The following is a 121896-nucleotide window of genomic DNA, read 5'->3' on the forward strand; positions in this document are numbered from 1 at the left end:
ACATATACATACACACCTGAATAATTGGTACAGTAATCCTATTCTTAGTTATAGCAACCGCATTTATAGGATACGTTTTACCTTGAGGTCAAATATCATTCTGAGGTGCGACAGTAATTACTAATTTATTATCAGCAATTCAATATTTAGGAACAGATTTAGTTCAATGAGTATGAGGAGGGTTTGCTGTGGATAATGCAACATTAAATCGATTCTTTACATTCCATTTAGTACTATCGTTTATTATTGCTGCAATGGCAGCAATTCATTTATTCTTCCTCCACCAAACAGGGTCTAATAACCCCTTAGGCCTAAATGGAGATATTGAAAAAATCCCATTTCACCCATACTTTACTTTCAAGGACTCTATTACATTTGTATTAATAACATCATTATTAATTATATTGTGCTTGATTAATCCTTACCTCCTAGGGGATCCAGATAATTTTGTACCTGCTAACCCATTAGTAGCCCCTGTCCATATTCAACCAGAATGATATTTCTTATTTGCATATGCAATTCTACGATCAATCCCTAATAAGCTAGGAGGTGTTATTGCATTATTCTTATCAATTAGAATCTTAATAATTTTACCATTTTATAATAAAACACCATTTCGAGGTATTCAATTCTATCCTATTAATCAGATTTTATTCTGAATTATAGTAGTTGTTGCATGCTTATTAACATGAATTGGTAAACGACCTGTTGAAGAACCTTACATTATAACAGAATAAATCTTAACAATTATCTACTTTACACACTTCTTAATTAATGTACATGTTGCAAACGCATGATATAAACTAATTAAGGAATAATAAGTTAATTAGCTTAGGAAAAGCATATGTTTTGAAAACATAAAACTAGAAGTTTAACTCTTCTATTAACTTTTCTTAAAAAATTTCACTAAATAAATGAAATAAATAAAATCTTTAAACCGACAAAGAAAATAAAAAAATTTAAAGATAAAGGCAAAAACTTTTTCACGCTAAGTACATTAACTTATCATAACGAAAACGTGGTAATGTTCCCCGAACTCAAATAAAACCAAAGGACATAACAGCAAGCTTAATAAAAAATATAAAAGAACAAAAATCACCACCTAAAAAAATTAAAGCTAATAATATTCTTATAAAAACAATTCTAGTATACTCAGCTAAAAAAATTAAAGTAAACCCGACTGCACCATATTCAATATTAAAACCTGAAACTAACTCAGATTCACCTTCGGCAAAGTCTAAAGGAGTACGGTTAGTTTCAGCTAAACAAGAAGCAAAACAAGCTAAAGCTAAAGGAAAAGAAATAATAATAAATCAACAATAAAGCTGATAATTTATAAAATCAAACATGTTAAAACTACCAATTAAAAAAATTAAAGATAATAAAATTAAAGCCAAACTAACTTCATATGAAATTGTTTGAGCAACAGAACGAAGAGAACCTAGTAAAGAATAATTTGAATTAGAAGATCAACCAGCAATTATAACAGTATAAACACCTAATCTAGTACAATATATAAAAAACAAAAATCCATGAGAAAAAGAACATATATAAGTTAAGTAAGGGAAAATTACTCAAACAGCCAAGGAAATTATTAAATTAAAAACAGGAGAAAAATAATAAAGTAAATAATTAGATATAATAGGAATTGGCTGCTCCTTTCAAATCAACTTAATAGCATCACTAAAAGGTTGAAGAATTCCTACAAAACCTACTTTATTTGGACCCTTTCGAATTTGGATGTAACCTAAAACCTTACGCTCTAATAAAGTTAAAAAAGCAACACTAATTAAAACACAAATAACTAATAAAAGAAAATTCAAAATAAACATAAATAAATCATAAAGTATCAATACTATTTGTAGAAAAAAATCTACATAAATGAATTCTAAATTCAACACATTAATCTGTCAAAATAATAATTTAATTAGTATTAATCAATAAAATAAAAAATATTTCAACCATATGGTCCTTTCGTACTAATATGAATTTATAATCTTAGGATAGAAACCGACCTGGCTCACGCCGGTCTGAACTCAGATCATGTAAGAATTTAAAGGTCGAACAGACCTAATTACTGGGCTACTGCACCCAAAATTTTTCTTAATCCAACATCGAGGTCGCAATCTGCTTTGTCGATATGAGCTCTCAAAAACAATTACGCTGTTATCCCTAAGGTAACTTAATCTTATGATCATAAATTATGGATCAAAACAACAAACATAAATAAATGATATAATAATGAAGAGTTTATTTATTCTTCAGTTAACCCCAACAAAACATCATCATTAAATATAGAAAGACAAACAAAAAACTATATAAAAATAAAAAGTTAAGCTCTATAGGGTCTTCTTGTCCTAAAGAAAAATTTAAGCCTTTTGACTCAAAAGTTAAATTCAAAAATTTATTAAGAGACAGTTGATTTCTCGTCAAGCCATTCATTCCAGCCACTAATTAAGAGACTAATGATTATGCTACCTTTGCACGGTCAAAATACCGCGGCTCTTTAAAAATCTGCTCAGTGAGCAGGCCAGACCTCTAAGTATTTTCAAGAGGACATGTTTTTGAGTAACAGGTGGAATTCAATTTTGCCTAGTTCCTTATAATAAATTCACAAGGTAAAAATTATATACAAATAATTATACTAATTCTATCATTATTACAAAAATTTTAAAATTAAATAAATAATCTTAATAAAAAACCTAAAATACTTATAAAATCAAAATAAAAAATAATGAACTAAAACGTAATCTTAGAGATAGCTGGTTTAAAACTTACTATTATATTTTATAAAACAAATTATAGGTTATTAACTTCAAAGCTTATCCCTTAAAGAATAAATAAGTTAATATTTATACTTAAAAAATTAAATAAAAACAATTAACTTCAAAAAATTAAATTTTTTCTTAAGAAACTAGGTATCTTGGGAAACGATTAACATCTCATTTCTATAAATAATTTAATAATAATTATGATACATTAACTATAAATTATTTAAAAAATAAACCCAAATCGAGACAAGTAAAGTAAATACTAAAATTTTGATAAACCCTGATACAAAAGGTACAATAAATAAAATCTACTTTTAAAAATTTAGAATAATATTTCATAAAACAATTACATTACCAATAAACTATAATCTAAAAAAATCAATTCTACAAAATATACTAAGACAAAATTCGACAAAATTATTTTTATTAAATAATTAAATAAACAAAAAATAAATATAATAAAATAAATAATCAAAATATCCTGATTTGCACAGAAAAATTTTCAGTGTAAATGAAACACTTTACTAATAAGTTATATCTTGAAACTCTTACTAGATACACTTTCCAGTACATCTACTATGTTACGACTTATCTCATCTAAATTGAAGCTAAATTAAAATAATAAAATAGAATAATCAATAATGAGAGCGACGGGCGATGTGTACACACCTCAGAGCCAATATCAGTTAAATTAAATAAATTAAATTACTATCAAAGCCACCTTCATTAATAGTATTTCACCATCAAATCCATTATAAACAAAAATCTATTGTAACCCACCTCCTCTTAACTATAAGCTGCACCTTGATCTGAAATATTTTATAATTATAAATCTTGAGAATTATAACTCCAAAAAGATTCTCTGATAACGGAGATATACCAACAAATAAATTAAGTAGAGTAAATCATGTATTATCAATCACGGGGTAGGTTCCTCTGAATGGAATGAGATACCGCCAAATTCTTTGGGTTTAAAGACCTTAACTAGTAGTACCCTGGTAAATATAATTAACATTTAAAATAATAGGGTATCTAATCCTAGTTTATTATTTAAATTTCACAGATTCATAAAAAGAGCTATAAATAAATTTTAACATTTCACCTTACAAATTTATATTTTAACCCTAAAAATATAAACAACTGTTTTAACCAATAATATTCACTTGTATCAATCGTATAACTGCGGCTGCTGGCACGAATTATGCTGATACTAAATCAATTGCTAAATCCAAAATCACTTGATAATTAAATCAGATTACTGCAAAATAGAACATTTAGTTTAACAAAACTTACATATAATACAAAGAAAAAGTGAATAAATAAGAAAGAATAAAACTTTTGGAAACAAAATAAGAAATTTAAAAATTTATAAAATTAAGAAAAAAATAAAAAATTCTAATATTTAAAGAAAAAAAAGAAAAAAAACACAAAGAATGACAAAAAAAGAAACGCACCCTCGAATGACCACAACAACTTCTCTATTATATATAAATAAAGATTAATATGGAACATTTATACCAATAAATGTATTATATTCTTTCTTATTTAATCTTTCTTTTCACTAATAATAAAGAAAGATTAAATAATATGATAAATATATTTTATACAATTATGTAAATTAATGTAATATGTTATTTATATAAAATTAACTTTATATTAAGTTAACTTAAATATTAATTAGTTAAATAATTTAATTATAGAAAATATATTTAATTATATTATTATAATTAATATAATTACCTATATTAATATAATATTTTATATTTAATAATATAGATTATATTTATTATATCCAATTATAATAATATTTAATATTAATTTACATATTATTATATAATTTATAATATAAGAGCCTATTTTAAGCTAAAAACATAAGTAGCTATAATCCTAGGTAAATAAATGTATTAAAATAATCACTTAATAATAATAAAATAACATTATAAGTATTTAAATTTAATTAAATGTAATATATTAATATAAATTATTTATTATATATAATATATATTCAAATTATCTGAACCGAGATAAATTAATTAGAAATAACCAAAATAATACATAAACAAATTTAAAAAAAAAATTTTAATTTATATATTAAACATAAATGAAGTGCCTGATTAAAGGGTTACCTTCATAGGGTAAATCAAGTAAATAAAAATTACCTTCATTAAAAATTACATAAGACAGAATTAAACTACCTCCTTTAGTATCAATAACTAACATGCATCATACACCTTAATGTAAAAAGGTTAGCTAAACAAGCTAATGGGTTCATACCCCATTTATAGAGGTATCAATCCCCTCCTTTTTAATGACCAACAACTCTACAAAACTTCTTAATGATAGGAACGATCCTGGTCATTTCATCAAACTCCTGATTTGGAGTTTGAATAGGACTTGAGATCAACTTACTTTCATTTATTCCGCTCCTAACAAGAAATAAAAATATAATAATAAATGAGTCATCAATTAAATATTTTATTGTCCAAGCAATAGCATTGACAATACTATTATTTTCAATTTTCCTGATTCAAATAAAATATCCAATAGGATGAGAAACAGAATTTATTCCATCAATAATAATTAGATCTAGATTATTATTAAAGATCGGGGCTGCACCTTTTCATTTCTGATTTCCAGAAGTAATAGGAGCTTCAAGATGAAATAACTGTTTAACACTAATAACATGACATTCATTTGAACAATTATCATTCTAAGAATTATTATTGGGGCAATAGGTGGTTTAAATCAAACATCTCTACAACAACTTCTAGCATATTCCTCAATTAGACATTTAGGGTGAATAATTAGATCCCTAACAGTTAGAGAAAACATCTGAGAACTATACTTTATTATTTACTCACTATTGAGATTAATTATGGTCTTATTATTTAAGCAAATAAATCTATTTTTTATAAACAAAATTTATTCAGCCAGAAATATAAAAACTGAAATTAAATTCATAATATTTTTATCTCTTCTATCACAAGGTGGTTTGCCACCATTCCTTGGATTTCTACCAAAATGAATTGTAATACAATCATTAATAGAAAATAACATAACAACTATTATAATCATTATGGTTGTATTAACTACAATTACACTTTACTATTATATACGTATTAGATTCTCAGCCCTAATTATGTCATACACAGAAAATTCATGATCTATAACAATAAAGTCTCAAAAATCAAGAATTATTCTCCCTATAACAGTAATAATTTCAACAATAGGATTAATCTCAACATCAACCTTAATCTCATTATACTAAGGACTTAAGTTAACTAAACTAATAACCTTCAAAGTTGTAATTAAAAGAATAATCTTTTAGGCCTTAGTAAAATTTCAAACCTCTAGAATTGCAGTCTAGAATCATAATTGAATATAAGGCCTAAAATCATGGTAAGAGAGAAACATCTCATAAGTAGATTTACAGTCTACCACCTTAAATTCAGCCATCTTACCGAAAAAATGATTATTCTCAACAAACCATAAGGATATTGGTACTTTATACTTCTTATTTGGAGCGTGAGCAGGAATAGTAGGAACATCAATAAGAATACTTATTCGTGCTGAACTTGGTCAACCAGGATCTCTAATTGGAGATGACCAAATTTATAATGTTATTATTACAGCCCACGCATTTGTAATAATTGTTTTATAGTAATACCTATTATAATTGGTGGATTTGGTAATTGACTTGTACCATTAATAATTGGTGCACCAGATATAGCGTTCCCACGAATAAATAATATAAGTTTTTGATTACTACCGCCTTCACTAACCCTTCTTCTTACATCTTATATAGTAGATAACGGTGCTAGTACAGGGTGAACAGTTTACCCACCTCTTGCAGGAGCTATCGCACATGGAGGGGCATCTGTAGACCTGGCTATTTTCTCACTTCACTTAGCAGGTGTATCATCCATTCTTGGTGCAGTAAACTTCATTACAACAGCAATTAATATACGATCAGAAAGTATAACTCTAGATCAAACACCTCTGCAGATGATGAAGAAATAGATGAAAAGTATGACGAGATAAAAGAAATTATTCAGGTAGTGAAGGGAGACGAAAATTTAATAGTTATGGGTGACTGGAATTCGTCAGTAGGAAAAGGGAGAGAAGGAAACATAGTAGGTGAATATGGATTGGGGGGAAGGAATGAAAGAGGAAGCCGCCTTGTAGAATTTTGCACAGAGCATAACCAACACTTGGTTCAAGAATCATAAAAGAAGGTTGTATACCTGGAAGAATCCTGGAGATACTAAAAGGTATCAGATAGATTATATAATGGTAAGACAGAGATTTAGGAACCAGGTTTTAAATAGTAAGACATTTCCTGGGGCAGATGTGGATTCTGACCACAATCTATTGGTTATGAACTGCAGATTGAAACTAAAGAAACTGCAAAAAGGTGGGAATTTAAGGAGATGGGACCTGGATAAACTGAAAGAACCAGAGGTTGTAGAGAGTTTCAGGGAGAGCATAAGGGAACAATTGACAGGAATGGGGGAAAGAAATACAGTAGAAGAAGAATCGGTAGCTCTGAGGGATGAAGTAGTGAAGGCAGCAGAGGATCAAGTAGGTAAAAAGACGAGGGCTAATAGAAATCCTTGGGTAACAGAAGAAATATTGAATTTAATTGATGAAAGGAGAAAATATAAAAATGCAGTAAATGAAGCAGGCAAAAAGGAATACAAACGTCTCAAAAATGATATCGACAGGAAGTGCAAAATGGCTAAGCAGGGATGGCTAGAGGACAAATGTAAGGATGTAGAGGCTTGTCTCACTAGGGGTAAGATAGATACTGCCTACAGGAAAATTAAAGAGACCTTTGGAGAAAAGAGAACCACTTGTATGAATATCAAGAGCTCAGATGGCAACCCAGTTCTAAGCAAAGAAGGGAAGGCAGAAAGGTGGCAGGAGTATATAGAGGGTTTATACAAGGGCGATGTACTTGAGGACAATATTATGGAAATGGAAGAGGATGTAGATGAAGACGAAATGGGAGATAAGATACTGCCTGAAGAGTTTGACAGAGCACTGAAAGACCTGAGTCGAAACAAGGCCCCGGGAGTCGACAACATTCCATTTGAACTACTGATGGCCTCGGGAGAGCCAGTCATGACAAAACTCTACCATCTGGTGAGCACGATGTATGAGACAGGCGAAATACCCTCAGACTTCAAGAAGAATATAATAATTCCAATCCCAAAGAAAGCAGGTGTTGACAGATGTGAAAATTACCGAACTATCAGTTTAATAAGTCACAGCTGCAAAATACTAACGCGAATTCTTTACAGACGAATGGAAAAACTGGTAGAAGCCGACCTCGAGGAAGATCAGTTTGGATTCCGTAGAAATGTTGGAACACGTGAGGCAATACTGACCTTACGACTTATCTTAGAAGAAAGATTAAGAAAAGGCAAACCTACGTTTCTAGCATTTGTAGACTTAGAGAAAGCTTTTGACAATGTAAACTGGAATACTCTCTTTCAAATTCTGAAGGTGGCAGGGGTAAAATACAGGGAGCGAAAGGCTATTTACAGTTTGTACAGAAACCAGATGGCAGTTATAAGAGTCGAGGGGCATGAAAGGGAAGCAGTGGTTGGGAAAGGAGTAAGACAGGGTTGTAGCCTCTCCCCGATGTTATTCAATCTGTATATTGAGCAAGCAGTAAAGGAAACAAAAGAAAAATTCGGAGTAGGTATTAAAATTCATGGAGAAGAAGTAAAAACTTTGAGGTTCGCCGATGACATTGTAATTCTGTCAGAGACAGCAAAGGACTTGGAAGAGCAGTTGAACGGAATGGACAGTGTCTTGAAAGGAGGATATAAGATGAACATCAACAAAAGTAAAACGAGGATAATGGAATGTAGTCAAATTAAGTCAGGTGATGCTGAGGGAATTAGATTAGGAAATGAGAAACTTAAAGTAGTAAAGGAGTTTTGCTATTTAGGGAGTAAAATAACCGATGATGGTCGAAGTAGAGAGGATATAAAATGTAGACTGGCAATGGCAAGGAAAGCGTTTCTCAAGAAGAGGAATTTGTTAACATCGAGTATAGATTTAAGTGTCAGGAAGTCGTTTCTGAAAGTATTTGTATGGAGTGTAGCCATGTATGGAAGTGAAACATGGACGATAACTAGTTTGGACAAGAAGAGAATAGAAGCTTTCGAAATGTGGTGCTACAGAAGAATGCTGAAGATAAGGTGGGTAGATCACGTAACTAATGAGGAGGTATTGAATAGGATTGGGGAGAAGAGAAGTTTGTGGCACAACTTGACTAGAAGAAGGGATCGGTTGGTAGGACATGTTTTGAGGCATCAAGGGATCACAAATTTAGCATTGGAGGGCAGTGTGGAGGGTAAAAATCGTAGAGGGAGACCAAGAGATGAATACACTAAGCATATTCAGAAGGATGTAGGTTGCAGTAGATACTGGGAGATGAAGAAGCTTGCACAGGATAGAGTAGCATGGAAAGCTGCATCAGACCAGTCTCAGGACTGAAGACCACAACAACAACAACAACAACAGAGCAAACACCTTTATTTGTATGATCCGTAGCTATTACAGCCCTTCTCCTCCTTTTATCGCTTCCAGTATTAGCAGGAGGTATTACTATACTATTAACAGATCGAAATTTAAATACATCATTCTTTGACCCTGCGGGAGGAGGTGACCCAATTCTATATCAACACTTATTTTGATTCTTTGGGCACCCAGAAGTTTACATTTTAATTCTTCCAGGATTTGTTATTATCTCTCACATTGTATGCCAAGAAAGAGGAAAAATTGAATCATTTGGAACATTAGGTATAATTTATGCTATATTATCAATTGGACTAATAGGATTTATTGTATGAGCACATCACATATTCACAGTAGGAATAGATGTTGACACACGAGCTTACTTTACATCAGCAACAATAATTATTGCTGTACCTACAGGAATTAAGGTATTCAGATGATTAGCTACACTATATGGAACTAAATTTAAATTCAATCCACCACTATTATGAGCTTTAGGATTTATTTTTCTATTCACAATTGGTGGGCTAACAGGATTAGTATTAGCAAATTCATCACTTGACATCGTATTACATGATACATATTATGTAGTAGCCCACTTCCATTATGTATTATCCATAGGAGCAGTATTTGCAATCATAGGAGGTGTTATTCAATGATACCCGTTATTTACAGGATTAACTATAAATAATATATGATTAAAAATCCAATTTACAATTATATTTATTGGAGTCAACTTAACATTCTTCCCTCAACACTTCCTAGGACTAGCAGGAATACCACGACGATATTCAGATTATCCAGATGCATATACATCATGAAATGTAGTGTCAAGAATTGGGTCTACAATTTCTATTGTAGGAATCATTATATTCATTTTAATTATATGAGAAAGAATGATTACAAACGGAGCAATCATATTTAGAGCTAATATAAGAAGATCAACAGAATGACTACAAAATAACCCGCCTGCAGAACACAGCTACTCAGAACTACCATTAATTTCTAGATTCTAATATGGCAGATTAGTGCAGTAGATTTAAGCTCTACAAATAAAGGTTTGACCTTTTATTAGAAAAAATCATTAATGGCATCATGATCAAATTTATCCCTTCAAGATGGAGCTTCCCCATTAATGGAGCAACTATCATTCTTCCATGATCATACTATAGTCGTATTATTATTAATTACAGTAATTGTAGGTTATGCTCTAAGTTATATATTATTTATTGCCTATACAAACCGAAACATACTTCACGGACATTTAATTGAAACAATCTGAACAGCACTACCAGCAATTACACTAATTTTTATTGCACTCCCATCATTACGACTACTATATTTACTTGATGATTCAGTAGATGCAATAATTACAATTAAAAAAATTGGACGACAATGATACTGAAGATATGAATATTCGGACTTTATAGACGTAGAATTTGACACTTATATAACACCAGAACAAGACCTAGAAAACGACGGATTTCGACTTCTAGATGTAGATAACCGAACAATTCTACCAATAAATACGGAAGTACGAGTATTAACAAGAGTATCAGACGTTCTACACTCATGAGCAGTACCTGCATTAGGGGTTAAAATTGACGCAACGCCAGGTCGACTAAACCAAGGAACATTTACAATAAACCGACCTGGACTGTTCTTTGGACAATGTTCAGAAATCTGTGGAGCGAACCACAGATTCATACCAATTGTAATTGAAAGAACTTCAGTAAACTTATTTATCAAGTGATTATCTAAGATAATCTAAGGAGTTAGTTAAAATATATAACATTAGAGTGTCAATCTAAAATAACTAAATACGAGGGCGGTTCAGAAAGTAACCTCCGATCGGTCACAGTGCGGGTTGTGGGGGGAGTAGCGACGCCATCTGTGCGTTCACGCACTCAACAGGTCAGTCGGCATCAAGCCGTGGTCGAGTGAACGTCGTACCTGCGCTAGTTTAGTTTTTGTGGCAGTTTGAAATGTGTGCTGCAATAGAAAACCCCGCCAAATGTGAAGTGCGTGCTGTCATAAGGTTTTTTACAGCCAAAGGATATTCTGCAGCAGCTATTCATCGTGAGCTTTGTGCCGTGTACGGACCAAGAGTTATGAGTGAAGGAGTTGTCCGTGAATGGGTACGTTTATTTAAAAGTGGACGAGAAAACGTTCATGATGAAGAGAGGAGTGGTAGACCATCATTGGTGACTGACGAACTCGTTCAGACAGTTGATGCAAAAGTTCGTGAAAATCGACGTTTCTCAATGTCGGAGTTGTCTACTGGTTTTCCACAGATTTCTAAGACTCTCTTGTACGAGATAGTGACAGCAAGATTGGGTTATCGTAAGTTCTGTGCACGATGGGTGCCCAAAATTCTTACCGACCACCACAAAACTCAAAGAATGGCCTCTGCATTAGACTTTCTGTCACGTTATGAGGACGAAGGAGAACCATTGTTAAACAGAATCGTGACCGGTGACGAAACCTGGATTAAGTACGTGAACCCTGAGACAAAAGAACAATCAAAGATGTGGGCACATTCAAATTCGCCTACCAAACCAAGAAAAGCCTCGCAAGATTTTTCTGCCAGAAAACTGATGGCAACGGTGTTTTGGGATGCCAAAGGGGTGTTGAATTCATGGAACGTGGTACGACCATTAATCAAGACGTGTACTGTGAAACAATAAAAAAAGTTACGACGGGCTATACACAACAAACGCCGTGGTATGCTGACTTCCGGTATCGTTTTTTTGCACGATAACGCCCATCCTCACTCTGCTCGCAGAACAAAGGCCCTTCTTGAGTCCTTCAAGTGGGACGTTATCAACCATCCACCTTACAGCCCAGACCTGGCGCCAAGTGATTATCACCTCTTCATGCATTTGAAGAAATGGCTCGGGTCACAGCGGTTTGATGACGACGAAGAGCTCAAAGATGCGGTCACAGGCTGGCTCCAGGCACAAGCGGGTGATTTTTATGCAGAAGGAATTTCAAAGCTTGTGAAGAGATACGATAAGTGCCTCAATCGCTATGGAGACTATGTAGAAAAATAGTGCAGAGACATAGTTGTAAGATGTATATATTAAAATATTTTTATTTAACTTGGTGTATTTTTTTAAATCAACCGGAGGTTACTTTCTGAATGGCCCTCGTAATTAGTACACCTTGAAATACATCAGATGACTGAAAGTAAGTAATGGTCTCTTAAACCAAAAAATAGTAAATTAATGACTACTTCTGATGGGGAAATTTAATCCAAATCCCTCAAATATCCCCTCTCATATGATTCTCCCTATTCATTATATTTTTGGCTACATTAATTTTATTTAATCAAATAAACTTTTTCTCATTTAAACCAAATCTTATTAAAAGAGCAGAAAAAAGAACATTTGATATAAAAAAACTTAAAATGAAAATGATAACAAATTTATTTTCAACATTTGACCCATCAACTAATATCTTCAATTTATCATTAAATTGAACTAGAACATTCTTAGGATTATTATTAATCCCATCAATGTTTTGACTTACACCATCACGAATTAATATTATTTTAAATAAACTAAACTTAACCTTACACAATGAATTTAAAACATTACTAGGACCAAAATCATTTAATGGAACAACATTCATCTTCATTTCAATCTTTATTATAATACTATTTAATAATTTCATAGTATTATTCCCTTACATCTTTACTAGAACAAGACATTTAGCATTAACATTTGCAATCGCTCTACCTATATGATTAAGATTTATGTTATTTGGATGAATTAATCATACCAATCACATATTTACACACCTTGTTCCTCAAGGAACACCACCTGCATTAATATCATTTATAGTATTAATTGAAACAATTAGAAATATCATTCGGCCAGGTACACTAGCAGTATGACTAGCAGCAAATATAATTGCAGGACACTTACTATTAACATTACTAGGAAATACAGGACTATCTATAGCAATAAACTTAATTTCACTATTAATTATTGGACAAATACTTCTGTTAATTCTAGAATCAGCAGTAGCAATAATTCAAGCTTATGTTTTCTCAATTTTAAGAACTTTATATTCTAGAGAAGTATACTAAACCTATGTTAACAACTCACTCAAACCACCCATTCCACTTTGTAGATTACAGACCTTGACCATTAACAGGAGCAATTGGAGCAAGAGTTCTAGTATCAGGATTAGCAAAATGATTTCACCTATTTAACATTAACTTATTTATAATCGGATTTGGAATTACCTTACTAACTATAATCCAATGATGACGAGATATAGTATGAGAAGGAACATACCAAGGACTACATACGGGATTTGTATCAATTGGATTACGATGAGGAATAATTTTATTTATTGCATCAGATGTACTATTCTTTGTTTCATTTTTCTGAGCATTTTTTAGAAGAAGACTAGCACCTACTATTGAACTAGGGATATTATGACCCCCAATAGGAATCCAACCTTTTAATCCTATACAGATTCCATTACTTAATACAGCTATTCTTTTAGCATCAGGAGTAACAGTAACATGAGCACATCATAGTTTAATAGAATCTAATCATACTCAAGCATTACAAGGACTATTCTTCACAGTATTACTAGGACTATACTTCACTATACTTCAAGCATATGAATATTGAGAAGCACCCTTCACCATTGCAGACGCAGTTTATGGATCAACATTCTTTGTTGCAACAGGATTCCATGGGCTACATGTAATTATTGGAAAAATTTTCTTATCAACATGTCTACTTCGACATTCAATAAATCAATTCTCACCAAGACACCACTTTGGATTTGAAGCAGCAGCATGATACTGACACTTTGTAGACGTAGTATGATTATTCTTATATGACGGGCTCTATTTATTGATGAGGTAGATAATTGTTTTTCTAGTATAAATAGTACATTTGACTTCCAATCAAAAAGCTTGATATAAATCAAGAAAAACAATCCTAATTTTATCTACAAGAATTTTTATTAGATTTATCATTCCAATAATTGTTATAATCCTTGCAACAACATTATCAAAAAATTAATTAATGACCGAGAAAAAAGATCACCATTTGAGTGTGGATTTGACCCAAAAAGATCAGCACGAATACCCTTCTCACTTCGATTTTTCTTAATTGCAGTAATTTTCTTAATTTTTGACGTAGAAATCGCACTAATCCTTCCAATTGTAATTATTTTTAAAACTTCAGACATTATAATCTGAACAATATCAACAATATTTTTTATTATAGTTTTACTAGGTGGACTATACCATGAATGAAATCAAGGAGCCTTACAATGAGCAGAATAAAGGGTTGTAGTTAACTATAACATTTGGGTTGCATTCAAAAAGTATTGATATAATCAATCAACCTTAAATAGAATAAGAAGCGAAATATTGCAGTCAGTTTCGACCTGGAAGGTTGGTAAATAAAATACCCTTATTCTTATTAATTGAAGCCAAAAAGAGGCGTATTACTGTTAATAATATAATTGAACTATAAAGTTCCAATTAAGGAAATGTAAAGCCAATATGAAAGCTGCTAACTTTTTATATTAGCGGTTAAACTCCGTTAACATTTCTAGAATTTATATAGTTTAAATAAAACATTACATTTTCACTGTAAAAATAATACATGTATATTTATAAATACCTAAAAGTAAAAAATACTTCCTTAACATCTTCAGTGTCACGCTCTAATCATAAGCTATTTAAGTAAACGAAAAATAATACCACCAAAATAAATATTCAAAAAATAAAAGTTAAAAGATAAATCTTAAAATTAGAATCATATCAACCTTGTATATAACCAATTAAATAAATAAATAGCCTATACAAACCTTGACCACCAAATAATTCACCCCAACCATAATCAAATGATTTAGATGAATAATAACCCAATTTTAAAGGAATATATCTAATAAACTTAGTTGAAAGAAAAGGTATAAACCACATAGAACCAGCAAATCTGACAAAAGAAAGTATACTTAAAGAAAATAAATTTTGAGAAAAATCAAAATTAGAAATAAGATAACCCAAATAAGCACCCAAAACAACTACAGTAATAGTTAAAAACTTTAAATAATAAGGCAAGGCAATCACATGAGGAATAGGAAAAATTAACCAAGACAAAAGACTACCACCAAAAACAGCAACAAACAATAAACCAATTATACCAAATGAAATATAATAACCCTTATCATCAAAAGAAAATCTAGAATAAAAATTATTATCAGCAGATATTGAATAATAAAAAAGACGAAAAGAATAAGAAGCAGTTAAACCAGTAGAAAAGAAATAAAGAAAAAAAATCAAACAATTAATTCATCTTAAACAAACCATTTCAAGAATTAAATCCTTTGAATAAAAACCTGCTAAAAATGGTATACCACACAAAGACAAACTAGAAACATTAAAACAAACTGAAGTTAAAGGCATAAAATTAACAATCGAACGATAAACGATGCACAAATTTTAATACTAAAAGAAATTTGTGCATACACAAATGTTACATATAACTGCAAACTATTTAGAAAAGTTAATCCAGTGGCAATAGGAGCTTTTTCGAACCTCATTAAAGAACAAGATTGGCAGGACGTTTATAGTGCTGATAACATAGACGACTGATAAATATAACGCTTCCCTTAACACATTTCTCATGCTGTTTTAAAGTTGTTTTCCATTACAAGTTTAAAACAGGGTACTACCACTAACAGGCAACGTAGGTGGCTGACTAATGGGTATTTATATCGTTAGAAACAGCCACAGTCGAGTACAGTAGCCCATTACAAACAGAACTGTTAAGTGCTTAAAAGTGTTATTAGAAAGGCAAAAAGCGTGATATGCAAATAGAACACCTAATTCTCAGGATAAAATTAAAACCATATGACCAGTATAGCAGGTGAATTAAACAAAAATTTACTTTCTAAGAAGAATTTCATCATCACTCGTTAAACTCTCATAGACGGTAACTTTCCAAGACTGCTCTCTGAAACACACCTCCGTGATACTGACAAAGGGGAGCTGAGTCAATAATTACATCGATACAGACTAAGGGGTCTCGCAGATACAATATGGTACGTAGCAGAATACTAAAGCACTGTGGTGCATATGTTACCCCAGCGCTCAAAAATTCAAGTGGCTCTGAATACTATGGGACTTAACTTCTGAGGTCATCAGTCCCCTAGAACTTAGAACTACTTAAACCTAACTAACCTAAGGATATGACACACATCAATGCGGGGGCAGGATTCGAACCTGCGACCATAGCGGTCGCGCGGTTCCAGACTTTAGCGCCTAGAACCGCTCGACCACTCCGGCAGGCTATTCCAGTGCTCAGCCATATTTGTTATTCCATTAGTTTCCTGAACGATTAAAGTATTCAAAAGTGAAACCACGTTATAAAAAAGGAGAAAGGGGTAATGTAGACATTTTAGACCTCTTTCTATGCCTTTGTTGTTTGCTAAAGTTGTCGAATAGTCTGTATACGTCAGGATAATTGATCATTTCGGGCCACAAAATTTGCTGCCAAACGATCAGCTTCGTTTTAGAAGCGGTTTAATAACTGAAAATTCTGTATTCTTTTTTCTCTGTGACGCCCTGGACGGATTATACGAATTCGCGGATACCAGGCTGCTTCTTTGATTTAACTAAGGTGCTTGATTGTTTTGGTCACAAGATGTTACTACAGAAGTTTGGCAATTATGGAATAAGACGAGTAACACACAGCTGGTTGCACTCACATCTTAAGAACATACAGCAGAAGATCATATATCCACAGTAATAAGAACGAGTATGACATGGATTCTGACGGGGGGGTGCTGTGTCGTCCGAATAAGCCACAGCCAGGGCAAAAGCACCGCAGGTGCAAAGATGCGGGCTGGTGCCTGCGCCGTAGAGACTCCCCACTTGCGCGAGTTCCACTGCGAGAGAGTGTCGGTAGGGGGGGGGGGGAGAGGAGAGGGGGTTTTTCAGCGGTTCAGGGACCATTCCTATTTCTTACATACGTAACTGATATGTCTTTTTATATGACAAGCCATTATGAGATATTTCCGTTTACTGATGACATTAGCTTCATAGTGAAGGAGTGTAACATAGGCAAAGTATCAAATGGTACAGTTCAAGACGCAAGTTCATAGCTTGTAGAAACAAAATTGACGCTAAATCACAATAAGACTCAGATTTTACAGTTTCTATCACACAATTCGATTAAAACCGTCGTTCTGAACTCTCGAAATTCCTATAAGAGTTTGGATACTTACTAAGCTGTCATGGAAAGCATCCTTTTCCAAAACATGATGCTGCTATATTTACGATTACAGCTGTATCTGCAATAAGTGATAGTCGAACACGGAAATTAGTCTACTTCGTTTATTTTCAGTCATTTATGGCGTACGGTATTACTTTCTAGGGTATCTCTTTCCATCCTCAAAGGGAATTTTGGGCTCAGAAACTGGCAGTTCGAGCAAAATGTTGCACACAGTCGCGAACCTGATGCCGACGCCTGCTCGGGAGTCTTGGAATTCCGACACTTGCCTCTCAATAGCCGTTTTCTCCAATTCCGTTCGCTGTTAATAGTATGAGCTTATTCACGAGAAGTAGCAGCTTTCCGCTCAGTTAATGCTAGGGAGAAATCCAGTCTGTATTTGGATCGCACTTCCCTTACTCTTGTGCAGAAAGACTCGCATTATTCCGGTGTATACATTTTCAGTAAGCTGCCAGGAAGAAAACAGCTCACTCCTTCTAGTGTGTCGGGGAGTTCCTGGATAAAAGAAAGAAAATTCACGCGTTATATAGTGAATTATGCTAGTTTTTGCTCATCAGCTTGTAATTTTCATACGATTCGTGTCAACGTTATCTGTAGTCAAAGTTTCTGATATTAATTTCATGCACTTCCTCGTTCCATGATCACAGAGATTTGCCGGTCAGTTTGGTCCTAATGGACTAAACGTGTAAAATAACAGAAAAGTAAATAAATTACTTTCCAAAGTGAAATTTTCACTTTGCAGCAGAGTCCTGCGCTAGTATTAGTCGTAGTCGTAGGAAAGAGGAATTTTGTTAAAATTCAGTAAAAGCGCGGTTGGGTGATGAAATCTGGGACCACTGGCAGTGTGTGGTAATAGTCGGCAGCTAGTGGGCCAGACAGAGTAAACATGGTGTGCAGCTGTAGCAGCGTACTGCACGTACGATTTGAGCAACAGCGAGGCAGGGAACTGCAGCTTGAAGCTATTGCGATGTATCAAGTGGGGCACTACGCCAGAGTCAGGACGGCGATGTGTAAGTGGCTGACGTGTGGGAATTTACCCCTGCCATACTTTCTGTCTCTCTCTGACACTACGTCAGAAGCGAGGGGAAAAACAGTACAAATAGTCAGGCACTTTTAGCTTGAGCGTGTGTGCCAGGTCAGTCGAGAGTCGGGTCGGACGTGTCCTAATCTACGCTTATAGAGGCCAGTCTGGCAGCGATATTTTAAATATTCTGTGTAACCTGCACTCTATTTCTATGTTCTTGTTCAGGCTGTATTCCGCCTCCAGGGACACAACACCTGGGTGGGATGGAATAGCAGCCAGGTACTTGGAGATTGCACGGTCTGCCTGAAGGAGTGTGGTGACAGCAGTCTGCAGTGAGTCCAGGACGGGCCACGTTTGCCGTAGGCAGCAGTGGGTGTTGCCATCGAGCAAGCACCAGTAGCGGCAAGTTACGACACAGCATCCAGGAGGGCACGGGTTCGAGTCCAGGCCTGTCCTGGGAGCAGTGGCGGCCAGAGGGTCACAGGTGGCCAGTATCTCCACCTTCGTCCTATGGTCAGACAAAGCAGGCCAAATGGGACAGAGGGCAGCAGGGACCAGGGACTGTAACAGTTCCCAGAATCGCGAGCAGCTGCGTGACGCAAGACACGATGCACCCTCAGGCGGCGACCGGGCAGAACATGGCCGGCTTCCAACTGAGCAGCCTTGCAGACGGCAGGAGCGGTATCGGCATACCAGGAGTTGCTGAGCTGGCAGGACTCGCGGGACAATGCTGTGGGCGGCACGCCGACACTACACTGCACCCATCGTAGTACTGTAAATTATATGAATATAGGAATACGTCCGAATACCGCTGTATCACACTGCACTGACTCTTGACGCTATTGAACTTGCTCGACCTCCTGACGAGAAGTAGTGCAGTGAGTCCCGGCTTCAACTAAGCCATCTGGAGTCCTGCGTTCGACCATCCACGCCCCGCAACGAGAGAATATGTTGATATGAAATTCCTGGCTCATTGAAAGTGTGCACGCCAGAATGAGAATTGAACTCGGGACCTTTGCTCTACCAGCTAAGCTACCCAAGTATGACTCATGACCTGCCCTCACAGCCTTACTCGTCTTCTATCTTCCAAATTTCACAGATGCTTGCCAGTGAAACCTGGAAGAAAGAAATTTGCTACAACCTGGGGCTATGCCACGTCTCCACAACATCCTTTCTTCCAGGAGTGGAGGTCTTGCATGTTTCGCAGGAGAACATCTGTGAGGTTTGGATGTACACAGAAGCGCCAAAGAAGCTGGCACAGACATGAGTATTCAAATACAGAGATGTGTAAGCAGGGAAATTGCTGCGGTCAGCAACGCCTATATGAGTGTCTGTGCAGTTGTAAGATGGGTTACTGCTGCTACAATGGCAGGTTATCAAGATTTAAGTGAGTTTGAAAGTGGCATTGTAGTCGGCGCAACAGCGATGGGACACAGCATCTCCGAGGTAGCGATGACGTGGTGATTTTCCCGTACGACCATTTCATGCATGTACCGTGAATATCAGGAATCTGGTAAAACATCAAAACTCTGACATCACTGTGGCCGGAAAAAGATCCTGCAAGAATGGATCAATGACGACCGAAAAGAATCGTTCAAACGTGACAGAAGTGCAACCCTTCCGCAGATTGCTGCAGATTTCAATACTGAGCCATCAGCAACTGTCAGCGTGCAGACCATTTGATAAAACATCATCGATATGCGTGTTCAGAGCTGAAGGCCCACACGTATACCCTAGATGACTGCACAACACAAAGATTTACACCTCTCCTGGGCCTGTCAACACCGACATTCTACTGTTGATGGCTGGAAACATGTTGCCTAGTTGGACGTCGTTTCAAACTGTATTGAGCGAATGGACACGTACGGGTATGGAGACAACTTAATGAATCCATGGACCCTACATGTCAGCTGGGGACTGTTAAAGCTGGTGGAGACTCTGTAAAGGTATGGCGCGTGTGCAGTTGGAGCGATATGGGACCTCTGATACGTCTGGATACGACTCTCACAGGTGACAAGTCCATAAGCATCGTGTCTGATCACCTGCATCCATTCGTGTCCATTGTGCATTCCACGGACTTGGACAATTCCAGCAGGACAATGTGACACCCTACACTTCCAGAATTGCTACAGAGTGGCTCCAGGAACACTCTTCTCGTGTTTAAACACTGGGATGCCTTGCTGTGCTGTTCAGAAGGGATCTCCATTCCCTCGTACTCTTACAGATTTATGGACAGCCCTGCAGGATTCATGACTTCAGTTACCCGCAGCACTACTTAGACATTATTCGAGTCCATACCACGTCGTGTTGCGGCTCTTCTGCGTGCTCACGGGTGCCCTAGACGATATTAATTTCCTCAGCTTTTCAGTGTATTAGATGATTTACTGAGGGAAGTAAGGCGGTGAGGGTGATGTTCTCGGCGGAATTGCCCGAACACTACAGCCCATTTACGTCCCTATTATTGTTGCTGTACAGTTCCTTTAATTATACGGCGACAATTGTCCGCATACACTCTTAAAGTAAACAAACAACAGCAATCACGATGCGACGCAGTTTTCAACAATACAGGGGTCGCTTAGACGTCCCGTGTCGTTTCTTAGCAACAATCTGGGTCGAGTCGGATGGTGAGCAACGTGAATAGTGCTGTCCGCATGCAGCAATATCTTACGAAATATTGAAATCCCCTATGGGCAACGATAGGGGTCTCTGGTAAGCCATTAAACAGCATCTGATTTCCACTAATCCATAGCAGCAAAAAGACAGGCGTTAAATTGATTGCACCTTTCTGCGGGTGCATAACATTAATTCTGACATCACGTATTTTCAGTGAGTATGGGGATCTTCAACACAACAGTTATATTCGAGCTGATTTAATTTTACGCGGTTCGTCTAAAGCAGTTTGTGTTGGAGAACCATTAACTTCATAAATCTTGTAATTAGAGTAAGATCTGATTACGACAAATTATACGTGATCCTACGAAGATGCCCATGCCAATTGCTTGCTGTATTCGCTCATGTAGATAACGTTCGACAAGTTTAGCACTTCACCAAATACACGTTTTCCATGGCCCTATTGTAAGAAATAATATGTTTCTATAAGACTTTCTAGCGTATTTTAGATGAATTTCAGGTATTGAGCTCTATTTTGAGTCAAACCTAGTATCCGATTCCACCTGTCATCTTTGAACATCACGAGTGAACGACGCCATGAGTTTACGATGCGAAGGATGAAAGTGGCTTGTTATAAATTTTGTCTTTGGTTGTCTTAGTAACAGGCGTCTAAAGCTAGCGAAGTGAGGGATGCTCAACTACCGGACCTACCGATAGATGGCTCTAGCGCGTGCCGGCCAAAGATCATATCATTGAGTGTCCGCCATATCTGAATTTGGCAAAAAAGGAAGTAGTGATGGGCTAAACTGCGATTTTCCGATATCAGTGATTTCTGTGAATGCTACTTTTCAGTATCTGTTATTCTTAACTGTGATTTGTCGCAGTTAAGAGTCGCAGTTAAGGAACATAGTTCGTGTATCCCTCCGCCACTGCTATTTCTGCGATTTCTGCTACTTCCGCGATTTCTGCTACTTCTGCAATTTCTGTGACTTCTGCTACTTCTGCGATTTCTGCTACTTCTGCGATTTCTGTGACTTCTGCTACTTCTGCGATTTCTGTGATTCCTGCGACTTACCACCGTATGAAAAAGTTACATCTGTCAACACAGAAAATTGCATCTCAACAAACCTGTCATTGGCAAGTATGTTTTACGTTTTTTCTTCCGTTGGCTTTAATTTTGTATTAAAGAAACAACTGTGAAAATATTAATAGTGTCATTAATATGTAAGTAGCGTACAGTACCGTAATAGTTCGTATTTAGAAAATGAATTCTAACATATTGTTATGTTCACAGGTACCTGAACTACATTTCAGTTACTCAGTAAAGTGATAACTCAAAATATCATTGTCAACAGATCTGAAGAAATTGCCACAGCGTCTTTAGACCGTTTTCATCAGACGAGAGGTTAGTTTCTAAGCGTTTCGATGGACTTAATTACTTCAGTGAGATCGTTCTTGCAAATGTGATATTCATTATAGCAAATATTAGCAATCTACTCTGTCAACTATATTGCTAGTAATTAATGACAGCAAAAATTGTTTATGATTACTGGTTGCTGTACGTATCTATCCACATCAAGGCTGTTTTTGCGAGAGACTCTTGAAGATTCAAGACAGCTCTTAGACGATTTGCAGTTTAAAAGTGAAATAATTGTGAAATAAGTGTGTGAATGATTAAACTGTGTTTTATTGAAGTTGTTGTGCGATTTTAAAGGAATAATAAATGTCAAATACAGTGAGTGAATAATAAAAACCTCATTTTCCACATGTTTAAGCCGTCCTATACCCATAATTTTCCGCCACTTACTTATTGGTAAACACTTGTTGGAGAGTGACATGCCGCCCCCCCCCCTTTCTCCACAATCTTGGTGTGACACTGACCTGTAACATATCCCGAAGTCTACAATATGCATTTTGAGGCTGTTGATATGAAAGTGGGAAGTATAGATCTTCCAGTTAAATCAGGAATAGCTTAAGTGCATTACTTGAAAGTAACACAGGAAAAGCTTACTTATGTAGGTGGTAGTAGTGTCGGCAAAAAGTTCTTGTGTCTGAAGTTGCCATGTAGAACACCAGGTGTAAAACTTTTCTCCCGAGTCTTGAACTGTATCGGAACAAAAGTGAGGCATTCATATGACTGTTTTCATTTCTCTACACTTATACAGATGTCTGAGTTCTGCTGTGTTAACATTGCAAAGTCCTGTAGGCATGTGGAGTATTAACCAAAACTGTCATATTGGAAGCAGAATCAAACACATTTGTTACGTTACTTGATATTTTCAGGAGAAAAAGGCAATGTTGTTTCTTATTAATATAATACATTCAGAGTCACAGCAGTATTTGACCAACCATAACTGATGCTGAATGTGCATGTCGTCATATAATATAAAGGGCTTATTTCAATAGTGGTACAAGTCCATTAGCTCCACTTTTCGTCTATAATGCTTCTGAAATTAGTGATCCAAACAAACATAAATAAAGGTTCATCTCTAGCAAGAAGCCATATGCTTGAATATTTCTGGTATCTCAAATGCAGATTTGTATCTGTATCTCAAAATGAACAAAAATGGACTTGTACCACTATTGAAATAAGCCCTTCATATGCACACACAGCACATCGAACTCGTGAGGCACAAGGCTCTCATAACGAAGTACGTACGTCGGTCAACAGATGACACTAGGAAAAGTATGTTAACTGCGCTTTTTAGTTGATACTTGCGACTCTTAGTTGCGATTTGTCACAGAAATCGCAGTTTTACTCGGTAGCGAATAGCGTAGTATGAACTTTGCTCAACAGATGGCAGTGCTAACTGCGCTTTTTAGTTGCTACTTGCGACTCTTAGTTGCGACTTGTCACGGAAATTGCAGTTAGACTTGATACCGCATCGCAGAGATGGACGTAGTACGAACTTCGGTCAACAGATGGCACTGTTAACCGCGCTTTCTAGTTGCTACTTGCGACTCTTAGTTGCGACTTGTCACGGAAATCGCAGTTAGACCCGATACCGTATCGCAGAGATGGACGTAGTACGAACTTTGGCCAACAGATGCCACAGTTAACCGCGCTTTTTAGTTGCTACTTGCGACTCTTAGTTGCGACTTGTCACTGAAATCGCAGAAAGCAGTGCTAAATTCGACCAATAGATGGCTCGCGTCTTTGAATATGAAATACTACTTGCGACTGCTAACTGTGACTGAAATCGCAGTTAGATTCTGTAAAGTTGCTACTGTGATATCTGTGACTTCTCAGTCACTGGGATTTCTAACAGATACGCGATTTCCTGCCCACCACTAATTAGTGATGGGCTAAACTGCGATTTTCCGATATCAGTGATTTCTGTGAATGCTACTTTTGAGTATCTGTTATTCTTAACTGTGATTTGTCGCAGTTAAGAGTCGCAGTTAAGGAACATAGGTCGTGTATCCCTCCGCCACTGCTATTTCTGCGATTTGTGCTACTTCCGCGATTTCTGCTACTTCTGCGATTTCTGTGACTTTGCTACTTCTGCGATTTCTGTGATTCCTGCGATTTCTGCGACTTACCACTGTATGAAAAAGTTACATCTGTCAACACAGAAAATTGCATCTCAACAAACCTGTCATTGGCAAGTATGTTTTACGTTTTTTCTTCCGTTGGCTTTAATTTTGTATTAAAGAAACAACTGTGAAAATATTAATAGTGTCATTAATATGTAAGTAGCCGTACAGTACCGTAATAGTTCGTATTTAGAAACTGAATTCTAACATATTGTTATGTTCACAGGTACCTGAACTACATTTCAGTCACTCAGTAAAGTGATAACTCAAAATATCATTGTCAACAGATCTGAAGAAATTGCCACTGCGTCTTTAGACCGTTTTCGTCAGACGAGAGGTTAGTTTCCAAGCATTTCGATGGACTTAATTACTTCAGTGAGATCGTTCTTGCAAATGTGATATTCATTATAGCAAATATTAGCAATCTACTCTGTCAATTATATTGCTAGTAATTAATGACAGCAAAAATTGTTTAATAATCCTTGTGTTTTTGCAGACACAGTTCTGACTCTGATTACTGGGTGCTGTACGTATCTATCCACATCAAGGCTGTTTTTGAGAGAGACTCGTGAAGATTCAAGACAGTTCTTAGAGGATTTGCAGTATAAAAGTGAAATAATTGTGAAATAAGTGTGTGAATGATTAAACTGTGTTTTATTGAAGTTGTTGTGCGATTTTAAAGGAATAATAAATGTCAAATACAGTGAGTGAATAATAAAAATCTCATTTTCCACATGTTTAAGCCGTCCTATACCCATAATTTTCCGCCACTTACTTATTGGTAAACACTTGTTGGAGAGTGACATGCCGCCCCCCCCCCTTTCTCCACAATCTTGGTGTGACACTGACTTGTAACTTATCCTGAAGTCTACAATATGCATTTTGAGGCTGTTGATATGAAAGTGGGAAGTACAGATCTTCCAGTTAAATCAGGAATAGCTTAAGTGCATTACTTGAAAGTAACACAGGAAAAGCTTACTTATGTAGGTGGTAGTAGTGTCGGCAAAAAGTTCTTGTGTCTGAAGTTGCCATGTAGAACACCAGGTGTAAAACTTTTCTCCCGAGTCTTGAACTGTGTCGGAACAAAAGTGAGGCATTCATATGACTGTTTTCATTTCTCTACACTTATACAGATGTCTGAGTTCTGCTGTGTTAACATTGCAAAGTCCTGCAGGCATGTGGAGTATTAACCAAAACTGTCATATTGGAAGCAGAATCAAACACATTTGTTACGTTACTTGATATTTTCAGGAGAAAAAGGCAATGTTGTTTCTTATTAATATAATACATTTAGAGTCACAGCAGTATTTGACCAACCATAACTGATGCTGAATGTGCATGTCGTCATATAATATAAAGGGCTTATTTCAATAGTGGTACAAGTCCATTAGCTCCACTTTTCGTCTATAATGCTTCTGAAATTAGTGATCCAAACAAACATAAATAAAGGTTCATCTCTAGCAAGAAGCCATATGCTTGAATATTTCTGGTATCTCAAATGCAGATTTGTATCTGTATCTCAAAATGAACAAAAATGGACTTGTACCACTATTGAAATAAGCCCTTCATATGCACACACAGCACATCGAACTCGTGAGGCACAAGGCTCTCATAACGAAGTACGTACGTCGGTCAACAGATGACACTAGGAAAAGTATGTTAACTGCGCTTTTTAGTTGATACTTGCGACTCTTAGTTGCGATTTGTCACAGAAATCGCAGTTTTACTCGGTAGCGAATAGCGTAGTATGAACTTTGCTCAACAGATGGCAGTGCTAACTGCGCTTTTTAGTTGCTACTTGCGACTCTTAGTTGCGACTTGTCACGGAAATTGCAGTTAGACTTGATACCGCATCGCAGAGATGGACGTAGTACGAACTTCGGTCAACAGATGGCACTGTTAACCGCGCTTTCTAGTTGCTACTTGCGACTCTTAGTTGCGACTTGTCACGGAAATCGCAGTTAGACCCGATACCGTATCGCAGAGATGGACGTAGTACGAACTTTGGCCAACAGATGCCACAGTTAACCGCGCTTTTTAGTTGCTACTTGCGACTCTTAGTTGCGACTTGTCACTGAAATCGCAGAAAGCAGTGCTAAATTCGACCAATAGATGGCTCGCGTCTTTGAATATGAAATACTACTTGCGACTGCTAACTGTGACTGAAATCGCAGTTAGATTCTGTAAAGTTGCTACTGTGATATCTGTGACTTCTCAGTCACTGGGATTTCTAACAGATACGCGATTTCCTGCCCACCACTAATTAGTGATGGGCTAAACTGCGATTTTCCGATATCAGTGATTTCTGTGAATGCTACTTTTGAGTATCTGTTATTCTTAACTGTGATTTGTCGCAGTTAAGAGTCGCAGTTAAGGAACATAGGTCGTGTATCCCTCCGCCACTGCTATTTCTGCGATTTGTGCTACTTCCGCGATTTCTGCTACTTCTGCGATTTCTGTGACTTTGCTACTTCTGCGATTTCTGTGATTCCTGCGATTTCTGCGACTTACCACTGTATGAAAAAGTTACATCTGTCAACACAGAAAATTGCATCTCAACAAACCTGTCATTGGCAAGTATGTTTTACGTTTTTTCTTCCGTTGGCTTTAATTTTGTATTAAAGAAACAACTGTGAAAATATTAATAGTGTCATTAATATGTAAGTAGCCGTACAGTACCGTAATAGTTCGTATTTAGAAACTGAATTCTAACATATTGTTATGTTCACAGGTACCTGAACTACATTTCAGTCACTCAGTAAAGTGATAACTCAAAATATCATTGTCAACAGATCTGAAGAAATTGCCACTGCGTCTTTAGACCGTTTTCGTCAGACGAGAGGTTAGTTTCCAAGCATTTCGATGGACTTAATTACTTCAGTGAGATCGTTCTTGCAAATGTGATATTCATTATAGCAAATATTAGCAATCTACTCTGTCAATTATATTGCTAGTAATTAATGACAGCAAAAATTGTTTAATAATCCTTGTGTTTTTGCAGACACAGTTCTGACTCTGATTACTGGGTGCTGTACGTATCTATCCACATCAAGGCTGTTTTTGAGAGAGACTCGTGAAGATTCAAGACAGTTCTTAGAGGATTTGCAGTATAAAAGTGAAATAATTGTGAAATAAGTGTGTGAATGATTAAACTGTGTTTTATTGAAGTTGTTGTGCGATTTTAAAGGAATAATAAATGTCAAATACAGTGAGTGAATAATAAAAATCTCATTTTCCACATGTTTAAGCCGTCCTATACCCATAATTTTCCGCCACTTACTTATTGGTAAACACTTGTTGGAGAGTGACATGCCGCCCCCCCCCCTTTCTCCACAATCTTGGTGTGACACTGACTTGTAACTTATCCTGAAGTCTACAATATGCATTTTGAGGCTGTTGATATGAAAGTGGGAAGTACAGATCTTCCAGTTAAATCAGGAATAGCTTAAGTGCATTACTTGAAAGTAACACAGGAAAAGCTTACTTATGTAGGTGGTAGTAGTGTCGGCAAAAAGTTCTTGTGTCTGAAGTTGCCATGTAGAACACCAGGTGTAAAACTTTTCTCCCGAGTCTTGAACTGTGTCGGAACAAAAGTGAGGCATTCATATGACTGTTTTCATTTCTCTACACTTATACAGATGTCTGAGTTCTGCTGTGTTAACATTGCAAAGTCCTGCAGGCATGTGGAGTATTAACCAAAACTGTCATATTGGAAGCAGAATCAAACACATTTGTTACGTTACTTGATATTTTCAGGAGAAAAAGGCAATGTTGTTTCTTATTAATATAATACATTTAGAGTCACAGCAGTATTTGACCAACCATAACTGATGCTGAATGTGCATGTCGTCATATAATATGAAGGGCTTATTTCAATAGTGGTACAAGACCATTACCTCCACTTTTCTGTCTATAATGCTTCTGAAATTAGTGATCCAAACAAACATAAATAAAGGTTCATCTCTAGCAAGAAGCCATATGCTTGAATATTTCTGGTATCTCAAATGCAGATTTGTCAGCGCTCATTTAACTTTACGACACTGTATCTCAAAATGAACAAAAATGGACTTGTACCACTATTGAAATAAGCCCTTCATATGCACACACAGCACATCGATCTCGTGAGGCACAAGGCTCTCATAACGAAGTACGTACGTCGGTCAACAGATGACACTAGGAAAAGTATGTTAACTGCGCTTTTTAGTTCATACTTGCGACTCTTAGTTGCGACTTGTCACTGAAATCGCAGTTAGACTCGATACCATATCGCAGAGATGGACGTAGTACGAACTTTGGCCAACAGATGGCACTGTTAACCGCGCTTTCTAGTTGCTACTTGCGACTCTTAGTTGCGACTTGTCACGGAAATCGCAGTTAGACTCGATACCGTATCACAGAGATGGACGTAGTACGAACTTTGGCCAACAGATGGCACTGTTAACTGCGCTTTTTGTTGCTACTTGCGACTCTTAGTTGCGACTTGTCACGGAAATCGCAGTTGGACTCCATAGCGTACCGCAGAGACGGACGTAGTACGAACTTTGGCCAACAGATGCCACTGTTAACCGCGCTTTGTAGTTGCTACTTGCAACTCTTAGTTGCGACTTGTCACTGAAATCGCAGAAAGCAGTGCTAAATTCGACCAATAGATGGCTCACGTCTTTGAATATGAAATACTACTTGCGACTGCTAACTGTGACTGAAATCGCAGTTAGATTCTGTAAAGTTGCTACTGTGATATCTGTGACTTCTCAGTCACTGTGATTTCTAACAGATACGCGATTTCCTGCCCACCACTAGTATGTTTGTATGCTCATGAATCAAGTAGCAATCATAAATATATATGACTACTTTTTTCCGAATGTGGCACCATTTCCGAAGGCTGGATTGGCCACAAACTTAAGAACACAGCTGCAGTTGCCGGTATATAATCTTGCTTCACACAAATATTTGGCTGTTTTTCTCCAAATGTTCCACGATTGCCGAGGGTGAGATTAGGCAGCAACCTAAGAGGACAGTTATATAGGTCAATTCTAGTTCTTCGTCCCACGGTTCGTTGTTTTTCGTGATTTTTCAATAAGTGCTTGTTGTTATTTCTTTTAGGATTTCCGTATTTATTTATTTACTTCTTGCCCCTATATACCGTAGGTCAAGTCTAGTTGTGGATTCCAAAGTTAGTTATGTTTCTCGTTCTTCCAGCAGCATAGCGAGTGATATGAAAAAGTTAAACTTTTGACGAAATAATTAACAGCCAATAAAAATCATGAAAAATAACGGAACGTGGAATCAACAGTTAAGAGTGACACCATATATGGCAATTCTCAAAGAATGCACAGTGCACACCTACGGTAACAGCAGTAGTACATAAAGTAACACGAAAATAGGAATCGTATAACTGTGCATGCTTTTAAAATTTTCATGGGTGATACCGTTGTAATTGTCGACTGCACGTTCCATTATTATGTCATTTTCATTAGGCGTGGCTCCCTAATTCCTTTAGGATTTACCTGTATGGTATCGCTTCCTGGACTACTGCAAAAAAGCGATAAATAACCTTGGAATCGACAACTAGAACTGACCTATACAGCTCACTTATGGGTTATCGATTCCAAGATTTGTAATTCTTTCGTTACTTATGTAGTGATTTTTCTTTTAGAAATTCTGTGTTGCTTTCTCGTTATTTCCCGCTTTTGCCCTGCTTACGTTTCCTACGTGTTGCTGTTATTTCATTTTGCGATTGCTGTGTTACATTTTAGTGTGTGTCCATTCAAAACCCCATCCCCTACGATTCAGTACTTGCTATTAAGAACTACAGCTATTCTGTAACATCACGAGTGTACTATGTGTCATACTGCGGTGAACTTTAAAGGTAGTCTGTGATTCTTTCACTTACTAGCGTGAACTATGATCATAATTCAACCACTGAGAACCATGAGGGCCCAAAGCACATATGGAAAATTTAGAGAAAAACAGATATTTGCGAAAATCACATTTGTAGGGAACCCACCAGTCTTGTTTTTTTAATATCACATACTTCCAATAAAAATCATTTAATATATACTATTATTTTTGATCTACAAATTTTGTATATATAGGCTAGAGGCAATTGCGTCTTTTAACTGTAGTGTGATTTGTAATCAATGTAAAACTGGAATCGGAACATAAATAATAGACACTTAATGCACCACATATAGTTGGGACTTGTCCCAACACCTCACATTCCTCGTTATCATCATTTTCAATAAGCAAATTTTCTACCTTGAGGTTCAGACAAAACTATATGTTAACTTTAGGCATGAAATCTAGTAGTTCTTTTAAGTCTGTGTATTTCAAGTTTGATATAGTATTTTCTTAAGTGTTTGTGTTTCAAGGTCGGTATTTGCCTTCCATTTACGTATTGGGGCACTAGACTTTGCGAGGCATCTACTAACTGTAGAGAATTAGCAAATTGTGGTCTCCCTCGATGTGACTTGAAGAAAATGTTGGCCTCCCACGATTCCATTAAAGAATACGTTACTTTAAACAACTGTTCTCGGAAACCTGATGAAAATTTCATAATTTCAAAACTTATTAAAAGTACGTTGTTACGATGAACACCAGTTTTCGGTGCGCTAGTGAGGTCGATAACACTCAAAGGGTTCTAAAATCCTCAATGTCCATTTTACAAACTGGAATGCTGAAACGATGGAATGTGATTTTGTGGTGGGGCATTTCCCCAAGAGCTTCCAGATTTTATGAAGAAATGGGCGTTATTGTAGCTGGTGAGCGTTACTACAGCAATCAAAATTTATGCTTTGGCAGCTTTTCGCAACCGTTCACATACAGGGTGTTTCAAAAAGGAGTTTACAACTTAAAAAATTCATATAAATTTATCGAAAGAAGATATAGAACTGGGTTTAGTGTTATTTTGTAGGGAAACACATCAAGCTTTTTTTTTACTTTAAACTAAAGATGTTGTATGTGGCTTCCGTTGGTTATCCTGCACACATACGATCGGAAGTCAATTTCTTCCCAAACTCGCTGTAGCATTGCAGGTGTAACTTGCTCAGTGGCGGCGTAAATTCGTGCTCTAAGTTCAGTTAGAGAAACCAGCACAGGAGGTACAAACACGATATCCTTGATGAATCCCCATAAAAAAATCGAGTGGTGTCAGGTCTGGTAAATGTGGGGGCCATGCAAGTGGCGCACCACGGCCAATCCGTTGACCTGGAAAACGGTCACTGAGGAAAACCCCGGAGCCGCCCACTGTGACCGAGCGATTCTAGGCACTTCAGTCCGGAACCGCGCTGCTGCTACGGTCGCAGGTTCGAATCCTGCCTCGGGCATGGATGTGTGTGATGTCCTTAGGTTAGTTAGGGTTAAGTAGTTCTAAGTTCTAGGGGACTAATGACCTCAGATGTTAAGTCCCATAGTGCTCAGAGCCATTTGAACCAAAACCCCGGACGTTAGCCAGGTAGTGGGGCTGTGGCATCAAAAATTGCTGTAACATATTCAGGTACGCTATCCCGTTGATTGTTCTCTCACGGAAAAAAGGGCCTGTACACTTTGTTCTTGCTCAATGCATGAAAAACGTTCAGTTTAGGACTATCACGGACATGTTGCAATGTTTGATGTGGATTTTCACTGCCCCAAATCCTACAGTTATGTGTGTAAACCTTGACCCTTAAGTGAAAGGTCGACTCTTGAGGAAAGATGATTTTATTCAAGAAATGTTCATCCTCATGTTATCGACTAAACATATCTGCACACAAGTTCTTGAGAGCAATTTTATCAGTGTCTTTCCTTGTACAATCGTCAATCTGCACGGTTTCAAACAGTTTCTCAACACACGCCAAACGGTCGTATGTGGGATTTGCAGTTCGCGAGATGCACGCCGGGTCGATTTCGAAGGGCTGTTGACGAAACGTTGTCTCACTCTCCTAAGGACGTCGTCAGATGTGCTTAGACGACCTGATGATTTCCCATGTCTTACCCTACACCCTATTTCTACAAATCATTTATACCGCTCTAGGAGGATCTTTAGAGTACTTGGAATGGAAATTACTCTGGACTGTGTCGGCGTCTTCGATTCGTCCAAGCAAAACACACAGCTAGCACGCTAGAATGTGGTCGATTCCGCTCCTCCCACCATCTACAGCGCCGAGTCTCAACTTTCTTTGTAGTCTGTTCGTAGGAAAAAGTTGAAAATCTAAAGTCCGTTTTACACAGGACGTGTGACACGAACAAAAAAGCCGCCGTCTACCGCAGCGCTCCACGCGACAGACGGTTCAGCTATACAATAGTGGTTACACGGGTACGCGCCTGTCTAGTCGTCTGCTCTACGTATGTGCTGTTTCTGTTGTCAACTGCCAGCAAGTGAACCGACGGCTTAAATTTACTTTTCGTGACTATCAAGTATTCTATGTCCTTTTGTAATGGTTACTATGTTTAACTGTATTTCAGATGGACACTGTGACGCTGTATTTAGCTGTTTTCGTGCAGTTTATGTAAATGTAAGTCACTTACATCTGTAAACGACCTCACTATAAAAGATGGAAATCATGGATAAACTAATAGAAATGTTGCTTTTCTGTTGCCAATATTAATTTACTAGATTAACTTTCGTTTTTCCTTTCATGAAAAGACACTTTATGGCTTTTGTGCGAGTGCGTGTGCATATGCGAGTGAACGAGAACATTTTTCTTAAGAGGAATTCCATATAAATCCGGATCACTGGTTTACATTCACTTCTTCATACAAGCGTCTTATTGTTTAAATTCCAATGAATGCTTATAGCCAAAGTTCGACACATTAACTCTTTTTATGAGATGAACGAACTACAACGTTTCGTTGAGCAGGAGACACAATTCACAAAGAACTTCGAGCGGTTTGCCAGTTGCGCTACGCACTTGGACGTCTGCACATGCACGAAGCACCTACATACGCTTGAGAATAGGATCAATTCTATTCTGCCTTCTAGCGATTGTACGCGTGAATCTCGTGCAAGTAGGTCCCTCTACACGGTAAGCGACGGCGGAAATTGTGCATCATGAGTAATCTTGCAAGCTCGTAAGTCGTGTGTAGAAAGGGCTTAACACAGTCGCTGACCAAAGAACTAATCAGTGTCACCAACTCTGGATGGTGATAACGCTATAGAGTGTGTCCGATCTCCGTCAGTTCTGGGTGGGTCCGAGGAGGTGAGGTTAGAACCTGTTAAATGCAAGAATTAGGTTAGATTTTAACCTCTGAGTGTGGGCTGGATACCACGATTCCTCCGTGGTTCGAAATGAGTTCTGCAGTGCGGCGTTTGCTATTAAAAAGAGTCCGAATGCCTCTAAATGACATATTTATGTCTTGAAAAGAACTTGGCGAGTACTGTACACACTGTCGTCAGTTATTGGAATTTCGAGTTTTACGAATAGATGAGGGGGAAAATGCCATGCCACGCAAGTTAAAAAACGCTTTAACTCTGTGAGACAACTTTCCTTCTCCCACCACCGATTAGTATCTTTGATGTCTTTCATGTTTATGCGTGTGTACTACGAAATATGGGAATCTTCACGCTCTTCATCAGATGTCGGATAGCTGGGGTCCATATGTGTCGTTTACGTGGGACACATCTTCCGAAAGAAGAAAACCAAATTTCGGAAACCATTTTTTGCTGTCGTGTTTACATGTTAAGGTCTGAAACGGATTTGCTAGTCCCGTTAGACCCTCTGCACCCGCAGCGACTCAAATGCAACGCACTGCTGACGCCAGTTGCCAACCGAGCCGTTTCCTACATTGTCAAATGGGGCTCCGCATACGGCGCGACTCACCGGTACATCAACGCTCCCAACGCGTTGTCAACCAGTTGCGCGCGACTCGGCGCCCGCGTTGCATGCGATCCGAGTTGCGTCGTGTCCACGACATCAGCTTCGTTTTACGTGATTATGAGGATGAACGAACAAGTTTTTAAACATTACTTCTGTGCGGGAAGTAGACAAACATTCCATTTTATATAATTACAAGCTTCCAGGCTGCTGCAAGAGAGATTTCACAGACAAGTCGGAAAAGAAGTTCACATGACAGGTATCTAATGTACTGTATATCTATTGCTTATAATAAAGTTACCAGTAAATCATTGGGAACAAATGTACAAAAAAAAAGTAGATAATTCTTACTTGGAGTATTCTTTGTGTGACAATGCCGTTACGTTGTTGTGCGCAAACAAACGTGAAAACGGCGGAAAAGACAGAGATGCCTTAAATCTACTATATGTGTTAAATACAGTGGTGCTCAAATACAAATGATTTAAAAATCATAAACCACTATCACCACGTTTCCATGCGTATAAATGTAATCAAGTTCAGGGTTTCAAAATAACAGTAATCGACAACACATCAAAGTGAAGAATGTAGGTTTCATTCATTCACGGAATTTAATTATAGTCAACATGAAAGGAACATTCAAGTACAGTTTATATTTCTGTGAATGTATGGATGAATGCAGAATTTCCTTCTTTTTTTAAATTCATAAGTAATAATAATAACAGAGGATCACATCTTCTGTGCTCGAATCTGTACTCGACATGGCCTGTAATCAAAAGATGCTCAGGTACAAGAAACAATACTCCTTCTCCGCCAAGTTTGCAAACAGCAACCTGTAGTTTCACATTGCAGAGTTGCGCCGTGTGCGGAGCTGCGTTGCAAGCCAGTCTGCAATCAGACATCGCCGACCCGTTGTGTTGCTTTTCAGTCACTGCGTGTGTGAATGGCCTTAAATATGGCGCCTGGAAAACAGCTGTTACAGTGTATGATTTATTCAGTGCCATCTATATTTCTCTGAGATTAGATGTGGTGTAAACAGCTCCAGCCTAATATTTCTACTTACCCATCACTGTAAAAAAAAAACAATATTAGCTGAAAATTTTTTAAAACAAGACGAAACCTGACAGCTCAAGAACGTCTCAAAACTGACTGAATTTACATGGTACTGAAAATCGGGAGGTTATGCTGTAAAGTGATTTATGTGCAATATTCTCTGTTGACTCAAAAAGAAGCAAGCATAAGTTTATAGATGATTACACACAAAATAAAAAGTTGTGTGGAATACCGCATCTGAAGATTATTTGAATAAAATATCGAGTATGTTGCCCTGAGCATCAAGTATTAGATAAAAAGTCTCCAATCATATTTCTATAAAGAACAATGTACCATAAGTAGAACCATAAGAAGGAAAACTGAGAAGATTAAGTCGAAAATAAATGAAAAGTGTATATGAAAACTACGGAATTATATTCACACTGCATTGAATTAAAAGAACAACTGACAAACCTTATATCTGAACAAATGAAGTGATGTACCGATATGTGATGATGAAAAAAATATGAAACTGAAAAACACGACGACCGTTCTAGTGGATTCTGTCGTCTATAAAATTCCAAATTTGTCGAGTCCGAGGATATTAGACCGTATACTGCAAAATGGGGTAAAATAGAACAGTGGGATAACATGAGCCATTTTGACATCGATTGTGTTAAGTGCACATTGTGGGGACACTGGTGATCTAGTGACACTGCTTATGTTATGAGGACGTTGTCAGAGAAGCGCTGGTTTGTTTAAGAAAAAAAAAATGTTTTTTCATTTGGTGAAGCAGAGTTTGAACTTATTTATTAACGACATGTCAATAAATTACTGTTAAAATATGCCTCAAGAAACTTTGACTGTTCTGAAATGACCATTATTGAGTCAGTACCAATGCGTCCATAACATATCCTCAAATATTGCTGTTACAGTAGCACACTTGAAAGTTCAGTGCTGCCAACACAAGTAATGCACCTTGCAAAAATTCTTTGAAGGGGCAATGATGGGGTAACATGGGGCAGTGTCCTGTGTTACCTCCTTGTGTTTTCAGTGTCCAATGTTACCTCTCTTGTTATTTGTAAGTGCAATTTCAACATATTAATAGCATTTTTTTTCTATTTTAGGAGAATCAGTATGCTTGGAAATCCAAAAAGGAAGCCTGGGCCACGTAAATATCGTCGTTTCACTCATGAACAACTACAGAAAACGATTGACGAAGTGAAAAGTAAAGGTATACCTCTAAGAAGAGCTGCTGAAAAATATGAGGTGACCAGATCCACTGTAGACCTTCATATACAAGCTGAAGATGATAAGTGTGTCCTCGTGTGTTGTATAATTTCTGCAGGAGACTGCAGCTTCCCTTTGATACCGTAGACATTCGTCTAGTTGTGAAACCATTCCTTGACCACAGAGGAATTATTGAGAGGAGATTCAACAATAATTTACCAGGCAAAGATTGGGTTTTATCAGTTTTATCTTGTCACAAACTAAAACTCCCACAAATATTGTCTCAGAATGCACAAAGATCAAGAGCTCAAGTCGCTTCAGAAATAATAACCCAATATTTTGCTGAATTACAACAATCCCTTGAATAAAACCACAGCTTACTGTAAACTATGACGACACCAATATGACTGATGACACAGGAAGAAAATCAGCCACTATCAAACGTGGCTGCTGACATCCCGAATGAATTGTCGATTCACCTAAATCGAGTGTTTTGGTCATGTTTTCGGGAGGGGGGGGGGGGGGGGGGGGGGGGGAAGCTGTACAAAAGGAACAGTTTATAATGAAGGGAAATGTGGAAATTTATGAACATTGGTTTGAAATGGTAGCTTTGCCTTATTTCAAACAATTCAGCGCTGAATCTCCAAGAAAATTTCATTAGAGTCAATTTAAGCAGCCACATATCAGCAAAGGTAATATCTGAATGTCAGAATAACAACACCCGATTTGAAACTTACTGGCAGATTAAAACTGTGTGCTGGACTGAGACTAGAACTCGGAACCTTTGCCTTTTATGGGCAAGTGCTCTACAATCTGAGCTATCAAAGCACGACTCACAACCCATCCCCACAGCTTCAATTCTGCCAGTACCTTGTCTCCTACTTTCCAAACTTCACAGAAGCTCTTGCCTGCGATAGGCAAAGGTCCCGAGTTTGAGTATCCATCCAGCACACAGTTTTAATCTGCCAGGAAGTTTCATATCAGCACAAACTCCACTGCAGAGTGAAAATCTCATTCTGGAAATATCAGATTTGTTTTACTTCCTCCCAAAGGCACGGCCTTATGAGGCCACTTAATGTTGGCTTTTCCAGGCCTTTAAAAATTAAACAATATGAAATTCAGCCTTCAGTTGCAAGGTAAAACTTTTTTACCTTACAACTGAATGCTGAATTTCTTCTTGTCTGAACAATCCGCAGTTGCTGAAGCGCTGCATTATGTTAAAGACTTTATAAATTAAGCGGAAAACTGTTGTTTATGACTGGACACAGAAGAAGAGAAGAATTATTCCAAAAGGCAGGTTTCCTGGACTGCTAAAACAATGTCTTGATGAATTTGGTGAGAATTGTGGAAAGCATCTGAAATCAGGGTTCAGGAGTACAGGCATTGATCTTATAGACAGAGAAGAAGTGCTGAGAAAATTGTCTGGGCCCAAAATCAACAGTCTCAATCTTGAGGGAAATGAACCAGAATGGATTCAAACCATAGAAAATTTTCTTGAGCAAACCAGAAGAAAAGAAACACAACCCCTCCGAAGTACAAGGAAAAGAATACGTTTTCCTGCAGGAAAAACTGTATCACCAAGTGATTACACTACACCTACAGTTTCTGGGACTTTAAAGAAACATGTCAACAGCAACAAAGATAAGAAACCCGACACATCATGTAGTGATCAATGTGAGATGTATTCAGTTCATGACTCTGACTCAGATGGTAACATGTCCTTTCTTGAAACATCTGTAGAGGAGACAGCAGGAAAAAAATGAAGAAAACCAATTTCCATCTGAAAGTACAAAGTTTTCTCCAAGCTGTGTACCAGAAGGTGCATTTGTAGTCATAAAACTTCTGTACAACAAGGACACTAAGAAGGAACATGAGAAGAAGTTTTATGCACAAGTGCTATTCACTACTAATGATCAGGGAAATCTTCAAGGCAAGTTCTTGATGAAAGCATTAAAATGTAACAAAACATGTTTTCCCAGATGATGTTGATTTAATGAAAGTGGAAATGACATCAAAAATTGAATTAGAGGATGTTACAAGTTTCAATTTCAGTTACGATCTGTTTCTTTTTTATCGATGAAAATTTGAAATTATGACCCATGCTTGGTATTAAAATAAAACAAAATTCTTTTTTCATCATTATTACTTGATTCTGAATACCTTTCATTAGCCTTCCGTTGGAAAACACACAAACCACAGCTTTTTTGTAAAATAAAATGCCAATGTCATATGTTATCCCTATCTGTGGGTTAATGTAAGACACATGAATTTTCATTTCAAAACAATGTCAGATGTGAAACTAAATTGAAAATGTTCACAAAATATAGGGGCTACCAAGTCACCAGGATTTTGGGCATAAAAAGTTCATAGGTATACTGTAGTTAAATTGGAGAAACCATTAGAAGAAAAAAAAGAGGTGTCCTATTTTACCCCATATTACAGTATAATAATTCATGATTAAATGCAGCTGACACATTCAAAGTAAATTGAACATAATGACTGAGTCCTCAGTTTCAGGAATAATAATTTTTATTTATTTATTCGTGTTCCATTGATCTATTTGCAATAGAATAGCATGGATATGGGATGAATCATATGTAATTATACACGAGCACAATACTTATTGATGCAAATAGGTATAAATTGTAATACTGCATAGGAACAAAATGTGCTAATCATTACGAGCTTAGGCATTTCTTACAGTGAAAAGAGGTACAAAACAATCACATAATAAATTACTATTATTCCACATTACAAGTTACAAATTTGATAGAACTGAAACCCTTTGTTTTCAAATGAGGAGTAAATAATTCAAACAGGTATAAAAGTAGTTACTAGCTGAGGACATTTTATTCCCAAGCAGAAAATCTAAAACCTGGTTGTAACCTCCTCCTGAAATTTCCAGACAAAACATTGTCATTACTTTGTATTTCTCATACCTCTGTTGTTTTTTTGCTACAGTGGCATTTGTGTTTTCTTGTTCTGTTGCCTTTTCAGCGCAAGAAACACAAAATAAGCTCCTAAGCAAAGAAGGGGATTCATAACATATTGCTTAGTGCACAATAAGGCAATGTGTGGACATGAGAACACCCATGTGTACATGCATTCTTTCCACAAATTTTTGCGCTTGCCTTTTTATCCCCATGCATCTGCAATTGCACGCGATGAAAGGGGTATCATGTGGACATACTATACGTGAAAACAAAGTTGACACTTGGTGCAGTGGCTGATAGGAGTGACCGTAAAGGCATTTCCCACTTACAGTTGGAACCATCCGCCACCACTCTGAACGTCAACTTCGTTTGAGTGAATATTACCTTTACCATATTTTTCAACCACACCATTGTCTGATTTTATTGGGTTACCTCTGCCGACAGTATCTAACTACCACTGTGAATACAGTCTTTTACAGCAAACTCCATGTGTCTCATGAACATATTTTCGTATCGTGGCCTATAGCATGGCTACCATTCTTGCAAATGACGATGATCCATTGCGAGTCCAGGCTGCCTATTTACACATGCTATCGCAGACACTTCTGTAATCTTGCAGGTACATTCAGTGATATATGTAGATCTGTCTGCAAAGTCGAGTACAGTCGGTAGTAAAGAAGTAAAAAAATTAAACGTCAAGTCTGACGCTGAAGTATTACTGCATGAATAGCGAAAATGTAGTAAGTGATAAGCTTACTTTCACCATTTTATGGGGGATATCAGCAAGAACAAGTTTTGTAAAGATTTGAAATTATGTGTGAAGTTCGTTGGAAGATGCTAAGAGCTCTCGTTCTCATATACTGAATGAATAAAGGCTGGGTATTTGCACACAGTCAGTTACACTGCCTCAAGCTGTTTAGTTGATTTGGAGGAGGGGACCAAACAGTAAGGTCATCTGTCCCAATGGATTAGGAAACGATGGGGAAGGATGTCGACTGTGTCCTTTCAAAGCAAATGTCCTGGCATTTGCCTGAAGCAATTTAGGGAAATCACAGAAAACCTAAATCAAGATGGCCGGATGCCAATTTGAACCACTGTCCTCCCGAATGCAAGTCCAGAGTTCTAACAACTGTGCTACCTCACTTGCCTGAAGGCAAACACACACTTTCTAACAGGAAATCTTGTCTTTGTGTTAAACTTTTAACATAAGAATTTACCTCTTTAACGATTTGATTATGGCAGCATTTAAAATTTTTAAATTCGCCCAATTATTACGCAAAATAAAAATCAAATATTTGTTGCCCCATAAAGTCATTACGTATGCAATCTACAATTAGTGGCCGATTCCAAGACTGTCGATATACAATAAAAGATTAATCGCTGTTGCTGTCTACAGATTTTGCAAGACAGCCAACTGATCGAAAGACCAAGCATATCCGATATATCTGAAAATTCACCACACATTATTTGGGTTGTGTAAACGACCCTAATAACATATTTCATTAAATCTTAACACTTCAAATATTACTATCAGAGCCATCGAAAAGTTCACAAATTAAAATTTATGGAGAATTCCATTGCCACTCAACCTCTGAGCACCATGATATAGGTGAAGGTGTTGGTAAATTAACCGTGTCTAAATTGACTCTCACTTTATGGGGCCACCGACCACAAGCAATTATGTTGACTTCATTTATGACCTACATCAAGACATGGAATCACACAGACCAAAGAATGTTATTTTAACCATTGTCATCATCATTCTTGAAATAATTCACTTACATACCATAATCACGAAATTATCAGATGGCTACATTGTGCAGCCGACGTCCTGTTGTGTAGCGGTTCCTATAGATGTTAGGTAATATCAGGTGAGGCAGGCATACAGAGCATATAAAACAAACAGGCAGCAACAACGCATTACACCATACTGTAAAACACGTGCTCACACATAACACCCAAGGCAAAATTTTAATTCTGAGCAACTGACGTGAAACACAGTAGCCTACAACTACACTCCTGGAAATTGAAATAAGAACACCGTGAATTCATTGTCCCAGGAAGGGGAAACTTTATTGACACATTCCTGGGGTCCGATACATCACACGATCACACTGACAGAACCACAGGCACATAGACACAGGCAACAGAGCATGCACAATGTCGGCACTAGTACAGTGTATATCCACCTTTCGCAGCAATGCAGGCTGCTATTCTCCCATGGAGACGATCGTAGAGATGCTGGATGTAGTCCTGTGGAACGGCTTGCCATGCCATTTCCACCTGGCGCCTCAGTTGGACCAGCGTTCGTGCTCGACGTGCAGACCGCGTGAGATGACGCTTCATCCAGTCCCAAACATGCTCAATGGGGGACAGATCCGGAGATCTTGCTGGCCAGGGTAGTTGACTTACACCTTCTAGAGCACGTTGGGTGGCACGGGATACATGCGGACGTGCATTGTCCTGTTGGAACAGCAAGTTCCTTTGCCGGTCTAGGAATGGTAGAACGATGGGTTCGATGACGGTTTGGATGTACCGTGCACTATTCAGTGTCCCCTCAACGATCACCAGTGGTGTACGGCCAGTGTAGGAGATCGCTCCCCACACCATGATGCTGGGTGTTGGCCCTGTGTGCCTCGGTCGTATGCAGTCCTGATTGTGGCGCTCACCTGCACGGCGCCAAACACGCATACGACCATCATTGGCACCAAGGCAGAAGCGACTCTCATCGCTGAAGACGACATGTCTCCATTCGTCCCTCCATTCACGCCTGTCGCGACACCACTGGAGGCGGGCTGCACGATGTTGGGGCGTGAGCGGAAGACGGCCTAACGGTGTGCGGGACCGTAGCCCAGCTTCATGGAGACGGTTGCGAATGGTCCTCGCCGATACCCCAGGAGCAACAGTGTCCCTAATTTGCTGGGAAGTGGCGGTGCGGTCCCCTACAGCACTGCGTAGGATCCTACGGTCTTGGCGTGCATCCGTGTGTCCTTGCGGTCCGGTCCCAGGTCGACGGGCACGTGCACCTTCCGCCGACCACTGGCGACAACATCGATGTACTGTGGAGACCTCACGCCCCACGTGTTGAGCAATTCGGCGGTACTCCACCCGGCCTCCCGCATGCCCACTATACGCCCTCGCTCAAAGTCCGTCAACTGCACATACGGTTCATGTCCATGCTGTCGCGGCATGCTACCAGTGTTAAAGACTGCGATGGAGCTCCGTATGCCACGGCAAACTGGCTGACACTGACGGCGGCGGTGCACAAATGCTGCGCAGCTAGCGCCATTCGACGGCCAACACCGCGGTTCCTGGTGTGTCCGCTGTGCCGTGCGTGTGATCATTGCTTGTACAGCCCTCTCGCAGTGTCCGGAGCAAGTATGGTGGGTCTGACACACCGGTGTCAATGTGTTCTTTTTTCCATTTCCAGGAGTGTATAATGAGACATAATTCTTGACACGAAAGCAGCAATTTTAGTTTGTTAGTTTGCACTTGGCTAAAATGAGTACAACATCTGTTGACAACTCACCCCTGCCCATATGAGGTGAGGGAGGTGAAGTAAAGTAACATGAAACAAACAAAAAGTGAATACTGTTCCTGTGGGGCTACAGTGTGGATTATACAACAGTCTGGCTTGAAACAGCATACTCGGTTGATGAACGCAAGAAATAGTGAAATATTAGTCATTTACTATCATTTTGTTCAGATTCTGGAAATACTTGGAATCGATCAGATAAAGATATGTTTATTTTAAGAGTTCTAAAGTCATTTCCGTATTTCCTGCTGGAAAATGCAAGTCAGAAGCCTCCAAGCTTTCATTATCATTTCCTCATGCCCACATATTATAAAGGGGTGGACGAAAACACAGAAACATCACGAGAAATGTATTTCACCACGAATGGCACCTGTGCAATTTGCGCAATACATTGCAAGTGTCAGGCGTGGTAAGAACAGTTTTCTTTATAGTTGTGAGTGTATTATGACAGAGATAAGTGAATACAAATGTGGGAAAATTGCTAGTGCTTATATGGTGAGATATGGGCATTTCCATGACCAACGTAGCCCAAGTTTTTGGTGTCGCAAGAGGTCCCATATCGAGGATTTGCATGACATACAGGGAATGTGGAAAAACTTCATCCACTAAGTGACATTGGACATTGCTGTGTGTGTGTGTGTGTGTGTGTGTGTGTGTGTGTGTGTGTGTGTGTGTGTGCATGTGCGTGCGTGTGTGTGAGAGAGAGAGAGAGAGAGAGAGAGAGAGAGAGAGAGAGAGAGAGAGACTGACTGTGACCGATGCTCAATGAATGTGAAAACTTAAGAGGATGACCGTTGCATATGTCACTGCAGAATGTCACACTCATGAACCCATTCATCACTAAGACAACACAAGCTAGGATTTTCACGGTGAGCTGGAATTCCAAAACCAGTGATACAAATGCCTGAATCTATAAAACCTGGACTGCAGAAAAATGGAAGAAAGTCATTTTGGCAGGTGAGTCTTTTTTCACACTGTTTCCAACTTCTGGCTGAGTTTACATTCTAAGAGTGAAACACGGTTCAGTGATGATTTGGGCAGCATATCATGGTATTGCGTGGAGTCCAAGGTTACAGTACTCCCAATCATTATGTGACTATTTTGGCTGATCATGTGCATTCCAGGGTACACTACTTGTGTGCATTCCAGTGTACGCTATTTGTTTCCCATTGGCGATGCTGTGTCCTGGGATGACAGGACCCCTATTCATGCAGTCCACATTCCCCAGGACAGGTTTTGTGAGCACCAGGATGAATTGCCACATCTCCCTGGCTACCACAGCTAACTCTCAATATTTTTGAAGAAAAAGACGCGTGATCGCTATCCACCTCAAACATCGCTACTAGCACTTCTCGTTATATTGCACGAAGAATGGTATAATGTTTCTTGGAAAACCATACAGGACCTGTATTTACCTATTCAGATACAACAAAGTGTTATGAAAGTCAATGCTTTTCCTACACTGTATTAGATGGGTAATGTGCTGTTAGCATGTTTTTGTCCACCCCTTCTATTTTCAATGAGTCATACTGGAGGTAATACATGGTCCAGTCACATTGATGTGACCACCACCTAAGTTCGACATCAACATGCAATAACTACTCATAGATGGCTGGTGACAGCAGTAGCAATGGAGGGTGCACAAAACGTGTTAATGGGACACAGAAATCAGAGCAGCCATTGTTGTAATGCGTACATGGAGTGGTTTGTCCAATGTCCAGTAGGGCAGGGTGACTGGCTTTTCAGGCCAAGAGTGGAAGCATTTTCGACACGGCTAAGTTTCTGAATTGTTTGTATGCTGCTGCGGTTAAAGTATACCCAGCATGGAAAAACAGCACTATCCTAAACCGGAGCTGAGACAACTGTACTGTCCAATGGGCCATATATGACAGGGGTGAGTGATGACTGCAGACGTGTGTATGGGTGAATAGAAATGCAACTGTTGAGCAAATGACTGCCCACATTAACCGAGGGGCTAACAACACTGTCTCCTCAACAACCGCTGAAGCGAAAGTTGTTGCGTACAGACTCCTGCGGCAGGTACCTGGATTGTGCACCTGTGCTGACATGACAAAGGTTTTTGCAAATTGTCTTACTATTTTCTTTGATACTGTAAAATTCTCTTAATCAAACATTTTGTTACAATTGATATTACAGATTTTCTTCAAATGTTCTTACAACCCTGTGCAAAACACCATAATAACTTCATTTTACGTATTCTCAAATTTTATGACATTATTATTAGGTGAAAGACTCATTCAATTTCACTTTAAAATATTAACCTTTCTTAAGACAACACTTTTCAGGTGTGATACCTAAAGTCATACAATCAAGTACAAATTCAGTGACTGACACTGTGTGAGGGAGATACTGTAAGAAGTCAGGATCTGACAGATCTTTCACTCAGTTAAAGAAATATGTGCTACCAACTAAATCCTGGCCAGATTTGGATTCATTTTAATTCGTAAATTATATTATTTATACTGTGGATGCTCACAGCGTTTTATAATCGTCAGGAGCTATTTTGTCGTAAATAAAGGAAGACGCAGAAATGACGGACATTTTTAGAACAGATAGCATTCAGGCTCAGGTAGTAGGAGTGGGAGGACTGATGTGGTCACGTGTTTGGTAGCTCCTCCCACTTTGTTAAGTCGAGGTCATCGAGCCATGCACAGTGCATTTTAGTCAAAGTGCATTGCGCGAGTATACTCGTGGTTTTATACTGGTGATTTTCAGAATTCTGTAACTCATTATTTTGAGCTTTAAAAGCCATCTTAACAAGTCTTTATGTAATGTCATTCATTATAGGAAGTTTTCCTTCAATCAAAAAATATTATTATTTGGAACTAAATTTGAAAAAAAAGAAATAAAAAAAACAATTATTAAGTTAAAAGCTAAGGAGTTAAAAGACATTGCTGTAGGAAAGAGTGTGACTCAACCTTCCATGGTAAAATTGCATTGCCTGCCAAATGCTGATAGTCAGTTATAAAATGGCCCAAACGGTCCTTACATCATCCTCCATAAAAGGGGGAAGAAAATATGGAATAGATGGACCCTGGACAATAGCCCGTAGCAAATCAACAATTTAATTACTTATAGACTATCCAGTACATCCTAATGACAGCCCACATGTACAGTGACAACATGACGACCACAATGACTGTGCAGCAAAGCATCGATACTTGGAGCATAGTGCAACTGTGCAATGGAACAAGCAGTAGGTTAACCTCATCCCGCATACCTGTAAGCAGCCGGCAAAGGTTTGGCTAACTACAACAAAAGCACTAAGCTCAGAGTACCAGTGATTTGCTGTGCGCTCAGTGTAGACCATTTGTGTGGTCTGTCACTAGGATGTGATCGGTAATTTGTCAGTATTCAAACTCTCGGTTCAGTACAGGCTATTGTCCAGGGACCTTCTATCCCATAATTTTTATTATCGGTTATAGGTTCTTCATTGCTTTTATGGAGGATGATATATACACACCAGCAAAGGTTGCACAACCCTTCTTTCCGACATCAATTTCATTAGTGACTTAAAAGTACTGTGAGTATGTTTAGTGATTTTCATTACTACAGTTTTGTGACTATAATATTATGACGTAGATCCACTGTATTGTACAGATAGTCATTCAGATTTTTTCTGCTTAGATATACACCTCCCATTACTGGTTACCATACAGTTGTATGTGGTGTCCTTTTTGCAAGATGTATTGCCAAATATGAAGATGCCAGGAGAAGAGCTGTCTTTAACTTATACTTATGTGCAGTATTCCAAAGCTTCTCTTTTTCAGAAATGATTTTGTTCTTATCACCAACCTTGGAGTTTACTGTATTCTCTCTGCTTCAGCCATCATCAGCTATTTTGTTGCATTTTCTAACCTCATTTCCTCATCATTGTCCGATATAATTTGGCTACATTATAAAGGCTGAGCCATAATGTACAGATGTTAAAAAAATATATTGTTACTTGTGCTTCAAAAATTTTTTTATTTACAGAATACTACTCAAATGATGTTGCCATTTCACAAAATTAATGCTCGAAAACAACATCTGCCAGGTGATGGCCATTTTGAGCAGTACACTTCTCGAGCCACTCTTGAAAGTTGGCTTCCACTCTCTCTGACATTGCTCTGTCAATTTGAACAACTTCCACATGAGTTGCTTCTTTCAGTTCAAGTGTAGGTGGTTTAAGATCATTTACATGTGGCTTGAGGTAACCCCACAAAAAGTAATTGCACACGGATGGGTCTGGGGAAAGAGGAGGCCAACTTATGTTACCAAACTGGGAAATGGTGTGACCACGAAAAACAGCCCAAATAACTTTCACTGACATTCTTGCAGTGTCAGCTGTGGTCCCCTTCTGCTGAAAACAGACTCACTGGATAGAAATACATTTTCCTCTTAGTTTAGGTGGGCAGAATTCAGTGATCATGCGGCTATAACATTCTGAGGTTACAGTTACAGTGTTCCCGTTGCCCTGGAAAAAGTATGGATCAGTAACATTTGTATCAGTTACAGCAAACCAGTCAGTCACCTTGGGACTATTTAATGGTCTCTCGTGCATTAGTTTTGTATTTTCACTGGCACATTAATGACAGTTCTGCTGATTTACCATGTTAAAATAAAAATGAGCTTCAGCACTTGAGCAAAATAATGCTGTCATTTTGCTCAACTACGAATTCCATTTCTTGAGCAAAATTTAGCTGCTGTACATAATGTCTAGGGTTCAATTGTTGCACTACAGCCATTTTGTAAGAATAAAATCCTACGTCAATATACAAAATAAGCTTTATTGACTGATTACTGAGGTTCAGTTCAGCAGAATGTCTCCTAGCAGATCGACGAACAGCTTGTACGGCTTGCCAAACTCTTTCTACATTTTCTGCAGTGCGTTCTGAGTGAGGCATCCCTGGTGGCTTTCCACTCGTCACTGTTCCTCATAAAAGAAATGATTCAGCCCAATGTAAAATGGTGTTGCAAGTGGGAACACTATCATGTCTCACACGATTGAAATGGTGACAAAACTAGTGCTGAACTGCAATGGTAGACTCATTATTGCCCACAAAACTATCATAAGCAAACACATTATGCTGCACAGTCCGCAGCTCCGTGACCCGACTAAACAAAATGGCAGGAGCTACCAAATACATGACCACATCAGTCCCACTCTCCTACTACCTGAGCCTGAATACTGCCTGTTCTAAAAACGTACATCCTTTCTGCCTCACCAGCTATTAACATTATTTTGCTTTTGTTGATATGTATCTCATAACCTCCTTTCAAGGCACTACCCATTCTGTTCAACTATTCGAGCGTAACAGCATCCACTCACAGTAGACCTGGTACCTGACTGCAGAACACACTCTAGATGCCGAGTGCACTTACCGGCGAGATATTTTGACAGCACTCCACTTCTGCTGAGGGGCTGACTTAGTGACCGAGATTGTCACTTACTGTCAGCTGTTGTGTTTACACCAGCTGTCAAAGACTTTGCACGCCAGTTGTGAGAGGCACTGGATTTTGTTTTGTTCTCTGTGTACATTGACATTTCATGAATATTTTATGATGATAATTTCTTGGCAGTTATAGACAGTTCTTGTCAAACTCTTATCTAGTGCTAACTAGCCTCAGGTCTTATCCATTATCTATTCTGTGTTTATTTGGTTAATAAATGTTTATTCATTCCTGGAACACCACAATTTGAAACTCGTACAACTGGCTGTGTATCTCAGTATCGACAATTACAATTGTTCGGGTGCCAGCATGGATTTTATTGACCAATACCTGAGTTATAAGTAACCTCTGGTTGAGAGTTGAAAATTGTGTTGAAGCGAAGGGCTGCCACTTGGACATTTTTTTAAGTGGCCATATAGATAATGAAAAACATTAACTTCTGATATTGAATAAATAAGCTTTTTCTTTTCTTAAATATTAACATACTGCTCATTTGAAGATGATCCATTTGCTAATGGTCACCCTGCAGCAGGTGAATTTTGGTATTTGGCCAGCAAAATAACTGACACTGCCAGAAGTAAAAAGAGTATACAACACAGACTAGTAACTTTTCTGGGAATAGAGAAATGTATTAATAGCTAGAAAAGACCAAGGGTTGACTACAGTTAACAGTTTCAAGGGGATGTAGGGTACACACATACATTTATGAAGAGGAAAGCACAGGAGAGACTAACTTGGAGGGCTGTGTAAAACCAGTCTTCAGTCCCACGACTACAACAGTAACTGAAGTAAGCAGGCATAATTATAGTTGTTATGGGAAGTCTGAACTGGCAATGGAGGCTGAAAAGAGTTTGGAAATTTTTATCTAGATTGTAGTGATATTCTGAAAGCCTGAAGAAACACTGACTGCAGTTCATCATGATAAGGAAGACAAGATCATTAGAGATGGAGCACTACATCATCTACAGCCATTTATAAAAAATAAAAAATTAAATAAAAGCAAAGGCACTCTTGCAGAAATCTGTTCTGGAAACTACAGGATTTTATGAGTTAGGAAAAATTACAGCTTCAATGGTGAGACAGGACTGAAGATTGTTAATCCTTTGAGGTCCTTCACTCATCATAGGGACCCAAACTTTTTTTCTCTACCAAACTGTACCACAAACACACACCTGCACATCACTGGCATCAATTGTTGTGATTAAATTCATATCATATCATTTGTTGCTTTGAGTAACATCACCTCACAACTAAATGCATAAGGAATAATAAAAATTACAAGTTTTCTTTTAGTGTAACCAACATATGTAGTCAGACACTACTACATACCAAAAACTGGAATCTGCAATCACGGAAAGAAATATTTTCAGCCACACAGTATTAAAAACATTGCATGCCATTCGTAACATTGCAAAAACTAATTTTTATTTGCATCAGCAGACCTTCCAGTAACATACATCGATAATTAAATGTAATAATTTAAAACAAAACTGAGACACTTGAGACATGTGCAATTACTAAAACCTTCACTGTTCACATATTGTCCGTTGTTTTCCTCTTCTCATTTCCATATTTTGGGCATCCAATGCCCTGTTGAAGCTGAGGACAGTAAGGAAATGGAGGCACTGGCTGAGTTTTGTAGTCAGGGTCTTTAGAACACGAGTGCAACTTCCAGCAGTGTGTCGATCCCACAGCTACCCCGCTCCGTGTGCCGACTGTGTGCAGACCCTGGAAATGGTGTCACTCGGAGTTACCCTCTTCATAATATTCGTATTCATCGTAACTATCATCTGTGATTAGTGCCCCGAGTGTGCCCTTCACCCTCAGGTCTGGCATCTGGGCACTGATTCTGTCCAGTATGTCCTGGTCTCCGTCACAGTAGTCAATCTCCAGCTCTCTGTTTGCACAAGACAAGAGACACAGTAATTATCAGGAGTTGCCACAGTCAATTTTTATTCTGCGTAATATAAATACACTCATTCAAAGCTTCCATTGGTTAAAGGAGACAAGTCAGATTACTGCTTCTACCAAAATTTTATTCGGGCTGTGGGCAACACGAGGCAGGAAAGCTACTTATTATTGAGGAATATGTTGTGCTGTATCAAATGTGAGAGCTATCAAAAAAGAAGCTTCACTCGGCTATGAATAAAATACTGGAATATTTGAAGCACATCTATTAAAACGATCCTCAAAACTACACTTTATTTCTCTATACAATCACCATTCGGATTTAAATATTCACCATATTTCTTAACCCTTTCTGCATCTGTGATTCCATATGCCACCGTTAAGTATTCCTGGCTTCTTTGAGCTTCCAAATACTTCAGTGATGGTGTTTGGCATCAGTTTGCATAGTTCTGAGTTTGGCTAACAGATCGCAGCGGCATTTGGTTTAGTGACTTGTCGTTTGTTTGATGTACAGAACACAGTAGAGTCGTGAGTTTTGCTACTGCATTTGTCAGTGAACAGCACGTTTTGTTTCATTTTGTTATGTGTATACTGAAAGTTTCGACTACGGAACCAACTTTACTTTGTACCTAAATGGGAAGGGGAAAAAACTATGAGTATACAATAGAGTTATGTATGCATTTTTACCTCTAATTATTACGTAATTACTCATGTCACCATTTGGAGTCACTGATGCATTAGTACATATGGGGTATACAAAGATGAATTTGTATCATGAAAGTGTATTGTTTTTGTTCTTATATAATATTCTTGCATCATATTTTCTTTATGGGTTAAGCATGGACAACACAAAACTCTACAGGATAATGAAATTCTTCTTTGGTGTTGTGATGAATCTGAAATAACAGATGACGAAATTATTTCGGGTGGTGAATTTGATGATGATCCATCAGTGCAGCAAGCATTGCCTCAACAGACAGATGTTGCACTGGACAGTTTTGATGATCCTCCTACTAATGATGCAACTCCTATAGCTGTTATGGATAGAAACTTTAGGAGCTGTAAATGCAAATTGCTCGTGCTATGTGTGGGTATGCAAGGATCTGCAGGCCATGGATGTTCAGTGTGCTGTGCAGTTTTCAGATCCACTAAGTGAAGAACATACCCCCTTCCAATATTGTGAAAGTTTTATTGATGAAACTATAATTTACAATTTAGTTACACAGACTAATCTATACTCAACTCAAGGGTAAGGCAAAGTATAAATGCTAGTGCCAATGCAATGAGACAGTTCATTGGCATTCTTTTAGTAACTGGTATTTTGAGTGTTCCCATTTACAAGATGAATTACGCAAATGAGACAAGCTATAAACAGATAGCTAACACGATGCCACTCTGTCAATTCTACAAGTTGAGGAAGTATTTGCATGTGAACGACAATGCAAATATATTGCCCAGATGTGACACACAGCATACAAATTGTTCAAGGTGACACCATCTTTAGATCAACTAAAGAACAATTTTCTCAAAACTGGAGTTGAAGAATACAATGGCATTGATGAACTTATTGTCCCTTTAAAATCACACACTTCTATGTGCCAGTACATAAAATCGAAGCCACACAGATGGGACAAAGAACTATTTGTTTGAGCTGGTGCAAGTGACTACATTTATGATTTTAAAGTGTATGTTGGGAAGGGAATAAACACTGCATGTAATCCTGAGTTAGGAATGAGTGGAAATGTAGTGATGTGGCTGATTGAAATTGGCATGCCTAGGCGCGATCTCAAAGTCTTTACGGACAATTGGTTTACATCCCTCAACGCAGCAGCAAAGCTTAGAAATGAAGGAATATATGTTGTGGGAACCACCAGAAAAACCGAACTGGGTGGATGCCAACAGAAAACTGATGGAGAGATGAAAAAAGCAGCCAAAGGAACCTGTGATTATAGGGTAGATGAAGAAAACAAAATTATAGTTTTGAAATGGTTTGACAATAAAGCTGTCCACCTGACTTCTCTTTATAAAGGCAAGGAACCTGTTGCAAATGTGGAACACTGGAGTAAAAGAAACAGATCGTACATAGAAGTTCTATGTCCCAACATTGTGCTGAAGTATAATATGCATGCAGGAGGAATATGTCCGTCCTGATATACCGAATAAACATAAAAAGCAAAAGGAAATACCTGAGAATTACTTTCCATTCCATAGACGTGGCTTGTGTAAATGCTTGGCTGTTTTACAGATAACATTGTGGTCAGAAAAATGAGAAATATACACCACTGCTGAAGTTTCAAGCAGACGTAGCAAGTGCCTAACTGAAGAAAGGAACTGGTACACCAGAAAGAAAGAGGGGCCGCCCAATCACAGATTCTCTAAGACCACCTGCTCCCACAAGAAAGCCTAAGGCAATATGCCCAGTTGCTGACGTGCACTTTGACCAAATCGGATACTGGCCTGAGCATTTAGATTCAGAATCAAGATGCAGACTTTGTACAAAGGCCTATTCAACAGTCAAATGCTCCAGATGAAATGTTGCATTGTGTTTTAACAACAAAAAAAAAAAAAAAAAAAAAAAAAAAAAAAAAAAAAAAAAAAAAAAAAAAACTGTTTCAGAAATTTTGATTAAATATAAATCAGTAAAAAATCAATTTTGAAGAATGATTTTGTGATAAAAATAAATGTAAGATTCAAAGAAATATGCTGTTTTATTCCTTAACTAAACAGTAAAAAGTTGTAACACTTTCTAATAAAATAAATAAGAAATTAGTTTATGTATTTATACTAATGACTTTAAATCTAAGTAATACTTATAATGAATTTCAATGACAACGATGCCATTTAGAATAATTAATTTATTTTTTAACCAGTAGCATCAGAACAACTTCAGCAAAGCATATGGCATATGTACAACATATATAGTAAATGTTCATAAAAAAACATTTTTCCCAATTTTTCTCTAAATACAATGCACAAATAGTTAATGAGAAACAGATTCTCTCTGTGTGAAACCCTGTTACCTAAGATTACACTCGGCCTGTTACAGGATCTTCAAGTTCTTTATTGTAGCCGAGCCTCTGTTCAGAGTCCATGAAGAGACGGAAACCAGTTAGAGCGAAGTCTGGGCTGTAGGGTGTATGTTCCAAAATGTCCCGTTTGAACTGATGCAGCAATTCTCACATTTGTTGGGCAGAATTCAGCCAAAAACTTTCATCTTAAATTGAGACACCAGTACCCTAGAGACCACAGCACTTATATTGAATGGTTATTTTCACTTATCTCGTTAACTCACAGTAGTAGTTGTTGTTGTTGTGGTCTTCAGTCCTGAGAGTGGTTTGATGCAGTTCTCCATGCTACTCTATCCTGTGCAAGCTTCTTCATCTCCCAGTACCTACTGCACCCTACATCCTTCTGTATCTGCTTAGTGTATTCATCTCTTGGTCTCCCTCTATGATTTTTACCCTCCACGCTGCCCTCCAATACTAAATTGGTGATCCCTTGATGCCTCAGAACATGTCCTACCAACCGATCCTTTCTTTTAGTCAAGTTCTGCCACAAACTCCTCTTCTCCCCAATTCTATTCAATACCTCCTCATTAGTTATGTGATCTACTCATCTAATCTTCAGCAGTAGACTTGAGAATTAATTGCCATTCACATTTCATAAAATCCAGAACAAGATTCCTTTGATGACCCAAAAAGATAGTATCCATAAACTGTCCAACTGACAGGGTTTAGTGTCCTTTTTTCTGTTTTGTTATGGTAGGCAGTATGACCTCACATGACATCCATCCATTTAGTTCCCTGTTGGGATCGACTACTTGTCTCTTACCACTGGTCACAATTTTGTTTTGTAGGACTTCCCCTTTCACATTTTAATGATCACAGATGTCCAGAGAAGAAGTCACCTGTTGAGTGCTGTAGTTCATAGAAAGAATTTTTGGAATTCAATGACAACAGAACTTCTGGTAACCTAGTTGCATCTCCTGTATAACACTCCAAGATGTTTGTGGAAGTTGCCCACACCCACCCACCCACCCACCCACACACACACACACACACACACACACACACACACACACACACACACACCTGTTAGCAAGACTACTACACTAGTATGAATGTAGTGTTACCTGAGGTTCACCAGTCTGCCAGGAAACTTGTCAAACGGTATGGCCCAGCAAATACAATCCTTGAGGAAAAGCCTGCGGAGCTCTGACATTTCGAGAATGCAGTCCACACTGGGCTTTAATTTATAAAATTTAACAGAATTGAACTCCAAAGTGTGCAATGCTGATACCTTAGCTATGTATGATATTGCTTTTCCACCAAGACATTGACAATAAGTAATTTTCAATCTGAAACACAGCAAAATTATATTTCTGTAAGACTGCTAAAAGGATATATTTGAGCAAAAACCTTTTTAGTAAAGTTTATAAAGATTTTTAGGATAATATAAATAGTACACTGTTGTCAGTAATTCAAGTCATTGTTAAATCAAGTAATAGTGTAAAAGAAGCAATAGTTTACTGATCTATAATCTATCATTAAGCGTTTAAATGCACTCAATTTCACCACTTTGTGTACATACATGCAAACAAACACATGTGCATTGTGAAAAGGATACAGTAAGACACAGTGGGGTTATAATTAAACTTTTGCTACTTGAGCCAGTAGTGACAAAATTATTTACTGTATGGGAACCCAACTTTCTACGAATTATGTTCAAACTGTGCGCTGCAGGATTTGTGATGTTAGCAGTATTAGTGTCGTGACTTGTCAATATATGCCAGTACTGATAGCACATTACAGCTGACGACAGTCTGGACAAGGTGTGCAGGGCTTTATTTGTAAGGTTGTTTTATCAAAACAGCAGCAATAGTGCTGCTACTCTTCACATGTATCAATGCATTTAAGGAATATGGAGAGGTCCTCTTTCCACACTAGGTTTGAGGAATATTATTCATATATTCAAATTAATTGGTGATTTGTGAATTGCTCCTCGGGGAGGCCGACAGCCAAATGTGGCGCAAATTTTGTGCTATTTTCGAGCAGTGCGCGAGCTGTGTCAGGACAGCTAAACATTCCACAGTCCACCGTTTGAAGAGTGCTGCGAACACTTATGAAATGGTATACATACAAAGTTCCGGGCTGTTGTGTATGCAGATGGTCATCACACTGAGCAATACTATGTAACCCAGAACTTAACATGGTATGCAATTAATAAATGCTACCCTCTCATGCAGAAAATAAGATGTGTTTCTTTCAATGGTTTATTTGTTATTTCTCTTCTGCATGTCCTCACAAATGTTTCCACGAAGTTTCATCATCCTATGATCACACTTTTTTCACGGGGGCCCTCTCAAGTAGCAAAAGGTTAAAATAAATGCCCTGTACGTACGCACGTTATCTGCTGCTATTACCAATATAGATACTACAGTCTATAAGCTGGGACAGTTTTAAATATCACAAAATACTTCTACTCCATTGTACAACACATGACACATTTATTATATACTCACATACATGTAAACTATAACTGAAACAGCATTAGAACTCAGAATCAGATTCCACTATCAGTTTCCATACTGGGGAAGGTTGCAACATTTAAAGAGTAGAACTATGGTGCCACGACTCTTTGAGGAGCTTACAAACTGCATCTCCTTTGCTTTTTGTAATCAACTACTAAATAGCACTAAAAGCTAAATCTGAGATAAGATCTATAGATATTATGACACTGAAGCCACATTTTCTGGCATTTTATCATGACAAGCACATTCTGGAGAGATCTTTCATGTGATGTATGTTAGCTCTGCTGTGTTCTTAATGTTTTTCATGTTTTCAGTTCTGAATCTGAAATATTTAATGTTTTCTGTGGATGTTCAATGTGTGGCCTTTAAGAGATTGTGTGATGAAACAGTTATATTACTTGTCATCAAGGATTCTGTGCTGTGTGTGGCTGACAGAAGCAAACTGATCAGCCTCCATGTTGATTTAAGCATTTGTAAAGCAAATGTACTGTATCTGTCGAGTTGAGTTTTTAATCAATACTTATGTATTGCAAATATATGTAGTTTAAATGATACACCACATAAAAGATCTCTGCAAAAAAAGGTATCTTTTTTAATACCTTTTTTGTTGTGCTGAAGTATCAGGAAGTGTGACATTGGTGACCAAACATGCTACTGTACATTGATCTATTGATATTACTTATTATACCCTTGTATGGATATGCATTGTTTTTTGATCTCGTTTGATGTTAGGTTGGGTACGAGTGTTCCAAGTTTCTTCAGTTTCCCTAAGCTCTTGTTTCAAATTTTTACCTAATAAGTTGTACACTGAGTTCATGTTGTGCCGTTTTCAGACTCATGGTATGCTATACATACTCACGATAAAATAAAACACACAATAACTCAGGAACAATACGTTCACAAAAAGGAATGCTGTCAGTAAGTGAGGAAAATGTTGGTAACTACCAATGATGGGACACGTTTTACATGCTTATTTCATCTAATTATTTGTGAAAATCTCACTAGGTGGTGCCACCTATGTTACCATATTCTAGCGAACTCTAGTGAGCTGTTTACAAACTTCGTGTGTCTTTCCACCAGTGGATCTAAAAGCCAATGTCGGGAACAAAAAACTGTTTTCAAGATAATTGAAACATTAATACTGAATGTAGGTTAATGACCCATCAAAGCATAATAAAAATGTACAGAGCCAGAGATTTGATAACAAAGCTTCTGCTGCTCTGTTGATTCCCTTTCATCGTAAGCAACAGTATGTGAGGTGATGGTAGGAGACCCTTAGGCAGGATGAACAGAGTGTTCTATGGATCCGTATGAGCTGTACTACATGGGACTTAGGCACCCAAACTTTTGATACATAGAGCTAATTGGAATTTCAACGCGCACCCTTAACACTTAGCTACTACCTGTTCGAAAAACATCACTCGATGTCAACAGTTCCAAAAACGTTTACTGTCATTATTTACACCCTTGTGGTAAGTACACAAAATGTGTCTTGGTGATTTCAGCTCTGTAATTCATTACCAAGAAATATATTTTAATACATGCTCTGGAATGGCTCCACCTCAGACCATTTTACTACAAGCCACACCTGCTTAACAGACTTTCCAGGAAACCTAATGAATTTTCATACTGTATAAAACATTGGATGTCTCTATAGGCCCCCTGGCTCAGCAGCTGTTGTGGCTGAGCACCTGAAGGATAATTTGGAAATATTTCGAGTAGATTTCCCCACTGGGTGGAGATTTTAATTTGCCGGATATAGACTGGGAGACTCAAACGTTCATAACGGGTGGCAGGGACAAAGAATCCAGTGAAATTTTTTAAAGTGCTTTATCTGAAAACTACCTTGAGCAGTTAAACAGAGAACCGACTCGTGGCGATAACATATTAGACCTCCTGGTGACAAACAGACCCGAGCTATTTGGAACAGTTAACGCAGAACAGGGAATCTGCGATCATAAAGCGGTTATGGCATCGATGATTTCAGCCGTAAATAGAAATACTAAAAAAGGTAGGAAGATTTTTCTGTTTAGCAAAAATGGCAAAAAGCAGATTACAGAGTACCTGACGGCTCAACACAAAAGTTTTGTCTCGAGTACAGATAGTGTTGAGGATCAGTGGACAAAGTTCAAAACCATCGTACAATATGCGTTAGATGAGTATGTGGCAAGCAAGATCATAAGAGATGGAAAAGAGCCACCGTGGTACAACAACAGAGTTAGGAAACTGCTGCGGAAGCAAAGGGAACTTCACAGCAAACACAAACATAGCCAAAGCCTTGCAGACAAACAAAAATTACGCGAAGCGAAATGTAGTGTGAGGGCTATGCGAGAGGCGTTCAATGAATTTGAAAGTAAAGTTCTATGTACTGACTTGGCAGAAAATCCTAAGAAATTTTGGTCTTATGTCAAAGCGGTAGGTGGATCAAAACAAAATGTCCAGACACTCTGTGACCAAAATGGTACTGAAACAGAGGATGACAGACTAGAGGATGACAGACTAGAGGATGACAGACTAGAGGATGACAGACTAAAGGCCGAAATACTAAATGTCTTTTTCCAAAGTTGTTTCACAGAGGAAGACTGCACTGTAGTTCCTTCTCTAGATTTTCGCACAGATGACAAAATGGTAGATATCGAAATAGACAACAGAGGGATAGAGAAACAATTAAAATCGCTCAAAAGAGGAAAGGCCTCTGGACCTGATGGGATACCAGTTCAATTTTACACAGAGTACGCGAAGGAACGTGCCCCCCTTCTTGCAGCGGTGTACTGTAGGTCTCTAGAAGAGCTTAGCATTCCAAAGGATTGGAAAAGGGCACAGGTCATCCCCGTTTTCAAGAAGGGACGTCGAACAGATGTGCAGAACTATAGACCTATATCTCTAACGTCAATCAGTTGTAGAATTTTGGAACACGTATTGTGTTCAAGTATAATGACTTTTCTGGAGACTAGAAATCTACTCTGCAGGAATCAGCATGGGTTTTGAAAAAGACGGTCATGTGAAACCCAGCTCGCGCTATTCGTCCACGAGACTCAGAGGGCCATAGACACGGGTTCACAGGTAGATGCCGTGTTTCTTGACTTCTGGAAGGCGTTCGATACAGTTCCCCACAGTCGTTTAATGAACAAAGTAAGAGCATATGGACTATCAGACCAATTGTGTGATTGGATTGAGGAGTTCCTAGATAACAAGACGCAGCATGTCATTCTCAATGGAGAGAAGTCTTCCGAAGTAAGAGTGATTTCAGGTGTGCCACAGGGGAGTGTCATAGGACCTTGCTATTCACAATATACATAAATGACCTGGTGGATGACATCAGAAGTTCACTGAGGCTTTTTGCAGATGATGCTGTGGTGTATCGAGAGGTTGTAACAATGGAAAATTGTACTGAAATGCAGGAGGATCTGCAGCGAATTGACGCATGGTGCAGGGAATGGCAATTGAATCTCAATGTAGACAAGTGTAATGTGCTGCGAATACACAGAAAGATAGATCCTTTATCATTTAGCTACAAAATAGCAGCTCAGCAACTGGAAGCAGTTAATACCATAAATTATCTGGGAGTACGCATTAGGAGTGATTTAAAATGGAATGATCATATAATGTTGATCGTCGGTAAAGCAGATGCCAGACTGAGATTCATTGGAGGAATCCTAAGGAAATGCAATCCGAAAACAAAGGAAGTAGGTTACAGTACGCTTGTTCGCCCACTGCTTGAATACTGCTCAGCAGTGTGGGATCCGTACCAGATAGGGTTGATAGAAGATATAGAGAAGATCCAATGGAGAGCAGCGCGCTTCATTACAGGATCATTTAGTAATCGTAAAAGCGTTACGGAGATGATAGATAAACTCCAGTGGAAGACTCTGCAGGAGAGACGCTCAGTAGCTCGGTACGGGCTTTTGTCAAAGTTTCGAGAACATACCTTCACCGAAGAGTCAAGCAGTATATTGCTCCCTCCTACATATATCTCGCGAAGAGACCATGAGGATAAAATCAGAGAGATTAGAGCCCACACAGAGGCATACCAACAATCCTTCTTTCCACGAACAATACAAGACTGGAATAGAAGGGAGAACCGATAGAGGTACTCAAGGTACCCTCCGCCACACACCGTCAGGTGGCTTGCGGAGTATGGATGTAGATGTAGATGTATAAACATCTTTTGTGTAGAGGTTTTGAACACACATATGCCTTCTCTGGCAATATGGTATATAATTGTAAACCCATGTATGTCATAATGTGCTGAATTCGTTATGTCTGGCAGCTGGGATGTCAATCTGCTTTTTAATGAATGGACGAATAGCGGGTGTAAAGGCTCAAACAGTGTAATACAGTAGTTCAATGGCTACCTGAAAATCATGTGTCCATGAGCTGTCTAAGGGTTGGAGATTTCTTCATGGGAATGTGGCTCTCTGAAGAAGGATGATTGGTTTAAAGTACTGTCAAGATCAAACATTAGAGATGGAGCACAAGCTCAGATTGCATCAAGGATGGAGAAGGAAATTAGTCGTGCTGTTTCAAAGGAACCATCCCAGCATTAGCATGGAGCAATTTAGGGAAATCACAGATATGACGCTCTGGAGTCCCCCCATGGGTTAAAGTCCTTGGTTCATTGCTTTTGGCACTGTATATCAACAATATTTCATTTGTGGTCTACAAGGTGTGATAAAAAAAAGTATTGGGTATTTTTGTTTTTCTTAAAGAATCTTTATTCATTCATCAGCATCAATCTTGTCCCTTTCTAAATAATCCCCCTCGGATACAATATACTTGTGGCAACACTTTTTCCAATCTTGGAAGCTCTACTGGAACACACTTTTCATTATGATATTCAGCTCTTTCAGTGATTCTGTTTTTATCTCATCAATGGTAGCAAAGGACATTCTTTCACGGTTCTCTTCAGCCTTGAGAATAGAAAGAAGTTGTAGGGGGCCATGTCCGGCAAATACGGTGGCTGAGACAATGTAACAGTTTAACAGTTTTGTTTTAGTTTTTTTGTGGTTGAGGGGGGGGGGGGGGAATAATCATGAACAAGTGTGAAAGTGTGAGTGGGGAGTATTATTGTGATGAAATTTTCTTCAGATTGCTTGATGCAAATGGCGTACAACTTCCAGGAAGTACTCCTTATTGACCATACAACCATAAGGCAGGAAACTCACAATGCACTATCCCATATCCCATGATAACTGAAGAAAAAAGTGAGAACAACCTTTGCATGTGATCGAACTTCTCAAATTTCTTTTCAGTCTTGGCTCTTCAGGCAGTGTGAAATGGTAGGATTGGGTGTCAATTTTGATGTCACATCTGTGTATACATGTTTTATCACCTGCTAAAAAGCAACTTTAGACGTTCTGGACTATTGTCAACACTATTCAGCAATTCCTGAGCAACGTCCATGAGCTGTGTTGTGGATCGCGTTCGTGCCGTTGGTAGGTTGGCATCGTGTAATACGGGTAGTGGTGTCTCATTTGCTTCTTGTGTTTACTGGCGCCACTACGTTTGCTGGCGTTGTCTGTCCGGAAGTGGCAGCAGCAGCATTAGCGATATCTAGTACCATGGTACTATCTTTGGAAGGACGCGAAGTGTTTTCTGGGTCGGGTGTGTTGGCAGTTTGGTTGGGACAGAGCAGCAGTGAGGTCCGGCAGCACGAGGACATGCCAGGACCACTGGCAGCACAGAGGCATTGCCGGACTGAGGGGCTGTAGTTGCGAGGGCCACTACCTCGTTGTCCACCAGACCAAAGACGTTTGAGTTGAGTGAACATTAACCCAGTAGTGAAACCTCCACTATTACGAGATCACACCGTTTGTTCATGCACTGCTGCTCGCAGGGTCGCTGAGACGAACAGCAATGAGCGGAGTGTTTGGGGTTGGCGAAGTTAATTAGCCGTCCTTCACTTATTATTATTATTAAGCATTGAATTCCTTGTGTTTATTGATGAATTTCAACCAGCAGTATTTTTCTGCCTAGTGGTCGCTAACGCCCCAGTTACCTGCCATTGGGGTTAGCGTATTTTCACGGCAGTGTACCTTTCCTCGCCTTGCCACTGCTGTATGGTAAGGCATGTATTTCGACAGCCTCCACGATTGTGGTTCAGATATTTTGTTCTTTTGGATTACCTTGGTCGTAGTGGTTCCTCCTGCTTCTGGATGTTCTAAACACCAGATTCTCAAGACGCAATGCTGTCCATTAGTTCCGCATTGCCAGGGTTATTCCATCGTTGTGTTGGTTACCAGACGTTAGGTAGATTTTGCAAGAGTGTTGGTTTGAGTTTCCATCCGGTTAAGTGACCACAACTCTTGGTTGCCTGTCTCATCGGTTACGAAGTTGAGCAACCTTCCCAGGCCAATCCTTGGAGCACTGTCTGAGGCCCGCTTCTCTCTTGGTTTGATCAGATTGTGATGATTGTTTTCTTTCTTTCTTTCTTTCTTTCTTTCTTTAATTTTGAATTATTACTATTGGGGCCTTCAGCTGATAAGTAATTTGAATTTCTTGTCAATAAGGCCTTCAGCCATGGATGCAATTTGTCTAAAGAATTTTTAATTAGATATTGTCTCCTAATAGTGAAATTTTGATGATTGTGTTTATATATTAGTATCTCTTGGAGAAGTTTACTGTTCTTAAGAATTTGTTATCCAGGCATTCAGCTGCTAAATTGTTTTTTTTGAGTTATTACTATTGGGGCCTTCAGCCGACAAATAATTTGAATTTCTGGTCAATAAGGCCTTCAGCCATGAGTGCCACTTGCTTAAGAATTTTTTATTAAACATTGTGTCTTAACAGCCAGACTGTTCCTTATTGTCAACTTTGTTTGCAATTGGTTCCAAATAAAGCGTACATGACTAAAAAAAAAAAAAAAAACTTAGCAACCAATGGTAACTAAGTAAGGCCCCGTCCACACTGAATCCTACCTTCCCTAAGTACCACATCTCAGTCCACATGATGCTGTTTTTGGTTGAAATTCAAGAATTTCAGAACAAACTTTGCAGCTACATGTTTCATGCCCAAAATATCTGAAAAAAACTGCTTGGTATGAAGACACAGGAATCACATCATCATCAGTAACCTCTCTGATGGTGATTCAGTGATTTTCCAGAAAAAAAAATAATTTTCTTACTTTTTCCACACTGTCATCAGTAACTGATGTGCTAAGGTGTCCAAGGCAGTCATTGTCTTCAACGTCTTTTCAACTCTCTTTGAAACATTTATATGACTCAGATGAGATCTGTTAAATCCAGTCAACAATTCAAATTCGGTGCGCACTTTATTCCATTTTTCAAGAGAAATTTAATGCATACTCTTTGATCCATCCAGCTTTGAAAGTAAAAATTTGCCGAGTACTTGAAAACACGTACAACCTATTCAAGTGTCAACAATAAACTAAATATTCAAAACAGCTGAAAATGCAAACACACATCAGAAATGTGTGTACCAATAAGATAAAGAAACTGGAAAAACCGCAAGCTCTGAGAACATTGCTGCTGCCGTATCAAGTTTTAATGATGACCAGAATGAAATTTCCACTCTGCAATGGAGTGTGTGGTGATATGAAACTTTATTGCAGATTACAACTTTCTGGTCTATCGCTAGAGCACTTGTCCACAAAAGACAAAGGTCCCAAGTTCAGACATGTGCAACATCACTAGACAATTCTCACCCCATACAGTGTGTCATTTTTCTTCTCTCTTGCTCTGCACACTATACAGTTTCTGGAGGATGTTTTCTTGATGGCATTGGGGGGAAGGGGAATAAACCTAGCAAAATGTGCCCAATTTGGTGCTTGCACTTTTAATGGGTAATCCCATAATGAAGCCATCCATGTCTAGAATAGTCTGGTGGTAGAGTGACTGTTTCTATTATGTCCTCAGCCAGCTCACTTCTAAACTGATTAAAACAAGATTTTTCTCCTGTTACTTAGTTTAGTGTGACATATGAATTGAAAATCCCAATGTCCATCAGGTACAAGAAAATTTTGTTCTATCCTTTGGCATATCTTCTCATGACAGAGAAAGATAACAACTGCTGGTCTTGTCTGTCAACTGCATTCATTGAATTACTTGTGTTGTATAACTGCTTGCGACTTCTGGACTGGGGTTTCGGTTTTCCTGCCAGTTTTTCCTGTTACCGTCATACTGACATCTGTATGGATAGTTGATAGAATATTTACTTCTTCTATATCCATCGACTTCAGAGCCATGAGCCATTATCAGAACTATCAGAAACATCACGTTCAAGAAATATTACTTTCAAGAAACACTGCTGTAACTTTTATTCAAAAGATTTTTTTATGTCCTTGTCCGAGAGAAACTTTTTGCAATACAGCATTGCTTGCTATTACACAGCTGCTGAAAAAGCCTGAAAATGATTGCTTATAACTCCCAAAATACCAAAAGAAATCAAATGTGGTATACATCACTAAATAGATCATTTTTTCAGCTTTCCAATGATATATAATGCACCACACACCATCTATTGACAGAAAATAAGAAACACTAAGAAGAAGCTGTAGCTGACTGTACTACCAGCCAACAATGTAACAGCAGCTTGAAACCTGCAGCCAGCTGTATAAGCCAATGGGTTAATAAATGTCAATACGGTACTGAGTGAAATGTTTTTCCAAAGTCAGAACACAGTGTTCTGCTGACTGGATAGATCAGTGGCTTTCCAGTTGTCGTGTAGGAAAAACACAAGGTTTTGCATCACAAGTATTTTTGTAATCCGTGCTTGTCGGCACAAAAGAAAATCATTCTGTTTGTGATAACTCATTACATTTGAGTGCAAAATGTGTTCTAAAATTCTGCAATAGGTGGATGTCAGAGAGATCTGATGGCAGCTTCACGAATCACTTCTGCTACCGATCATCTAGATGGTATGATCCATGCTTTCTTCTAACAAACAGACAGTTTCTTGTTTGAGTGGTCCACAGTAAATTACTCTAAAATAGGTGCTGGCCCATACATAATTTCTGTCTAGAACCCAAGGATTCCATGGAACTAGTTCACTCTAGCACTTTCAGCTGTTTCTCAAGGACAATTACACTAACATTTATATCACTCTTCTTTTCAATGGTTTGAGAACTGAACTGGGGCAGTCCTCCTGCTATTTCCTTTGTGAAAAACATTTTAAACTGCAGTACATCATATCTGCTTTTGCTCTGCTACACTCAGTATGAGTTACCATTTCACCACAAGACTCTGGACATTAACTTCGGGGCCACTAATTGTCTTTTCGGTCAGCGTGGATTTTGTTTGAGTTCAGAAGAGTCCTTTTGATAAGATTGTGTCACAGCTGTTGTTGAGCTGGAAGTGTGACTGAACCAGGTACAATAGTGAGAAAATTTTCGAGATTGTTTATGTGTGCAAGCTATGTTGCAAAGAAACTTTTTTTTTGAGATTAAGAAGGAACAGGGGTATTTCTAGAGGGGGTGGGGGCATTATCTGATATGATAAAGATTGATGATAATAATTTCTAGAAATACCGGTATAACAGTTTGTCTAGGATAGCAATGAATGATCCTTTAGAGTCAGTCATAAGAATAAATTAAAAAATAAAATAAAAAATAAGAATAAAATAAAAAATAAGAATAAAATAAAAAATAAGAATAAAATAAAAAATAAGAATAAAATAAAAAATAAGAATAAAATAAAAAATAAAAAAAATAAAAAAGAACAAAATAAAAAAGAATAAAATAAAAAAAATAAAATAATAAATAAAATTTCCAATACTGTGTACGTTTTAAAACCAGCAGAAGTGGGATGAGATGGGGCAGACATGTACTCTTCCCTTTCCAAACTCATTTCTGAACACAATTGAGCACAGCAGCAGAGTTCGAGGAGGTGTGAGGCAACTGTGTTTGACCACTGTTACTCAGGAAAGCACAGAATGGCTGTGGGAGAAGCGAGGCCACTAGAAGTTGGAGAAAACTGTGTTTCTGGAGAGCAGCGGAAGAGGCACCCCGAATGTTCTGGAAGGTTGATATAGGAGCATCTAACATTAAATTAAAAGGAAGATACAGTTTTGAGAGGAGAGCTACTCCTTGGCAACAGTAGAATGGACTTGTCCCTGCACACTGAAGCGGATACACATGAAATGGTCAATAAAAATATTTTACAATAAGAATTATGAATGTTATGCAAGGTGATGTATCTGACATCAGATGTTCGTTGAGGCTCAACATGATGGACATTGGCTGAGAGCAGACAGTGACACTTGAGGCAGCACAACCTCACTGATGCTCTAAGCGGAATTGGTAGTTTATCTGATGTTGCAAATTAAAACCATGTACACCTATGACAGTCTACTGCACAATGTCTCTCAAATGCATTGGTACATGGGCTATGGACACTATCTTGCAGCGTATATTGTGGAAGATGATTGTGTTTCGCCTTATGGTCATAATTGAGTGGGGAAAATCAACAATAGTGGTGGATCTTATTGTGAATGGTGCCGAGCAGTGTCTTAAATATCCTAGTGTTTCACAGATAAAGTCCCTTATGGCATCATATTTCATACAGCCACCTTTGCATGAGCAGGTGTAATGATGGCCCATTGGCTTATCTTCCACTGGTGTTGCTAGTTCATAGAGAGCACAGTGGGTAACAGTTACTCAGAATTATTGGTTCCATTAATGTTCCTCAAATTCTAACATGATATATAACATGATGCATATATATCTTTGAGTTGGAATATGATAAATATGTATACCAATAATGAAAACTCCGGGATGGAAAAATACGTAAGATATGTGAAAAGCAACCACTTACCTTGTAGTGTAATGTGTGACTTTAGTGAAGTGATGTGCCGCAAAAATAAATGATGATTGCCAGTGCAAAAGTTTAGTTAGGCTGTACGTTTGGCTGTACGTTTTATTTATGCTCACGTATCATGAGACAGATCGACACAGCGTATATGCTAGTTGGGCCAATGACAGACATCTTAAATCCATTCGTGGTGGAATGTAATGCACCTGCCATTGTTCAGGCATAGTACGGAGGTGGACTGTGTAAAGATTTTTGTGGTCACTATTAGTTATCTATATTACCAGCCTGGCCACATCTGAAGACAGCAGACTCCTTTCTCCAAGATGCAAAGTCTGTGTCAGCTATAAATCTAAAAGATCGATTATGAAAAATAAATTCATATGCTGTATTTCACTGCCATTGTATACATTATGCTTTATACTTTCTCACAGTGTACAACTTTAACCAAATTCACAATAAAGACTGGTCTTTGTCATTTTCACTAGACAGATGGAATATCCCATCACTTTTCAAGAATGTAATAGATTACGCATCAGTGGTAACTGCTAGTCGGACGGCTTATTCCGAGTAGTCAGGTCCAGCCTTAGAGATACAGTGTGAACCACGGAAGAAAAGTGGCTGTGCCGATGCCTATGACATCATGAGGAGAAGGGAAAACCTGTATCTGCATATCCAGTTGGAATCTGTTAACTAACACAGACCATTTGTGGATGCAGTCCATATCAAACTATTTGTGATGGTCCGCATAATTAACCAACTTCATTATGCACGGTCATTATAAATGAGAATATAAAATTTGATACACAAGCTTAATCTACATCGCCACCCAATATCGCGATAAAGTAGAAGCAGAACATCGCAACCTACAGACGATTGATGTGTTGGCCACACAAACACATAATAGAAAATGGTTAAAATTAGCTTTTGAGCTCTCGATTATTTTGCAGTAAGAGTACACACATTCACACATGCAACCACACAGACACCAAAGTGTACACACTCAACGCAGCAGAATGAATACCAACTTCGTTTAGAGCACAGGGCCTCAAGAATATAGTCTGCTCTTTCTGGGCATGTTGAGTACCTATTTTCTGGCCAGTTGTCCACTTCCTCATCCTGTAATTTCATTCAAAGTGTACGCATGTGCCACCACAATCTGAGAACTTTTGCAGTGAATGAAAGGTAGGTGAGTATTGCAGGTTGCAGTGTAGCTAACGTGCACCGACTTTTAGGAGCAAACAACGCTTTAGGGCACGAATGCGGGTGCCTGTACCTCAAACTGCCACCAATGTGTGTAAGTTCCTTCTCTAGAGATTTTGTGCGAGTTCTGCTTTTCACCTATCTTGTATTAATAAAAGTCTGTGCCATATTACGAAATTGGACACGAAGCTACAAGCATTTAATGCAAAACAAACACACTGTCGTGTTACTCACACTTACGTTTCCAGCTTTTTAAGTCGGTGGAGTGGCTCAAAAAGAGCATCTGTGTGTCCCGCACAGCGGAGCAGTTCAAGTTCTCGCAGGTCCGGGCAGTGCTGCGCCACGGCGCGCACCATCTCATCTTGCACCATGTCACTCAACTGAAGGTGCTGTAGTTTCTGCAATCGTCCATTCCTAAAGGGACAGTAAACAGGTGTGTACTAGACTTATAACAAAACGTACAATATACAAAAACAATCTAATGCAAAATGTCAGAAACTCTGTGAGGCTTTTCTCAGACAATACTCTCGTCTGCAGGGAGGTCACAAGCCCAGAGTGTAGTACCACAAAGCAGGAAGATTTCAGAGGATCTGTGATGTGTGCAGTGACTGGAAGATAATACTAATGTACATAAATGTAACGTACTACACATAAATAAGCAGAGACACTGATTAATGTCCGGTAATGCTGTTGGTGATAAATCAGTGAAAATGTTAACAACAATAAAATATTTAAGTGTATACACCTGGAACAATAAAATATTAATGACTATAAAAAGTTAGTTCTGTTGTAAGCAGATGCCAGGTTACGACTCCTTGGGGGTCGGGAGGGGGGGGGGGGGGGGGGGGGTGAAGTGATTTAAAAAAAAACTGAATCAACTGAACCTTACATACTCCTTCACTGGGTATCATTAAGTGAGGACGTATATGAAAGTGACCAAAACAGTGAGAATTTTTTTTATTGGCTCTTCATTTACTACATGGAACTGAAATTTCAGTTCCTCAATATTATCTTCCATTTCCACTTCTAAGTGGGATAAAAATAATAATTAACAAAAGCTTGCATGGGCCACACCCCTTTTTTGTCCTGTATTTCCACATATTATTTATTCCAGCAGTGTTTTCCCCCAGTTTTATGGAGCCACAATGTGGGGTGGGGTGTATTTTGGTGTTTAGCGGATTCAGTATGCGCATGGAAAACTCAAAATCCTAATGAAATTTCCAACTCCCTGGTAGGGTAACCATGCCCCAAGACAACATTTGTTTCCACAACTTCTGATGAATTTGCATCATATGATGCTTGTTTAGTTTTTAACTGTACTAATCTTGCAGACTACAGACTCTGGAGAGGCTAGTATTTGATCCAAGAGCTTTCACACTGGCGACATTGAAGGAAATCACAAGCAGGAGAATTGATGCTGCTGACATTACTGTTACTCAGTTTGAAAATCAGATTAACCTAAGAGGACAAGCAAAGTAAAGACTACTTGAGGATGTAAAGGAGAAAGCATATGTTCTGCACTAGTTTGCACTGATAAGGTAAGGCCTAATATAAACACTGTCAAATCTTTAACTCAGGCTTCCCATAATCTACATTTTGCCAATTTTATGTAATTAAATTTGGCATAAATCAGTCACTACTATAGTGAAACATTCTGTGGAAGGAATTTTCATTTACTACTATAGTAAGGCAAACCTCTAAGTTTTTTTCCTAGGAATTTGAATAGCTGTAAAAATCTAGCAAAAGAAGGTATCAATATTCTGTTCCACAGATATTTGTAATAATGATATATCAAACTTTGTACACAAGAACATTAATTCCAGTCTGACAGAATTTCATAGAAGGGACATTTGTACTCATCTTGTTGAAAAAATTTCAATTATTTATAATTAAAACATATAACTTCAATAAGCATGAAAACATATGTGTGTATCCGTATGACATTCTTTAACAACTGTGCCAAATTTAGTTACATTGCCTTGAGAACTTCAGATTTTTTCAAAGTACTGGAACTTCGCATATGTCCCCCCTTAAAAGAGCAAATAGAGAAAATCCAGCAAAGACCAGCCAGTCTTCTCTGTTCATTATATAGTATGTGCAACACTGTAACAGAAATCCTATGAATTCCAGTGGCAGATGTTACAGGAGGCATTCTCCTCTGTGCAGAAGCTTACAGTTAATATTTTGAGAAAATTTGTTCCATGAAGTGAAAAGCTAGATATTGCTTCCTCCTCACACACAGCTTGTAAAATAATTGTGACTGGAAAATAAAGAGAATTTAGACCTCGCACGAGGTATTATATTACATGCCCTGTGCACCGTTTGCAAGCAGAATAGGTACGAGGTGAAATGACAGTTCCCTCCACCACACACTGTAATGTGCCTCGTGGGGAATAGTTGGAGGTGTACAACTACATCATAAGTTTATGTATGCTGACAGGCCTGTGCCTCCTGGTACGTAACATGGTAAAACATTCTTTTTTTGTGCTGGTAAGGAATTCCTACACCGATACAAGGAAGTCCTACCTCGATACACTGTTGTTTATTGCCAGTATACCTAGTTAGACACTAATTAAAATTTTATGACATGAAATGACTTCTTTTCCAGTATATATGAAACACTCATACTCAGTCATATGAAACTCATTTATTCATTTGTTGTGTTCTGCAGTCCTCAATAAGGAGCGGAGCTTCCTGGAACAGGAGGGTCAGAAAACAAAGAAATTAAGATTTAACTAATTCAAATTTTACAAGCAGTAGGTGTATTTTCTATGGAAAGGATGAGAATCCAGCTGAGCTGTGATGCTATAGGAAGTGTTGAAAATCAAGTTAGTTAGTTTCATGTTCCACAATTCAACTGCACCATAAACTGTAAAGTGGAATGAGTCATTTTTCGTTCACGTTGCAAGATAGGTTGTAAATATGGCTCATCCTGAACATTTATAATTGTACTTACAATCACTTTTAAATATACATATGTGAGTTAGTAATTCCTGCCCACTACCTTTTACACATCACAACAACAGAATTTTTTTTAATGAGAGAGAAGGAGCTATCGATGAGAAACTTTCTTTTGTTTTCAAATTTTTCTTTTTGTCAGTCAGACATTTTATAACACTGGGTAAGTTACCAAAATTTTAGTTGTAGCATTGGGCATTTCTTTTTGTGCTAAAGACAACCTTAATGAGGAGTAATGAATTTCATTTTTCCTTTTATCGTTTTGAGTAGCACTGGATTTTTCAAAACAAACTGCGTGAGGGAATAAATATACTGTGAAGCACTAGTCAGAATGCCCAACTTCTTAAACAGATGTCTACAAGACAATCATGAGTGAGCACCATGTATTATTCTTATAGTATGTTTTTCAGTAATGAAGACTTCCTTTTCTTATAGATGAATTACCCCACAACATTATTCCATATTAAATTCTTGAATGAAAATACGCAAAATATATCCACTTACAGAGCTGTCTCTCCCCAAGATATGTGATGATTCTAAGTGCAAATGTGGCTGATTTAAGTTGTTTCGGGAGTTCCAAAATATGCTTTTACCAATTTAAATTTTTATCAACATGGATAGCTACAAATTTTGAACCGTCCAATCTATTTATTATTCCCTAATTATGTTACACTTACCGTTGGTGTAGCAACCCCAAGATGTGCAAAACTGAATGAATTTTTTTGATTCAAGGTGATACCATCACAGAAAACCACTCAGTGATACTTTTAAGAACCTTGTTTAGCATTCTTCTGGTGCTATATGTATGCTTGGAGTGATTACAGCAGTAGAGTCATTAGCAGAAATTACTATTTCTGTTTGATGTACATTAGACGGAAGATCACTTACACATATGAGGAATAATAGCAGACCTAATATTGAGCCTCGAGGACACCCATATGCGATTCTCCCCAATCAGAACAATGTCCCCAGACTAAAATGGTTGATTCTTTTGGTTAGATCTGACATTATCCATTGCTTGGCTATACCATCAATTAAATAAAAGTTCTGTTTATCTAAGACAGTACTGTAATTCACAAACTCGAATGCCTTATTTTGGTTGTACTAAATACCAACTGGCACTGTTCTCTTATTTAACGTTTGTAAATTTTGCTGAGTGAACATGTAAATGGCATTCTCAGTAGATTAACTCTTTTGAAATCCAAACTGTGATTTACTGAAGATATTATTGGAGCTTACACGAGAGATTATTCTATAATAAATCAACTTGTCAAAAAGTTTAGAAAATATCAGTACTGAAACTGGTCAATTGTTACTGATGTTATGTCTTATCGTCTTTGAAATATGCCGTTGTTAAACCCCTCTTTAAAACTCTCTCTGGAAATTCTTGAGCTAGTGATGGATAACATATTTCAGAGAAGGCAGAACTTATTGTATGTGATTAAATCATTAGTACGCTACTGGAAACACCATCAAAACCAGACGAGCTTTTATTTTTGAGGGAATACACAATTTTCTTAATTTCAGAAGTTGGTGATACATTTATATGATTGAATTTTATGTGAGTTGCTTTCACAACATAGTGTTGTGATTTTTCCCTTTAATTGTTTGTCGTACACTCAACACTTAAGTAAACTGATACGACAAGACATTAGGAAGTTCTTCACAGAATTGGTGGGGGATGGAATGTGCCAAAGCCACAGAAGGAATAAAATGACAGTACGTGTGTCTATACATCAGGGAACATACCCACGTATTATAAACTCGTGCCACTGAACACAGTTCTTTTTTCTTGCAGGGTCCAATTATACTCCTCAATCCACTACACATTGTATGGCAGAGGTATCTGCCACCAATCTCTCTTCCTCCCTTCCTGTTTCATGCACAAACTGCAAAAAATGAATGTTGCTGAATCTCCATATAAAGGCTCTCATTTCTTTGATTTTCTCCTTGTGTGCATTTCACAAGAGATTGGTATGTTTTTAATTTTCTTTCCAATTAGTAGGAATTCCCAATTTATTGCTTTACTTTAGATAGAAACTTCTCAAATATCTTGACACAACAACTAAAAGCGTACAGGAGTAAATGTATTGGGAACTGAATGTAAGAATTTCCAGATCCTTAGAAACTCTCCTACAAGTTGCTCAATTATCTACTTTACACAATATCCATACTGATTACTTCTGTTGAACAAACAATTACTTCACTTTATGTGAACTGCTATAGAAGATAGGGAGTGAAACCATGCAAAACAAACCAACACTCTTGTCTTTAGGTCAACACAAAGAAGTGACTTCTAAGGGCAAAGCACACTGAACTGAGTTTCTTGCTTATTTTATCTGTGTGTCGACTCCATCCTGACTTGTTAAGCAGCTCCACACAAAGGAATTTCCACAGTGTGTTTCATTTAGAGTACAGTCATTAATGATATCTCACAGTTCAAACATGCCTTTTGACTTGTCTGAAACTGAAAAATATTAGTATTTCCGAGATAAAGAAGGGAAGAATGAAGACTAGGGTTTAAATGAAATGAAACTATTTCCGAGTCTTTACTGGCCTCAGAAAAATATGATTTTATGTATGTAGACTGAAGCAGCAAGTGACAATGTGTACTGAGGCTGGGAGTCAAACCCAGGTCTTCTTACTATACAGGTCCATTGGCCACTAAACCCTCCTGGCGCAGTGGTTCACACAACTGCACAGATTAGCCCGGCATGACCCCCCCCCCCCCCCCCCACCCAAAAAAAAAAATGTGACTGCTCATTGCTGCCCCAGTCTGACAACTGCTTAGTAAGCAGGAGATCCGGGTTCGATTCCCAGCCTTGATACAAATTTTCACTCGCTGCTTCAGTATATATACACAAAAAAATCGTATCTGTATGAGACCAGCGAGGTCTCTGAAACTGTGCCCTGTCATTTGCATTAGTACTTGCACCTGCATTTCAGGCTGGATCCTCCATTTACGTTTGATGCTGAGGTGGTATTCCAAAACATGGAGCCTCAGTAATTCTGTAGTTCTGTTCACGTTTAAGGGGGAGAATTAAAAGTAGTATGGAGCGGCAACGATAATTTGGATCGAGGAGAGGTGAGCCAGGGTAATCTGTGCAGTTGTGCGAACTGCTGTGCCAAGATGGCTTAGTGGCTAACGCATCTGCCTAGTAAGCAGGAGACTCGAGTTCAATTCCCAGCCTTGGTACAAATTTTCACTTGTCGCTTCAGTTTGTATACATAAAACCAGGGTTTAATGTCCTGTTGACATCAATGTTATTAAAAACGGAACACAAGCTCAGATTGCTTCAAGGATGGGAAAAGAAGTAGACCGTGCCCATTCAAAGGGACCCTCTCGGGATTTGCCTGGAGTGATTTAAGAAAATTGTGGAAAACCTGAATCTGAATAGCCGGACAAGGATTTGAACTACAAACAGACCTTGTTAGGAAACAAAAATTGAAATTAATATGGAAAAATGCAGCCATATTTGGATACTGTAGGATAAGCTACATTGTCTACTTTGGCTAGGGCTATTTCGAATCACAGACGATAGGAAACTTTTTGTTTAGATAAACTTCCCTCCAGGTCCTAACCGAATCTGTACGGTGGGTCCGATATTGCCACTACATGATACACAGTCCAGCCGTGGCGAGGGAACAGTCGACAGCTGATACTCTTGACATCGCCGTAGCGACATAAGCTCCACCGGTAACTTTTCACGAAACACCCTTACGATTCACACTACCCTTGTTAGCCACACCTCAACTGTGAGAAAACAAACTCCTTTTACCAGGAAAGTGTCTCTCCTGTACACCAAGTCTGAACATCGTGCTTCAAAGGGCTCTGGGGAACAGCTGAACAATGGGAAGAGTAATTTTTTTGTTGTGGACTGAAACAGGCAGGTTTGAAAAAGCATTAAAATGTTTATTACATCACAACACATTACTGTACAGTAGTTATATTCCACAGATCTTGTACAGAGGCAGCTCTGGGGTGTGAAAAGTACTCAAACATGTACATTTTAATTATGTGTGTTAATATCACTTAAGTCGTTACCACAAAACATTATTGTATTACAGTGCTAATTTTGATTATAAAGTAAGCTAACCCTCAATTTTAAGTGTTTCTGTGAAGATATTTCCAATGCACTAGGAGGGGTTACCCAACAGAATGTTCTTTACTTCAGTCTGAAACTCCAGCAAGTTGTTGAATACCTGTGCTGCCACCAACCTGACTACTTCCTGCACTAATCTAAATCTAGAGATTGTTTATAGTCCTGATAGCAAATTCTTATTTTCCCCCTCTTTTTGTGAGAAAAGAGAGGTATTAGTAATAACTAAGGACACTACTGAATGTATCTACTTGTGAAATAGCTTTCAAATACTAAGTTCTATGAAAAGAATCTCAGCAGGATGTCCTAGAAAAAACACCTGTTATAATTATTGCAATACAATTTTGTTTTCTGGAACCAGTATCCCCTTAAGTTGAACCTAGCCCCTCTGCCCAAAAGAAAGGTTCCAGAACTCACTGGTGAACATAACTACATAAATACATTTCTTTATTTTTAAATCATCTATAGCAGTTATCACACATATGCTAACATATGCTGAACAAAAGGTGCTTCAGTAATTCCAGGCAGTGGGTTTTCCAACTTGGACTTTGATCTGTCTGTACTGCCAAAACTTTAACATTTTTGCTCCTTGCACGTATTTGTTTGAGAGGACTATTATTCGGTGTCCAAAATTAAAGCAAAAAACCTGTTTCTCTGTTCTGTGTCTAATTCACGATGTAATTGTACAAACTGTCAAGAGACATCTGTACAATTGTGTTGTGTACAGAATATGGCATTCCAGCCAACGGAAAACCACACCAACAATGAGGCCAGGGCACCTATCGAGCAGGATAGTATTCTCCAGGTAGTCCCACATCCACAGATGCTGTGTGCACAGTCAAAGACAGTGCACTGCGGCACAGAGAAGACACCTACCAGACTCTCTGTGGTGGAGAGTCGTAGGAAGAATGGAAGCAGGACAGTGGAAAAGGCTTAATGTGAATTGTTCCGTTATTTCTCAGGTGTGGAAACAGTCTAGAGAGACCAAAACCATATCCCGAACACCAGGTCAGGGGCTACCATTTGTGACATCAGAAAGAGAGAATTGTTATTTGGCTTAGTACTGCACAGCAACTGACATCTGACCCCACAGCATCCACTGGACGTGTTGTATCGAGGCCGACGGTGTACAGAAGGTTTCAGCAGAGTGGCCTCTACTGTTGGCGACCAGTCGTACGTGTACCTCACAGATGGGAACGTCTAGAGTGCAATTGTCAGCGTGCCACCTGAATGGTCAAACACTGGGCCGATGTTTTTTTTCACAGATGAGTCCCGATTTGGTCTGGAGTGTGAGTCACAATGGATTTGCATCTGGAGGCAACGTGGAACTCAATTTCGGGTCAGAAACACTGTGAAAAGAGACTGATATCGCAGAGGATCCCTAATGGTGCGGGCAGGGATTATGTTAGCCACACTAACACCTCTTCACGAAATTGTACGGGTGAATTGGCAAGTTTTAACTGCCATCAGGTATTGTCAAGAGATCTCGGGACCTCATGCGCGGTTGTTGTGAGATGCTGTGGGCCCGGACTTGGTGCTGACAGACGATAACGCTCAACGTCGTACATCGTGGGTGGTTGTTCTCTTGGAAAAAGAAGATATTGCACTCATGGCGTGACCTGCTTGCTCTCCTGATTTGAATCTCATGGAGCATGTCTGGGATGCATGGTCAGAGGGGTTGCATCACGTCAACGTCCACTGACCACTCTCCGATACTTGCATGCATTACTCCTTCGACACGAGATCGATGACATCATTCGCAGCTTGCCCCATCGTCATCGTGCCTGTACTGGTGCCAGTGGTAGTCACACCCCGCACTGAGCACATTAATCAGTTATCAGAATGTGTATGCAGATCCGTTAAGTTGGAAAAAGTCAAGAACATTTTTATCTATTCTTATCTGTGTTGCAGTTGTTTACATTCTGTATTTTTTACCTTGTGTCTACTTTACCATAACCTGTTTATACGGTTTTGTGGCAAAATAAATGCAGCATTGCAAAATTTCCATTGTACTGTATTGAAGTTTGACATGACATTTTTAGGACGGCGCCTCCCACTCCCAAGCTTCTATGAAGATGAAAGTTGTTTGTGACATTTAGCAGTGGGGGTTGGGATATTACACTATGGGATATACAGATATGTGCAGATAGGAGAAAATCCAGGTGAACACATTCCTCAGGCTATATATGTGCTGCTCATGGTGTGTAACATTGCTGCAGAGTAGGTTGGTGGTCTGAACACTGGGGACAAACAGAAAGTAAATGTTCAATCCCACGATTGCCCACAGCAAGCAACGTGGAAATGAGTCAGCATCTTCGTCCCCGATGCCCCCCCCCCCCCCCCCCCCCCCCCCCCCCCCCCGCCCCCTCGTGGCCACAGTGCAGGATGTGCAGATTGTTCTGCTGGAAGGAACGTCAAAATCACTGCCCGCAGCACTGTGTCTTCTGTTGTCAACAAGAGTCAGTCTGTGGCATAGAAGAAAATAACTACAGACAGGGTTTGAGGCTCGAGCCAGAGGCCACCCGGTCACCCTCTGTGGATATGTTGCCTCACCTGGCAGAGAATGAGAGCTAAGCTGACCGCATGAGCTCATAATAGGGAACCCGTCTATGGTCTGCTGAGCTTCTTTGTTGAGGTAAAAATGGAGGATTTCTTCCCAGTCAAAGCTGGGGGTCAGGTCCCATTGGGAAACATGAGAGTCCATCTGGGTTGGACAGTTGAGCCATCAGGCAAAACTGAATGTCACACTGGTAACAGCTGAGGAACTGGCCTGCTTTTGAAACCTGTGTGCCATCTTGACTGGCAGATGCACCGTGCAGCTAAAGAGAGAGACTAAGGACATGTGATCCGTGACCAGGTGAAACTTCACACCATGTAGAAACACATGAAACTTTCTGATTGAGTAAATAATGTCAAGTGCTTCCTGTTCAATCTGAGAATAATTCTTCTGCACCGTGTTGAGTGTCTAAGACAAGTAGTATTGGCTGATAGGAATTGAGATTCCAAAGGACCAGTGTAGCCCACTAGCCTTACCGAGATGCATCTGTAGCCACAACAAACTGTCAGCCCAGCTGAAATGTGGCCAAGCACAAGTCCAAATGATGACTGTCTTTCAAACTGTTGAAGGCTAGTTCACATGCTGGCATCCAAAGAATCAATGTGCTATTTTTGGGCAACTGCTTTAGAGGATATGCCGTAATAGCTGCCTGTGTAATGAATTTGTGGTAATAAGCAACATTGCGTAAAACTGCGTGTAGCTCCTTGATATAAGCAGGTCAAGGGAGGGCCTCTATAACCTCGACGTGACTGTCAGTTGGATCTCCTGAAAGCAAATGATGCATATAGATCTCTGAAAGAAATGTGATTTATTCAGTTTGCACTTGAGACTCGCATCACGCCTTGTCTGAAACAGAAGCCAAAGGTTCCATAAGTGTTCCTTGGTGATGGGACTCATGACTACAATTTCAGCTAGATAGTCTATACAAAAAGAGACATGTTTTGTGAGTTGGTCCAAATAAAGTAGAAAAAAAGGCCATATCACTCAAGATCCCAAAAATAATCTGCTGTAGGTAGTTAGAAATATGCCTCTGACATATCAAATATGGAAAAATACTGTCCCCCACCAGTTTTTCAATGAGTTCTTATGGACACAGGATGAGGTACGTGTTGACGATAAAGTGTGCATTAATTGTCCTCTCGAAACTGCTGCAAAGACACAGCTTGCCAATCAGTTTCTTAATAACCACTAACAGCATAGTGCACTGGCTAGACAATACAGATTCAATTACATCCAAAGCAGTGAACCTGTCGAGTTCCTCCTTTACTTGGTCACAAAGCACATGTGGCAATGGCCTGGCTATGAAGAACTGAGGTTGTGCTTTGGGGTTAAGAGTAATGTTTGTCCTTGCCTTTCCCAGGTGGAAAAGTGTCTGAAACTTGCTTGCAAAGTTCACCCAGTTCTTGAGAGGGCACCAGGTCAGAAACTAAGTTAACCAAATCTATGACCATAAACCCAAACTCCAGAAGAGCAGCTGAGTCAAAAAGATTTGCAGTAAAAGCACTGTCCAATATAAGGAAAGTCAATGAGAGGATCAGGGCCTCGTATGCTGCCTCTCCTATCGACTGTACGAGTATAGAGATTTGTTGCCTGTTATAAATGACAAGAAGACTCGAGGCAGGAGAAAATGGTGGGGAGCCGAGGCACAGATATGCATTAGATTTTGTAAGTGATGCAGCAGCGCCTGTATCACTTGCAACCGTATGGGTGTCTCATTAATATATACACACACACTAATGAATAGTTTGTTAGAAGCAGTCGCCAGATTGTCACTTGAAGGGCAGACGGTGTTAGTAGACTGAGAGGTCAAAGATGGAGCCTGAGCCACAATACGTCCTTTCTTCCCACAGTAGTAGCATGAAGACCACTGCTGAGGACAAAACAAGTGCAGCAGGAAGGCAAAGTCTTGTGGGAACTAGTGCACTGCAGATGTGACTGTGTGGAGCACAGCAGCCACACACGGCGTACCGCTGTGATGTCAGTTTCCAAAGTTGAACTGGAAGGGGAGGGAGGGAGGGAGGGAGGGAGGGAGGGAGGGAGGGAGGGAGGGAGGGAGAGGTAGAGGGAGAGGGACTGGTGGAGGGAGGAGGGAGGAGGGAGGGAGCAGAGAGCAGGGAGGAGGGAGAGAACTGCATACTGCAGATGCTCGACACAGTGCAGCATTGAACTCTTGGGTAGTCCCCTGCACAGCCATTCGAACAGCCCCTACACACTAATACAATAAGAAGCAAATTTTATAACTAGACTAGTCACTCCAACGATGACAGGTTTTTACAGAAAAGAGAGCCTTCACAGGTGCAGATGACTGTGGCAACGTGCCGAAGATCCAATTACTGATGTACACTAGTACACAGTACAAGTTGTTGTGAGTGGCACGTAACTTTAGTTCCACTACTTGCCCTGCTCACTGTCTGGTCTCTCACAGAGGTATTTTCACCAAAGCGAATGCTGCAGCGCTTTCTTCCCTTTGGCCTCAATCTCTGAGTCCACAATCTCCTAGATGGGACCACATTAATGGACAGTCAATTCTAGACATGCAGATAATTAGACAACTGGATGATATGGCCCTATAGTGGTATACTAACACTGTGCATGGCAGAACTAACAGATCTTTTTGTAATGGTCACTGTGTAATTGTGGGCATGGATGAGCTCCACTTTAAAGGAAAGTATGATATTTAATCTGGTGTAACTCACTCAAACACAGCAGGAACCAAGTGTTGGACTTCCCGATTAGTGGCACCGAAGTGGAGACGCCGCAGGTTGTGGAGTTTCCCCAGGGCGTTGAGAGTTTTTGTGGCCTCCTCGACGCTGATCTCATGGTGGGTTATCAGCTCGAGGTTCTCTAGCACGTCGGCACACATAAGTAGCAGCGGAACTATACTCCTGCGGAGAAGAGCACAATACGGCTTTATGTGCTGATGATGTGTACAGGTAAATCCTTCTACACTACTCAGTCAAATTCACAACTCTAAAACAGTCAAATGTGGGGAGTCAGCACTCAATTGACATCTGAAAATTCTACAGAAATGTAGGAAGACCTGAAGCAATGGTTCAAATGGCTCTGAGCACTATGGGACTTAACATCTATGGTCATCAGTCCCCTATAACTTAGAACTACTTAAACCTAACTAACCTAAGGACAGCACACAACACCTGAAGCAATGACTCGACTATTGGAGAAAAGCAAATATACAATATAGTGTTTACAGATTTCAAGCAATTTTGAAACAATTCCATCTGGAATAAACAGTCTGACATTCTTAAGGCAGCAGGGATTAAACATAAGAAGCGAAGCGAAACATGATCTACAATTTGTACAGAAACAATTTGCACAGTAATTGCTGCACAGTTAATATATAATGTGGCTCTTTTCAATATAGCCGCACCTTTTACATGGTAGGAAAAGCCAGTGACTAGCTATGGTAGGAGGTCACAGGTAGTCTTTGGGACAGTACTGCACCTTGGTCGATTATGAGGGAATGACTCATGGGGTGCAGGGTCGGGAGCAGGGTTGCGAGCAGGATGAACAAGGATATTCTGTAAGTTTGGTGGGCTGCAGAACACAGCTTTGGGTGATGCATGCAGGATGTCACTCATCTCAGAGCTGAACCCCTGGGGAGGATGGATTGAGCTCTTCAAAGCCAAGGAGACACTGGGTGATCAGAGGAGTGCTGGTCAGTGGTCAGTTAACACATTTACTGGTGTCACTAGAGGAGGCCGCAGTGGATATCTGATTGTGGATGAGCTGGAGAGAAGCCTGTCAATAAAACCTCTGGTATGCTTATCAGTACCTCTCTAGGAGAGACTGTCTTAAAACAGTACTATTAGTGTGGGTCGAGAGGTTTGCATGTATGTTCGTGTGACACTAAGAGCTAGGCGGTAGCATAGCTACTGGGAGGGTCTCCCGAGCCGGACAGGTCTCGGTCGAAGAACCAGACGAAGTGTATCTCAGAATGCTCTATTTTCCCATTCCTTGTCCTTCACCTTTTCACATTTTTCAGAATGGGGAAATGAACCTTGACAGCTGTAGAGAAAGCTTTGAAAGTCTGCAGGAAGAGATGGCAAATGCAGTCCTCAACCAGTAAATCAGGAGCAACAAGATTTGGGTTGGAGATGAATGCATTAAGGCATTGCGAAGAGAAGAGAAGCCGAGGAAGGCTTGCTACAAGTTGCACATATTGCTCGAGGCAAAGCACAGTTCAAAGAAATATTGAGAAATAACTGAGCAATCCTGACGAGAGCAAAGAGAATGTGCATCAAAGGAATGAGGAGGCTCAACAAGATTTCTTGGGGAAAGAGGTGCGAAAGATGTCTTGTAAAGTCACCTTCTTCAAGAATAGATACCAGAGTTGCCAAAAATTCATCAAGGACAATAACGGGACCACATTCACCAATGAGTTCAATACTGCTGTGAGATGGAAACAATACTTCAGGGAGCTCCTCAACTGTGATGATCCTGAAGATGTGCTTGAATTTCAACATCCTGACATTGTAGATTTAAATTGCTGGAGAAAATTAAGGTCACCTACAGTGGAGGAAATGAAGATTCAGATAATGAAGAGACTCCAGAAGAGAATTAAAGTCCAGGAGAAGATGGAGTCCAGGCAGATGTCATTCAAGCTGAAGGAGAGAGACTCCAGAAGAAAATACAGTTAATCAAGAGGATCTGGATTTTGGAGGAGATCCCAGAAGATTGGAAGACAACAGTCGTCTGCTCTGTATACAAGAAAGATGAGAAAAAGGATTGCAGCTACTACAGAGGGTGCCTCTCGTAAGATCTTTTCTAACTGTATTCTGGATAGAATCCAGCCATTTGCAGAAGCAGTGACTGGTGAGTATCAAATGGTTTCAGAAAGGGCTGTTCATATGTCAACATCTATGTGCTGCAACGGCTTACCAAAAACATGTGGGAATGGGGCAAAGACCTACATGTGCTATTCAGGGATTTTACAAACAGGTATACTGCATCCACTGAGAGAGCCTTATGAATTGCCTAACCAAATTAGCAATGCCCAAGAAACTCATCTGCCTAGTTCGAGCCTTTCTCACTGATTCCAATGGGAAAATGAAGCTTGTGAAACAAGTCAAGGAGAGCTTTTACATAAAAGGAGAGCTTTTACATAAAAACAGAGTTCAGACAAAAAAATGGTGTGTCACCGATATTGTTCGACCTGGTGTTCAAAAAAACGAATGACACATTGTGTGAGGCAGAAATCAGAGCGAGGATCAGAGTTGCAAACTGATCATACTTAAGTCTGTGTCAGCTTTTTAAATCATGTAGTCTCTAAAGGAATTTCAAATTCCACCTGTGCAAAACACTGACATAGCATCTAGGTCTGTAGAGTCGTGAAACATGGAGTATGCAGAAAAAAAGACTTAAATAATCTTCTCATTTTCCAGTAAAAAGTCTTACGAGAGCTCTATGGTCTGGCAGAAGATAAGATCATTGGAGAATGGAAGATCCAACATAATTGTGAGGTGGCTGAAATCTGTAACAGACCAAACATTGCAGACCTGATGAGAAGCAAGCAGCTAGTATTGGCAGGACATGTCACTCAGATGGGTAAATACCGAAGGCCTTTGAAATCCGTGGATTTTACTTCATGTGAAAGAAAACCACTAGAAAGACCAAAGAAAAGGTGGAGGAATTGAATGTACAAGGACTTGCTGCAGATCACAGAAGGTGACTGGTGACAGAAGGCACAAAACAGATTCCAATGGAAGAAGAGACTCGTAGCCGTGCATGATCCTCTGGACCTGTTTGCTTAACGTATGTAAGGTAATCTTTACATTTAGCCAACTCCTGTTTTCCTTTGCAGATGCAGTAAGACTGCAAGGAACACACTTTTTGAGATGGAATGGCTGACAGTTTACAAAGTTAGATATAGTTGGTGGTTGGTCCACTCGATATGAACAGAAGAGGTTGAGACTGACATATAAGAAAAGACTTGGTAAGCTGAGAAGGACCGGGTGAAGTGGATTTCAGAGCAGATGTTGAGGAAGTGGAGATACAAGCAAGGATTTTCCCATCACGAGCCCAAGTCGTGAAAATATTATCAATGAATCTGAACCAGACAATTTGTTGTAAGTGTTGACTGGATAGGAAGGAATCAAAATGTTGTAAGACTCTTAAAAAATTATCCGATTTAAATGTTGGCAGAATATCTGTGGGCTCAAGTGAAAATTATTCTTTCACTATCCAGGGACACAGCACAGCGATACCAGTGCACTGTACATCCCATTATAATTAATCTAAAAGAATATTGAAGAATGCTAAAAAAATCCACTATTTTGGTAATGACTGTGAGGGAACATTAAACAAATTAATTTTAAAAAGACACGAGAAGAACAGCTGAAAGATAGCACAAAGACCCTACAAAATGAAATACTATTTTCATCTAGTTAGCTTCAGTTTTAACATGTTATCATCACCAAAGTTCAGTTTTACTTTATTTTGGAAGAGAATTGGGCAAATTCTTCTTGTGCAGAATGGTCCTCAGAATTCAGACGCATCCTGAAGGCAGAAGTTTCCATAACTTTAAACAATTTGAGAGTTTTTAGGGAACCTGCAAGCAAGGAGGAGGAGGAGTAGTGTTGTGATGTCTCGAGAGCACCTTGTAATATAACTTAAAGAATAAATTAGCATCTTTTGTGTGAGAAGAAAATTTGATACCAGCAAGGTATGTAGCTTTTAAATATTTAGAACTGTGGATCTTGTGGACAGTCATAGAACTAAATACAATAATACACTGTACAGTTTACACATTCCTGAGGACCTTCGCACTCATTCCATTAGCCCAAATGAGAGGTTCACATTCCTCATGTGCTTGTTGCTGTTAGAGTATCCTAAAACATCAGTGGGGAGAACTTACCAGTTTACAAAGTAGTATCTGTGCTCTGTTCAGAAAAAATGTATGTAGCACTGTTTAGAAAAAATTACTGGTAATTGAACCTATTTCTGAGTTTAATCAATTAAATTTCCAGTTAGATCAAAAGTATATTATCCACGCCTCTCAAATCTTCAATTATTAATTTTACATTCTAAAGGAAAATTAATAGCTATTATTTACTACACGAACAAAAAATATAAAGGGACAAATAACAAAAATTGAGGTTTCTTCCATTCCCACAGGGGTGGAAAGGAAGAAGCACACAAGATAAGAGAGACGCTCAAGACATAATAGACCCCGTAACTGAAGGAGTGGGAAGGCAGAGGGCCGGGATGAACCACCAAGCCCAGTTGAAGCCAATCCAGACAGGATGAAGGGGGAAGCAACACCGATAAGGTGGAAGGTCCCTCCCTTAAATAAAGCCATAAAAACCCCCATCATGAATAAAACATAAAAACGAGTTCCACCGCTGAGGCATTGTCAGCCAACACCAGGGGTAGTGAGTCTGGAAAGCTTAAAGTCCATCACAGGGTGGCTAAGTTGGGATAGTCCAATAAGATGTGAGCCACAGTCAACATCAATCCACAATGACAGATAGGCGGGTCCTCATGACGCAGGAGACAACCCTGAGTAAAAAAAAAAAAGTATGGCCAATGCAGAGCCAGCAGAGGACAACAGAGGTCATACAAGAGGCCCGTAAGGAAGACCGGCATAGAGTTGTAGAATCCTTAACTGCCCTGAGCTTGTTCGGCGAAGAAAGAGTGATCCATTCTGCATCCCGAAGGCCCAAAACCTGACGTCGTAATGCCAAGCGAAGGTCTATTTCTGGAATGCCAATAGCAAGAGATGGCCTGGTAGTAGCTAATTTAGCCAGTTGCCTGCCAGGAATCCCAACAAGGTCTGGGGTCCAAATTAAAACCACCGAGCATCCACGTTGAGTGAGGAGATAAAGGGACCAATGGGTGACAAGGGAAACACTGGCCGATAGCGTGCAAACTGCTTAATGAGTCACTACAGATAGTGAAGGGTAGTCTTGAGCAGGAGCGGATATGGTCCAGTGCACGCTAGATGGCTACCAATTGAGCAGTAAAAACACTACTGCCATCTGGCAAGGAATGAAGTTCCATGCGTCGCGCATAGGTGTAAGCAAAACCACTGCAGCCAACAACCATGGAGTCATCAGTATAGATCACTTCTGAACCCTGAATTGCTGGAGCTCAGAAAAGAGCGACTGCATGCGGACAGCCGTGGTAAGCCCACATCATGGCCGAGACTGCAGCAGGGTGATCGTGTCTGGATAAAGGAGACCATAATTAGCGTGCTTTGGGGTGCAGCGAATGTGGAGCGCATAAGATATCGGACATTGCTGGCGCAAAACTTGCAGTGGTGGAATCCCCGTCTCTGCGAGAAGGCTAAGTACAGGCCTCCTCTGGAAGGCACCAATCGCAAGTCGGACCCCACAGTGGTGGATGGGGTCTAGTATCTGCAGTGTCGAAGGCAACGCAGAACCATAGACAGGACTTTCATAGTCTAAACGAGACTGGACCAACGCTTGATACAATCGCAGGAGAACAGAGCGGTCTGCACCCCGTGTGGTATTGCACATACACATAAGAACATTGAGATGGGACCAGCACGTCCTCTTCAGCTGGCGAAGGTGAGGGAGCCATGTCAACCGGGCATCGAAGACCAGAGCCAAGAAGCATGAGTGTCCACCACCTCAAGGGGCTGGCCATCGAGGAACATTCTGGATGGGGATGGACTGCACGGTGACAGCAGAAATGCATGACAAGTCTTGGCCCCCAAAAACTGAAAGCCATGGGAGAGAGCCCATGAGTGCACCGGACAGATTACGCCCTGTAAATGGCGTTCTGCAGTATCCATTACGGAGCAGGCGAGGTAGACACAAAAATCGTCAACATACAAAGAGGGGGACACTGTCAGCCCAACAGCTGTCACCAGCCCATTAATGGCTACGAGAAAGAGAGGGACGCTCAGTACAGAACCCTGTGGAATGCCATTTTCTTGCCGATGGGGAGAGCTGTAAGAGGAGCCAACTTGGACCCGAAAAGAGTGACAAGAAAGGAAGTTACAGATAAAAACGGGCAGAGCACCACGGAAGCCCCATTTTTGAAGGGTGGTGAGGATACTGTGGCACCAGGTGGTGTCATAAGATTTATGCAAATCAAAGAAGACTGCAAGGAGGTGTTGCTGATGGGCAAAAGCCGACAGATAGCAGACTCCAGGTGGACCAAGTTATCCACTGTAGAGCAGCCACAGCGAAAACCACTTTGAGTCAATGACAAAAGGTCGTGGGATTCAAGGATCCAAAACAGCTGCCGTCTCACCATGCCTTCAAGGAGCTTGCAGAGGGTGTTAGCAAGTCTAATTGGATTGTAGCTATCCAACTGAAGAGGCAGCTTCCCTGGCTTCAATACCGGAACAACAATGCTTTCCTGCGACTGTGCAGGAAATACCCCCTCACCCCACAGACGGTTGAAGAGGGACAGTATCCGACGGCGGCCAGCCACTGGTAAGTGTTGGAGCATTTGGTTATGTATCCGTTCCGATCCAGAAGCCATGTCAGGACAAAGGGCAAGGGCGCTGGCAAATTCCCACTCAATCAATGGGGCATTATATGGCTCCAAGCAGTGAGAAACAAAAAAAGACAAAGGCAGTCGTTCTGAATGCTCTTTCAGGAGAAGGAACGTGGGTGGATACTGAGTCGATGCCGAAGCTTGAGCAAAGTGCTGAGTGAAATTTTCTGCCACAAAGTCTGGATTGGTAATGACAACACCATGCACAGAAATTCCTGCAACCCCGGTGGGAGGACAGTGCCCAAAAATTCATCAGAGTTTCACCCAGACTTGTGAAGAGGGGGTGTGGGGACCTATGGCAGCTACATATCGTTCCCAGCAAATCTGTTTCTGAAACTGATTAGGTAGCGGGCCCAGGCATGGAGTTGTTTTAAGACCAGAAGAAGAGCAGTAGAAGGGTGGCTCTTGGAGTGTTGAAGAGCACGGCAGCAGTCTTTCATAGCTGCAGCAATTTCTGGAGTCTACCAAGGGACCATCTTCCAGTGGGGGGAACCTGAAGAAGAAGGGATTGCTGAAACAGCTGCTGAAAGGATGGAGGCAGTCAAAGTCTAGATTCATAAACACTGTCGTGTGGCAATACAGGGGGGACGGGAGCAGAGGAGAAAGCAACCCAATCCGCTTTAGATATGGCCCACTTGGGAGGGTGACGAAGTGAGAGACACTGAAGGAAGGTCGAAACAATTGGATAATGGACGCTGTCTCATTAGTCATCGTGGACGCCCCACTGAACGGAAGGAAGAAGGTCAGGACTGCAGACGGAGAGGTCAATGGTTGAGAAAGTGCCGTGCGCCACACTAAAGTGTGTGGAAGCGCCTGTGTTTAGTAAACAGAGGTCAAGCCCTGCCAGAACAGCTTCAACTGTCCTGCCCATGGCAATAGTCGCATGACTACCCCAAAGAGGGTTGTGGGCATAAAGTCCCCTAATAACAGGAAGGGAGAAGGGGATCATTGAAGAAGAGTGGTGAAGGCATGAGATGTGGGCGGCCTGTCAGGGAGGTAGAGATTACAGATTGTGATTGGAGTGGCCAGATGGACCCTGACAGCAACGGTTTCCAGAGTGGTACAGAGGGGAACCCATTTACTACCAATGTCCTTACGGACCAAGGCGCAAACACCACCAGAAGCCCGCAAGGTGCCAATTCGGCTCCGACAGATAGTGTGGAACCCAAGAAGGGTGGGTGAGTAAGAATTGACAAAATGGGTCTCCTGGAGCACAATATAAGTGGCAGAGTAGAAGGAAAGAAGGGGCTGCAACTCTGGAAGGTGACACAAATATACATTACAATTCCACTGGAGGATTCTCAAGCCAGAGTCCAAAGTGTAAGTGAATGGACTGGAGTCAGTCACACCACCGAGTCACTATCTGTCACCGATAAGGATGGGGTAATATCCATATAGGTGCGGTTCATTGACTGTAGGAGGGGAAGGCTGCACCTCAGGGGGTACCAGAGGGGCCTTGACCTTGTTCCTGCATTTCTGCTTCTTCTCTTGGCAAAGAAGAGCAGGGCAGACTTCAGTGAGGGCAGGCAAGGAATCACACTGTCGATGTGGAGCAGCAGATCACCTTTCCGGGGGGTGCCGGGAAGAGGAGTCCCGGGAGGGAGCTCCAGTACCGGTGGCCTCCGAAGGAGGAGAGCACTTCTCTGGCAGGGGAGGGGTAGCAGCACCCGAAGGGGTGGGTATGGGTACTGAGGAGGAGGGGGAGTGGGAGAGGGGGAGTGGGAGAAGGAGGAGAGGAGGAGGGGGGAGGGGGAGAAGGGAGAGGAGGAGGAGGCTGAAGGCATGGGGCAAATGGGATGGGGATGGGAAGAGGAGGGAGTAGGAGGGGGAATGGGTGTAATTGGAGCAAAAATAAATGTCATAGACACAGGATGGAGCCGGTCATATTTTTGACAAGCTTCAGTGTAGGTGAGCCGATCTAAAATTTTGTACTCATGAATCCTCCTTTCTTTCACAAACACCGGGCATTTAGGTGAGCGGGGAGAATGCTGTCCATTACAATTTACACACATTGGCAGGGGAGCACAGGCACTCCCCTCATGGAGGGGGCACCCACAGTCACCGCAGAGGTGATCAGTGGTGTAGCGGAAAGCCATGTATCCAAACCTTAAGCATTTAAACATCTCATCAGTGGTGGAATATAAGGTTTTACATCACACTGATACACCGTTAACTTGACCTTCTCTGGGAAGACATTACCCTCAAAGGCCAGGACAAAGGCGGCCATAGCGATGCGATTGTCTGGAGGGCCTCGCTGCACACAGTGGATAAAACAAACCCCTCGCCACTCGAGGTTAGCACGGAGCTCCTCATCAGTTTGGAGGAGATCTCGGTGGAAAATAATGCCCTGTACTGAGTTCAAAGATTGATGGGGTGTGATGGAGACTGGAATGTCGCCGAGATGATTACAAGCACGCAGGGCGTCAGATTGGGCAGCAGAAGATGTCTCGATAAGCAAAGCATCGGTCTGCATTTTACTCATTGATTTAAGTTCACAATACTTATCTTCAATTGTGTCCACGAAAAACAAAGGCTCGGTCATGACAAAACTATCGCCATCCGTCCTGGTACAAACCAGGTACCGAGGGAAAGGTATCAACCCAAGCTGGCAAGTTTGACCCTCCTCCCAGGGGGTGGCCGTAGGAGGGAAGGCTGAAGGATCAGAAGGAGTGTCACATCTGCTACAACTCTTATAGACAGCCACAGGATGGCCATGATGGTGAAGCTTTTGTTGCTTCATGCACAAGTCGTTCGCCCTAGTACCACACAATCCCCGTGGGTGCCACCCAGCTGCAGCAAGAGCCACATGGCACGGTGGCCATTATAGGGAGTTCTGGTGCCCCAAAATGATGAGCATCAACTCCTGGGCATAAACAAGCCATTAACAGCTCAGGTACAAGTAGTGTCATCCCTGTGGTTTCAGGGGGCTATGCCAAGTGGGTACTTAACAGCCCCACCAAACGGACTGGCTATGGTGCTGGTGACCTAGCAGGAGGGGGACCAGGGTGCAAAGGGAAAGGGGAGGGGAGGGGGAGAGGAACCTGCACCATGGAAGCTAGGTAGGGAGTTCATCTCCAAGTGGCTCACACTGAATGGAAAATTTTGGAAATGGAGGTCAAACCACAAGGGGGCAAAATACGTCGAAAAGGACGTGGAAACAGCAAACTAAACAATAGCACAGACCAAAACAAAGCCAGGAGGATAGCCAGGTCAACATAAAGAAGTCCACTAAGAGGGAAAAGAGGGGGCACGAACAAAGGAGCAAGGATAAGGAGGGAGAGGAACAGGGATGGTAATGCAGCCTTCAAAGGAAAGGAAAGGAGACTGCAATAGCTCGGGGGCTTGTGCGTACCACACACATAGTTACAAAAGGACTGTGGGCCCCTTTGGGGGGTGAAATTTTTCTTTACAGTCTACAGTCTAGAGCAGTGGTTCCCAACAGGTGGTCCACAGACCCCCAGGGGTCCGCGAGCTATGCCAGAGGGGTCCCCGAGATGCTATTATAATAAAAAAATATATTTAATATATTTTGTATGATAACAGAGTTTTTGTTTTGGCCACTTCCTGCATGAGCAGAGCTTTAGTGAACGCTAACTTTTGTGTCTAGCAATAATCAAATCTTTAACAATAACAATAAATTGAAAAAGTTTTAAGCACAATATTTTTTTCAATAATGAATATGTCAATGTTTTTTCTAAGTACCAAAAATAGAAAATGTATAAAAAGACTCTTAATTTCACTTTTTTAGGAGCCTGATACTGTGATATGACAAGGTACCAATCATGCTCAATGAGGGGGTCCTCGAGAAAAATTTGTTGGTAACCCCTGGTCTAGAGAGTTTAACTATGTAATTTCACATAGATTGGCTGATAAAAAATACATAAAAATCACAATTGTATCAGATCAAAAAAGTCTCGAAAATTGTATCATTTCATTTGAGAAAAAAGAAATTTCATTTATTCTCCAAATATTAAAGCGTAATTTCGTGCCAACACAATGGTAAAAACAACAAAACATCGAGTACAATAAAATGGAAATACAGACAGAAAAATTGCTAAAATTTTGTGCAGTTATCATTTACTTATAGAGTATGGACACGACAAAATTTGTTTGTGTCAAAGACTGAGCAAAAAACGCAGTGATATGTAATGATCAGAATTACATGCCTTCTCTGGAAATGATGGCATGATGTGTAAACTTCACTTTGGCTAATTGGGAATGTAAAGATAACCAACCAAAATTAAAAGGTATGAATTAGGACAGAGTGGTACTAGTCAAGCAGAGGAGGGGTTGTGCGGAAGACAGGCACACTTAAAAGTATGCTAAACTATGGGACAAAGCCCTTACTCAGATTTGTAAGCCCCCCCCCCCTCTCTCTCCATACTATCACAACAACTAAACATACACATGGTCACTGGTGTCTCTGGGTGCTGAACCAAACTGTAGAGCTCAAGGCCTCTTCAATGGGGTGAGCAATAACCTATCCTAATTCACACTGTTATTCCATTCAGGTTTTTCCAGTGTTAAATTTTACATATAAGTGGATTTCAAAATAAAAGTAAAATTTATTACTCAGTTAATGCCCATAATTTTGCACACAATTCAGTCATTTAACTTCCGACAGAAGAGAGCAGGTAAAAAAACACTATGACAAAAAATATCAACACTTTTGGAGGCGTGTGAGGTTTAGCTGAAAACTTTTTGGAAAAATACTTTTTGTATTTATCTTTTACACACTGGATGCATGAATTCAATTCCACAAACATTTTTAAGATAATTTGAATAGTAAAAGTATAGGTCCCAATATACCAAGCTTGACTAAATTCCAAAACTCTTGCTCCATTATCAATGGTAATTACTTCCAAAGTGGAATTTAGCACGTAAAGTTCACAGAATATTCAGATCACACTAATATGTCTGAAATCATCAATTTTTATTCAGATATTCTGAGGAGACAAAATACAGTTAAAATGAAATTTTAGTATTAACTGTGGTCTCTTTCCTCAAAGCACCGTCTAGTGGAGTAAGATATCTTTCTGTGCTCCACAGTATATTCGTCATAGTTGATGGCAAAAGCTATTTATTGTCAAAAGTACCTGTGATGAATTTAAATTAAAACTGCAAGAGGAGTATTCAGTTTGTTATTTTTCAATTTTCTTTATCACCAGTGTGTCAAAGCATAATTCTGTGTCCCTTCTGAAGACAAACCAATGTGTTTGGATTTTAGAGTCTTTCAAAAGTTTGTAAACAGCAAACTGGCAAACATGATATCTCTCATGTGACTCTACGAAAACTGAAAAATAATTAATAGTAGTTGATACCTGTCTTCAATTCTACTGACTTAGTCATCATTTATCCTAATTAATCTACTGAAACATAAATGAAAACAGCCAATACATTAAATTGTAAGGCAGAACCTCCACACAAAAAAATGAAATTATTACAGTAGGAATCAATCAAATTCCAGAAATGATTAGTAATGGGACTGAACTGTTTTGTTTATGATAAAATGAGTATTTTTTTCACAAGCTTTGATTTGAGTGACAAGTTCTTTAAGACAGGTCCATTGCACAGAAATGAACATTTTGATTATGCTCTACATGTAGTTCTTAAACTGAAAGTCGTAAATTTTCCTGCTGAGATGGGCACCGAGCTCATGGAGGACTATACTAAATAATTTACAAAACATCAAACACAGAAGCTTCAGTTTACATCTGATTTCATTGTAAGTTACCTTGGTATATATACAGTTTTATCAGAAAATAAGATTTTTCAAAAGAAAAGGCAAATTTTTAGACAAAATTGCTGGATAGCAGTTAGCATCAGTACTGCTGATAGATGCATACCGAAGTAAAACTGATACACTTACTAGCTTTCAAAACCAACAGTTCCTTCCTCAGGAAGGAGGGAGGGACGTTCGGCGAGGGTTAAACAAGAAGGGCAGGTCACATGCCAGGATGGGAAGAACTCACGTGTAGTGAACAAACTGAAGGATAGAAAGGGTGCGCACAGCAGAGGTGGCAACACAGCGATTGATCGTACGAGACGAGCGTCACGACTTTAGACTCACCTGCCTTTGACTGATGTCCACCTGATACGCAGGCTCTTGAGCACACATTTATGGGAACTGATGAAATACTCGGCATCTTGATACCAGTAGCATAGGCCAAAAACGTCTCCCAAGCCCAAGTCACTTAAATGTGGGCAGCCATCAGCTATAATGCGCAGTGGAATCACCTTGTCTGCATCTTCAGTTTCTCGTATGTGCAGCACTCGCAGGTCTGCCAGCCGTGCCACGGCATCCAAGAATCTCACGTTTGCCCGGACACCCTTGTCATAAATGGACAATGTGCGGATCTTTCTACAGCCAGCAAAGAGGTTGTCTGCTTCCTGAATCAAAGCGAAGCAGACACGAGTCAGGTTTATGATACACTATGGATAATTTGCAGAACTGATACGAGTACAAAAACAAAGCCAATTGTGTATATACAGGACATTGAAACTGCACATCTTAACAAATCAACTCATTAGACACAGGGAAGGATAAAAAGGGTGACAAAACTGCCCCAGAATTCCAAAATTACACGGATTACATCATCAGGGGTATCTGTATATGCTACGTGTGACAGAATTTCAGTTACACTGCAGTACTTGCCATCCGAATGATGTAATGTAAATAGAGTAAGACAAAAAAATGACACACCGCAAAGGAGTTAAGCAAATTGGTCACAAATTGATGCTCATACAGGCATTGACGAATGATGCAAAACTGTAGACCTGATGGATGGATGTGTAATGCTGCAGCACAATGTCGTCATGCAATTGGCAAGGCTAGCAAAAAGAGCAATATAAATACCAGGGCACAAAGTCTTTGCAAATTTCATTATGTGTACTCATTTGTACAGCAACTATGACTCACAGACAAGAGTGTGTGTGTATATATATATATATATATATATATATATAGTCTTTCCTTCTCCTTCCCTCTTTCCTGACGAGGCAACCGTTGGTTGCGAAAGCTAGAATTTTGTGTGTATGTTTGTGTTTGTTTGTGTGTCTATCGACCTGCCAGCGCTTTTGTTTGGTAAGTCTCATGACCAGCAACAAACTGTCCATTCGCATGAATGGACACAGGCAGACAGTGTTTGTTGGTAATGAGGATCACCCTGTGGCTAAACATGCCTTGGTGCACGGCCAGCACATCTTGGCACAGTGTTACACCGTCCGGGTTATCTGGATACTTCCCACTAACACCAACCTGTCAGAACTTCGGAGATGGGAACTTGCCCTTCAGCATATCCTCGCTTCTCGCTATCCGCCAGGCCTCAATCTCCGCTAATTTCTAATTTCAATTTGCCGCCGCTCATACCTCACCTGTCTTTCAACAACATCTTTGCCTCTGTACTTCCGCCTCGACTGACATCTCTGCCCAAACTCTTTGCCTTTACAAATGTCTGCTTGTGTCTGTGTATATGCGGATGGATACGTGGGTGTGTGCGCGCGCGTGTGTATACCTGTCCTTTTTTCCCCCTAAGGTAAGTCTTCCCGCTCCCGGGATTGGAATGACTTCTTACCCTCTCCCTTAAAACCCAAATCCTTTCGTCTTTCCCTCTCCTTCCCTCTTTCCTGATGAGGCAACCGTTGGTTGCGAAAGCTTGAATTTTGTGCGTTTGTTTGTGTGTCTATCGACCTGCCAGCGCTTTTGTTTGGTAAGTCTCATCATCTTTCTTTATATATATATAATAGAAGGAAACATTCCATGAAGGGGAAAAAAAATTAATATATATATATATCACATGTCGGGATTTGAGAGAGAACATGTAGTTGGGCTCAAAGAACCCAGTCAGAATAATCAGCGAATCATTCCACATTTGAATATGAAGTGATACCACTATTCGAAGATGTTGGCAGGCATAGGTGAATGGTGGCAAAACATAGTGTCACGAAGGAAGCGGTGACCAGAGATGACAGAATGTGACGGCCGAGCAATCGTCAGAGAGGCACTAAGAGCCTCAAATTCATCATTATCATTGATCCATTGTGCAACTGGTGCTTCAGTGACTGCAAAAATCATTAATAGGAGGCTCACACAAAGGGGGCTGAGCTCACAGCAGCCCATGCACCAACTACCATTGACATCTGCACATCGACATGCCTATTTGCAGTGCTGTTGGGTACATTTGGCTGGGAATCACATTGACTGGAGTAGAACTGTCTTCAGAGATTAGTTCCATTTCAAACTGAGCACTGATGAGCAGTGAAGACGTATCTCGAGGTGACATGGACGAAGGTGTGATACCAACCTGATTGTCGCCCACTATATGGCCTGACAACCAGGAGTGATGGCCTGGGGTACCATTTCTTTTCATAATAGGACCTTTTGGTTATCATCTGCAACACCCTTACAGAACAAAAGGACACTGACGGTATCTCACACCCCAATTTGTTGCCCTTCATGGCAAACAACCCTCAGCTTGCATTTCTGCAAGATAATGCCCACCCACACAGTGTGATAATTTCTACAGCTTGTCTTTGTGCTTGCCAGACCCTACCTTGGCCAGTAAGGTTGCCGGATCCCTATCCAACTGAGAACATTTCAAGTATTTCGGGCAGGACCCTCCGACCACCTTGAGATTTTGATGATCTAATGCGTCAGTGGGATGGAAGTTTGCACGATATGCCTCAGGAGGACATCTGACACCACTTTCGATCAATGCCAAGCTAACTGCTAGCATAAGGACCACAGCTGGACCAATGCATTATTGGCTTGCTCAATTTGTGATGCTCTTTGTCTTGAATAAATCATTCAATTTTTCTCAAATTGTAAACATTTGATTGTTATACACTACATTACTGCTATCAAATTCATCCTATTTGGATGCTTCTGTCCTGGTGGGTCTCTTTTTTCCTTCTTATTGTGGTATTGGTTTATGAAAGAAGTTTAACAAAAATTTGATATTTATAATTTAGGAATTAACACAAAATGGTTATTTCAAATGTGTATGATGTTGAATGAGTGGGGATCATAACAACACAGATTCATATACATACTGTGTTGGGAGTAGCTCCTTGCCACCCCAGTCAGCACGTTGCATATAGCTGATGGTCTGAGACCACAAGGAGATACTACCATTTTGTTCTCAGTTCCTCTAATCATTTATTTAAAAACTGTACCCATGTGTGTGTATGGGGGGGGGGTTTGAGAGAGAGAGAGAGAGAGAGAGAGAGAGAGTGACGGGGGAGGAGGGAGGGGAAGGGGCATGGCGAATAAAATGGGAGAGTGAAAGCGGCTTATTAAATAATTATGTTGCACTAGTTAGCTACCATTTGTTTCTCGTACTGAAAGGTTATTTACCACAAGCATCACTCAAAAATTTTAAAATAGCAACAGATTTCTAACTGAATTCTTACTATCACAAATTATGAAGGTAAATATTTTGCTGGTGAAGTGTGAAAATAAGCTGTATCACCTAAAAATTTACCATAGCAGATTCCCTTGATATTTTCCCTTTCTTTTGATACACAGTGCAATATATTTGATGTAAATAGTTATTATGGCTATATCTAGTTCAATATAACAGTACAAGACAGAAATACTGGTTAATTAAGGGGAGAGCCTGGCACTGCTACTCTTGAACAAGGCTTCCAATATCTGGTTTGACGCAACTCTCCACATGAGTGTCAGTGATTAGAAAAAAAGTGATGCAAAATGGACAGAGCACACTAATAAGGCTGCAATATTTTTCCTTAAGCACATACTTTTGACAGAACTCTAATAGAGGTACACTTTCAAACTTTTTCCAAATCTGAGTGACACTGAAAATCTTCACAAGCCATATGTAAATCCTTGGAGACATTGTCTGCACTTACGCAGAGAGGGGAACAAAAGAGACTGAAACTTACTTTATTTCCCTTGAAGCCTCAAAATGTACTATTGAATTCCTCTATTTAGGTATGATATTATGTGTAAATCTCAGACAGAATTTTTATCGCTGCTTTTCTGCTGGTGAGGAAAATACACAAAACTATTATTTGTGATTCCCAACATCACAGAGTTATTTTATCTTAAATGGCTCCACACAGTGATACATAGTTCTTATTAACTGTTCTTTCCAGTGGAAAAATATATTTAGTTTATCTGAGTGAGCCATTGTAACTACCACAAAAGTAAAATCCCACATTTATATTGCACCATCAAATTCATACTTCAATCGATCCCTCGGTTCCTTCCACCACAGCAATGCAAATGTCTCAAACCAAGAGGCCTACCGATGAAAAAGGCACTTCAAAGAGGAAAAGCAAATTTTCACACGAATCACCGCCAGTGGAGAAATGAAGGTTGATCACCAGTCTGGTTCTGACTGGTAGAAACAATTTCATATTGGTATCGGTCTCACCAATTTTTGGATTAATTGCTTTTAAATGATATATTGAAAATAGTGTTTCAGCATTCTAGAAAAAGACATTCATCTGGCAGTTCATTTACTTAATAAATAACACATCCACAAATTGCTACTTCTCATGCGTGGCCACAATGTTGCCGAACAGCTTTGTTAGACTATAATGTTGGCAATAACCAACTTTTACAGTCTGTACCTCAATTGTCCATGACAGAGGTTGGATTGTTTCAGTTGTCAACAAACTGAGTCCATTCGGACTGGCCTTAATTCTGAGCAACAGGAAATTGGAAAATGCCTGCCACCGCTGGACGGGATGGAGATGTGGCAGCACTGCCGAGTCATACTCGGCCACAACTAGGAGGCATGCAGTTGGAGCATTGCCGCCATGCAACTGGTGGGCACTGTGGCTGTCCCTTTGTGTTTGGATGGCCCTTTTCCTTAACCTCACGGGAACATATATGTGGTAGACAGCCTTGCCTCTGTGTACTCGGGCTACAAAATCTTTGCAAATGTCCCCACCACTGCAGAAATGGAGAACTGGTAGAAACTTCACTTTTGATCAACTCACTCTCGGCTCCTAGATGCAAGGAATGTTTCAGGAGGGCCGTCCTAATTTTAGTGCCCTGTCTCTTAGCTGTATCCGAGCCTCCACATTTCACTGGTGATAATGATAGTCGTGTCCCCCCCCCCCTCACACACACACACACACACACACACACACACACACACACACACACACACAAAATGTGTTTCAATATTTTTTTCACCATCACTGTACTGTCATTCTCAGGGCGGTCAGTCAAAGTTTGGGGACTGACTAAGCACACATTTTCTCCATGTTCAAATTGTGGCTAACCGAGTCATGCATAGTGGTTTTCAGAACACTGAGAGCCTCTGCTACGATCTGTATAGTCATTCGACAGCCACCATTTGAAAGGTTATGAAGACGTGACACGATTCATCACTTTTGCTGGCACGAAGCTCCAGAGTGGGATGCATCATTACGTCTTCCTGACACCTCTGAAAAGATGTTTATAGCTTAATAACTTGAGAATTTTATGAAGCAGAGTCCTTATAGTTTTTCCATACATCACATCATATATCACCATACTTTGAGTGAAATTTGCCACTGTCAAATTGGTGCAGCCAATCTATTTTCCAAAATACTTTTGGTCTTTCAATTTCATTCACAGTTGTCTCTATCCCACTGGAGTTTTGACTTGATGACAAAATTCAAAAGTTACTATTAAAAGTAAAAAAATTAAAAACTGCGAGAGAAAGAGGAAAATGTACCCAATATCTGATTACAAAATTAACAAGCCAAACAGTCACCTCACACCCATCTCAGTCACTCAACATCAGCTGCTTTACCTGCTCATGTGTGGAACAGCTACGTACATAGAGGGGCTTCAACTGTACTTGGCTTCCACATATGGAACAATTACTTAAAAATCTGAATGTTTAAAACACCTATAACATAATCATTGCTTATCAGATGAGTGTTCTATTCATAATTCATTGGAGTCCCTTCAAATACTGAAAACTGTAGTGGATTACGTTAAAATAATAAAAAACAATGACTGTTATAGTTTTTAAGTTTTTCTTTCCAAACTTATATGCCACTTTCTATGAAGATAACTGTTCAGCCTGACAAGTACAACATATAAGAAGCTGTGCAACTTGATGTCAACTGACTGATGTAGGCATGTAACAGACATGTAACTTTTGGGAAAGGTATTGACCATATTTTTATGCCCCTATTTGCCTTGTACCATAATTTTTTCTAATTCGATAGTAACTTTGCATTTCGCCTTTTCTGTATTTTTTAACTCTAGGAATGGCTTATAAGAATCAAATCCAACAAACTGTTATAACTCTGACTGAAGTGATCAAGACAATTATAAAAAAGGGACTAAGTTTGGGACAGAACTCATTGTGACTCATTAATTGACCATAAATTCCACTGTGTGTGCCAACATGTAACTGTAAGGATGTTCACAGAAACAGCAATACTGATACTCAAAGCCTAAAGCTGACTGACAAGGGACTGTACAAATTTCCCTCACTGATTTGATTCTTATGGGATGTGCAGGGCATGACTATGATTTCAACACGCATAAATACTAAGATGCAACTCTCAACCATTTTCAAGAAAATTATGTTTGAACATTCTACAGATATTTATATACTTTGTATGGCCACTAGTACTAACAAAGTAAACAGTAAGTGTGTTAAGCAGTTGGTTTTGGGAGTGTAAGGTCCAAGGATCGAATATCACCGCCTGCACTTTTTTCCCTTCATACATAATTATTATGACTGTCCAAACCATCATTACTGAATCATTCATTTACTATTTTCATAGTCTTTATGCTGAAAAAAGAAGAAAAAAGCTTCATAATAAAAACAAAAAATGGATATGCAACTTCCAATTAATTCAGTACAGTCATTTTATTTATATTATTTTATCTACATGTGGCAAGTGTAATGTGTAACCTATGGAGCATGTATGAGTAAGGGGGATACTGATCATGAGAATATTAATTATTGTGAGATGTAGCAACTGTAATGAATGTCAAATCTTTGCATGTGTATGGCTTTTTCAGGGTGTCTATTGCATAACAAATTTGGGTTACATTCGTAAGCAGTTCTCGGTCATCACACAATTTCTCCCTGTATCACACATATCTGTTGTTAGAATTATGTGGGAAGTGATAGTTGATCCACAGACCTCACACTTATGAAACTACATGCTTACTCACCTGGCTTCAGAATCCTCGATTACGTTTCACCATATGAATCGTGTAACCACACGTAAAATGTTCAAATTCGATTCTCTCAAAAACGGTTGCATGTTGTGTCTTGCTATTTGCATATGTTGAAGTCCTAGTCAAGCTCTACACAGCCTGCCAATACGAATCATATCGGTGAGAGGAAGTTTGCCCTTGCGAGCTAGACAGCATTGTGAAGATAAGATATCACCCAGTTTAACTGATCTAAGTCAAATTGGTCGAGATAGGTGGCAGCATAGTTGAGACTGACAGGAGCATCAGAAGAAAAAAAATAATTTCATTACTGTTCAGACACCCCTCATAGTGAGTGATACTTCCTCCTCAGCAGGGATCTCTCCAGCACCGATACGAGACACTTACCAAGCAAGTCAGCATCTGCCAAAAGTTAGTCTCGAGAGTGGTGAGGTGTGGGCAGCTTCTAGACAGAGCCTGGAAGACACCAGGTGAGACTTCTTTTTCTAGGATCACAGTCCGCAGCTGTGGTACTGCAGAAAATGTTGCAATAGCCTCCTCTTCACTCGTTTCCTGTCTGTGCCAAGAGTAGTAGATTTGATTTTAGTTTCATTTGCACAAGCACAACATTTTCAGCAATAAATCACATAACTGCAAATGTAGCTTTACTGACACAGTTGTGTCCACTGCCTGTTCACAACAGTATGAGTGGGAAATTAAGATATCTTCACTTTCAAAGCAGCATAATTAAACGATTCACAATGGTTCAGGTGACCTGATGACCATACAAGTATACTTCTGTTAACAACTTCGTTTCTTTCACAACCTAATTCAGGAAGCAGTCTCACAACAAGATATTTGGAGACACTTTCACAATATACTCTATAAAAGAAGTTTTTCCACTGGTTATTCAGTGCTTATTACAACCAACCCTTGACATAGATGCAGTGCATAAAATTCTGCCTCACCGTGTTTCTCTCTCTCTCTCTCTCTCTCTCTCTCTCTATCTCTATCTCTCCTTCTTCTTCTTCATCATCTTCTTCTTCTTTTTTCACAATGGTTCAAAGCTACCAGTCCATTTTCAAATAGTATCTTACAATTTTACAGCAGCAAAATGTAGTATAAAAAAGATAATTCTAACACACAATTACCGTATTTACTCGAATCTGAGCCACACATGAAAAATGAGACTCTAAATCAAAGACAAAAAAATTTCCCGAATCTAAGCCGCACCTGACATTTGAGACTCGAAATTCAAGGGGAGAGAAAAGTTTTAGGCCGCACTTCCAAATCGAAACAAAGTTGGTCCATTGAAATATGAGACACAATTAGGTCAAATGAATGGCGATACAGCTACAGTAGTTTGGTTCGAGTCGTAAGCTTAGCAGTTAAGCTTTACTAGCTAGCCACTGCTATGCGTCAGGTGCTCCATCCGTATTTATACGGGTACCCTTCCTTTTTCACGTGCTTCGTCTGGTTTGAATTGATTGCTTATTTTTCTTTGATCTGATAAGTGCCGTTCTTTTTGTTATAGGTGTTTACGTCACTCTAAGCTGAAAATGCATTATTGTACTGTGTCATGCATTCATCTACATCTACATCTACATCCATACTCCACAAGCCACCCTGACGGTGTGTGGCGGAGGGTACCTTGAGTACCTCTATCGGTTCTCCATTTTATTCCAGTCTCATATTGTTCATGGAAAGAAGGATTGTCGGTATGCTTCTGTGTGGGCTCTATCTCTCTGATTTTATCGTCATAGTCTCTTCGCGAGATATACGTAGGAGGGAGCAATATACTCTTTGACTCTTCGGTGAAGGCATGTTCTCGAAACTTCAACAAAAGCCCGTACCAAGCTACTGAGCGTCTCTCCTGCAGAGTCTTCCACTGGAGTTTATCTATCATCTATGTAATGCTTTCGCGATTACTAAATGATCCTGTAACGAAACGTGCTGCTCTCCGTTGGATCTTCTCTATCTCTGCATTGTTTGTCACATTCTGATAATGAGTGTTAACGGCCTGTTGCAGCTCGCGGCATGGCTTGCTTTTGTGCACGCTACCGCCGCTTACAATTAAAAAAAAGAGAGGAATCGTCTCATTAGTGAAACAATGGCAAGAGACTGCTATTTGTTGTTACTTACACTGCTGCTTTCTTTGATAATGATCAACAAGAACTAAATAATAGACTGCGTATGATAGAAGATCTTCTGAACGAGACTTAAGTGAAAAATTTTCTCCGTTTGAAAATCTTTGCAGACGCCTCTTTAGTACATTACATTCTGCACAGAAATTAGGGTCATCTTAGATTTAAAAATCTAGTCAATTGCCATGCTTCATTTCTGACTGTATCACTATTAGGCATAAGAATAATATGGATATAAACATGACACAATATGTATATTCTTCCGCGTTTTCTGTTGTCTCGCTCTAGTTTCATAGTTTACTAGGCAGACAGGATTTAAATGAGATAGCAGCAAACGCAAAAGAATACATGGCAAAATGTTTATATTGGTATTATACTTATGGTGAAGAGAATACTGCATGTGATTCACAATTCAAAAAGTTCCTGTTAGCAACTATCTCTTCTCACAGGTAGGAAAAAATTCAGAACGTAGAGTTGGCCATATTGACAAATATCCCAAACAGTCTTGCCAGTCGGATTTTCGTAGTAAATTGAAATGCTGCTACATTCGAAGATGACCAATACGGAATTTGTATTTACTTCGTTGAATAATGTATGAAAATGCAGTGGTGGAAACTCAGGGGGGAGAAAAAGCTCGTCTTCCACATTTTTTTTAAATTTATTTACTGACGCAGAGATTTTGCCTGCAAAATATGCCTGTGTAGCACTACATATATTTGACAGCAGAAGTTAGTTGTGGCGACACCTACCAACATTTTTCAGAAATTCTGCCTACTTTGCACTCGATTATAAGCCGCAGGTGGTTTTTTGGATTACAAAAACCGGACAAAGCGTGTGGCTTAGATTCGAGTAAATACGGTATTCAAAGACAACATTTATGTACTAGGCTTTAAAAAAAAAATCAGCAATAACCATGTGTTGTCCAGTACTAAAAAATTCAAACTGGATCATATTTAGTGGTGACATACTAGACATATAACATTCAGTCTAAAGATTTTTAGAACAATTTTTTTTCATTTCAGGTAGTTGGCAATGTTATTATTTATCTTTTGAAACACTGTTCCTGGGAAGCAGAGATTAAAAAATTAGAATAAAAGTATTTAAATACAAACTGTCTAGAACAGAACACATGTTGCCAAAATATAAAATTTATTAATCAGGTGACGGGTCTCAATTGTAAGACAATCATCATCTGAACCTTAAAACCGTGTGAAAATACTAATATAGAGTTTCAGAGGACAAGACTTAGGCATGAATATAAATTACATAAAAAAATTTAAAATACGATTCCGTATTTACTGATGATGACAACTGGAGAATGGGGCTAGGAGCAGCTCATCATGTAGCAATGATAAAAACAGCCACCGCCGCTGCCGCCGCCGCCGACCACCACCACCACCACCACCACCACCACCACCACCACCACCACCACCACCACCACCACCATACAGCTGCTTGCAGGTCAATAGTAGGGGCTCTGCTTGCTTTGGTTAAATAAGATTGTGGAAGTTATGTGATCAACCACTTTTTAATACTTATAATACATAATTTGTATTTTGTAAGGACATAAAATACACAATGGACCGACACTTATCAATGTGTGGTTCTAATTATATGCAAAAAAACAATGAGAAGTCAGTGGCTGCCACCTTCTCTCTCTAATATTCATTTTTCTTTCCCTATCAATGCTAGCAATAATCCTAACATTATATCATGTTATTTATGTACTATACCAAAACTACCAAACTAGGGTTTTGGTAGAGAGCAACTCTGCTACAAACACATTTTGATTTGCAACTCCTTGATCCTTATAACTAAATACAATTTCAGTATCAGGAGGACTAGCCTCCCTCATTTGTGAGGATGAGTGTGTGTGAGTACTCCCAGACGGCACACCCATCATGCTAATAGTCTGTAAGTTTGGGTTCGAGGATTCCATCTCAGTCCTGTGAGCAGCCAGGGAAATAAAGGTACACTCACACAGAGCCCCACTTGCCTTAGTAAAACTTATACAACAAGTGTGTGAAGTTCCTCAAAGGTTGCCTAAAAACAACTGTTCCACCTCCAGAGCCACTCATCTCACGGGCACACGGCACACCTTGAGACTGAGGATTTCTTTCATAGGGGTTTTGACCATCCTCACAATCAGGATGACTTAGCTGAGATCCCCAGTCCCTGTGGGACACAACACTCCACTGTTGTGGCACACAGTGGTTCCCAAACTTTGCCCAGAGTTTATGATTATGTAGGACTGGTGATGCTTACCAGTCCCTGGCTGAGGAAACTCATGTTTGTCAAACCCGTACCTGACAAGTGAATGCTGAGCTGCCTGAGGTGCTTGCCATTTAGCATGACACATGCTTATTTGTGGCTTACTGAATGCCACAGTTGTGGAAGCACTAGCCTCAAGAGGAACTGTGATAATTTCATTGTCATCACAGGGTCAAGAGAAAACTGTGACATACTCAGTCACACAACTGGGATTTGAATTAAGACAGACCTTTTTGAACTCAGTCCTTATCAGTATAATGTTCTGAATAATGAAGCACTTTTGTACAACATGGTCGCTTTAAACAAGAGAAGAATACACAATATGCTGCTTATGAGAAACATCATATTTATTTGAAGAACTGGATTTTGGATTGTATTCTGAACTTCCAACAGTAACTGCAGCACTCGAGGTAAGAAGTTCAATCAGAAGAGGTTGGCAAGTGTGCTGAAATAATGATGTGAGCCAGATCACATTGAAACAACTTCAATTTCCTGTTTCTTTTATTGCAAAATATTTCACATGATTTTATAAACTGTGAATCCATTTTTCTTCTTGCAAGAGTAATTTTTACATAGGTTATTCTAAAACGACTGTACTTTCCATGACGTAACCTTCTGATAGCATTATAACAATGGAACAACTCACTCACAAGCTGCCACGGTTTGGTCTTCATAAATTTTTCCTACGTGCACCTGAAACTTCTAGATGCTTGAACTTTTCTAATTACAATACGTTTCTATTAAGAATTCAGTTATAAATGGATTCTGCAATGGATGGTTGATCGATCGGATTGAAGGGACTGAACTATGAGGTGATCGGTTTGTTAATCCTTTGTGTGTCAAGCTGGAATAGTTCCCCAAGATGAATTACACCAAAGACAAAATCCAATGGATTCGACTATATCTGGGAATCAACAGACTGATAAGATGGAAGCAAGCAGAAGTGAGAGAGGGATAGAAGGGTTAGGTGGGGCAGCTGCCCATCCCAGAAAAAAGCTGGAGGTCCACAGCACGCATTATGCGACAGGAGAAACACCCTCTGCATCTGACTGGTGCTTCCACATCATTAGCACAATAAAAGTAGCTACACAGACAATGTAAAATCTCAGGACAGAGAACAATGATGACAAGTCTGCTAACCAGTGACAGATGTAAAAAAATAAGAAGAATTAAAAATATGGGAAGGGCAGCAAGCAGCAAGCTGGAACCATCCACTGAGCAAGGGTAGCCATGGGTACCCCGTGTCAGATCAGGTGACGGGGCACCCTTCCAATCCTTCAGGCAGTTGACAAAACTAATGTGCCCTATGTCACAGACAGGAGTAGAAACCATTTACACTGGTAAAACTTGAAACCAATTCCGCAATTCTGGCATCATTCACTAGCACCAGAGAGAGCCTTTCAGGAAGGTCGGTCGGTTGGCCAGTTCGGGGGAGAGGACCAAACAGTGGGGTCATTGATTCCATCAGATCAGGGAATGATCGGGAAGGGAGTCGACTGTGCCCTTTCACAGGAACCACCCTGGCATTTTTTTTTAAGTGATTTCCTTAAATCACTAAAAACCTAAATTGTGATGGTCAGGCGCGGGTTTGAACCTGTCAGCTAGTTTAAAATTATGCTACAAGATGGCCAAATTATAGCATTCCAGTAAGATATGAGACAGGCACAACATCGAGTGGGGTGGATCCTCACTATGTAGGGTGTGACCATAGGTCAGCCAAGTGTTGCCAATGCGAAGCCAACAGAGGACAGTAGATTCCCTGTGATAAGCACAAAGAGAGGCTGCCACATGCTCATGGCCTCCTTTATTGTTAGCAGTTTATCTGGTGAAACCAGGGCACACCAATCCGCATTCCAAGCCTCCAAGAATTGTCGGCATAGAGTCAACCACTTTCCCTGGGATCCCAGCATGACAAATTATCTGTACAAAAACGACCTGCCGTCCTTCATTGTGGAGGTCATAGCGGAGATCCTGGATAGTCTTAACCAACGAGTGTCGAGTATAACAAAAAGAATGACTTGCCAGTGCAAGAACAAGGGTGGCTTAGGGCTCAAGCAATGGCCAACAATTCTGCAGTGAATACACAGCATCCATTTGGCAGAGAGGGTAGTTCACTGCATCTCGGATGTGGGAAGGCAAAGTGGTTTGTCTGTTGACCATAGAGATGCCAGTGTATACCACATCCTAGCCTGCAAATGAGTTGAGGACACCCAGAAACAGGCAGGTCTATTGAGTCTTTCAGTCTGAAGGATTAGTCGGGGCAGATCTGAGGAGTGCATACACACCATGGGGGCGCTGACAACAGGTGACAGTGAGGGAGGTGCAGTTCAGAGTAGATATCCTGTATGCAAACTGTGATCATGCCTTCAGACTGTGGCCTCTGTTGTGGGAGATAGGTCTCCCTACCAGGAAAAAGGAAACACTAGTGCAGATGCTCAGGGGACCAGCAATTGTGTATTGCTCAGTTGAGCGGCAGTTATCAGTGCCCGACCTGTAGGGGAAGGACGCCAGACCCTGTGAGTTGACTGTTTGTAAGGCCAGTCCGAAAGGCACCTGTCACAAGTCAGACCCCATAATAGTGTATCGGGCACAGCATCCGCAATGCTAAAGGCGGTGCTGATCCATACACCACAATCCCATAACTGAGACACAACAGGATCAGGATCAGAGATTTGTAGAGCTGCAAAAGTATAAAGCATTCCACACCCCAGATGGCATTGCTGAGGCAGTGAAAAGTATTGAGGTGTGACCAGCATGTCGCTTAAGCTGGCGAAGATGGGGAAGTCACGTCAAACGAGGTTCAAAGACCGATCCCAAAAACTAATAAGACTCTATCACATTCAGGAACTGATCGTGGATGTAGAGGTCTAGTTGGGGACGGACAGTAAAATGGTGACATGTCCTCGTGATGGAATACCCAAAACTGTGGGTTAGAGCCCACGACTGCACTTTTCATATGGCGCCCTGCTGTCAGTGTTCTGCACTACTCACAGTTGAGGAGCAACAGTAGATGCGAAAGTCATCAGCGTACAGGGAAGGTGATACTGTAGATTCCATAGTTGCAGCTAGACCATTGACAGCTGCTATAAAAATGAGAACACTCAATAAAGAGCCCTGTCAGACACCATTCTCTTGTATATGGTGAATACTGTGGGAAGCACCAACTTGAACCTGAAAATTACAGCAAAACAAGAAGTTCTGGATAAAAAATGGGAATTGGCCCTGGAGACCTCACTCATGGAGGGCAGTGAGGATCTGGTGATGCACCTTAACTGTCTTAAGCTCTATGCGAGTAAAAAAATCACTTTTACTTGCTCAAAAAAGTTTCCCCGTTGTATGTGAAACCAATGTCTACAAGTTTCTGAAACAAGATGATGTTCAGCTACCAGGAGTCATTCCTTGAAGAATGTTCTGTAGCAGTTTATACCTGCTACCCATTCTCAGTAAATAATTGAGACATAGTGGTTTTCTGCATTCTGCTGTGTCCTCGTTAGTTTCATGTGGAGGAAACAAAGCACAATTACTTTAAACTACTGAAACTATGTTTATTAATCACCAAACATACATATTCTACCACTTTGTAACACATGCCTCATACCTCCAATGCACATAACTGACAGTGCAGTTTTTACATATTATATTGCTGTCAGGTGGATAACTTTCAGATACATGCAAGTATATTCTGTATTCACATATCTTTTTGCATTTTTGACACTGCCTGGAAAAACAGTAAAAAACACTGTGAACTGAAGCCATAACATTACTGAAAACTTTTAGAACACAGAGTCATGCGGAATTTGCAATCGCAAGGAGGACAGCAGTTAACAGCGAAATAGTTTTACACCAAATTCATCTGGGTACAGTTGCTACTACTAGACAGCGTACATTACTTTTTCAGGCTTTCTTCAGACTAATACACCTGTCTGAGAGGTGGGGCACAATCCAAGTTCAGTTTGTGAATATCGTAAAGAGAAGGTTCTGGGTGGAACATACACAACCTGCTCCTTTGTGGACATAAAGGCAAATTTTTGCATATAGTTTTCATTGGCTATCTTCAATATCTCTTATTCTAAGACACTCGTGTCTGCTGACAAACTACAAATGCCACATGTTGTACTCTCACAGCAACGTGTTTCTTCCTAGAGGGTAGCAAGGACTGAGGACACCTGCCCTTCCCTGATAGTTCCTAGGTACAATTTCTATGGGAGCAGTGATGATTAAGTATCATTATTTTCATTGTACTTGATATTTGCAGTGACAGACAGAAAGATCTTTCAGTTGACAGGAAGCGACGGCAGGAAAATATCCACTGTTTTGTGATGATATCTTAAGTTCTTTATTGCAAAATTAAATAAGAAAGATATTCATTATAAACAAACTTTGTTGTGTGCAATGGGGGAAAGCCAATACCTGCCTGTCAGCTGAAAGATACAGATCTGTCACTGAATTGTATCAAAGCTGTCGATAGCAATTCTCTGTATTGGAACTTAATAAACTCTGATTCAACATGAAACTACTCAAGGAAAAGAACTGAGAAGACTATTTCCAAAGAAGTATACTCATTTTAGACGGTTAAAAATTTATTTACTGGCCTGTGAAGAGAAAATAAACAGAAATTTTTTCAAAAGGAGTGATCTGAACTTTTTCAGATAGAGTTATCCAAAATGACCATGTTATAAGAAATTAGTCTTTTTCAGATGTCTTCTTTCTTCTACATCAAACAGCTCAAATGTCCAAGAACAGAAAGAACGCAAAGAACCTACAACAATTTATTTCAGATATATTAATCTCAGTGTTCACATACCCTGCACAACTTATAGCAGTGAAGTAGTACATCACGCACATAATCACTGAAGCTCCAAGAACCAATATTAATTCAATATAAATATGTAAGGAGAGAATGAATATTGATTCAGTTGATGAAAACATGATAAACTTCATTTTTTAAACTTCCTGCCAGATTAAAATTGTCTGCCTGATACCTTCTCAAATTCTTGTCCCAGTCTTGCCCTCAAAGCTTTAGTCTCGCCAATACATCACCATCTAATTTCCAGATTTCATAATAGCTCTCCTGCATTACTTGTGGAAATGGAAACATTCCCTCTATCCTGGGGCTAAGACACTTCTCTGAGGCATTCTTTCTTCCCGGGCTGTTAGTCCTACAATGAGTGCAGGGCAGTTTTGTGGACTTGCAAAGTAGGGGAGAAGCCCTGTTGGAAGCAAAGTTTTGGAGACAGGTCGGGAAGAGGTCTTGTTCACAGTGAAGTTGTAGGGATAGGTCATGAATCATGTCCAGTAGCTCAGTCGGTAAGGGAACTGTCCACAAAAGCGAGGTTCTGGGTTCAGTTCCTGCTCTGGTGCATAATTATAATCTGCCAGGAAGCTCCGAAACAACACAGACTCTCTACAACATCTTTTCGGTGTTCAGACTGAATCAAACTGGAGTTATAACTTGAGCTTTTCCAAAAAGTCACACAATCTTCTTCATCAGCTCCTCAATCACGGCCTGTCGAAGGAGTAGTAGGCGTACCACCACATTACCGATTTCCTGCATTTGTGCACACGACTCCTGTTCTCTGGGTGACATCACCTGGCCAATGATGAGTTGAGCACAAATGCAATAAAGGAAGCGGATATTACTCCCAGCAGAGTGTCCTCTCCTGACGAAGAAGACAGTGCTAATATTTGAAAGCTCAAATTTTAATGCCAATCTGATGTGGTCTGAACAGTGAGGTGATTTGATACAGAAATGCCACCACAATAGACATCAATGTCGCAGCACAGATTCAGCTTCACAAGGCTCATTCTGAACTCATCACTGTCTGCAAGTGACACCAAATCGTAGCTTCTTACCTGACAACGTACTTCTCATGAAGCCACAAATGAGCGTCCTGGGCCAGAATCCTCCAGCGAGTGCACACCTTCTGTAAAACTTTAATGTTTTCACTGAAGCTCACGTATGAGAAAATCTCCAGCATCAGTTCATCTGGCAGGTCATCTACTGTGGTGCCTCTGCAATCCAGTTTCGAAGCACTACTGGCCGCTCTTGAACGACTGTCTCCTTCCGAATGTCTTCTGTCATTCAGTTCGAGGTCTGAAACCAGTGGCACACCTGATATGTTATCCCCATCTGCAGTAGATGTAGGAGAGACACTGCTGTTAAACACTGTATCGGCATCCTTTGATATTTTCAAAGGTATAGTAGGAGACCTTGTGGCCATGACCTGTAACAACCAAAATAGATTTCACAAACATGTTGAATAACTTCATATTGTAGAAAAGTAAACAAAAAAACGGTTCAAATGGCTCTGAGCACTATGGGACTTAACTTCTAAGGCCATCAGTCCCCTAGAACTTAGAACTACTTAAACCTAACTAACCTAAGGGCATCACACACATCCATGCCCGAGGCAGGATTCGAACCTGCAACCGTAGTGGTCGCACGGTTCCAGACTGTAGCGCCTAGAACCGCTCGGCCACCCCGGCCGGCAAAAGTAAACACAAACTCTGTGCAACACAATTGAAAATGAGGTGGTATTTAATCCATTCAAAATAAATATTCAGTGGTACAGATTACACTGATAGGAGACACCATTTTCCTTCCTGCCATACAGTGAGGAGGACTTAACGGTGAAAGCATAATTTATCTCCAAAGTTGATTTATTTACCAAGTATATAAGGTTGACTAATATTTGCTGTCAGACTATGACCCCAAGCATTCAGTTCATTCATTCTGTTCTGCAGATCTCATCAAAAAGGAGAACATTACAGATGTGGGATGAGCCAGGGTATGTATTAACAAAAGACAAAGAAAGTGTACAAAATTAATTTGTGTACCGTATTAACAGCAAAGTATCACTATGCTGCTTACTGCTATTGATGCTGATGCCAGCTAAACTCGATTAAGTAAATTAGCAAGAAAGCTCTACTTTGAAAGCGGCTGCTGCCTCCTTACTTATACATAATGGCTCCCTTTTATCTCCTACTGAGAGCTTATCAACTATCTTATTATACCAGGAATTCTGAAAAATATAGTTATCTGAATCTGTAATTAATCAGTCATGTTTAAGCGCTTCTTGTCATGCACCTTTACAATCACTGCTGTTTGCCTGTAGCTAATGGAACATTTCTAGCCTAGATTATAAAAAGTGTGATTAATGAGGTATGCTTTTAATTTTATTTTGAATTGGTTGCTATTCCCAATTTATTCCTTTATGTTAGATGTGTGCTTGATGGTTGTCTTACTACCAGTGCACAAGGCTTCTCACGAATCCTATTCCAGAAAGCAACGTCCACATGAAAATTATTTTTGTCTTGTATTCTGATTGTGTACATCACATTTCTGTATTCAATGTCAGAAACAACCATTAAAGAGTGAATGCACGGGGAAGCAAGTGCAACAATTCAAACATCCGTCAACAGACTTCTGCAAGATGTGAGGTTATCTACTCCACACTATAATCTTACCGTTAGCATCTCCTGAATAAACACTATATTTATTTCAGGCGCACCATCCAATAAGATAAGTGGAAAAAATAAGCAAAATATGCCAGCACTCTTGCCCTTATTTCATTTATGCATTTATTTACTTACATATTTATCACACCAGGCAACTTTGGGGCCTTCATGCCCTCACTACTATCTGACCAGTCATCCACGCCATTACAACATGTGTTAGCAGTACAATATGTGTAGCATGAGCAGTACATAACAACAGTAATAATAATAATCAATATATATGGAATTCCAGAAATTTCAGTTGTGTTAACACTGTGTTGATGTTTCCTGATTACATTCTTGTAAGATGCCAATAATGACATCTAGCAGAAATGGCAGCACTGAAGAAAATCAATGACAGAACAAGAACAAGAAACAATAGGGAATGCTTGACAGACAGCAGTGAGACAAAAACACCAATGTGCACTTTGCTGAATTGTTCCAGTGCCACAAGTGGCCATGCCTTAATAGTGCTGGATGCAGCGTTGAGGATGGGAGGATGGCACTTGTGCCGGGTGACTCGGGGCATGTTGTACTGGTACCAATTGGGACTACTGACAGTTGGCTCTTCACAACGTAGGGGCTGCAGCTCACAGGACTGCAAGGGGAGGACGGGTGAGCAAATTAGGAGAGCACAGTAGGTGGAACTCAGGTCACACATGTCACTGTTTGGAGGAATGGGTATTTAAAAAAAAAAAAAAAAAAAAAACAGGCAAAAGGTGCCTCTGCTTGAAAAATTTGACAATTGACATAAAAACTTCTACAGTCAGCTCACAAAAGATAGACTCCATCACAGCACAAAGCTTGTTTGTTAAAAATCTGAATCAGACAGGGGACACAAGGTTACACAATATTGGAATTCATACAGCTCAAACAATCTTTCTTCAGAATATTCAGACAATAAATGATAAAATACAGCAATTTTAGACTGAACTTAAGTTGTTAAAATATACAGTAATTTGCATCACAAACACAAGCACAGAGATCCAGAAATCCAACATCAAGTAACATCATCCTGATATGACAGGATAAGCTCTTATTATTGGACTTCTTTAAAAAGGAGAGGATCATGCACATATCTCAGAAAGGCTTCACAGTTCAAACCCAGACATGACATTACCACAGCTAGTGATGAGACATTTTGAAATTTCAAGTACTGAACTACCAAACGATGGAAAAAAAGGAATAACCATTCTTTGTGTGTACCGATAACATAAAATAGTAATCAATCATGTTGTTGCAAGTTACAAGCAGAGATGGGGAACACAGTGTTGTACATGCAAAAGATTTTAGATGCTTAGATTAGATTAGATTAATACTAGTTCCATGGATCATGAATACGATATTTCGTAATGATGTGGAACGAGTCAAATTTTCCAATACATGACATAATTAAGTTAATTTAACAACATACTTAAGTTAATATAACTACTTTTTCATTTTTTGTGTTTTTTATTTTTATTTTTTTATTTTTTATTTTTTTTATTTATTTTTTTTTAATTTATATCTAAAAATTCATCTATGGAGTAGAAGGAATTGTCATTCAGAAATTCTTTTAATTTCTTCTTAAATACTTGTTGGTTATCTGTCAGACTTTTGATACTATTTGGTAAGTGACCAAAGACTTTAGTGCCAGTATAATTCACCCCTTTCTGTGCCAAAGTTAGATTTAATCTTGAATAGTGAAGATAATCCTTTCTCCTAGTATTGTAGTTATGCACACTGCTATTACTTTTGAATTGGGTTTGGTTGTTAATAACAAATTTCATACGAGAGTATATATACTGAGAAGCTACTGTGAATATCCCTAGATCCTTAAATAAATGTGTGCAGGATGATCTTGGGTGGACTTCAGCTATTATTCTGATTACATGCTTTTGTGCAATAAATACTTTATTCCTCAGTGATGAATTACCCCAAAATATGATGCCATATGAAAGCAACGAGTGAAAATAGGCGTAGTAAGCTAATTTACTAAGATATTTATCACCAAAATTTGCAATGATACTTATTGCATAAGTAGCTGAACTCAAACATTTCAGCAGATCATCAATGTGTTTCTTCCAATTTAATCTCTCATCAATGGACACACCTAAAAATTTGGAATATTCTACCTTAGCTATATGCTTCTGATTAAGGTCTATATTTATTAATGGCGTCATACCATTCACTGTACGGAACTGTATGTACTGTGTCTTATCAAAATTCAGTGAGAGTCCGTTTACAAGTAACCACTTAGTAATTTTCTGAAAGACAGTATTGACAATTTCATCAGTTAATTTTTGTCTGTCAGGTGTGAATACTATACTTGTATCATCAGCAAAGAGAACTAACTTTGCCTCTTCATGAATATAGAATGGCAAGTCATTAATATATATTAAGAACAACAAAGGACCCAAGACTGACCCTTGTAGAACCCCATTCTAGATAGTTCCCCAGTTTGAGGAATGTGCTGATCTTTGCATATTATGAGAACTACTTATTTCAACTTTCTGCACTCTTCCAGTTAGGTACGAATTAAACCATTTGTGCACTGTCCCACTCATGCCACAATACTTGAGCTTGTCTAGCAGAATTTCATGATTTACACAATCAAAAGCCTTTGAGAGATCACAAAAAATCCCAATGGGTGGTGTTCGGTTATTCAGATCATTCAAAATTTGATTGGTGAAAGCATATATGGCATTTTCTGTTGAAAAACCTTTCTGGAAACCAAACTGACATTTTGTTAGTACTTCATTGTTACAGATATGTGAAGCTACTCTTGAATACATTACTTTCTCAAAAATTTTGGATAAAGCTGTTAGAAGGGAGATTGGACGGTAATTGTTGACATCAGATCTATCCCCCTTTTTATGCAAAGGTATAACAATAGCATATTTCAGTCTATCAGGGAAAATGCCCTGTTCCAGAGAGCTATTACACAGGTGGCTGAGAATCTTACTTATCTGTTGAGAACAAGCTTTTAGTATTTTGCTGGAAATGCCATCAATTCCATGTGAGTTTTTGCTTTTAAGCAAGTTTATTATTTTCCTAATTTCAGAGGGAGAAGTGGGTGAGATTTCAATTGTATCAAATTGCATAGGTATGGCCTCTTCCATTAACAGCCTAGCATCTTCTAATGAACACCTGGACCCTACTATATCCACAACATTTAGAAAATGATTATTAAAAATATTTTCAACTTCTGACTTTTTGTTCGTAAAGTTTTCATTCAATTTGATGGTAATACTGTCTTCCTGTGCTCTTGGTTGACCTGTGTCTCTTTTAATATTATTCCAAATTGTTTTAATTTTATTATCAGAGTTGCTGATTTCAGAGATGATACACATACTTCTGGATTTTTTAATAACTTTTAGCAGTTTTCAAATGCATTTACAAAAATGTCATGAAATAAATTATATTTTAAATTGGCATCAGGTTCACGGTACACCTCATCCCAGTCTAACTGCTGTAGGCTTTCCCTGAAATTTGCAATTGTTAAATCGTTGACTGAACGTACTACTTTGGAGGACTGTTTAGTATTGCTGAATGGAGCTATGTCATATATTGTAACTAGCTGTGCACCATGATCAGAAAGACCATTCTCAACAGGCTGAGCATTTATCTGGTTAAACTTATCTTGGTCTATAAAGAAGTAATCTATCAGTGAGCTGCTATCCTTTACCACCCGAGTAGGAAAATCAATAACGGGTGTCAAATTGAAAGAACCGAGTAATACTTCAAGGTCATTTTTCCTATTACCCTCTTTCAGAGAATCTACACTGAAGTCCCCACAAATGCTGATCATTTCAGCTAATTAATAAAAATAAAAGCTGTCAAGCAAAAGCTCATCAGACTACACATGTACAAAAGACCTTTTTGGGGGGCTTTCATTTTTCAAGAGCATTTTTAGAACAAAGTCGGGCTAAAGTTTATACACATAACAATGCAGATGTAAAATTCTCTAAGTTCTGTAATATTTAAATTAATTTTCGAAAGTATCCACATTGGCTGCAATGGCCAGTAAATAGAAAGTAAATAACTGCAGGTATAGGGAAGTCCTCTCTTACCAGAAATATATCTGTTCCATAAAGGAAATCCCACCATATTGCAAATAGACAAGAGAAATATTTCCTACAAACTATCACAAACACACTGTGATACTTTGCTCTTCCCAATGTAGATCTTCATGCACAATTACACCAAGAACTTTGGATAAGGTAACTGGATATCAAAGATTATTGAAGGAATCACTTCACAAAAAGGTCCAGTGACAAACTTTTGTTGCCATATGAGGATTGTCTGCAACTTCTCAGCATTTAGTTTACGACCAAAGTTTTGTGCCCATTGTGAAAATGAACAACAGTCTTCTATCATAACTGATACACCAGCAACAATGTTGTTATCACTGGCACAAAGATATTACTAGATGTTGTCGACATAGAAGTAGTAGTTACAATAATGTTGCACAGATGCAAAATCATTGATGTACAGTAAGGAAAGTAATGTGATACTAACAGAACCCCAGAGAACTCAGCAAATATGTTCCCATGACATCTTCTCTGATCCACTAAGGATTTACTGATATTTGTCAAACCACAGTACTTCTCTTTTTCATAAATTCAGCTGCTTCATTTTCATAATACACAGAAATCAACATTATCAAAGGCTCTGCTGAGGTCAAGCAACAATCTGGCTGTCATGGCATTCTGAGGTTCCTGATGCCCTGGGGAAATTTTATTTCATGAAGCTTTAATGAAAATGTACCTGTTAGTCGTATTTACTTAACCTTCGAGCGGGCAGGCCTACATATAAAGTGCGCCAACCGCAAATAAAAGTGTTTTGCACCATTCCAATGTTATTTTGCAATGGCAAGCCCATGCCTATTCCTTCATTATTGGTTGTTCAGCTAACAAAGTGATAAATTGTATTGTCATACGTCCAAGTAAGCAGCAGCAATATAAAATAAACAGTGAGCTAGGTGGGAAAAAAATTTACGTTCCGTATGAAAAAAGACCCAGATTATGAGCTAGCAGCAAAATAATACAATGAAGTAGTTGTCTATGAGAGAATTAGTAACTGAATAAGTGATTGGCTGGGATCTGATGCAACTGTGCTGTTTAATGCTTCAAATGTGTTATTATTGTGGGGTAATACTTGTCCGTGTAATCAGTGAGTCAATGAAAGCAGCGTCTTAGGTAATATTACATACATTTATTTTATCACTGTTTAATTAAACTAAGATTAAAGTCTTGAGTTCGCCCATACATGTTTACCATGGTAACATAACGAAATCTACTCTTTACATGTATACAAAGTACACCACGCACTCGCTCATGGGTTCATGTGGCACACAGACAAAATTTTCCCTGAGTTATGTTTAACACATGTGGCAATCAAGTTGTTAAAATGATTGCTTTACACCTGTCCAAAAGTACGTTTGATTTTGTCAGTCACACTGATTAATGTAGTTGATTTACTATGCTCATTTCCAAAGCCTGCTTGATATTTATCACAGTTGTTTTAAGGTAATCTGTCAGCTGGTCATGAAGAATGTACTCTGAGGCTCAAATACTGCATGCAATATGCTACTCTGTCTATAGGTTCCTTGTATTTTTGGATTATGATTCTTGGGTATTGGCTGAACTAAATTTTACTTCCACTCAGCAGTATATGTACCACAAACATGAGGCATACTGAAGGTGTTTCTAAGAACTGGAATAATATATCAACATTGTTCCTACTCATACCTATACACGCTCCCTTATTATGTTGCAATAACATGTGGAAAGTTCAATACAGAGATGCAATAAGCTATCTTAATCATCTATAATGATGAGAAGTCACAGCTGTTCTATACAAATAGTGCTTTACAAAAAATTGACTACTGTTTACAAGAATACTGCTGTAAGTACTTAGCTTCCCCCTCCAAGCTCAAACTATTACTTGTGAAGACGAGAGTTGACACTTTTACAGTCAAAGATCCATTAAAACAAACTCCCACATAACTATCATTTCTACAACAGTTTTTTAATCTTGAAAATGACAAAATTTATCAGCAGCCACGACTTTTAGAGATGTTCAAAGTACCAATGCAGCTTCAAGCTGCTGACTTCAAATGGTTCAAGTGGCTCTAAGCACTATGGGACTTAACATGCGAGAGCATCAGTCCCCTAGACTTAGAACTACTTAAACCTAAATAACCTAAGGACATCACACACATCCATGCCCGAGGCAGGATTCGAGCCTCCAACCATAGCAGCAGCGTGGTAGCAGACTGAAGTGACTAGAACCGCTCGACCACAGCGGCAGGCAGCTGCTGACTGATAACTAAGACTGCTTACGGGTAATTCTACCAAGTCAGAATCAGACTTTCAATACTCTGCTCCAAATATTGTCAGTGTCAACAAATTAAAACTATTTTCTGCTCTGACGAACTTCATAATCACTTTAGGGGGTGTATTTTTGAAACTAACATTTGTTGCAATACATACAGTGTCTGCACAAGTAAATCCAATGCATCTGTATTTGGGGTGGTTGGTGGGTGCTCTGTTTGCTGTCACAGTGGAATACTAACTGAAGTTGGTGGCAAATGATTTGAAAGAGTCATGATTTCTGTCACACCAATTTTTTGAATGCTGAAGTTCATTAGGAGTGCTAGTTTTGATGGTTTATTACTTAATATTATTCAACACTGCTGCAGTCACATTTTTTAGTGTTTTAATTTTTTTAGCTTTATGTCTGTGTTCCGCTTTTCTCTTTCTAAAAAAAAAAAAAAAGCAATGGTACGGATGAGTTTAGAATACTGATGGTAATGGAGTTTCAACTACAGACTACAGCTTTTCTTCACAACCACGTACAGGTCTCTTCTTGAACTACATTCTTTAACCACATGAATTATCCATTTCTTATTCTCGTTTATGTAACTTCTCTCAAATAACTATGATTTGCATCACTGTTCATGATTCTGGGCCATCAGACTTTTATTTTGTGATCTATATTTAACTATTACGCATATTTTACTGTGTACATTTTCCCATTACAATCATATGAACTGTGGATGTGATGAGTCTAAAAACATATCCCTCATGGCTGTTTTTCTGTGATTCCCCGAAGTGGGGATGTTTCCTTCCCCATCCCTGAAACATTCCAAGTATGTGCTCCAGTTCTAATGACCCCAATGTAGACTGGACATTAAATATTCATGCACCCTCCTTCTATGGCTGTTGCATTAACTCCTTCCATTCCTGTTGGGAATTTTACATGGCAAATAATCCAGAGCTAGTATTAATGCTTGATCACAGCTATCTGACATGAAGTCATCATTTAATTTTCCATGAACAATGATGCTCCAACTTTATTTGCATAACCTTATAAAAGCAGTCAGTAGCTGCTTTATGGACCTTCAGATATGTACTGTCAGTGGCATGTGATCTGTCAGTAGCAATCTCGTGTGCTTCCTGACCCAGTATTGATGCATGGCATTAAGATATGTTCAAATAATATTTCACAATCTAAAGTGGAATATACCCCAAATAATACATATATAGACAATATTTAGCGATCTTTCTGCCCTCCCCCCTTTTTTTTTACTAATATACCATATATGTTAACTTTATCCACAAGGATGAATCTATTCAGTATTTATGTGACTCTGATATGCACTTAAGATTTAATAATAATAATGTTAATAATAATAATATTAATAATAATAATAATAATATTTCCCACAGCAAACTACATGGAGTCCACTTTTCTGAACTTGTCAGGTCATTTCATGAGACTCTTTGTAACGTATTATATTTTAAAACATACTGTGATATGAAAAGACAGATTTGCAAAGTAAATTGCTTTGGCGACACTTATCTAGTGAGTAGCATGGGACAGCAGTAAATTTTATCTTTATTTGGCCTTAAACTTTGCAATAGGGAGAGATGTCACTGATGACTGAAATTTGTTGGCAAACCTCTGTCCTCCATGAAGTGAGTTAATTCACACAGAAGTGTCAGTGATCGTTTCTAATACTGAGTGTGAGTAGGTCTGGGCCCACATTTTGTTTAAACGTTGGCAGTTGTTACCCAAACACTCTATTGCTGGGAGAATTTATTTCTTGCGAACCGTAGACGGTAACCACAAGCGTGCTACAGCAATCACAACAAACACAAACAGTAACCATTCAACTTCTAAAAGGCACGTTCCCAAAAGCCAACAACTTGTCGGAAAGTGACACCTGTCACCCAAGGTGCTTGGGTTAGGGTTTAACATGCCCAAGTTGGGGAAATGCGGCGAAGTTCCTTAAGCGTAATATCCCATTTTCATCGAAACATTTTTAAATGACAGAATCGTCCAATATTGAAATTAACACTACATTCCACTTCGCAACTTTGTCATTCTTAGTTAGCTGTAACAACGCTAACCTAACTACCAAAACGTTTTGATAATTCTTAAAACTAATTTGGTTTCGGATTCTCAACTAACCTACATTCAACCAGCGTACACTTGCCGTCTGTTATCTTATGACGCAATACAACTGCAAACTATCTAGAAATACTTTGTGCCACCTTGCAAAAGGTTTCACTATGCCGGAAAATGAACTTCGTGCTATCCTATACGTCATATTTTCGAAGAAATAATGTTTTGTTCCCCCTCTCACTGACTGTGTCTTCACAGTTCACACCGTTCACAGTTGCCGACCAAAGCGCTAATCAGTGTTGCCACCTCTGTTACACGTCTTTCGGCAAAGTTGGTTAAGCCGAAAAGTTATGACAGTTCGTGGGATGGAGGTAATAAATAAGAAGGGAGGTGGCGCTTTAGACTTACGCTGTCATGCTGACTACATGGGGTTCCCAAACCGGATTTCGTAAACCGATTTCCCAATTCCGCCTATGGGTGGTCGTCTTGTTTTGCAACAGCCAGAGTGGGCGGGGCCTGTCGGCGTCTTAAACAGCCGAAAACATTAGCAGACTACCATTTGCGATTGCTTCTTGTCCATTATGTCTGTCGTGTGCACACACAACAGCTGATTTAAATACTAAACATTACAGTCCGTACATGAATAACATAGTGTAAGGAAGGCAATTTCGAACGTTTTTCTGTTCTTGAACGTGTATTTGTTCCAGTAATAAGACACATATGGCTTCGTTGATGTAACTTGATTAACCAAGAATTATGTAATGTGAAAATGGTGGTTTTGTAATGCGTATTATTTCACTTTTATTATATTTGTATCAATAGAAAATGACGCTCGAACTCCAAAAACGGACTGATAATCTTGCAGTTTAGTATCTTTAATCTACAAACCAACCAACTCTGGAAACAATGCTTGTTTGTGTACTACTACTACTACTGCTGCATCATGTTCGTCACATTTTCAGCTTTCAACTCATAGGCACACATTTTTAATGTTTACATTTGCAAAAAAAAAAAAAAAAAAAAAACATAAATGCGTGTTCTTTGTTGGCCCATAAACTTGTGCAGTGAGGAAAGAATCAGGGCTTGCAATCTATCTTCTGTGTGGCAAATAGATGAAGAATTTACGAACTTCAGCATGCAACAGGTGAATAATAGGTCCGCAACTTGCCTTGTAATCGAAATAAATAATGGTTGCTCAGTCATGAGTTGCATTAGAAGAATCTATT

The 121896-nt window shown here is 39.3% G+C and overlaps 1 protein-coding gene and 2 long non-coding RNA genes across 9 annotated transcripts; 2 read left to right on the plus strand and 1 right to left on the minus strand.

Annotated features, from left to right (window-relative positions):
• The first annotated feature begins 22033 nt into the window (after positions 1–22033).
• Positions 22034–25420, plus strand: LOC126106391 (uncharacterized). Of its 2 annotated transcripts, none has more exons than XR_007523339.1 (3): positions 22034–22347; positions 24970–25080; positions 25240–25420. It is a non-coding gene; the product is annotated as an uncharacterized LOC126106391 (long non-coding RNA). The 2 variants fall into 2 exon arrangements; XR_007523340.1 differs by lacking the exon at positions 22034–22347 and adding an exon at positions 24717–24815.
• A 1801-nt stretch (positions 25421–27221) lies between these two features.
• LOC126106392 (uncharacterized) lies at positions 27222–27925 on the plus strand. The gene is made up of 3 exons (XR_007523341.1): positions 27222–27320; positions 27475–27585; positions 27745–27925. It is a non-coding gene; the product is annotated as an uncharacterized LOC126106392 (long non-coding RNA).
• A 22170-nt stretch (positions 27926–50095) lies between these two features.
• On the minus strand, positions 50096–121150 carry LOC126106388 (F-box/LRR-repeat protein 17-like). Of its 6 annotated transcripts, none has more exons than XM_049912656.1 (8): positions 121079–121150; positions 110633–111003; positions 100773–100941; positions 93294–93613; positions 80431–80619; positions 68360–68533; positions 54756–54980; positions 50096–50612 (listed from the first exon to the last, which is right to left on the minus strand). In XM_049912656.1, exons 2-8 carry the CDS (start codon positions 110998–111000, stop codon positions 50456–50458), a joined length of 1602 nt encoding a protein of 533 aa, XP_049768613.1. In that variant the 5' UTR covers positions 111001–111003; positions 121079–121150; the 3' UTR covers positions 50096–50455. The 6 variants fall into 6 exon arrangements, with proteins under 6 accessions (XP_049768613.1, XP_049768615.1, XP_049768612.1 ...); XM_049912658.1 differs by lacking the exon at positions 121079–121150 and adding an exon at positions 120762–120940; XM_049912655.1 differs by lacking the exon at positions 121079–121150 and adding an exon at positions 120741–120940.
• Between the last annotated feature and the right edge of the window lie 746 nt (positions 121151–121896).

Source organism: Schistocerca cancellata, chromosome 10 (genome assembly GCF_023864275.1).
Source record: "Schistocerca cancellata isolate TAMUIC-IGC-003103 chromosome 10, iqSchCanc2.1, whole genome shotgun sequence".
In the NCBI taxonomy this organism is placed as follows: Eukaryota; Metazoa; Arthropoda; class Insecta; order Orthoptera; family Acrididae; genus Schistocerca; species Schistocerca cancellata.

Bases quoted from the DNA above. Each gene is read 5' to 3' on its own strand.
- LOC126106388 (XM_049912656.1), bottom strand. From the start codon at position 111,000: ATGGCCACAAGGTCTCCTACTATACCTTTGAAAATATCAAAGGATGCC. The intron at 93,614-100,772 runs GTAAGTGTCTCG...GCTTTGATTCAG, and splicing joins GGCAGATGCTGACTTGCTTG to GAAGCAGACAACCTCTTTGC. The intron at 50,613-54,755 runs GTAACACTACAT...TTGTGCAAACAG, and splicing joins GGCAGACTGGTGAACCTCAG to AGAGCTGGAGATTGACTACT.